The sequence below is a fragment of the Amphiura filiformis genome, chromosome 11 (genome assembly GCF_039555335.1).
Source record: "Amphiura filiformis chromosome 11, Afil_fr2py, whole genome shotgun sequence".
In the NCBI taxonomy this organism is placed as follows: domain Eukaryota; kingdom Metazoa; phylum Echinodermata; class Ophiuroidea; order Amphilepidida; family Amphiuridae; genus Amphiura; species Amphiura filiformis.
This window is the reverse complement of record NC_092638.1, coordinates 47,877,087-47,981,388: the sequence shown is the minus strand read 5'-3', so window position 1 is coordinate 47,981,388 and position 104,302 is coordinate 47,877,087. Positions and strand designations below refer to the sequence as shown.

At 37.2% G+C, this 104,302-nt stretch overlaps 1 protein-coding gene across 1 annotated transcript; it reads left to right on the top strand.

Moving 5' to 3' along the window:
• The first annotated feature begins 5,477 nt into the window (after positions 1-5,477).
• LOC140164919 (syntaxin-8-like) lies at positions 5,478-103,030 on the top strand. The gene is made up of 8 exons (XM_072188318.1): positions 5,478-5,508; positions 9,892-9,991; positions 11,134-11,228; positions 12,895-13,005; positions 18,171-18,292; positions 19,731-19,823; positions 81,143-81,244; positions 102,660-103,030. The coding sequence occupies exons 1-8, from the start codon at positions 5,483-5,485 to the stop codon at positions 102,725-102,727; spliced, it is 717 nt and encodes a 238-aa protein (XP_072044419.1). The 5' UTR covers positions 5,478-5,482; the 3' UTR covers positions 102,728-103,030.
• The last annotated feature ends 1,272 nt before the right edge of the window (positions 103,031-104,302 follow it).

Here is a 104,302-nt window from a genome sequence, read left to right as displayed (position 1 = left end):
TGCGCGGTACAAATAATAAACAACCAAATCTTTCGCGGGGTATTTTAAATTAAGCCAGAAAGCGCCCGACGAAGATTTTTGAAGTGGTTTTCTTTTGATTTACAAAATCACTACCGTAATCCACGGTAAAAATAAACGAAAACGAGGAACTGCTCAACAAAGGTAAATGTATATTTATCAAAGGTACGGTCTTTTTTAGCAATACATAATAAAATAATGCAGCCTGTGATGGGACTTGTTAATGAAAAATGTGACATTTTATCGGGGTTTGCTGCTTTCAATATTCATTTGTGTTGCCGTGAATGCCGCGGCGGTCGATGTTTGGGAAAAATAATAATTCGTTTACAACCCTGAATTTCGGATAAGTGAATAATGAGAACTCATTTAAATATTATTCAAAACACATCTCTTCTGTTCATTGTTTTTTATTTCTTCTTGCCAGGCTATAATTCATGAAACAAAAACATAGTACATTATTCATGAAAGTGATAAGTTTTCTTGTCTACAAACTCTCAACATTCAAGTTGTCTGCTGCCCTCTGTTGACCAGATCGGGTCATTAAATTTCCTATTCGCAACGTAATTGAAGGGAATGGCGCACAAAATCAGCAAATCCAATGATTTGATGAAAAGCGCCCTCGTGCAAACTTCAAAGCATCATAACGGGCTGCGCCATCAAGATCCCAAGTCCGAACAAGTTTGAAATTAAAGACCTCCATGGCAAGTTTCATTTTTCAGCAAAAATTTTTTGGGATTTATTTTCGTTTTGCAGGCGCACAGAGTTAACAGAGGTCAAAGGTCAAAATTTCCTATTTTAGCACATTTTTGCACGCCTGTATTATTAAGCGCCAACGTCACCTGACTCTCCGAATAGGATTTCATCAAAGAAGAGGTAATTCTCTGCAAGAACTGAAAAAATTAGCTTGGGATCTCTTGATCTTCATATTTTTCTGATTTTTTGAAAATGGATTTAGCCTCATTTTGTAGGTCAATTTGACCTCTTTTTCCCGCTCGCTGCACAATGTGGGCTTTTTACTGCATCACAAAAGATGCCAACAAGATCCCAATTTTATTTTTCATCGTCTAGCTTCTTTGGCGACCAGTAGATAAAACACAAGCAACAGCTAATTGGGATCATGTGTGAGTCAAAGGTCACCAAAGTATGCATATTTGCCTAAAAAGGTCAAAGATCCCATCTTACTTTGGATGCCAAAGTGATGCATATTGGGATCTATGTGGGCGCACTAATTCAATAGTCAAAGTTCAACTTTGACCATGGCATAATTTGCCTAAAATAAAAGTGGAACTTTGACCAAATATAAATGATCCCCATCTTACTTTTTGGATGATTGGATAAAGGGGCTTATGTATAACTAATAACAAGTAAAAAAAAGTGGGATCATGGGGCTTACTAATTCAATAGAGGTCAAAGTTCATACTTCATACAAAATTAACCGATTTTTAGTGCCTAAAGTTGCCGAATTCGGCTACCTTTCACTCAATTTTTGTCAAAATACTTAGTCATATTTTGCAAAATTTGAGTGAAAGGTCTGAATTCGTTCTTTGACCTCTAATGAATTAGTGCTCCCACTTTTTTTTACTTGTTATCAGTTATACATAAGCCCCTTTATCCAATCATCCAAAAAGTAAGATGGGATCTTGTTGGCTTATTTTTATTATGGTCAAAGTTCTATTTTGTGCTGCACATAGGCCAATTCGGCACAAAGTATGAACTTTGACCTCTATTGAATTAGTGCGCCCACATGATCCCACCTTTTTTTTACTTGTTATCAGTTATACATAAGCCCCTTTTTTATTATGGTCAAAGTTCCACTTTCGTGTGCACATAGGCAAATATGCATCACTTTGGTGCCACACTTTGTAAATGGATCTTGTTACAGTTTACTTAAGCACAAAGTGGACTTTGACCCATCTTATATATTAGTGCGCCCTTTTACATGATCCCAATTAGCTGTTGCTTGTTTTTTGTCTACTGGTCGCCAAAGAAGCTAGACGATGAAAAATAAAATTGGGATCTTGTTGGCGCACCTTTTTGTGATGCAGTAAAAAGCCCACATTGTGCAGCGAGTGGGAAAAGAGGTCAAATTGACCTCTCAAAAACTGAGGCCAAGTCCATTTTCAAAAAATCAGAAAATATGAAGATCAAGAGATCCCAAGCTAATTTTTTTTCAGTTCTTGCAGAGAATTGCCTCTTCTTTGATGAAATCCTATTCGAGAGTCAGGTGACGCTGAATGCCGCAATAATACAGGCGCAAAAATGTGCTAAAATAGGAAATTTTGACCTTTGACCTCTGTTAACTCTGTGCGCCAACGAAATCCCAAAAAAATTTTGCTGAAAAATGAAACTTGCCATGGAGGTCTTTAATTTCAAACTTGTTCGGACTTGGGATCTTGATGGCGCAGCCCGTTATGATGCTTTGAAGTTTGCACGAGGGCGCTTTTCATCAAATCATTGGATTGCTGATTTTGTGCGCCATCAAGATCCCAATTTTTTTCTTGGTTTTTGTAATGTAACCATTTGGTACTTTAAAAAATGCAAAATGCAGGTTGGGATGATGATGGCACACGATGTTATGCACCTCCAAAGTTTACCATTTGCAAGTAAGGCTCAGAGAGGCTGAAATTTCAAGAATTTTTTCAAGCTGAACGAGGGCGCTGTGCACGCTCATATTTTACATGTGAGTTGTTGGTGCTAATATGTACCAAAATTATTTTTTAGAGAAAATTCTATTTTTTTTTGTATCACAGATGGGTACATAATAAGGGAGATTGGCTCTTAAATCAAATCAATGCTTTGCTCTCATATTTAAGAACAAACATAAAAAAATATCAATATCGAAGTATGCGCTGGTAATCAGCGATCGCATAGAAGTGGCAATGTCTCATCCCCTTCTACGTACCGATGACCAAGAGCTTATATCCAGCCAGCCGTGTATGGAGTCTTTTACACGTCTAAACTCACATGCATTTTTCAGTACACATCCACGAAAAAGCCTATTCCCAAAATTTCAGTTGATTCCGATTTTGCGTTTGCGAGTTATGCATGATTATGTGTATTACACTGCTCCATAGACAATACGTTGTAATTTCGTTCTGGTGCACCAGAACGAAATTCAAATTTCACGATATCTTTGCTAAACGAATTAATCTGCAAGAAATATTTTGTACATAAACATTATGTGGCCAGCGGTTTCCATTGATATAAAAATCTCAACTTTTTTTGAGAAAAGTGGGGGGATGAGGCTGTGGATCACGAAATGCCCCTTTAATGGTACCGTGACCAACTTCACGCAAAAGTGCTATACATGTAGCCCAAGTAAGATCGACTGCTTGAAAAGTCCCAGGGCCCCGCCTGTATAAACTTGTCAAGAAATACATATTCGTACATGTAGGCCCTATGCTCTCAATTTTAATAAGACCGAATAAGAGACATAGGCCTACTACGGGCAGTGTTTTCTACTTGCGACGTAGGTCTATGATTTTGTTTGCAAAACTGGTTAAAGCCTATTAATATGATTTCGGTCGAATTTTAATTTGGTTATCAAATTCATATTTTTAACATCACATCTTCATATACAAAGATATTTATTTACGAACAAAATGTTACGATTGCACTGTGCCAAATATCAAATATCATTAGTTTCATTTTAAGCTAAAGTAATGACTGACTTCTATAGTAAACACCGATTGACATTTATATGTTCATGATTCTCTTTATTTTTTCTTAATTCCTGCAACTTGCCTGTCAATCACGGACTCATGATGATTGCTTTATTAACACCACGGCACATCTTATATATTTACGGGGTATCTTAATCCGCTTAATATGCCGACAATTTTTACAAGACAGGATGTTTGAACTCGAAAATGTCAATAATGTAATAGATAATAAAGATCTTTGTAAAGGAGATGACTTTCTTTCTTTATTTTTTTTTCTTTTTTCATTTTTTGTTCGTTTAATGTGAAATTCAACTTAAACTTTGTATGCATGTAATTTGATTTTAAATCGGCAATCTAAACTTTAAAAAAAAATTTTGTATAGAATTCTACTTGGTCATTTTATGAAATTAGGTTTAATTATACTTGTATATAATATAATTTTAATTCAACCTTAGTATATAGTATGCATGTAATTTTATTTTCTATCATAATGTAATTAAAATTTAAAATAAACATAAATTTGGCTCCTCCAATTGTGATATCCAGTCTGTGGTTATTGGTAATGGCTTGAACTTGAGTTTTGGCTGTATTTTATTATTATTATTATTATTATTATTATTATTATTACCGTACAGTATTATTATTATTACGGTATTATTATTATTATTATTATTTTAATAATTGAATATTATTGCTGGTACATGTATTGTTATTATATTAAACCAGAGAAAATGAGCATCTTCTCTGGTTAAACTTATTGCTGGTATTATTACTATTTATCATTATTACTATTTCTTTCATTAAATTCAAATTATAATTATTTCATTATTTTGGGTAAGCCTGCTGCCAAAAATAATGGTTCCTCTATTTTATTATAAATATTATAATGATATCCTTCATTGCCTTTCCGGGTTTATCATGACTTTGTGCATGCCCGACGGTCCCAGTACTATAACATAACTATTCTTCACCGCCGGGAGTTCAAGCAATCGATCGTGCATCAATCAAGAGCAGCACATTACCCGCGTATAAAAAGGGCGAAAGTGCACGGTGCGAAATAGAAAGGGGCGAAAGTACACGGGTCCGAAATTGAAAGGGTGCGAACCGTCCAGCATTCGTAAATATGTATTGTGTTTGGTCCCCGGTCTAGGCAAATTTCGCTGACTAGCAAATGAGTTAACTAATGCTGGTTTTATACTACCCTGCCGCTTGCCGCTGAGCGGCGTGCCGCACGCGTATTGCAGACAAAATCAAGGCTTGTCATTGGTTGAAACGCCCTGCCGCTTGCCGCTGCGCCTGCGGAAAGTCTGACGGGGGCATATTTAAAGCCTCCAGCATACTTTCCTGCCGCTTGCCGCTGCGGCAAGGGCGTTTCAACCAATGACAAGCCTTGATTGTGTCCGTTTGTCTGCAATACGCGTGCGCCACGCCGCTCAGCGGCAAGCGGCAGGGTAGTATGAAACCAGCATAAGGTTTGCCTGGCATGTGAAATGTCAAAGAAAAACTATGAAAAATGCATGAATAAAAAACGGCCACATGATACATTTGCCACGCCCGTTTTGCATTACTTTGGCATGCCCAACTCTTTGTCAGTCAAAGGTTGTAATTATAATTTATATTGACATTTATTATTTACAATTCTTGAACTAATTTTCTAAAGCTTACCCATTTCGTACAATCAGAAATTATCAAACTTCAGCGCCACAGCAACCCGGAAGTGATGATGTGACCTTATCGATGTCAACAAATCTCGGCTCAACAGAGGGCGTTGATTGATTGAAAAATCGCCCTGAATCGCAGAAATGGCAAGTTTCGGTGGAGATTCTTGGTAAGAATTAACAGATTTTGAAATTGGATTAACTACTTGAGTTATTCAGAAGATTTCATAGTTGTATAGGTATCAGTCTGTGTAGTCTTTAACCCCCAAATTATGTGTGAGTGCCCTATATCCACCGTGTTTTTATTCGTCCTGATTTATCATGTCAGCTGATCTTCCGAATTCGACAGCCTTTGACCCTTACAATGTAATATCATGGTACATGTAGGTTATGTAAGCTTAATACTGGTTTCATACTTTCTGCCCCTTGTACTTTTCTGCAAGCAGGCATGGAAATTTCCACCTGTCCGATCGCCAATGGCGAGTACTATTGCAGCCGGTCGAGTAAAGTTTCAAATTCACCAGCCCGACCGACTGGCGAGTAACTTAATATTTCACGGCCGGCCTAACCCGTACCCGGCCAGGCTAAGTCTGAGTACAATTTGACCTCATCAAATGTCGATTGTTCGATTAAAATGATATTTTTTTCTTCTTTTCATTTCCATGTCAGTAACTTTGGTCAGAAACAGGTGCAAAAACATGCGCAAACTCGACCAATTTTCACATAATTCTGGTACTTCCACACTTCTTAAAAAAAGGGGGTACTAACACCCCTGGCCAATTTTGTGCCTATTTTTGCATTTTTCTCAAAAATTATAGCGCATTGGTGACAAGTAAGATATGTATATTATAGGGGCAAGGACTACAACTACTGCACTGGAAATTTTATTTCAGCACAGACAACAGTAGGGTGTCCACTCATGCAGCGCGTACTCGCCGAACGTTGTTTTCCATTCACGCACAAGCACACGGCTTGTTGAACGCAAAAAGCAAATGTTTTAGAATTGCTCTCATTTGTTTAATATTTAAGATAGAGCTATACAACTTCGGAATACAACTAAAAAGGGATGAAATCAAATAGAAATGCAAAAAATATTGAAATCCAATGAGTATTTTTTCGTCTACGATTTTCCAAAGTTGAGGTTTTTTCTGACTCCGAGCGGCTATGGCGCTGGTTTTTTTGTGATGGCTCCAATATTTTTCGTCAAAATGGTGATTTATATCTCCAAATAGAAATTATACGCGGACTATAAATGATTATTTTTATTAATTGTATATTAAGTACAGACTTCAATGCCCTATATACTGAAATCCCTAGATTTTTTGATAAAGGGAAATATGGTTCCCGTGGCCCAATATACTGTATGTGATATCAAAATAAAGCTTGTTCTGTCGGCTACAAGATCCAATTAAAAAAATCTCTGTAAATCGCCCACATGTATTTTCTTTCCCATACATTGTCATACCATACCCGCCCGTTGTTTTCAATGAGAAACAAGGTGAAAATCAGCTGTTGTGTTGCCAGCTACCTCACGCAATCTTGTCCCCGCTGCTAGTGCACATGACTAGCGTACGTGCAAAACCAAGGCCTGAGCCTGTTCTGTATGACGGCGCGCTGTCGAGTCTGCATGTATTGCCGTATTGGACAAACATGTGGTCGCTCGAAACAGGTTGGGGCCGGTTCTGTGTTGGTGATTGTCATAAAAAAAATGACTGTTCATCTTCTGGAACATTTTAGAGATGTTTTATCACGAGTTTTATAAACAATAAAAACCAGGCAGTTATGTGGTACAGGTTTTTGTTTAGATCATAGGCTTGCAGATGGTGAATAGAATGTTATTTCTATTTCTAACGTAATGATTTTTTTTAATGCGTCCATGCAAACCATTTAAATATTGTCCCTCATTAATTGTCTACTACGATTGCTGGTCAATATGTATCACCCAACAGGCCAAGTATGCAGTGATTGCAGTCGCGCACGAGGTGTTCTACAAAATTCATCACAACCATCATGACCATGTTGATGTTGACCCCATCCCCCCAGTCAGTTTGTCTCATCCAAAAACTTAACCTCGCCACACCAACAGGCTCTGAAAACACACTCGCCTACAAAATATTACTCGAGAAACACTAGCAACGAATTTTCTCACGGATGCCCTCGCATTCGTGGCTAGTGTCCTTTCATATCTAACTTCGGGGATAAACAAATTACGTAAGCTTTACCGTTACGTAATAACATTGTCAGACATGCCAACTAGTACGGTTTCACCGTATTTTGTACGGTAAAATGTGAAAAATACGGTAGTACGGTCACTCCAAAAAAAATACGGAATTCCAGAATTTTGACCAAAATAATAATATGTTGCGTCTTAAAAAGATAAACGGCTGCAAGATTAGACTAACGACTGAATTACTGGTATCGTTTGACCACTTCCTTCTGTTAAGGGGGTACTACAATGTACACCCCTTGCCAATTTTGTGCCTATTTTTGCATTTTTCTCAAAAATTATAGTACATTGGTGACAAGTAAGATATGTATAGGGGCAAGGACTACAACTACTGAACAGAAAATTCAGCAACTCAAAGCAAGTAGTTATTGATTTATCAATTAATCAAATATTGGTTTTCCCTCATTTTTGACTGTTACTCCACAACTGTTATGTCTGTGCTGAAATAAAATGTCCAATGCAGTAGTTGTAGTCCTTGCCCCTATAATATACATCTTACTTGTCACCAATGCGCTATATTTTTAAAGAAAAATGCAAAAATAGGACAAAATTGGACAGGGGTGTAGTTATGTTGTACCCCCTTAGTTGTGTACATCGTTTTTCTCTCGACTTTCGATGATGCATGCACATTAAAAAAATATTATTTAATAGGCCCTCAAGATGCTCTCCTGACTTTTCATTCACAGTAATATTTTTTATTAACTATCTAACTGCTACATATGCTATGTCTCCTGAAGGTATTTAGTTATCTATTTAGCTCTATTGGTGCAAAAGAATAAGCCTACAAGATGGGTTACAGACTTGATTCAGACGGGTTTCAGATCTTGGGACTTCAACAGCCTTCTTGACTTGTTTCTCAACAACTTTGCTGGGGTACCCTCTGTCATATAGATGTTGCTTGAGTTGACGGATTCTGGTGCCAAGGGTCTCCTCAGATGAACATATGCGTCGTAATCTGAAGGCCAGGCTGTAAGGGAGACTTTCCTTAGTATGCTTTGGATGACAGGATGACCACTTTAAGTACTGATGAGTGTCGGTAGGTTTGGAGTATCACAGATCACTCTCCAGGTACCCATTGTGCAGGCTAACCATGACATCAAGAAATGGAATTGACTCCTTGGATTGCTCAGCTGTGAACTTGATACTTGGGTGCTTGGTGTTGCAATGGATGATGAAGTTTTCAAGTTCTTCTGGCCATGGGTCCAGATAAGGAAAATGTCATCAATATATCTTAGCCCTCCAACCTCGCCGGAAGGAAGAGACTTGCACCTGTAATCTACACCCATCGAATGTGTGTCATCAGCCCTCAGATTGGCCCTCAGACACACACATACAGGCATAGAGTTCTGCAGTAGCATGTTTTGTTGACATTTTGTGTAATGTATACATCCATGACAGTTCTAATACCATCAACAGACAACTCAAATACAAAGGATGTCAGTTGGCAATCTTAATGTTATGCAATCAAGTTTACAACACTATCACTCTTATAATGAGCAGAAAGTCACTGAGTCATGCAATTCAAGTGCCAATATTGATTACCTGAAGTGGCCTACTGCAAATGACCAGATATAACCTTTCTGATTTTCTTGTTATTTTGCAATAACAAAACCATGTTTTCCTTCATTTTGGTATGAAATTGAGCAAATAGAATTAATTGTCATATGAGGTAAGTTTTATATGTTTGGAATCTGTATTGCCTATTCTGAAGGAATGATTGATGTGTAAACAAACCATCCCTTGGCCCATATGGACATGGTGTACTAGTTTTCAGTACCCTGTTTTCCATGGGTGACTGTAGGAACTCATGGATTTGATCCATGTACCCGTAATCCTGTACTCCTCTTGTTGTCACCTACAACCCCATCCACTCTACCATCACCACTACCTTACACAAATATCTGCCCATTCTTCATGCCTCTGAACGCTGTAAGAAGAAAGCCATCCTGGAGCCACCCATGGGTAGCTTTCCGTAGACCTACAAACACCAAGGACTTGGTTGTTAGATCATCTCTCAAGATCCCCTCTATGGAAGCCCCTGAATTGGGATTCTCTTGTCGCACGCAAGCACCAACATGGTCAATGCAACAGAGAGCAGACCAAACACACGACTGCTGGTGAGACATTCTGCAGCACCATCACAGGAGAATGATACCATATTCAACACCCTCTCAACTGTCAGTCAACTAATGTCATCTACCGCATCACTTGCAAGAAATGTTTTCAACAATACATTGACGAAACCAATTATCTAAATATTTAGTAATTATATATAACGCTAAACAAATTAGTGCTTTTGTTTGTTTGTGTTGTGACTTGTCTACAGGCTAACAGAGCATGAAGCCTGTCTTGGCTCTGGGCAGGCTATCATGGAGAAAATCAACCAGAGAGATGAGTTACAGAGAAGTGGATCCAACTATTCCAAAGTAAGTCAATGATGATAGTTACTGCATACATACATGTATATCTCATGTAAGTTAACGGTCCTTGACCCAATCATGCCAATCGACAGTCCAAAATTACTGGAGATATAAAAAGTTAAGGCCAAACAAAAATAATGGTTTGTCTCAAAGCTCACGAGTGGTTTGAAAACAAATGGGAAATGTGATTTTTTTTTTTTTTTTTTTTTCATTCCTGACTTTTTTCATGGTATTTGGGGAAAAATATCTGAATTTCGCCGAATTTTTCTGGAAAAAGTTTAAAAAATTTTTTGGTAATAAAAAAAAAATTCCGCATTTCTTTTTTACAAATGTCTTGGCATAGCTTTGAGACAAACCTTTTTTTTTTTTTGCCTAATACATGTGTGTTATGTATCAGACGTAAGTGATTGGTCAAGAGCTGGGTTGCTTTAGCGTGACAATCGCGGAGTAGAAAAAACATAGGAAAATAACATTATTATAAACAACATCTTTTTAACAAATAATTTGATGAAAAACAATAATTACAGTATGTTGAAGAATGTATGAACAAGATTCATTTATAGAATTGAAGGTATTAAAGTGGAATATGCCCTCAGCTTCGCTAAAGGCATAAACAATCGATCATGCCCTCAATTCTATTAATGAATTAGGAGTTCATTCATATATTTTCATGACTAAACGGTTGCTTATGCCCGAGGGGCAGCTTTCATACATACATGTACCTGAACATTTTGTGATTCTTATTTCATCAAAATAATATCAAAATATTACCAGTAACATTATTAAAAAACATAATTGTCCTTCATTTTCCCTACCCGGCGATCTCACATCCGGAACACCGGGCATAAACGTTGTTTATGCCCGGTTCTCGACCAATCACACGCGCTGTTACATAGCGTGTATGTATGAACCCCTAATTCATAACTTTTCAACCAATTATACATTTGTATGCCAGGCACTTTCAACACCAGTAAGCTGATGTATTGAGTAAAGTACTTAGTAATTATAATAATAACTCAATTTGTAAAATTGTCTAGTTTTGTTTGAATCAGGTTATGTTTTATTATTAAATACAGTATTTCCACATTTCTTATATTTACCCGGGATATTTACCAAGATTGTTTTATGTTTGCATACTTCTATTTCAGATCAATGCTGATATTCGCTTGTCATTGAGGAGATTTTCACAAGACATACAGCATTTACGACAGCAACTCACTAAGGCTTCATCTCAATACCACATGTATCCTTTTTTGTCGTTTTGTCAAACTTTCATCAGTTGTGACTCTTGACTTGTCCTGAAGATGTCAGACTCACCCTTGATGAAAGCTCGACAATGTTAACCTTTACAGTTCGACAGTGCACTTGTTCAAACCTTGTTTCTTATTACGGATTCCTGTTGTTAGAGGTTTTGTGCTAATTTCAGAACACATGTTTTTTAATAATCATTCACCCTAACCCTACTGCCCACGACAAAATACTACACCGTGGATGCCTTCCCTTCAGTGAGGCAGAGGTGGGCAACACATGGAGCACCTCAAAACAAACCATGCACCTGAAGGGGCAAGAGAGGTAGGCCGGCATGTACAAAACAAGTCAAACCAGGTCTAACTTTAAACCGTGCACATCGTCATCATCATCCCTATATCTTTGTGTTAAAAATTGCCGTGATAGTACAGCGAATCCTCTTGTTTTTTAACAGTTACGCATCGCGATTTTGTTCGAGATAGGCCGAGCGACTCAGGCTAAGCATACCATGACTATCATATGATATACCACAGCGTTTCTATATTCTACACATTATTACGATTTGTGCATGCTCTAGTACCCCATATGATGTTTCTATTACAAGAAAAAAATTTGTTTTCAGGTAAAACCAGGGTTTTGTTTCCAGTACACTCACTGGAAAAGCAGTACACTAATTAGCGGGGCCTTGCAGCTTGCTGTGGATATCTTTTACTGCATTTTTAAAGTAAAAAATTTGAAATCCAATGTAAAAATTGAGATATATTTAATTTTGAGAATGACAATTATACTTTATAGGTATAAAGGAACGCGTTTAGCCCATTTAGTTAAGTTCCAGGTGCACGTCCTATAACACAATGCATATGTAAACTTTGTTTATCTGTGTCAATAATAGAATATTGATTTCAACGGAGTATTGAGCTGTATGGAAAAAATATTTATAATACAGGGTGTTGACACTGTGCCGTGTCTAAACAATGAGGTACTACAAGGAGTACCAGCTTCACCATGTTTGCTTGTCCTTTACAGAGAGCAAAATAGTGTATGTCTGGAATATTTCACTATGGTCCCGCAAATAATCTGTAAACGTACTCACTGCAAGCCATTATATGAATGCATAACCCTTTCCGATGGATGGATCCACCTGATGTTAAGAAACACCAGGGACCACCGCTGCCACCATTTCTGTCACAAACCACTCACTGAAGTATCCTGCGCCTCGGTCCTGCCGGGACTCAAACCCATGACCCTAGGATTAAAAGGTGAGCACACTATAGTGTATAGACCAAAAGAGGACGTCAGCGTTAGGTCTATAACACTAACACTAACGCACTTATACCTCCGTGACAATACCTCATTAATTTCCTAAGGGCTCATATTGAAATTCCCTTACCCAGGAAGGTGTGCGCCATCCTGCAGCTTTCCTGTACTAGCCTTCTTTTGTTAAAATCCTGGGCAGGGTGTATCACTGATGCATATAATCCATCCATTTTATGACCGAGCTTTCCTGAGGCGCGCGCTTAGCGAGGGGAATCCTGCCTTCTTTCTGTGTGAAAACGTGGTAGGGTATTTCAATATGAGCCCTAAGATTGGTGGATATATTGTTATAGGTATTAGCATTATAGTGTAAACAACAAATGTCCTTAACAATCAACTCATTGCAGAACACAAAGGGAAGCTGAGAGAAGACAAGGATTACTAGATAACCTATTAGCAAAAGACAAGATTCTAAATGAAGCCTTTAAGAAAGACATCACATACACAGCTCCTGAGAGGTAAGCTTATCAATAACACACTTCATGTTTTTGTGTTGAAGATAATGAAGCTTTTCCATGCATGCAGGTCCAATCTGATGCTAATGGGCCTCTTTACTAAGGAGCGGCTTCAAAACTCGACCGGCGGTTGAACCGCGTTCCATTGTATAGAATAATTGAAACCGGCTCCAACCGGACGTTATTGGCAATTGAGTTTTGAAGCCGTACCAACTTATTGAATAGGGTATATTGCTGATCCATTGATTATCCTTTTTTGGTGCATTGTGGGATAGAAAAGGGGGCAAATTGGTCGCTAATTTGCCCCTTTTTCTATCCCACAATGCATCAGAAAAGGATAATCAATGGATCAACAATATACCCTATCATTTGTTATCTACCAACTGGGCATGTTTATTGTGTGGTGCTTGATAGTGACAACTGACAACAGAAAAATGTGCATTCCAAAATGTGATGGCTGTAATCCACGGTACAACTCACGATGCACCCATGAACTAAAGAGGTACAGACTATCCACAGACAATCAAAGTCCCCATGCTTTGTATGCTGTGTGAATTCTTGCATATTCATGAGGGCTGATAGTGACAACAGAAAAACATATATTCCAAAATGTGATGGTTGTGATCCACGGCATAAATTTTGATACACCTATGAACTAAAGAGGTACAGACTATCCAAAAACAACTAAAGTCCCCATGCTTTGTATGCTGTGAATTCTCGCATATTCATGAGGGCCCATCGTTTGATTGTGTGTGTCTAACAATCACTCCAGCATTGCGTATACGCATAGAGTGTTGCGTGTGTGCGAAAGACCATAAAAAATATGCGGTAAGTGCGTAGCAGTTTCGTCTGTCACACATGGAATGATCGGCCCTCATGAACAGGTGACGCTGGGACTTAACCTGCTTGTGGATAGTCTGCATCTGTTTAGTGTATGGATGTGCCACAGTCTTACCATGCTGTTGTAACAGAATCACACATTGAATGTGTCTAACACAAAAACAAACACTGTTAAAAGGTTGGATACAACTGCGCAGAATTATTTTATTTCCCTAGATTCTGGGGAAAGTCTGACTCAAAATTTCCTTTGAAGTTTCTCAGTCGTCTACCTGAACGTTGACCAATGGGGGCGTCGGTCTATTACAGGGTGTCCTTGAAAAACTTGTATCATCAGAAACGGCCAGTGTATTTTAATGCCTAAAACAAACAAAACTAAATAGTTGATCTGGTTGAGGAATGAAACAGCTATCACATACTTTTTGAATTTTGACAATTGATTGCTTTGTTCTCATTTTTGAACCATTCCACAGATTCAAATATTAATCAATGACCCGTATCTGGAGTACCAGCTACTGCTCATCAGGCGTCTATTGTCATTGATTGATATATGAATCCGTGGAACAGATTGAAAATGAGGTATTTTCATAAAATTCTTATATTTCAAGAACGGATTGGTCAATTGTCAAAATTTTGAAAATTTGTGATAGCTGTTTTATTCTTCAACCATGCCACCTATTTATTAGTTTTATTTGGTTCGGACATTTAAGTACCCAAAAGTTTCTGACAATACAGTTCTTTCAGGGATACCCTGTACCAACTGTTTTATGATCCTCATGCACATCGGGCACTAAAAACTTTCTTTTTGTTTGCCATAAATAAGGCCAAGCATAAAAAACCCTAACAACCAACTCAGTTAGATAGAGAAAGTACAAATTTAAGTTCTCACGACTTACATTGTGGAGGTTGGTTTCCTGCGACCAGCATCTACTGGTCTTCAATGCTGACTGATGTTGGTTTTGTTGGTACCGGGAGATTGGGTCATCTGACCGGAAGTAGCAACTGATGTTGACCTCCGACGGTCAGTTGTTCCAGTTTTATGGCAACAACATGTTTCCTCCATTCCTGAACTTCCCTCAGTACAAAAATTAATTGATAATACACCAAGTCCAGAAATGTTCGCTGTCTGTCCAATTGATGTGAATTGCTCTTAATTCAGTTGTGGAGTAATAAGATACTGTTTGTACTTAGAAATTCTAATAGAAAAAGTAAACACTTTTTTATTATCAATAACTTTTCTCCATGTTGACTCACTGCACTCTTCTATTGATAGGAAGAAAAGGTAAAAATTGTTATCAACATGTCGTCAGAAGCTTGCGATCCATTCAAATTGTGTTTTTACATGTGATAATAAAAATGAAATACTTTGAGTTCACAGTGTATGTAAAAAATATGAATTTAAGCAAGTTACATTTTTGTGAAAAACCCACAAAACACAAAAACACATTTTGAATGGATCGCAAAGCATGATATTTGTCATTATTTGTCAATCATGCATTAGCAACATTGTTTTTAAAATAAAATGGAATCTTGAAGTTTTGTTGCCGTCTCATTTTGAATGGATCACAAAGCATGATATTTTTTTTATTAGCAACGTTGTTTTTAAAACAGAAAGGAATCTTGAAGTTTTGTTGCCATCTCATTTCGAAAAGGATCGCAAAGCATGATATATTTTTTACTCTTGAATCATGCATTACGTCACTGGGCGGGAAAAACCTCATATGTACTTGTTGCCCTTGAACATGGATGAAGCAAACCATTCAATATAAAGTCTACACCTACAAGGCTTTATCCATTTTCAAGGGCCAAAAGTAAATATGAGGTGTTTCCTGGATACTTTTGGCCCTTGAACGTGGATGAAGCAACCTCTTCAATATAAAGTCTACACCTACAAGGCTTTATCCATGTTCAAAGGCCAAAAGTACATGAGGTTTTTCCCACCCAGTGACGAAATTAGCATTGTATTTAAAATAGTAAAGGAATGTTGAAGTTTTGTTGCCATCTCGTTGTTTATCTTCATAATGCAGTCCTTGTTTTGATGCTAATAAACAAAGTGTATAAAAGCTGATAGTCAATGACTTTTTGTATGGTTTCAGTTTCTAATGGAATGGAATTCTTTTTGAGTATAGAACCTATGCATGTGGATGTAGTTAGTCGCAAACGTGGCTGAATGGTCAACTCTGTTCTATAGAAGCATTTTCCTCACAGGTTCTGCCATTTATTGCATCATAAAAAAAAAAAAAATAGATCACTAACAAAATACAGTATTAATATTTTACAAAAACAAAACAAAACCAATACACACTTTTGTTTGAAGTCAATTGATTTATAAAAGCATGCAGGACCTTTATTTGGAAAGTTCTAAATCCTTTCCAATTTACTTTGAACTAGTAAAACTTGCTAGTAGCATTTGCGTGTAAAGATTTCTTTGTTACTTTCAATTATAATAGAGGTTATCCATGTTCTATAAGCTGCATATCCTATCAGCGACTGCTATACCTTGTTTAGGACTTTCAAAAGAAGTACCTGCATGTGCAACCATGACTGTTTCAAAATGGCCCGCCAAAGTCATGCAGGTAAGTTGAGGTAACACCGAGGTCGTGCATTGAATTGGTTTGAATGAGGAATACTACGGGAACCAGCGCCTTTTGTTAGAAGTCACGCATGAGTAAAGTGGATAACCTCTATTTCTTATATTCTCCTATTTTGGCAGCTGTATCAAGATATTATTGAGAAATTGCAATTCATTACTTCTTTTAGTGTAGCATGTTATAGTGTTTTATTTATCATCGCTATACATTAGTTCGCCTCAAGTTTTGTAGTGACATAGGTGCATATTTCGCTGACCAAAGTATCAAATCATGCACATAAAGTTAATCACGCAGAGCGTACATGCATGTGTACAAGCGTGGTGAACCACCGAACTTGAGGTGAGCGAAAGAATAAGTAGAAACATTTATGATAGGAGTTTAGAATAGAATGTACAATGTGTAGCCCAGTGGTTCTTAGGCACACCACAGACCAGATCTGGCCTATGAACCAATTATAGGTTAATAACTGCGCATTAGTTATTTGGAGGGCATTGTGAAAAATCTAAACATTTTGCCTTTGGAACCAAGGAATATCTTCGAGGGATATTCCGAGGTCCAAAGCAAAATGTTTAGATTTTCACAATGCCCGACATATAACTAATGCAAAGTTATTAACCTAATTCATAGCCGTCACTTTTAACACATCACTCAACCAAATCTCAAGATTTTATTCTCCGAAATTTGTTGAAATAAACAATTTTATCAAAACTTATATTTACGCCCTTCAAAATGTCGAACAGGCTAAAACGGACTTACCAATTACAGCACTGCGCAATCACGCCATATGCAAATATGGTAGTTGCGTGCGCGTGTAGAGTTCCGGCGCAACAGATGCGCACTACGTGGAAGTCATTGTACCGCGTAAGCATATGCGGAGGTCATTGATGGATATCAATAACCTCCGCACCGGTGTGCGTATATCATCTAACGAGCAATTTAATTGGGACGCACATATGGTGTGATACGCGGAGGTTATGAATGGTTGTCGGCCCTATTAGAAGCTCTGAAATGTTTGCTAAACATAGCAAAACAAGGTGTATTTGGCTCTCAAACACAGATCTATTAAATGTGTATGGCCATTCCATATGGCATGTGAGCAAACAAAATTGAGAACCCTTGGTGTCCTATGTACTACCCATGAATTTCAGTTACCACCAATCAGGGGTGTGAAATCTCCTCTTTTAAGCTGAATTCCTCTTTTTGGAAATTTCTTTGAGGCAAAATTTTAGCTTTTTCTTTCATTTTCAGCCCATTTTTGAGCATATTTCAGTGCTTTTCCTCTTTTTTTCCTCTTTTTTGAACAAAGTTCCTCTTTTTTCAATAGAGGTCTCTCATGCCCCTGCATCAATGCAGTTAGAAACTTTCCGTCTTCTAGTACTCCTTGTTTCTATTCATGGTGTAATGAAATATTGGGCTATTCCAGTTGAAATCCATACTCCCCCTGTTGAAGATTTTTGAAAAAACTCTTCCACAGGGGGAATATGAATTTCAAATGGAATTAGCATATTAATCAACTCGCCCTCTCCCTGTGAAAAATTCAGGTTGAATCTTTCTCAGAGGGTGTATTTTATTCAAATGCAGCTGCCTAAAATGTGTTCATTCCATTTGAAATCCATATACTCCCATTGTGGAAGATATTTCCAAAATCTTTCACAGGGTAGTGTGAATTTTAAATGTAATAGCCTATTATTGTAGCAGACTATCAAGAAACCTTTCATGAAATATTTTTTGAAATTTCAGGGCCAGTTTACTTAATTCCAACACAGCTGGATTTGGACAAGATACATGGGGGATGGAATCAGAAGAGACTAAAGGCATGAGTATTGATGACATCAGGCAACAACAACAACTAGTTATTCAAGGTATGGTGATGAGTGCGGTATTTTGAGACTGAATTTGGTGGCTGAGGTCAAAATACGCAGTGTGCACGGTGGGAAAATGTTGACATACAAAGCCCACGTAATTCAAATATGACACAGGAACATAATGTCATTGTGTGTTTAAATATCAATATAATGATGCAAAATATAATGGTACTTTTTTAGGCATTGTTGATATGGCACATCGTCATCATCCCTATTATCTTCGTGTCAAAAATTGCTGTGATAGTACAGCGAATCCTCTCGTTTTTCAACAGCTACGCATGGCGATTTTGTTCGAGATAGGCCGAGCGACTCAGGCTAAGCATACCATGACTATCATATGAGATACCACAGAGTTTCTATATCCTACACATTATTACGATTTGTGCATGCTCCCATATGATGTTTCTATTACAAGAAAAATCGATTTGTATTCAGGTAAAACCAGGGTTTTGTTTCCAGTACACTAACTCGAAAAGCAATAGACTAATTAGCGGGGCCTTGCAGCTTGCTGTGGATATCTTTTACTGCATTTTGAAATCCAAAGTAAAAATTGTGATATATTTAATTTTGAGAATTACAATTATACTTGATAGGTATAAAGGAACACGGTTAGCCCATTCAGTTAAATTCCAGGTGCAAGTCCTATAACACAATGCAACTTTCTTTATCTGTGTCAATAATAGAATATTGATTTCAACGGAGTATAGAGCTGTATGGAAAAAATATTTATAATACAGGGTGTTGACACTGTGCATGGTGCCTTCAGGAAAAAAGAGTTTCCTATTAGACTAAGACCTAACTTTTGAGGGAAAGCGAGTTGGCGCAGTGGTTGTTTCCTCGCCTTGCACCACTGGAGTCCCAGGGTTCAATTCAAATTGAATAGCATTTTGCTCTGTGATACCGGCTATGGCCAACGCTGCTGATCTTCCCTGGTAGAAAGTGTACTTGCAACTTTTAATATATATTTTCATGATATAAAATAAAAATAAATAAAATAAAAAATAAAATAAATTTGGATTTATAAAGCGCCTTTCTCCAGATCTTGGAGGACTCAAAGTGCTGTAATTTCGCTGCAATGGTGAATCATCACAATCAGATCACATCAACTAGGCCAGTTGCTACCGAACGGCGCATACCTATCCGCATTTAGATTGTAACATCCACCAATTATCTGTGCAGCTCCCCAAATTCCATTGGGTGAAGGAAGTTTTGATAACCAAACAACTAATATGATATGATTAGATTTTAAGAAGAAATCAATTTTTGCAAGTTGATGATCATTTAGTTTTAGGAAGAGGTGATTTTCCTATTGAAATCTTCTTTTCTGTATACATTTCAAGACTAGAATTAAAGTTGCCTGTTGTAAATCACAGATGATGATGTAACCTTGGGTTCCAAAATAATATTAGCAAATGGTATGTTCTTTGATTTTCAGATCAAGACAAGAATTTGGACGTGTTAGCATCGGTGGTTGCTAGGCAGAAACAAATGGGAGAGACGATAGGAGATGAACTGGAACAACATAATGGTAGGTAGGATCATACTTACACAGTCTCCATAAAATAACCAATACAGTGTAACCCCATGGGCACTACTGGGCGAATTATCAACTTCAAAGAACACATTTCATTGGTTACAAAGAGGGCTATATCATGTATTGAGCCAATCAGAGATATCATAAGAATAATCAGCATGGCTCAAGGAAATTAAGATTAAATTTGCTGCAAGATCTACAAGCTCTATTTTGATTGGATATTCAACTGATTATATCATGTAATTAACCAATCAGTGGCTCTGTAACAAAGCCAGTAGTGCCCATGGGGTTAATTGGACAAAAATAGTCTGCAAGATGAACTTGCAGAAGCGAGTCTAGGCACCAAGTTTATGACTTCAATTCATGTGACAACATGTTTTGCTGAGTCCATCTGAAGGTATTTTGGGCTATTCCAGTTGAAATCCACACTACCCCTGTGGAAGATTTTGGAAATATCTTCCATAGAGGGAGTATGTAATTGGTCAGAGATAATCATTTTGAAACCTATACTCCCCCTGTGTTATGGATTTACCTATATCTTCCACAACTGGAGTGAATATTTCCAATGGAAGTTTGTCTATTCTATTTGAAACTTATATTCCCTCTGTGGAAGACTTTAGCTAAATCTTCCACAAGGGTAGTGTGGATTTTAAATGGAATAGCCCATTTCATGAGACATATCATGTTTTGAAAATATGATAGATATAGGCAATACATTCAGTGGTGGGAGTATATAAAATTAGTTATGAAAGAATTATGAACCATGTCCAGTACTCTCTGGATATAGGTGATTTAGTTGCTATGGTATACTAAATGCTGCCCTCTACAGATAGAATGTTGTTTTGACACGTTAGCTATGGACTGCTGGATGGTATTTTAAAACAAATTTTACAATTAGCCAGCTGGGCCAGTAAATTCTTAAAAGTGGCCAACCGTCTTGATGGATTGGGGGATGCCTTACACCCCCGTGCCCCCCTCTGCCTGGTGACGGGCCTGTTTGTGAAGATAAATAATATTTTACACTTTGTCTTTGATAAAGATTCTGATGCTAGAATGCAAAGCTCAGCCCAGTAAACACTTAAAATTTTAGTTTGCAGGCTTTTGATGTGGATGAGCAATTTACAACAGCTCAGCACTTCGAACATTTCCATTGGTAATAGAAAAGTGTTTTCTTTTCAACAAAATGTTAGTTTTCACTGTTCAGATACGGTCCTTTTAATTTTAGCCAAACAAACCAAAGAAAATTTTAATTCCAGTGTCTATGTCGCCAATACGTGTCACTCCATTGATTGTGACTGAGGTCAGTCTTTTTGATACATTATGACCATCCCGTATGCCATGCATGTACAGAGTTGGCTAATATTTTGATTGTATGAATAAAACGACAGGACACATCGTTTCATTACAAATCTCGGATTTTGTCACAGCTACAGCACCTAAAACCTTGATTTCTGCAGAGTATGTTGGTTTAAAAGTACAGTGCAATAGTGAAAAATATAGAGGACATCCTCAGCAAATGTTACAATAGTTAAAAGATAAATTAGAGCAAGGAATTGGATTGCAGCGAAGTCTATCTTAAAGGAACACTGCGGCAATCACAACATTATGCCTTATATGCAGCGTTCGAAATTTTGGTTGTCCGTTCGCCCGGGACAACTAAATAAGTCGCTGGACAACCAAAAATACTGATTCGGTTGTCCGCAGGACAACCATAAATCTGTAGCCAAAAGTCACCTTTGTAGGCCTACAGACAACCAAAAACTTAGACAGACAACCAGAAATTGTAATCTGGTTGTCCGTGGGACAACCATTTATTTTTCCTTAATTCGAACACTGCTTATATGTTAGAAAATTAATTATCAAGCACAAATCACATGGTTTTATTTTAAACAATCTCATAGTGACCTTATTGTTTTAAATAAAATCATCATGATTTGTGCTTGATAATTATTTTTCTAACATATAAGGCATAATGTTGTGATTGCTGGAGACATCCTTTAATAGTAGCAGGCATTTATAGCACAAATCTTGAACTTGAACATTTTGCCACTAAAATGAAAAGCTTGTTACAAATTCACAAAAGATGGTTTCTGAGATTTAAAAAAAAGTTTTACAATACACTTTCTGCTATAGTGAATGTGTCGCTGACTATAATTACAATGCATGCTTATGCTTCACTTCTTTTGAATAATACATACATCCAGATCATTTTCAAAATGTTGATAAATGAAAAAACTTTTTTTTAAAACATTTTAATTGAAAAATTCATGAAAATTAATCACTACTGGAAGCGTGTTGATGAAAATTTTACGACAATTGATCTTTTTTTGGAAGTGTGTTTATAAAAAATTAATGAAAATGGATAACATATGGAGGTGTGTTTATGGAAAAAATTTCATGTACCCAATAAGTTATGAAAAGGAATGATAAAAATAACTTGAAGAAAAGCTTGTGACATTTGGATAACACTCTCAGTGATAATTCCTAAATAAAGAAAATCTAATTATCATAAAAACAGTATTCCTATATCAACTTAACTTTAACATACATGATCCTAGGTTAAGCACAATGATAAAAACATGACTCTTACACGAACATTAATGTTGCTTTGCAAGATTGATAATAGTGCAGAGTAGCGTGGTATCTAAAGATTGTGAAAGACTTGGGGAAATTAAAGGGGCTTTGGCGAGATTAAGAAAAAGGGAGAAAATATCACATTTAAGACCAGGAAATGTCAAACAATATTCATTGGAAGGAAAAGATGTGAATGTGTTTTTCAAGGTCAGGTGGTACCATGGAAGTTATTAAAGGTGTTGAATTATTCTTAGTGTGAGATTATCATTAGTAAAGAATACAAATAACTTATTTACTAGTTTTTAAAATCAGAAGATTGAAAGAATGGTGACTTGATATAGTCTTGGGAGCACTGTGGCGCAGCAGTACAGTACTGCCTCGTAATCCTCCAATAGCAAGTTTGAGCCCCAGCAGTGGTCGATTTACCTCACTTGCCTCTTGCTTCCCAGGGGTGAAATGGGGAGCTGTTAGGAATATTGTCCATTGAGCGCTGCCCAAAGGTATGAGCATGCCTTGGGCATTGCATGCCAGCTGGCATGTTCTAATGACAGCAGTATAAATGTAAAGCGGTTTGATACATGTGAAAGGCGCTGTATAAATACAAACATTATTTTATAGATTTGCATATTTTTGTGTGGTTCTTAGAATTTTTTTTCAACTCTGCACTTGAATATTTTGATTTAAATTTACAATTTCTCTTTTGGTTTACTCACATTCTTGCTTCCTAACCTAGAACTTGGCCATTATTCTTGTTCCTGATGAAGGACATTATTTTGCACAAACACGCACACAAACAAACAAATAAACAAACAAACAAAATGAAAACAAAATAAAAATAAAACACCCTTGGCTAGACATATGGAGGTGTAGCATAGCCGTGTCTCGACCTTAACATATGTAGTTTGTTGTAGCTAATCAAGATCACCACGATCACGCTTAGTACCGGCATGACTGGGTGAAAACTCAGTCGGAAAATCACCCCTCCCTTTACAATGATTCATTTCTGGTACCTAGAAAGTGATTACTTCTGGCTCAAGTCTCTTGCTAGAACTACTTCCTAACTTTGTACTATCTGTGAATTTACCCACAATTTGTTGGCTTTCTTTTAATTTTCAAGAAAGCTTAACAGGTCTCACCTCTGGGGAGGTGAAACAAAAAGTGAGAAATATCACAAAAGAAAAGTTCATTGTACTTCAGTTGGTTGGAAATTCAATTTTGAGGCGGTGGTGATGAAAAGGCAAAAAGGAGTGAAGAACTTATAGACTGGATTGGGTCCAAGTTTATAAAAGGAGAGTGATAGAGTGTTCTTCACTGAAAGGGAAAAGGCCTTAGGCCTTATACATCCATGCTCACCACCTTAACTGAAAACTATATTTCCACAATGCAAAGTAGAAAAGGTCTCAAAAGTTTGAAAATTGTCATTTATGGTGGATAAAATTTAAAATCCAAAAAGATCAGAAATTTAGAAAAGGTGTGCTCTTAATCCAGACTCTTAACATAACATTTTCACATAGATATATGTGAACTTTGTTTACTGGATTTTGAGTGTGTGCAGCACCCCTGGCTTTGGGTCTGAATTTGACACACTTTATTTAGGCCTATTTGCACTTTTGCAGGTTTGCAAGTGGAACTTCCCCCCTCCCCCTTAGATCAAGGTCCAAAAAATCCCATAAAATCCGCCTAAAATACACCAAACTCCTAATATTCCACCCAAAATGGTCCAAGTTCACCAAAAATTTCTCCCAAATTCACCACAACCCTCAACGAATCCACCTAATTTTGCACTAAAGGTTTTTCCTTGAAAAATCTGCCCAAAAATGTCAATTTTTGTCAAAAATCTGCACCTCCCCAGTATAATTCCAGGCTTCTGGCCTGCCTATAATAATGTTGTGATTCCTGTACAACATTTGTCATGATAATAAAGTACACCATAGGCACCACTACCCATTATCTGTTCAAATTGACCATCTGTTTTGGCAATAACATGTACTGAATTTCTATTTTCTCATAAGAGGCGGTGTATAAGATCATCCCAAATACAGAGGGTTAAGCTTAAGCTTAGTAGCTGATTAATGATTAGGGTCAGCATTTGTGTTAGTGAAGTAACTTTGCCGATTCCAGGCAAAAAAATAATAGAAATCTAGTAACACAAAAAAAGCCTGTTCTACATTGTACAGACTGACCGACCCAGATTTTGCACATTGAGGATATATTTTGCATACATGTATATGTATTTAAAATCAACTTGAAACATTCTATTTAAATGTCCGAATAAAGGCCTGTTCAGTGATTTGCTCATCTGGAGGATGGTAAAAGTCGTCAAAATTCAGATTTTGGCACCTTTTTAATGTTATTGATGTGCTAATATAGCCTGCTAATGGTTACGCAAAAAAATGTGTATAAAAGACAAAATAAGACATTTTACATGAATCTGTAATTTCACTACTTAAAGGAGTATTTCGTGATCCCAGCATCCTCTTTTTATGACATTTTTCAGTACATATCCACGAAAAAAGCATATTCCCAAAATTTCTGTTGATTCCGATTTTGTGTTTATGAGTTATGCATGATTATGTATTACACTGCTCCATAGACAATGCGTTGTAATTTCGTTCTGGTGCACCAGAACGAAATTCAAATTTCATGATATCTTTGCTAAACGAATTAATCTGCAAGAAATATTTGGTACATAAACATTATGTAGCCAGAGTATTCCAGTGGTATAAAAATCTCAACTTTTTTTAAGAAAAGTGGGGGATGAGGCTGTGGATCACGAAATGCCCTTTTAAGTAGAGAAATTAGATTATGTATTTGAATGGGGCTTTAACTTTGTCAATACTGCTGTTTTCCTCCTTTTTTGCCAAACTTTTCATTTCTAAAATACCTAATGATAATTTTAATGACTTATCCTTCACTTTTAAGCAATTTATACACAATTTTACCTTTTTTACACTTTTGCTGGGATCACTGTATAGGCCTTTAATAATCTATTCAACACATAGTTGTATGTATATTTACTTTGAGGTCAGCTTGACCCAATCGGGCTAAAGTTGGCAATAATGAAACTGAGATATGGGCAAAATGTGAGGAGAAAAACCATAAGAAAATTGACATATAAAAAGTTCATAACTTTGTAGCTAAGTATTCATGAGACCTGGGAATTCAACATCAGTAGCTGTGGGTACTGAGCAAGTTAGTAATGCTAGTAACTCAATTTTCAAAATTTCCCACTTTGGCCTGAGTGGATCAGATTGGGTCACATATATCTTACTATATCTAAAACATGCTCATCTAGCAGGACACAGTTCTGTAATCCCAATATACTTGTACACTCATTGAATGACATTTGAGTACACTGGGTACAAAATCTCATCCTCCACAACTGAATATCAACTCCTGAGCTGTGACTGTCAAATAGATGTCAATGAACTTTGCCACCGGGCATTGTGTTCATAGGGGCAGACTGAGATTGAAGGATCAGTCAAGATCTTGATCCATCTCGGCACCTGTGCAAGCTACCGTTAGATTGACTCTACTTAAACAAGTTTAGATGGCTGCAGTAATTGCTATTTTCTCAGATTTACCCGTCTATCTTTTACGTTACATCAAAGACTTTTGTGTGACCGGCAAAAGAAAATCTTGGAAGTCATTCAATGAAGTAGAGCTTTGTAATACTTCAGGTCAGGCTCATAGCCAGGATTTATTTTAACTAGGGAATTTCTAACCTCTGTTAAAGTGAGTAATGGTGAATCCAACTGATGAGGACACAAAACACATCAAGGATCAATAAATGATACAAGAGGATACCTTGAATATGAACAACTGGAAAGAAAAAAAGAGCAAGGTACACCAACTTGATGTGGGGAAACAAGTATAACCTCTGTTACTTTTCTAACTTACATTGTAAAAGTGGAAATTTTTGTGGAACATTAATGTTTAGCACTCTATTTGTGCTCAACATAGCTACTGTGAAAATAAAAATGTGTGAATGTGTTCTTTTATGTATAGGTGTATGAGGAAACAGGACAAATTTTGTACAAGCAAATCTGTTTATAATCAACAAAGCAGGAAAAATAAAATGACCACTTTTTCAGTATTAGCTTTTCATGCAAAAAGTGCATTTTTTATTTATGTTGCTAAAACAAACTTTGTACTAGAATGTTTGTGCACAAGGAAGTTAACTATTTTTGACCTTTTGAGAGAATGTTCCTTGCAAACTTAGGGAATTTATGATCTTAGACACATTTAACACATTTACCTAGAAAAGTATACAGTCTTCACCCCAAGACCTGCTGGCTATGATTCTGCTCCAAATTAGGATGTTTTAGGAAAAGGGCCAAATATTTATTCTCTTCAAATCTGCTTGAACTCAACCTACATGCATGTAAATATTGGTTGTCTCTAATACAAGGAACACAGATGCTCGTCTTCTTTGTGTAAGCCAAGAGGGGATTCCTGTCGTTCAACCCCTATTCAAATCAATGTTGTGTGGTTTCCCTTTCAACCTGTGTAGGGTATGTTAGTAATAGTGAAGTCATGTTGTCATATCCTCTTTCGAACAAATAAGTCCTTTATCAGTACATTTTCTGGCAATTGTTTTAGATTTATGAATGATTGTAAGCTGCTCTGCAAATTTGAAACCAGGCATACAATGTTTGAATTTGTCAGTTGGCTATAAGAAGGTTGTACATGAAATGTTCTGCACACAAACATTATTTAACCAGAGCTTTTCTGGTGGTATAAATATCGCAGCTTTTTTGAGAAAAGTGGGGGATGAGGCTCTGGATCATGAAATGCCCCTTTAATGGGGGGGGTATTGACCAACCATGCAATTGGACATAAGACTATTGTGGTTCATAGTGTATGAAATCCAGGGTTGTAGCTAGAGAATATTTAGTTGCTGGGTTGTATTTGAGGGAATTTTTCGTGAAATTAACAATTTGATTGAAAATTGCCTTAATTTGGCCAAATTCTATGTGATTTTGCAATTTCTAACACTTGAGTGCTGGATGCTAGAGCTTTAATTGTTTATCATTCAGTGGTGGATTCTAAATCTGAGTGCCGGGCTCTGCCACCCGGCACCGTCCACTGTAGCTACATCCCTGGTGAAGTAAATGTTGGTTCAGATGGAAATATAGAATTTGTGACATTTACTGTGAGTCTTGTGGGATTGCATTTTCTGAGAAGCCAGACATAAAGAGAATAACATTTCATTGCATTCATTACAAACATCTAGTGCTATCAATGTATGTGACTTTAAAAATTGTGATACCATTTCATGGAAAACACAGTAGGCTGAATAAACTTTTGTTACAGGGGTGTGCGAACAGCAATTCGAAACTAGGGGTCTTTTGGTGAGAGATTTGACGCAATAAGAGTGTGAAGTCAATGTTGGTTCAGATGGAAATATAGAATTTGTGACATTCACTGTGAGTCTTCTGGGATTGCATTTTCTGAGATGTCAGACAAAAAGAGAATAACATTTCATTGCATTCATTACTAACATAGGGCTATCAATGTAAATGACATACAATTATGATACCATTTCATGGAGGACATGGGCAAAATGAAGCTAAAAACGAAGTAGGGGTGTAAGGACAGCAATTGAAAAGTAGGGTCTTTTGGTGAGAGATTTGATGCCAAAAAAGGTGGGTCATTGGGTGACAAGCCCTCCCCGCCCATAAAAATAAAATGGGGATCATTAGGTAAGAAAATCTTCTAAAAATGGAGGTTATTTAGTGAGACCTGGGCAATTTTTGGCCCATAATTGTGCAGCGATACAAACATAGAAGAAAAAAAGTAGTCTAAATTGAGTAAAATTATTTAGAAAAAAGGGGTCATTTCGGTGAGAGCTTGTCTAAAATCTAATCAGATCTATTTCAAAGGAGAATCATTGGGTGACAACAAAACCAAACAAAGGGATCATTTATTGTGAGAGGGAGTTAAAAAATAGGGAGTCAATGTGGTAGCACATCCCATCGCCCATTTTCAGTGAGTGTGCCACCCTGCCTTCCCCAGCTTATACATAAGTAAGTAATTGGTAAAATGGCACTACCCAGTTTAGAGAATGCCTTGGAATCGCAATGCAAGGAATGTATTTATACCAATGTAATGGTAAATGAAACATGATTTTGAAAGTAAGTCATTTGAACAATATTCTATTGTCTGAAAACTGTGAAAATTTTACATCTACAATGTGTCGGATTCAATCTCTGAAAAGCTCATTAGTCTTTTCAGTTATTATACTTGTGAATGCAAAAGTGCACAGTAATCAAATACATATAGGACTGATGATGCCATTAAGAGTGCATGGTTCCTGGTGACGACTTTCACAGTTTTGTCCATCCATTGAGTTTGATGCCCGAGCATGCCCGAACAACTTGCTAAAATTAGCGTGCTAGATTTCTAGCAATATAAATTGTTTTTATCATGGTGACATTTTAAGAGTCCTATGCCTAGCACGGCTTTGAGCACATTGAATAAGGCAACAGTCCATCTAGTTGGGGAATACTGGAGATAAAAGTACTCTTTACATGCTAGTTGAATTTATTTATTTCTGACAACAAATACTAGAGCGGTTCTGTAAGTGTGCTGAAGCTGTGCATTTAAATCAGTAAATTTTGTTAGAACCACACAGCTGGACCTTGGGGCTTGAACCAGCTTTAACAGTTCATAAAGCATAGAGTTGTGGGTTTGATGGTTGGCAGAAGATTACATGAAGTCTTTAAAAATACATGAAATGCCCCTTTAAGAAAAACATATATGAATGTCTCTCAATACCAAAATGCGAGTTGCAGAGTGAGTTTTAGCGAGCGAGCAAGCAAGCAAGCAAGCAAGCAAGCAAGCAAGCACGCTAACAAGCAAGCAAGCTAACAAGCAAGTGACATTCACACTAGTAGCTTTACCAGGGTCCAGCATACAGAAAGAAAAAAAGGAAGCTTTATAACTCCAAGTACAGTCATGTGTATTCTGGGGAGTAGGTTAGTTTGACCCTCCCTCAATATTTCCTAATAATAATCAAGGAGAACACAGCCATGGGCTTCAAAAATTGCACTACTGGTACCTGTTGTATTAAAAAGATCCTGCAGGGTTTAAGAAATGAAACAGGGGACTCACTATAGTGTGTTTCATCTCAAGTTAAGAGTAATGCCTTGTTGGATTTCGCAGTGACAGATTCAAATCTGCGTTTTTGCTGTTGTGTCGCCAAGATACTGACAAATCGCCCTTCTACATGTGTGTATATGCCCCATGGGATTAGGTTAGCTTGCATGATTCAAATCTGCTACTGCGAAATCCAACATGGCGTTACTCTCAACTTGAGATGAGACAGACTATAGATCACAAACATGCTCATCTGTAAGGTCACAGTTCCTTACCCTAATATGGTTCTATACTCATAAAGTGACCTTTGAATATTTTGGGTACAAAAACTCATACTCCACAACTTAAGGTTAACCTTTGAGCTATAGTAGTTGAATGGAGGTCACTGGACTCTTGTCACAGAGAATGAGGTCATTTTGGCTTACAGGTGTCATTATGTATACTGCGCACAAAAAGTATCCGAACACTTAAAACGAAAGCAATATCTTAAAGACACTAAGCCTAATTTACCATATGAATTAGTCAGAAAATGGAGAAATTTGTTCTGCATATTTTGATATCTCATTCGGCACGATGCGATGTAATTTTTCCAAGTTATAGTAATTTTAATAAAAAAGATAGGATTTTGAAAGTGACAAGATTTACATAGACTTTTCTCTCAAAGCATGCTCATTATGAACATGCTATAATGAGCCTGATAGAATAGCCAGTAGGAATCACCATGGAGTTAAGGAAATAATGCAAAATTTGTCACTGTTGAAATGCTCTTTTTTCCATTCAATTCGGTATAACTTGTGAAAATAAAGTTGCATCGTTTCAAAAGAGGTATTAAAATACACTGAAAAAAATTATTCATCCATTGATTATTTTATTTGGCAATTTATTTTGCGTGTCTTTAAGATATTGCTTAAATTGTTTTATGTGTTCGGATACCCTTTGTGTGCAAATATATGATAAAGTAAGTTACTGGAGTGTCTGAGGTAAAAACAGTGATTTGGGTGTAAAAATATGCAAATTGCTAATTAAGTTGGCTGTATTAAGAGTGCTTCTAGTGCATTTATGCGGTTGCATCGCCAGCGTGCGGACAAACCACCTTTCTACGCATGTGTGTATGCCCCACAGGATTCGGTTTGCCACTGCAAAAGACACACATTATGTTACTCTTAACTGGAGACGAGACACACTATATAGCTTCACAATTTCTGTGTATCAAACCTCATCAAAAAAAACCTAATGATAAGATTAGGACAACATCGCTGAATACAATCTATTGAACTGCAGCTTTAACCATGAGACTATTTAGGCTGCCAGTGAGTGCAATAACCTTTGAAAGACAACACCTTCACAAACAGGTGCCCCAGGTCAAGTCAGTGTGAATGGTCTATGGTGTAAGAGATGGCACCGCCAGCTATGTCCAGGTTAGGTTTCTTAACAGTCATCCAGGATTTTTATTAACTTTTATGTCTGACTTCACTGCAGAAGATCATGCCTTCCCATGATGCATCACTCATAGACAAGAAAATATTCACTAACAGCCAAAGTCCCTGTGCTTTGTATGCAGTGAATTCTCGCATATTCATGAGGGCCTATCGTTGGATCTTGCATGTCTACCAAATGGAACAACACAATCGCACGACCAAAGACTGTGATTGGCTAATTCTCAAAAGATGTGCTTGTGCCTTAAGTGTGTGGCTTTGCGTAGTACACTCGACGCAGATATCTGTGTGTAACCAATGATTGAGAAGTAGATATTTTGCGTATAGCAATGTTCCATGTGTGATTTAGCACACTTCACCCACCCCAGCAATGCATCATGGGAAGGGGTTCTTTTCTGTCATGGTCTGACTTGGTATTTGAGACTGAGGAGGAATCCTTCCGAGGTGCTAGATCTTAAGTATTGGTTTTAAGGAATCCTGATATTCAAACATTGATCCTTAGTTTGTTGTGGTTACTTACAAGAAATACAGGGGGAAGTGGTGATTTTGTTGCGTAGTTAGGTTTTTGGCGCGATCACGGAACCTGAAAACGTTTAAATTTGTCTTTAGTTTTCAAATTTAAGTGTACTAAATCGATTCGTATCTTACAAAATATTTTTAATCACATTTCCTAGTTTACATTAGCTTGTTGAAGAGCAGCATGATATTATTCTTGCATGAATTTTGGGAGAATGAAATGCTAGTGGACATGGACACTCAAATAGATCATGTACATCTTCAAGAGTTGGGTAATATGAAGCACTCATATTTTTGCAAATGTTTGTTTAACCGGTCATTCATTCGGTCAAGCAAACTGACCATAGAAATAGGCACTTGCTAAAGCCAGGTTTTACCTATTTTGTGTTTGGATCAAATGTTTAAACTTGAATTATATGTGAATGTTATCAAGTTTACTGTCTGTATTTGAAATAAGGCCAGGAGGAGAAACTTGGGCCAAAAGCCCGGTGGGGTCACTCAACTTGCAATACTGACCGCACGATCGTTACCAAAATCAAGGAAAAAGGGGTCATTTTTAGGGCATGTCCGCGGACAAAATTGTCTGTGAAATTGGAAAAATAGGGGTGTTTTATTGCACAAATGTCTGCGAAATTGAAAAAGGTGTTCTTATTATTTTCTCCTGATCCCGTTGCCAGATAAAAAAATCACAGGAATAAATTTGGTTTCCTACTTTGTACTCATCCCGTGATCAATATTGTTCTCGGTTCTGATTTATATGCAAGGGGTACTACTTGAATTCTGTGATGCCCTTGTTAATTACTGAAAAAAAAAACATTCATAGGCCTAAAAATCCCTTCCTTGAAATGTTGAAATAGGGTCAAAATTGCAAATGTGTCCTCGGAATCTAAAAAATAGGGGTGTTTCAGAGTACCATTTTGTCCTTGTTTTGGAGTAAAAAAGGGGGTAAAATTTCATGATTTGTCCTTGAAATCGACTGCAAAAGGGGGTAATTTGTACTTGTGGTAACGGTCCTATGCGTCCCCCCTGCCAGGGAGTGACCCCACCGGGCCAAAAGTGTATGAAAATCACTACTGGTCCTATGCTACACTGCTGGTCTGTAGGGGCCTTGAAATTTTATCACCATATGTCATCATAAATGGACTCTATGCTGACTTCAACATCAATCCATGGCATGTACTGCTGTTGAGTCTGACGTCTTGCAATAACTATATCCACAACATGCTCATCTAATCAGAGCACAGTTCTTTAACCCTAATACATTTGTATATTCATTAAATATTAACTGGGTCGAAATCATGTCATTTCATTTTTTTAAATTTCTTTTGACTGCGGAGCAAGCAACAACAAAGTTTCTCCAAGCACCACGATTCATAGCTAGTGAGGCAATAGCATCTGGTTGTAAATCGTTTTTGGTATCCCCTAACAGTGTCTGTATTATAAGTCACAAGTTCTTTGTCGCCTTGGCTGCCTTTTGCCATGTGATAGAACTTGGTCAGTTCCCTCGGATCGCGATGTCCAAACAGTAGAGGTGCGAGCGCCGACATCGAGGCACTTAGCGCCGAGGTCAGAACTCGGATTGCTTGTGGTATGGTAGTAGTCAGACCTCATATAAATTACTTGTGCTATTGGGCAATGGCAGAGAGGCTCTATACTAGAGCTACCATGTGATGGAACATAAAGAGCTAGGCTTCTACAGTTCTCAGCAACTGGCATCCTCAGGATGTGTCAGAGGAAGCGAAGTTTTGATGCTACCTTATTAGGATGATATTCATGTCATTATTTGTGCATAAATGGACATAGTTTACTGTGAAATAGATGTAAATCAAAGAGACAACTAACAGAATACTGAAAAAATCCACTTCAGCAAGAAAACAACATTCGACGCAGGTTCAAACATTTAGTTGTTGTTGCTGATACATGCAGGTTTTAAAAATAAGCCTAGCACAATGTTTTGAAGTAGCAACACGCCCTTGTTCATTCTAATTAAGCATAGAAAAACATGTTGTTAGCCCACGGCCTAAGTGTCAGCAAAAATACGGCCTATTGAGGATTCCTTGCACATTCCTTACAAACACCTTCATGCAGCCACTGAGCAGACGACAGTCGCCATAGCAACAGCACATCTTATGTTTGCTTAAAGTGTGTTTTTAGCAAGGAAAATTTTATCCAAATGATTGATACTGCCGATGGGGTTGGATGTGAACTTGAACATCAGGGGTCAGTGGGTTTCTATTGGGAGGTGGAACATCTCACTGACCAAATGGGGTGACCACACGTGTGAGCAGTTGCAAACTGACCGACAGATTTGAACATCTGACCGGCAAGTATTGGCTTCTGAAAACAAGATATAGTTTGTTCTGCTGATAATTGGCGAAAAGAATGAGACTCATAAAATGGTGTATTGATATAGAAAGGCATGCATGCAGTTGGATGCACCATGTATGCCAGTTGTGTATTGCGTAATGTGTAACTACTACGCACCATGAATTTACGCAAGCGTAAGTTTATTGATGAGAGCAGTAACAAAAACTTGCCATTCATAAGCCGAACAGACTGTAATCTTCATCACAGCTAAAGAATCCTGGCTATCTACTCTCACGAAAGCGTCATACTTGACTGTGCATGTAAACTTTCAATGTTTGTTCTAAGTCTTGTTTGTTTGTTCCGAACACTTCTTCCCTTTATGGTGTGCTGTCTTTCCTGACCTCCTCTTAATATGCTCCTATCTTTCTTCTTTCCTTTTTTTTTTCTGTATTTGCTATTCATCCTGGGTCTTTCTGCTTGTTTGTTGTCTTCTATCTTTCAACACACACTTTCTTTCTCCATCTAATTATGTGCTACTTAGTACAATTATTTTATGTTTTGTCACAACTTATCCTTCTCTCTTCATCTCTATCCCGCTTCCCCTCATTATTATGTTCTCAGAATCTTCCTTCCTATACTTTGTACAGAGTTGAAGAGTCCAATATAATCAACACTTGGACTCAAAACTTGGACTGTGTTGGATAGGCTCACTTTTTCCCAAAAAATTTGTTTTCTACAATTTTTTGACCAAAACTCATTTTTGACTTGCTCATTTTTGACCAAAATCACATTTTTGACCAAAAATCACATTTTTGACCAAAAATTACATTTTTGACCAAAATTACATTTTGACTAAAATTACATTTTGACCAAAAATTACATTTTGACCAAAAATTACATTTTGTTTTTGACCAAAAAAGATTCTGAAAACATAATAATATAAAAATTGATGGTTTTTTCACTCAATACAAAATTTATTGGTTGCTATGAGTTTAAAAATATTGGACTCGGCTCTGTCTCGTCCAACATGTTAAAACTCATAGCTCGACCAATAAATTTGTGTATTGGGTTCAAACCATCCAATTTTATATCATTATCTCTTCCCCAGGCCCATAGCCAGGATTTATTGATGGGGAACTAAAAAGTGGACCTCTTGTGAATTGTTCCTTCAAGAAAGGGTTAATTACAATGTTTTTCCTGAAAAACAAGAAGACCTTTTGTGATTTTTTCCTTCAAAACAGGGCTGTTATTCAACATTTTTATAGAATAAAGTGGACCTTTTTTCAGATTGGCATGAGAGCTAGAAGATGTAGTGGATTGTGGAATGATTTCTGTTCAAAAATGAAGCTAAAAATGTTCACAAAGTTGGCTATAAATAAACAAAGGAAACCCCTAAAAGCCTGAAAATACTATCTGAATCTGTCACACATCTCCATATTTCCATTAACACCCCCTCCATAGCTCTTTTTATCTTACTTCATTTATTCCACCTTCCATCTCTTTCCATCCTCTCCTCTATTCCACCTGCATCCATCTGAGTCTTGAAAGTAACTTATATGTTATCATGCTCACAACATCTTCTCAAAGCTCATCATCATCATCACTGGACTTTTCTTGTCAGTCAGTCATACAGGTCTCTTAGTACCATTGAACCCTACAGACCCCCCTCTAATGTTAATACCCTTAGGAACTATACAACAATAACACAGGTATTCCCAATATATAGCTACAAGACAATCAAAACACCTCGCAAACTGATGATGATGATGGGACTGTTTTTTTTCTCTGAAAATAGTTGTTCTTCGAGGCTGTTCGAAAAAATCAACGCATTAAGTGTATTCACTCGGTTCCAAGGGAAATTTTTCGCATTTTCTAAATGGTCCTACGGTCCATTGAGTGTACTTGAGCATGCTGAGACATTTTCATGCCTTGAAACTAAAAAAGGTGTTAGGAAAATATGTCTTTTTGAGTGTGGTGCAAGTTTGTGCCTCGTGGACCAATGTAATACATTCTAAATTGGTCTGGTCTCTCGGCGGAGTTTTATACAAATAATTAATGTGGAGGGTAGATATGTGTTTGTCTGCATTTGACCTGTTATATTTGAGGTGAAGAAAATGACAGTTTTGAAAGCTGATATGTGCTCTGTTATTGACAAGTCAAGATGCTTAACATAGACAGATTAAATGGTTCTAACACTTACTGGAAAAGCTTGTGAAATGTTCTGTTTAAAGTTAGGAGAGTTTATGGAATAGAAGGTTAGATTAAAAATACGAAAGAAGGAAGAGGAGGTAAGACAGAGGAGGAAGAAAGATGGAGGAGGAAAAGGAGAGAGGACTTTTACCATGGAAATGTGACAAATGTTTGCTTCGTGACTAATTATGCTAAACTAACTACTCTTATGAGGTTTCAACAGTTTCGCCATCGTAACATTGGTTGAAAATATTAATTCAAAGCCAGGACCTCAGGTTTGTGAGTCCTGCTCCTTAACCTCTCAAAGACAGGAGCTTCATGATTTAGGCAGACTGAAAATTATGTTTAGGGGAGAATGTCATGTTTGCATGTTACTTGTTTCTTTGTTTGGGCTAGCCAGATGAGTCCTAAATAATATTATTGTCTTAAAACCATGACCTAAAACTTCTCTAACCCTAACCCTACCCGTGGTTTTTTTGCTATCGGAAGGGAAAGAAGAAACGAAAAAGGAAGGAAGATGAGGAGAAAAGTCACTTGGCACCCCTGGGATTCGAACCTGGGACCCCTCGCATGCCACGCAGAAGATCCGCAGCATGTAGTCAAGACAGGTGACGTTGGCCCGCCTAACGATTCCCTGGGTATATATGACTTGGGCTGATTAAGTCATCAAGTCACGTGAAATGCATGTACGCAGAGTGGTTTTAATAGTGAGCTTGAGTGAGACCTAGTTGGGTTAGGGCTAATGTGTACCAAGCAGGCCAGCAAAACTTAAGGCTGGACAGTGGTCACTGAACTTTAACAATCAGTGCGCTGGCACCATGGTCATAGGAAGGGACAGTCATAGTTTTCCAGCAATCAGAGGGTATGGGTCCTAGTCACTAGACTTTAATGATCACTGAACTTAAATGGACTATTCTAGCTGAAATCTGTATACCCCTATGGATGACACTTCATTTATCTCCGACACAGGGAGTGTGAATTTCAAATGTGGTTACCTGAATGGGTAACTCCAATTGAAATATACACCCCTTGTGTAGGAGATTAGGCCATATGAGGGCTCTGATTAAGAGTTAGGCCTATATTTTAGCTGCAGTAGGAAAACGTTTCCATTAATCAAAAATGGTTAGGAGAAACCTGGTGTATCCCTTTACTAATTATTATCATAATTTAAAAGCAGTTACAAACTTAACTTTAACCCTAAATCACCAATTGCCAAAAGGTACCGAATTTTCTGTAATATGGTTTGTAAAAAAATTTGTTATGAATAAGCAGTTTGTTTGAACCCACCAGCAGTAGAAGCTAGCCCACCCAAGATAATTTGCTGTGGGGCATCCTAGCAAGTCCTACTACCAATTCACAAAGAGGGTTGTTTTGGAAGCACAAAACATTCTGTATGAACGACTTCAGCCCAGAGTATGTACGTGTGGGTGTGAAGCAACCTCAATCGGTTTCCGTGCTTGAGGGGGAATATGGACACCTGAATCGTGATGAGGAGGAAAACAATTTGTCAATGTGTGTCCTGTATTTAGAGAGTTGTGACACGTGACTTGATGATCTTGTTTCAAGCTTATCTGATGAAACAAGGAGACGGGTAGGTGTCGGTTTAACAAGTATAAAACGAGCCAGTGGCAAATTCAAGAGAAGGAAGTCTTTAACTGTCAGGACTCCCTGTTCTCTGTTTCAATAAATGGGAGAAATGGGCTATTCAAGTTCAAATACATACACCTGCACTGTGGAAGACATGACCTTGATTAAAAATCTTTCACACAGGGAGTGTAAATTTCAAATGGGTGACTCCATTTAAATTATAAATCCCCTGTGTGGGAGATTCAAGTCATGTCTTCCATTGGGGTTGTATGGATTTCAACTGGAATAGCACAATGGTGGATCATCATGGAAGGGTCATCCTTTTGCACACAAGTAGAAAATAAGTTTCAATATTAAGAAAAAACAATATTGAGAAAAATACAAATAAGAGAAAAAATGCAGTTAGATTTAATAGCAAGCAAGATAATGCAAGTATGTAAGGGGATCTACTTGCATAAAACAGGGTTGCAATTGATGAGAAAATAAAATATCAATAAGAAAAGAGGTCCAAAAACAAAAGAGGGGAAAAATAACAAGGAAATCCCCCTGGGAAAGAAATACAAGTAGGAAAGCAAGACAGTCAACATCATGAAAGCAAAAAGTTGTTCTGCTAAAAGCTTTGTGCCTTTCTATAAAAAGTACAATGAACTAAGACATTTTCTTCAGCTTTTTGACCTTTTCATCAGATTTGTTTTAGTCTGTTTGTACCTAAGTTTTCAGTGTGGTCAGTACCCCATCGCATCCATGATGAGCAGCAAATGTATTTTCCAGTTGTAATGAGCTATTCCATTTAAAATCCATACTCCCCCTGTGGAAGATTTTGGAAATATCTTTGACAGAGGGAGTATGAATTTCAAATGGAATAAACACATTAGCAGCTCCATTTGAAACTCACTCTCCCTCAGGGAAAGATTCAGGTTGAATCGTGCTCAGAAGGTGTATCACCGTGTATGAAATTCAAATGGAGCTGCCTAATGTGCTTATTCCATTTGAAATTCATACTCCCCAGTGGCAGATATTTCCAAACTCTTCCACAGGGGTAGTGTGGATTTTAAATGGAATAGCCCAATGTGACGAAGAAAGAGAACATCTCAAACATTCATTCAGCTATGTTTACGCTGATATACGGCAGTGACCACTATCCGCGGATACCTCAGAGGGTCTTACAAATCCATTGGGTGAATAAAGATAGTAAGCATGGTGGGGATAATGGTTTAATCTTGTCTGTCAGTGTACTGCTAATGGAGCGTAGTAATAGGTTACCCATACACTGGATGACTTGTAACATTGACACAGATGACAGGGTGATGCATGGGAGAAATGTCTTGGTAAAGATGTTGTGGTCTCGGATTTTATGTGTGCAGATGAGGATTAAAAGTTGAATGAAGGGAGGATGTTTTGGTCTTGGATCTTATTTGTGCAGTTAGGGATTAAACAAATTGTAATAGTTGTATAAAAGTAGAGTTTCGGTACCATAAAAGGGAGGCTGTTGTGGTCTTGGATCTTGTTGTGCAGTTACGGATTAAAAGTTGAATGTAGAGGTTCGGTACCATAAAAGGGAGGCTGTTGTGGTCTTGGATCTTGTTGTGCAGTTACGGATTAAAAGTTGAATATAGAATTTCGGTACCTAAAAGGGAAGATGTTTGGTCTTGGATCTTGGAGGTTTATCTGTACAGTTTAAGGATTAAGAGTTCTATAAAGTTGAGTGTCGATGCCATTAAAGGAAAGATGTTTTGATCTTGGATCTTTAAGCTTTAGGCCTATTTGTGCAGTTATAGATTAAATAAAAAAGTTTTGGACAGGTAGAAAGTTTTATGTTTTGAGTTTTAGTACCACAAAAGGGATGATATTTGATCTTGGAGTGAATGTGCTGTCATACAGACCACTTTACATCAACAAAGGCGAGGGATTGGTCTGTCGATATGCCCGAACGAACCGCTTCACTGTTCAATGGCTTTCTTGTACTATATTAAATGTGGTGGGAGATTTAAAATACACATGCCCTGAGCAGACTACGATGGGCACACACAATGCAGGGCAAAGAACAATGGAAAGTACCATAATGCGTGCGCATACTGCCGGGCAATGACGTCACATGTCAAGTGGTCTATAGGTTGATATACTTACTCCCTACCTAAAAAATATGGATGCTGACCCGACCTGATCCTTAAATAGTATGTGTAGCCATTGGCGTCTATCTGACTTGAAATTTGTGGGGATGTTCAGCTTGAATTGTTAAAAAGTGGCTGTAAAGAACAAAAATTAGGTCATTTTGCCAAAAATTAACTTAAATCTATACTTCTTCCTGTGTCCTCCTCAATGAAAATCATCCAATAGCCTGTCTGCTAACAACAAAAGCATAAGTTTACTTTATATACATTGAGTGTACCATTGAGGCCCTTTAATAACCCGTCCCTCCTTCATCCCCAGACTTGTTTACCTGCACTGATCATTTCCAACTCGAAAGCAACACAAAGTGTTGAGTGCACAGAACATACCTGTAGGGGAAATTTATTTTATTGGACTGTGTAAAGAGTTTTAATGGTGCGTGACTTCAAGTCATATGTTCTGCTATGGGTCCCTGTCATTGTGACCTTTTTACCACTTAAATGTTCACTGGCCAGATGGAGAAAAACATGGGCAGAGTATCATGGATCCTATGGGCAAAGAGCGATATGGTCAATTACAAGCTGTATGCTATAGGTGCCAAACCAGCATATGAAATTGGTGAATGGAAACAATATTATGACCTGTTATGGCAAAACATCATATGCCAAGTTTTGGCTAGAAAATTCATTCATTCATTTCATTCGGCTGTGAAGCAGGCGACTACAAAGTTTCTCCATATATTACGATTATTAAAGCTGAAGTGCATGGTAATGGCATCTGGCAGTAAAAAGTTGTTGAAGTCCCTCAGCAGTTTTTACACATAAGACAAGTAGAATGTTCTTTGCCTTCCAGGTAGTCTTTTACCATGTAAAAATAAGTTGTCCTTTCATTGTAAGAGACAAAAATATGATTTTTTTTTGTAACAATCAAGATTTGATTTTGATTTGATTTACGGGATTTTCACTCAGATTGTCAGGGAAAAGGCAACTTTTATACCCTTGACACAAAATACTTTCTGTTTAATTAACTAATTATTTAAATCCAGTAGAAGGGGTCACAGAAAATATGGCACAACTTAAGTAGACCTCTACTTTTTGTGTAGGGTAGCACCAGCATAGGTAGCACCAGTATAACATAGTAGAAGAAAAAAATAAAATAAAATAAATAAATTTTAGATTTATAAAGCGCCTTTCTCCAGATCTTAGAGGACTCAAAGCGCGGTAATTTCGCTGCAATGGTCAATCATCACAATCAGATCGCATCAACTAGGCTGCTGCCGAACGGCAATGCAGCACCTATCCGCATTTAGATTGTAACATCCACCAATTATCTGTGCAGCTCCCAAATTCCATTGGGTGAAGGAAGTTTTTGATAACCAAACAACTAATCACCAATTTTTTTTATACAGGAGGAAACCAGAGATCCTGGAGAAAACCTGCTAGAGCGAGCATGGAATCAGGATAAACCAAGTGCACATGAATCTTTTGGCGCTACCGGCTTGAACCCGGGACCTCAGTGGTGCAAAGCGAGGAACTACCACTGCGCTTAACTCGCCTCCCAACATCTTAAGGTACATTGTGTATGAACATTATGAAGCACATTCAAATTTCAATAAAAATTCCAATGAAATAACAGGAAATTACCATGTAGGGAACCAAAAGAGAGAGAAATATGATCAGCATAAGGAACAAACCAAATTTTTGATGATGCCCTATAAACTAAAGTCCTTTCGTTTGGAGGGGAGAGGGTCAAAAAGTGTGATTATGTAAGTAAAAAATAGTTTAAATATTGGTCAAAGTTGATCTTTGGATTGGAATTTCCAACATTTGAGAGGGGTCAGCATCCTAATGAGAGTCATCAAACATTTTGGTTGTTCCTCAAGTGCCTAAATTGTACATTATTTGAGGGACTTCCACAAAATGAGTTTTGATTTTGATATGCTTTGCAGGATTTCCACTCAGATTTTCAGAGGGAAAAGGAAATTTTTATACCCTTTACTTAGTATTCCAAGGAGGTTTACAGCCAATTTCACTCCCTTCCTGTGACTTTTATTGGCAAGTTGTGAATTTAATAGCATTCCCCTTTTACAGTTAGTCCTGCATTTCTTGCGGAAGCATGGGAATCTGCCTTTATTTTTTCCCTTCCTTCCCTCCCCACCACCCCTTGTTTATACCTAGATGGAACCCGATCTCAATACCAAGATACCCATCCCTGCTTGATGACACCAACATTGCAATGTTTGAATTGAAAGCCTGAGTCCTCTCAGTAGTTGTAAGCTAAAATTTTTATATAATCTACATCTCTTTGAATTCAATGTTTAAGCAAAATCTACATAACATTACTGCATTGGGCTGGTCATGTGAGGATGCTTGATGACATATTGCTAAAAGTTGTAATGTATGGTGAGCACACAGAAGGAAAGGGAAAATGTGGTGGGCAGAAACTTCATTACAGAGATGCTCTGAAGCCTCATCTGAAGACAGCTGACTTGGATGTTGAGACGTAGGATAGGAGAAGGTCCACAATGCTGGAAAACTAGTGGAATGGAAGAAGAAAGAGAAGTACCTTAAAGGAAGATGAAAGAGCTAAAGAGGCATCTCTTATCTTTGACAACTGTGCCTTCATCGACAATGATGGGCAACACATGATGATGATGACGACGACGACGATGATGACTATATCTTAATCCTGACCTCAGATCATTGTCATTGTGAACAGGGCTTGAAATAAGCAGGAGCAAGGGGCAAATTTACCCCTGCTAAAAGGCAAAATGCCCCTTGTTCTGAAACAGTACTGTGTGTATTTGTATAGACCAGGGACAATATTTACACAAAAACACCCAAAATTGCTCCTGGATCTGAAATCCTTATTTCAAGCCCTGATTGTGAATATGCATTGTAAAGTTCTAAGTGTTAAAGCCACCTTGCCTACCATGAATGGAGATTGATACTTTTTAAACTTTCAAATCTTACCAAAAGTTCAATTTGAAAAAAACAAACTGTGTATCTTTTGAAAGTGCACCAATCAACTGTGGACAGAAACGTCTTTCCTTCCGGGTACCTGTACTTTTCATAGTGCATTGGTTCTCACTTAGTTTCTCTGTGTAGCCAATCACTCCTCACCTAATTACAAAACACCCAGTAAGAAGCCGGCAATTTGTGGCTGATTTGCACAACAAACAATCCATTTATCCCTCTAACAATGTCTGAACATGCTAAAGATCTGTGTATCTACTTGGCATTTCAGATTTGTGACTGTGATTGTGACTCTAAATGGTCAGGTACTCTCAACCAACCTGGCTGTTCGGAGAGCCGGGAAAAACTTGTGTATGGATGTGCGGCTGGGGTTCTAAAAACTAATTAACAAAATTTACATGTTTTAAAAATTTGATGCTAAATTCAGTCTTGTAAGAAATCAAGAGTCCCCTCCTTCTCTCTAGATTTTCATAAGTAAGATGCCTAAAGCCTTTGCATGTCAGTTCTTTGGAAAGGCTGGGCTAAAAGTAAAACTAGAATTTAGAAATTTGTGAGATGATGAAATTGGAAAAATATGTTCTTTCAATCATTGAACTTGATAGGGTAGAGAGAGGGAGGAAGTGAAAGGACAAATGGTGTGATGATATCATAGGTGTGAACAGGTAGCTCTTTCCTTGGGCCAGGTTATTGCAGTTGTTTTGCAACAAATATGACATTGAGAAGGTGATATAACTGTACCTGTTTGGTCCTTAGCCGTGGGGGAAGGTCTTAGTGGAAAGATGGGTATGCCACAATGGGGATGTGCGGCATATTTGGCATCGTAGTAGTCAGGCTCTCAAACTAGTCTGGAGAAGGTGCTTTTCAAAGCTTTCTCTAAAAATCTGAAAAAAGTTCTAGTTTTTCCAAGATTTTGGCAAATTGACCATAATTTTGAACAGAAATAATTAAACGTCAAGAATTTTTTTTGGGAGTGGTGGAGGGAGGTAGGGGTCTTTCTTTCATTAAGTTCAAATCTGTTGTTTTTTGTTTGTTATTATTATTGTTGTTGTGTGTTTATTTTTCTTTCATCAAATTTGGTATATTTCGGGGGTAAAAGTTTGGAATCCCAGCCGCACATCACCACCAAATCTAAAATCAATCCCCGAGGTTCTTCCCTGTTCATAGACTTATTATAGACAGCCTAAGTCACACGTCATTCACCTCGTGGTGTAATATATCATGTTATGGGGCGTCTAGAGGTGCTGAATCAGAAAGTATTGAGGGATGCGCTACATTTGACTTTATAACATGCTGTTAAAAGGACTGACTGCATATGGGTGATTGGACAAGTATTATGTGTTAATGGTTTCCATTTCTAGATATATTATATGTCTGAAACCCATCATGTTAAGTCATTTCCACATTTAAAGGTGGATGATTAATTCATATAGAAAACATGTTTAATGGTGTTCAGGATAGCTTATCAACAGAGCAAAGTTTATAGTTCAAATATTTGTGCCCAGAAAATAGCGGGTCAAAAAGCTGTACGCTCAGTATAAACACGCTGTAAGTCCTCCTTCATCACCAAAACACAATTCCATTTGGGATTTACAAGCTTGTTCATCAGCAATCAAACCTCCAGTTAAGAATCTGTTCTTAGGACCCCCTTTCAGAGTCTCGAAACCATTCTTCCATTCTCAAGACTCAAAAATCGGCACCACACCCCCTCCCAATTCAAAAGTCAGTTTAGTAGAGACAGTAAAATACATTTTGATTCCATAACTGACAAATTTGGCCCCTTAAACTCTATACCTAAGGCAATGCACATCAGGTCATGATATTATGATGTAGTGAATTAGGATCCTTGCCTCCCCTACCCCGCCAAGGCAGCTTTGCCACCCCAACTCACACATTTGCGCTCCCTGCTGCCCCATCGATTACCAAATACAAGTTTATGGCACTATCTATTATGTGTTACCATCATATACAGTCCCAGACTATAAAACATAGAGTAAGACCTTGTTGCTCTATCCTGAAAGCATACAGTTACCCAGAGCAATAAGCAAGTTTATTAAAGCTCTTCGATAGATCAATACAGAGAGTTAAAGTTTCGTTCAATGATTTAGTTTATGTTCCTGGCATTTTACATGGAAATGTTCTGTGTAGCTACTTTTAGATTATTTAGAAAATACGGTTTGAATCTTCGTATTGCATAACAAATGTTTTTTAACAGATTTTGTCTTCTATTGTTATGGCTCTGGCTTGCTGGATATTAAATGCTCATAATTTGTACTGCTCAGTTCATGAAACATTTCAGTTGTAAATAACAGAATATATTACCTATCCAGGATCGGTGCTAGGAGTAATATATTTTGAAACTTGTTTTGTTGAATGCCTAGTTTGATTGACAGCAATATATTGTTGACATGGGTTTGCATGAAAGCCTTTTTGTGGAAAAGTGAATAAATGATTACGACAAACTTTGTTATTTAATGGAGCAAATTACGAAAGACTTGAAACAGCGGTCCCATGTGAAATAAAAATAAAGAACACAATGTAAATTGTTAAGCTATCCCATTTGAAAATGAGACCTCACAGCATCAAGTCAGTATCTCCGTCAATCACCAAGTAATATCGTCATCATTATCATGCCATCAAATCAAATTGCCATTTCAATGATCATATCTTTTAATCGCTGTGAGGTAAAATTAAACCAATACTTGTTTTTATCTCCATCAAGCCATCATGAATTGCTTGCGATACACAAATGCCACCACAGACGTCACTTGGTCTAGAGTCGATGCTGCGTACAAAAAATGTGTAAAACCCCAAAACCTGGTAAAGTCTAAAAGGAAAGGGAGAAGGGGAAAGACAGGATCAGAAGAGTAATCCTGTGGCTCCCATGAGGTGTACAATACAGGAATTCTAAGATCTCAAGCTGCGGGGCTAGCCTGAAGGGGTCAGTGTCCAGAGTAGCACCTTGGCTGAAGTGACCCTTATTATTGTGTACTATATAGTTATGTTCAGATGACACTATTAAGATCAACCTCTGAAGTAGTGGAGTTACCTCTGAGGTAGGTTAGTGTAAGTGCCTGCGTGAACTAGAACCGTGTTAGCAAACCTGACTATTCCTCAGATGATTTACCCTAAGAGAAATCTCTGTGGTAGTGTGCTACCCCGAACCTCCAAGCGCTCCAGGTGAGTGTCATGAGACGAGCACTTTTCATTCAAGTACTCATGATCTTAGCTGATCTCAGAGGTAAACTAACTCTTGAGGTGTTATGCTCCAGTGTGGACATAGCTTATGAAGAGTGATTCACAGTTAAGATGAGTTTGAACTTGAAGACTATTATCAGGGGGTCAGTGCCTTGTGTGTCTTCGATATGTGGTGAATTTGACGGTTTTTGTAACAACAAATGAAAGTAGCTATTATCAGTGTAGCAGGTGTGAGAAAATGGGGATGACACCTTCAAGGAAAAAAATTGTATTTTGTTATTACAAATTGTATTTTACTTAGTTGTAGAGAGTGCTTGTCATTATCAATGTCGTGTAGGAAACTGGACATTTACCATGAAAAACATTGATACAGAAAAGCTTCCAGATTTTGCAGTTCTTTACTGCCATCCCTGTCTCCTGCCTGTTTCTAGCTAATGATATCTTTGTCGATGATACCTTCATCTCCCATGGGAGGGTTTCCAGTGGTATAGTTTCCTATGCAGCATTTGTCTATGTGCTGCAGGTGTCCAAACCACCGTAGTCTGCCGCCTAACAAGTTAGAAGCTTCCAGTGGTATCCTTGTTCATGCTTTGATGGTACCTTTGTCTTCCATGGGATGGTTTCCAGTGGTAGAGCAAAGATTGAGTATCTTTGGGTAGAGTATCTTGGGCATGCAGAAGTTGCGCACTGCAGGTGCCCAAACCACCGTAACCCGTATTTTCTTAAAATGGCTGTCAACTGTAGGTGTTTGGTAATGGATCTGATGGTTTGGTGGAAAGGTGTTGGGACCACAGAATGTTAAGGATCCCTCTCTATTCTCTGGCATATCAAAGGCACCGAGCCGAGCCTCATCTCTGTCTGTAAGGGTCCAACACTCAGCAACATACAGTAGGTTGATCCATGCATTATAGAATTTAATTTTTGCGTCTAGGCCTATATTCATATTAAGGTGTCGATTAAAGATTTGAAATTAAAATGAAGAATTTCTGTGTACACATAGAATATAAACTTATTATGCAGGGGTCCAACTACTACATCATTTTAGGTTGTTTGCAATCTATATAAATAAAAGGAAGTCGCTGAATCTTGTCCAGAAGCAGGCTCCGAGATGCTTTCACTTTCAGCTCTGATTTATTCGTACATTGATCGGGTACATATTGCCATTAAACCATCTGACGTTCATTTTTGCAAAACTATTCAATCACTATGGAAATAACACAAAAAATGGCTGGTTGCTAGGCCGTTGAGGTCAATAACCTTATGGGTTAGGTCATGACAGCAAACGCGTCAAGTGGCGAGTCACGCACCTGCGCGTACACGGCACCATGGTTTCACGCGCATTGCGGCGCATGGTATGGACGCACTTAATGTTGGCTTACCGCGCTTAGGCATACGTGTACGCATAGACATACCACCCGTGACTAGCTGCTTCTCTCAGACAGTGGCGGATCCAGGAATTTGGGAAAGGGGGGAGGGGCACACTCGAAGTTTTTGCCGCCACCTTTTTGAATGGCCACGAAGCACCATTGTGTCGCGCGCCATGCAGCAGTGGCTGTGTCCCCTCAGAATTGGAAACTTGGTCAAAGCAAAGGCCTTGAAGCCATTTCGGGGGGATCATTGGGTGTTATTATGTTTGTTGGGATAAAGTTAAAATCAACCATTTTGTCACGAGCTGTTTCAAAAGAAATCTGAGGGATTGAGTGAGTAACAACATTATCACAGGTCTGGATATTCACTTAAAGTTTAGCTTCTTTAATATGACAGGAGCTAACATATGATTGTCAAGCTAACATGATCATTGTTATACTGGATGAATAATCTACACCAAGACACCATGATTATCATCACCGTTTACCATGTTTACTAACCACTCCCGTTTACTAACCGCTTCCGTTTACTCAACTAGCGGGGACCCGCGCGAAGCCCAGGGACCCCGCTAGTTTGTAATAAAACAAGCTACAGTATCACGTCTCATCCCAGATGCATTATGAGGCTTGCTGATCAGACACTAAAATGTTGACCTGTGACACGGTTAGAATGACATCACAGGAGAGTTGACAAGAAACTTTCTCATCACTGCGCATGCATCATAGGTCCTGGAAAGGTTGTGGCATTGAGCAAAGGTTCCTTGCACCAGACATGTATGGCTTCCTTGACCCCACTTTCAAACAACTACAACCATAACGCCACAGCCTTCCAGGAACTACAACGCAAGTTCCTCAGCGATTCTCCTTCCAGCCATATCACAGGCCAATGTTTCAGTTTCTGACCAGTCAACTTGGTGACCATAGCTATCCAAAAAAAAGAAGTCCACATGATCAGATTTATAATTCATTTTATTATGTTTATCTACCTGGAGGACTGTATGAGAACATTCGCAAAAATTTGTTGTCTGCAATTGTTTTGATTGTCTCAGGCACTTTATTGTGGTCCTCTATGGTCATATTTGGTCATGGGAGGAATCAATCAATATTATGTTAGAAAGCACAATAATAATAGCCCCGTATATGCCCCAACTTTTATTACATTGAGTGTTAATGTTGCAATCCTCTGTGTTGAGGGATGAAATCTTGGAATACACAGGATCAAAGACTGAGAGATAGGTTTGAACTTTAAGACCAGTGGCATTCTGATTTGACCTTGAATTGGTCAAAATAATATAGAGAAATATGGTCACTTTTTAAATGGCTAGATCTTTTTCAACACATTTGTTGGATGTTCTCAGCATGACAGGTTTGGAAGTGACGAAGGTTAGCTATGCAAAAAATAACAGTCCTTTATCCGGAAAGCCATGTACATAAAATGAAACCCCATTTTCATTAACTAGTGCCCAGTCTGTATGCCCACCAAGGTTAGCACCCTTTAAGTATATGATCCTCTGTGGTTATATTCATTGAAATGTGGTCATTTAGATGGTGTTGTTAATGTTTTGTTAGAAAATAGCTACGTGATAGTAAGTACACCCAGACTTTTATTGAATTGGGTGTCAATGTTGCAATCTTGTGTGTTGAGAGACGGGATCCTGGAATACAGCCGATCAAAGACTGAGAGATTGGTTTGAACTTTAAGACATTGGCACTCTGATTTAACCTTGAAATGGTCAAAATAACTATCTGATTACATGATGCAGCATGGTCAGTTACATGGCTTGATTAATGTCAACACCTTTGTTGGATGTGCCTAGGAGAAATGTGAAATATGAGATGGTTTGCAAGTGTTCAAGTTCAAAATCTTAAACCATTACTTATAGTCATCTTTTATAGATGAAAATTTGTATTTTTAGTCCAAGAAAACTACTCATAGCTCACTGTGGACATTTCAGCATCTATCAGATGCCATTTTTACCCCATTGTGATGATCTTCTTTTTACCACAAAGAATGCGATTTGCTCAGCAACAGGGTTTTTAGATTGTTTCCCAGAAGATCATCAAACCCTGACTTGGATTATATTGCCCCTCGTCTATATTCATGAGCTGAGCAACTAGCATCCTTGGCGGTAAACATAAAACATCCACAGTGAGTGCTGCTTTCTTGGATTAGAAATATGATTTTCTACTTGTATGAAGATTCAAAGCTTTCAAAACTTTCAGTAACAGTTCTGATTGAGCATTTTCAGTACATGTAGTTGTAGACATGTAGTAGTCTTTCACATTTGGGAAGTCAGGGATCTGAATGAGCTTGAATGATACCATTTGTCAGGAACTAGAGCCTTCCTTGCCAAGGATAACACCCGTGTAGTCATTATCATATTAAAGGGCTACAATCCTATCCTATATTATGTGGTTCCATTCAATGAAATGTGGTCACAAGATGTTTTTTGTCAATTTTGTGTTGCCAAGTATATGCATATATGATTGCAAGCATGTGTAGGCTTTTATTGCAAAAGGTGTTGAATGTGCAATTTGTTAGCTCTATTAAGGAGTAGAGTACTCAGAGATATTGGTTTGAACAAAGGCTTGGTTCGTTTGAGGAGACCATGTAATGATCCAAACATGTCCTGAGTTGAAACTATGGTCATGACCACTTCCTGGTTTGGAAACCGAAGATCAAAACTGATTCAGGAGTAATCTATAATGTTGTGAATCTTCCATCTTCAGTCTTTGTTTTCCAGATACCTGTGTGTGTGATCTGTAACACCATTTTGCTGGACAAGCACATCGGAGATATATAGCAAAGTTGGGAAGTAACAGATGCGGGTAGTACCTCCTTACCTTTTCAATGACCAATACTCCCTTGTGGGATGTCTCCCCCTTAGTCACAAGTCAAACATGTGGCTGCGAGAGAATTTGGCCAATATGTTCCAATATTAAAAAGTGATATGTACTCTACTGATGGTCCTGGTTTTATTATTTTCAACCAATTTGTTGGACATGCACATAACAAACTGGTTTGTGACTGACAGAGTTCACCTTAGAATTCATTTCCTGTATCTGGGAGACTCTTGATGTTGATGATACTCCATTTTCAATGACCTATGCTCCCTTGTGTGATGTCTTCCTCTTAGTCATAAAAGAGTTCTCTGTGTCATACTGGTTGAACAAGTGGTCATGAGAGGGTTGACCAATTAAATATGTTTCTAGCAGGTTACATAGCAAATCTGGCAGACCTGTCCTACTGGCTTTCATTGTATTGGGCGTTCATGTAACAATCTTTAGTGCTGAAAGATGGGGATCATAATACAACCGATTGGTCACTGAGAGATTGGCTTGAACTCTGTGGACTTGCACTCTAAAAGATGAAGTATTACCAAGGTGCCCATGAGTTGGTCACAACCAGGTGGTGGTCGCATTGCATTCTCTAAATTCAGTAAATTTTCATCACAACCGTGTAATTGAATGGGATTATTTTGAAATTTTAAAACGCTTGAAATATCACAAACAAATAGGCCTATGTTAATAAATAATATAAATACAAGCTAAAACCGTTGGGGTTCGATAATGAACCCCACAAAACTAACCAAGTATATGGAAAATGCCATACGGCCGGGGGGTTTCACAAGTTGTCGGCTCGATCATGCCATTCACCGCCTGGTCACAACAACTACAAGCATCAATGACTCTGTTGGAAGTGAACAATTGGAAGATTCCATAAGATCTGGTGTAATTCCTTTCTGATGAAGGATGTTATACAATATACGTACAGTGTTTTTGAAACAGGTGCCATGAAGCCCAAGAGCAACATTTACAGTATGTTGGTAAATTGACGATTCATTCCCAGGATCCAACAAAGATATTTTACACTTCCCATCATGCATTTCTCCCATTTCAAGTTTTTATACTGATTTTCGCGCATTATGGGTCAATAGTGACGAAATGTACCTCAATGAACAGAGCACATCCAGATATTGCACAATATGTTTATTTCTTGACCATTGACCCATGTTGAGCCAGACGTATTCTCAAAATGTAAACTAATATAAGGGAACTGTACAAAGTAACGAGAGTGTCATTTGATGAAATGAGGGGATGTGCCATGTTGCAAAGGATTATGGGAAGGGTGAAATATCTTCTTTGCCCAGAATCCTTTCACAGACTGTAGAAAATCCCAAATTAATTCATCAATAAAAACGCTTGCCAAACTGCACTGTGTTACAGTACCATCAACAAATTGGTGTTCATGTTTTTCCACCCATCATAAGGAAATACAAGTTTATGTATCTATGTGTTACATTTCAAGATAGTCATTTTCAATGAAAAGCTTCATAAGTTCACATGTTCTTACATATATCAACCGTGTTAGTGTATCCCTTCATTAAGGTATATGTATTTCAATATGGATGATTGTATCATTTAGAAATATTACTTGAGTTTGGATGACGCATTAGATGAGGTAATTTGGCAGAGAGTTTGAAAGCTGGATCCTGCCGATCCCATTGCCAACGGTCCGTGCTTGACACCACTAAATTTAGAGGCAGGATTAAGGAATAGGATCGGAGGTGCAAGGGCTTAGTTCCGTATATCCTGCTGATGTATGAACTGTGAAAAAGGCATAGAATTTGGCTATTCGAGTTGAAATCCATACACCCCCTGTGGAAGACATGACCTTAATCTCCCACACAGGGAGTATTATTTCAAATGGGGGTTACCTGAATGAGTTGATTTGAAATCTACACCACCTGTGTGGGAGATTAAGATCATGGTTTCCATAGAGGGTGTATGGATTTCAACAGGAAGAGTCCATTTGACAACATTGTTGTGTTTAGTTTATATAACTGTCATGGCTATGAATGTATCCTTCTGATTATGTTGGATCAAGAGTTAACTGAGTAGTTCCTTTCAAGTGTTTTGAGCAGATTTTGTGTGGAAAGAATGTGTGTGTAAGCTTGTGTACATGAAGGCGCTGCAGGAATTGTAGCACCAACTTAAGTTTTCTAAAATGTTTGTTCTCTTTATCATCTTGCACTGAGACCAGAATCATTTACTTTTGAATGTACTTTCTGCAGTTAAACCACGGTCAATGACAAAGATCTTGCAGTCAGTCCTGAAAACCTTGTTATAGTTACCCTGCACTCGCAAGAAGAGGAAGTATTCCCAAAGTAGTGTGATGGGCCCAATACAGGCTACCACAGAATTGCCATTCAATTAATGTTGAGATGACTTTGAATTTCAATTTGACCAGGTCTTATTTGAGTTTTGAATCTTTTGCACTCCTTTGCTTTTAGGTTTTCAGAAGCTTCAAGTTATAGCTGGGCAGGACCGATAATAAGAAAGGAAATTAGGTCAAAATTGACTCTTCTTAACAAGTCAATTTCCGCTCAATTTTCTTGTTTAGTAGTTGATGATGGTTCCTGTCCACGATGTAGCTCAGTGCTTTTGTATTGTTTGATATACTCAATAAGCTGGTATTTGACAACGCAACACAAAAAGTATGTAACCCATCATAAAGCAACCATATCATAATTGATAAGGGTGTTTCTACTGTATAGGTGTTTCTACTGACATCTTGACAAAATGTCAGTATGCAACATGATAAAAACTATTGGGAGACTTTGCTTTTGGCTTGCCATGTCCATCAGAAATAATGGTATGGGCAGGCTCTATTGGGAAGGATAAGGGGTTAAATCATGTCCAACATGCTAAGCATTTTCAGTAGAAACACGCTATTAGAAAGCTTCAAATCTATCACTCATATCCTGCATTATATTCCTCATAAAACAATTGAATGATACTTAGTTGCTCAAATTGCAACTGAATTCAATTGGCCAATTTCCTCTCCAGATTAGATTAGGGAGCTATAGCTACCCTAGGTCTAGTTAGTGAGGCTGGGTTGTTGTATCACTCCAGTGGTAGTAGTTCTTCATTGAACATTGTTAAGTTAACCATGATAATGTTTTAAAATTGGGGTATATTATGGTTGAGAATTAGGTTGCTTAAGGGGTTATAATTTTCTGGGAGTTGAAAATCTGGTTTGGATATCTGCAATAGTTAAGTTGGCGCAGCGGTAGTCCCTCGCCTTGTACCACTGAGGTCCTGGGTTCAAGCCCCGGCCGTGCCCAAGGACTATATGTGCACTTGTTTTATCCCGATTCCATGCTCGCTCTCGCAGGTTTTCTCCGGGATCTCCGGTTTCCTCCTGCTTTCAAAATTGGTGATTAGTTGTTTGGTTTTCAAAAACTTCCTTCACCTAATGGAATTTGGGGAGCTGCACAGATAATTGGTGGATTTTACAGTCTAAGTGCGGATAGGTTTGCGTTGCAACCGGCCGCGGCCTAGTTGATGCGATCTGATTGTGATGATTCACCATGGCAGCAAAATTACAGTGCTTTGAATCCTCTATGATCTGGAAAAAGGTGCTATATATTATTTATTTATTTGTTTGTTTGTTTGTTTATTTATTATTGTTATTATTATTTTTTTTAAAGACAGATCAGCATACCATTACATTACTCATTCCTGTCATTCTGCATATATTCAAACAGCACCATAATGGATTGGGTAAGACAGGAGTTAAAACACCTTACTCATTTTGAAGAAAACTTAAAAAGAACTATGTACAGTTACATAGGTCTCTTTATGCAGCGGAACCAAAGGCTTGTTATCACTCATAAGGATGGGTCACTCACTCTCATGGTTCACTTTATACTCAATTCTAAATATAGTATGAGAAGAACAGAAATCGAATCAAATACAGTCATAACTCACATAACTGAAAATTAAATGAAATAGAAATTGAATGATGAATTGATTGGTAGACAGGAAGAAGATGGACAGCTAAGATAAACACAGAAATTTGATACAATTTAAATTCCAGGTCAAATTTCATGACTATTAAAATCGGATATTGTCCGGAACTATTTGTAATGTATAAATTATGGAAAATCATCTGATACTGGTTATTAGCTTATGAGCATGGTCACAACAAAGGGAAAACAATTTGCCACAGAGGATACACTTTAATGAAACCCTATAGTTTTATCACTTTTTAAATATAAAAAAGTGTGATTTGTTGAAAAAATTAAAGGGATTATCAGAGGTTTTCTGTACAAAATAATTTATCTAAATGAATAATATGCCGTTTTAAGGTTGGTCTTAACCCTGGAAACGTAACAAAAAATTATTGAACAAAAAAATGTTTGATTAATTTTTGAAACCTAGATATAAATATCTAGGACCTGTTTTTTGTTGTTGTTTTTTGTTTGTTTTTTGTTGTTTTGTTTTTTACCAACTTTGAGAAATCATCACCAAAAATGGTTAAAAATGCTAAACTTTGCTCCAAAATCATAAAAATATTTGTTGATCAAAATTTAAAAAAATATAAAATGGGTCCTAGATATTTATATCCAGCTTTAATATTTAATAATAATTTTTTTTTTACTCAAGAATTTATTTCTTACGTTTCCGTGAAAAATTGGGGTAAAAAAAACCCTTTTTGGGGATTTTCTTCAAGACTGAGCATTTTTACCCAAATTTAACCTCTCAGATGGATTTGTCAAGTCTTTGCCATTCTAAATATGTATAATTTTATATACTTGAGACAAACAAAATTAACCATAGGGCACACAGGTTTACCAATCCAATGCATTCAGAAATTTCATTCACCACTACTTATATTTCAGGTGGTTTCCCGAACCACAACAGCAGCTCTCCATATCATCATGATAAATCGTAAACAAATCGTTTCCGAGTTTGATTGACAGGGGACATCAAACTAGTTTTTTTTAATACAGTCTCCGATTATAACAATGGTTTCTGAATTCAACAGCCTCACGCACATGATAATAAAATTAAGGACATACTTTTATCCTGCTTTCATTTTGATGTCAGATTGTGTCCGTATCAGATTGTTTTCACAATTTTTTCACTTCATTAGCACATTTACGCTTGTTCCAAAAAAACAAAAACAAATCTGAATTTTGATGAATTTTAGTTTGTTCTGGTCTGGCCCAGGGGTTTGGCAAATCACTGGTTATCCCTTTAATAAAGAGGGAAGTAGGTTCATTACTCCATAGTGGTCATACCTGTAGGATGTTGTAAGGCTAGGTAGGGACATCAAAACAATATGCGAGTTAAAAACGAGGAAATTGAAGCCATGTCGGTGTGTCAGTGAAAATGTGAGATTGATCAAGTGGACTGACAGGTATTCTTGGCTCTAACTTGAGAACTTTTCTCAAGGTGGGTATTTCTTCTCATTCAAATTCTGTCCAATTTTGGATGTGCATGTAACAAATAATGATTTTGAATGTTTATAATGGCCATAACCCGATCTACCCCATTTTTTTTTTTTTTTTTTTTTTTGAGAAAAATATAATTTAGGGTTGAGAAAAAAAACACCTGTTGTCCATTTTGGGTGCATTTAAAAGAATATTGGAACATGCCCCAAAATCACACAATTTGATTGTTGTTTGAAAGAAATGTGTAAAGATTAATCTCCCGACCTTAATCTAACCCTATTTTGTTTCGCCTATTACCTGCTAGGTTGCAAAAAGCACCCAATGTTTTCATTTTGCATGCATAATAATTTAGAAATGCAAAAGCACACAAATTGTTCATATTTGAAGCATCATTTTGAAACAATATTGAAAAATGCACCAAAATCACACAAATGTGTAAAGAAAAATTTCCCTGACCTACCTACACTACCCTATTTTGTTCCGACTGTCACGCCAATAAATATTTATTAGGCCTTAGTTTCACCAAGAAAAGGTGCAAAGCATCACTCAAGAACCCTCCCATAAAAGCAGACTTCATGTTTCCTATGTCTACCCACCTAGTTATCAGTTTTCCTTCATGTGCATAGATCTCTCATTTGGGCTATTCCATTGAAAATCCACACTGCCCCTGTGGAAGATTTTGGAAATTTCTGCCACAGGGGAGTATGAATTTCAAATAAAATTAGCACATTGGCCAGCTCCATTTGAATTTCATACACCCTCTGAGAAAGACTCAACCTGCATCTTCCACAGAGGGAAGGTGAGTTTCAAATGGAGCTGTGTGTATTCCATATTCCATTTGAAATTCATATTCCCCCCTGTGGAACATATAATTTGCAAAATCTTCCACAGGGGTAGTGTGGATTTTAAATGGAATTGCCTATTCTGTGCAATGAATCAACTCATTTCCAACATAATCATGTGCTGCGAGGGATCATCAGAATCTGTAATTTTGTTTGCTATAATGTTACTTTTTCGAAGTCAAAAATATAGTGATCCATGTTGTTCTATTTTAGGCATCACCCCTCCCTATTCCGGTACTGTTTTGGCATTTAACACAAATTTGAAAATTACCTGTATTGTTGTTGCTAGTTGTCAGCATCTTCGTGCAAGCAAAACATTAAATTACATATTATTTTTACAATCGTAATGAATAATGTGTAGGCTTACTCCATATAGACCACTTGACATGTGACGTCATTGCCCGGCAGTAATGCCCTAAAATTATGGCAATTTCCATTGTTCTTTGCCCTGCAGTGTGCGTACGCATCGTAGTTTGCTCAGGCCACATGCATTTTAACGCGGCTGTGTACTCTAGCCATTGTTTCTTTCTCAAAATTGAGTTTTTATGATATGTTTGTACCTTGTTATGTTTTTTATAAATACAAGGAATAAAAATCCAGATTTGTAAACTCCAACTGCAATATTTTAAGGATTTTATTTCACTATTCCACTTGTGTTTGAAATTGAAAAGGAAAGAAAATCTTTGTTGTACCAGCAAGGTACACGCGCGCAACAACTCATCGCGTTGCATATCGCGCAATTTGTTAACTTGCACAAATACGCGACGACACGCCGACGCTTATCTGCATGCATTGGCGCATCTTATGGAAACACCACGGAAGCACTGATTTTACAAAAACCTAGTGGTCAAATGGCTCCGCTTTTAGCTGATAAAATGTGGGTTTTTTCAAGTTCTTTCCCCGATTTAAATATCAAGTTATGAATGGATTTCGCTCAAACTTCTCAAGGGGCTGTGGATTTACCCGATGTTCACGTAATATAAGTTACAAAAACGAAAACTGTCGCATTCTCCTGTGAGATTCGATAAAAGTGCAAAATGTGACCACTTTAAACTTCTACGGCCATTATTTAAATGTTCATTTTCTCGGTAAAATGACGATTTAGGTACACGATAACTCAATAAATACAGCATCTATAGGTAAGCAAATATGATCATCGTAAAAAGCATGATCGACTCAAAAAACTGTTTTCTCATTTTTTTATATTTTGGTCTATTTCCGATTTTGGGCATCATTTTGTGCAAATAGGCGTTTTTGAATTTTAAAAAGTTCATTTTGATGCCTTATATGGTCAATATCTCAAAAAATAAGGCCAATATCAAAAAATAAAAAAAACGTTTTTGGAATGGAGCCTCAAGATTGAGCTAAAAACAAAATAAAATATTTTGGAAAGAGTGTTTTTTTTTATGATGTACCTAACAAATATTGCCAAAAACTCTTTTTTTTGTTATTTTCTTCAAAATTGTTGTTTTTACCCCAAATCTGTATGTCTTGCCTTCATAAAAATGTATACTTTTATATGTTTTGCGCGAATAATTACAAAGTTATTGCACTTTTACTACATGCATGTCTGAGAGTACACAGCCACCTTAAATCACCCACCACATTTCATATAGTACAAGAAAGCCATTGAACAGTGTAGCGGATCATACAAGCATATCAATAGACCAGTCCCTCGCCATATCTGTGACAACATTTGATCTTTGTTACAACCTATACCAAGAAATCTCATTGTGTGATGGTTGATTTATGGGTATGGCAAGGGATTGATTTTGTTCAACTCAGCTGAAATGTCACAGCCTGGTACATCTCTGATTGGCTGCTGGGCAATTAAGGTCCAGTGGTCAGTGAGCTCACCTATTGATAGGCTATTATATGTTTTAGGGCCTAATATACATTGGGCTTAATGCAGCAGTCCTTTGTCGCAATCACAGCAATTGCCCATTTCAGAAAATCCTGAAATTCTTTGCATATTTAACCCTGATGACGTACTGTTGATGTGCACTTTTTGTGCATTTTACGGTGATCCAGTTTGCGTCAACAAAACATCAGGTTAAATTTGACAAGTCTTTCATGATTTTCTGAAATGGTATGTGGCCATCATACATTAAATTAAAACACATAATTTGTTAAATGAGAAGAAAGAATACTACCAAATTGATTTTTGGGTGGAAATAGAACAATTGGGAAAACTTGAATAACCAGCAGAAAACATGATTGCACATTGTGAGCGTCCCTGTTATTTTTAAATCATCATGAAAAACATTTCTTTATTCCCTGACATGATAATTGAGTCCTATTTGTTTTGAATTTATCGAAACTCTTCGCAATGCAAACCATGACTGTATTATATAGGTTAAAGCAAGAGCAAAAAATTGAGAAGAAAAAAAAAAAGTCTTGTGGAGTTTTGTTATTTTGGTTGAAATTCGAGTATTATTCCTATGGATCGGGATGAGGATAATTTTATTAAGACGTGTGAAGGAGGGAACGTGATAGTTTACTTTAGGAGCTAGATCTGTTTTTTGGTGATGTTGGGTTGCTCCTCCAGTTGTGATTGATAATTTAATATGACAGTTGAGTGTAGTAGTTTGAGGCAATATTGATATCATCCATGGGAACGCTTTGCACAGACACTTTTGACAAAATTTGTTTTCAACACTTCTGGAATTTAATTCAATATGGGATGGTTAATGATATGCGATGTATTGAGCACTTATTAAAACTACACATTGTGTTGCTATTGATCTCATTTGTTTCTTTCTTTCTTTTTTTTTTTTTTTTTTTTTGATAAATTTATTTTGTTACAAGACATAATGTTGTGGCACCACCATCAAAACTGGTGTAAATGGGTTATTTCAGTTAAAATCCATGCATACACCCTATGGAAGACATGACCTTAATCTTCCACACAGGGAGTGTGAATTTCAAATGGGGTTATCTGAATGGATGGCTCCATTTGAAGTTTACACCCCATATGGAGACTACAGTCATGTCTTCCATTATAGGGAGGTTTATTTTGGCAATTGGCGGTCTTCACATTTCAAAAGGTTTTCATCGCAAAATATTAAGAGTTTTGTGATCATTTGTAGCTCATTTGAATAAATCAACTTATCAGCACCCACGTCTTGCTGCGCCTTGTGTCAGGATCGTGCTTTTAACACGTAAGGTTCTCAGTCGTCAACCCAGAAAATTGACAACTGAGGGCGGCATTCTAGTGTCCGTGTACAGGGTGATTTAAAATTAGCTGTCCCCAAATTCAAAAATTAAAACAAAATACTTACCGACATTTAAATAATTTGTGTTTGTAAGCTGTAACAGGATAGTATGTTTCCTATTATTGGTGAAAAAATCATGTCTTTACATATACCTCAAATGGTTTTGAAGAAAGGTACATTTTTATGAAACACACCAATTTTGTTACTGCGGTAGAGAACACGGATACGTAAACTTAGTTCCATGTGTTGGTCTAAAAATGGGATGATAAATTGAAAATGCGATATCTTCTGACTAAAACTACTTATTATCAAAATTCAAAATTTCTACTACAGAACACTTATCACTCCTTTCTATGATACGTTTTTTGATATGTACAATCTCCGCAAATATATGGTCAATTCCAGCCAAAGCGGGCCAAAATTCTCTCTGGGGGCCATTTTGAAAATGTTTTCCTTTTCAATTCTAGACTTATCAAATGAGACGATCATGTCTAGTGAATCATCAGGTGGAAGTGCCATCGGATTGAAAAATAACTTTTCTTGCTAGACCAAATAAAGTGTTAAATGCGCATATGCATGTTACCCACGAATTCAAGCATTTTTCACCTGTTGTACGCCATAAAATTTCACTTTCTTTAATATCTTTCAATATTTTATGTGTGACTCATATATACTAGAAACCGGTGAAGACTTTGAACGTAAAATAGAATTTTATTACATATATCTACAAAGAAATATTTTGGTTATTACAAATTTTAAGAAAGAACCAGGTGTACAGTTAAGATTGTGTCAATTCTTCAACTCTTTCCAAAGTGGCTGTCATTTAACATTACTGAATTATTTCGAAAGATTAGAATAAATGCTTCATATAAATATAAAGTTAGATTTGTATCTCGTCGCAGGATGAGGATCTCGGATGGATTCGTGGGTAACAGCGTCTGGAAAATAGCAATTCCTATTAAATTTTTTTAATAAAAATAAAAAATACTTTTCCGTATGTCAATAATTCAGGCTGCAATGGCACTAAAATGAATTTTAATCAAAATACAGACTACATGGAATATTTAGAATGGATCATTATGGCATTTTGGGTATAAAAGTTTTGAGAATAATGAAGTTGCCAAATTCAAATAGACAGAGCAAACAGTTTTATATTATTATTTTAGTAAAATCATTCCATATTTTCATGCAGCAATATTCTATTAACTCGTGTTTGACAGTTCCTATGAACTAAAACACTATCAATACATTGTTAACTATAATTTAAGTAGGGATTCGTGGGTAACCAAAATGTTCGTGGGTAACACATATTTGAAGGTATGTTTTGGTAAGCGGCAAAATAGAAACTATTACAGAAGGTTGGAAACCAACATGCGGTTATTCCTCCATTGTGTTTCAATGATTCCCGTTTCTCTAACTAATTGCATTTACCCAAAAAATGGTAATTTAGGATAATCAATCAAAAATTCATGATGCAGCTTCAGTATACCTTCAAGAGGACGCTATTAAACAGGACTGTTTTGGAACCTATTTCGCATGTTTTCAAAATGTTAAGATGCATAATAAACATATAATTTACCCGTAAATCTTTGGATTCGTGGGTAACGCCGAATTCGTGGGTAAAGCTATAAGTACTATAGTACCGCTTTGGGGTTTATGTTTCTTAGGTGTATAAACTGTAAGTACTGTCAAAATTATAGCATACCCATGGCTTGAATATGTGCTGATTTAAACTTAAAATAAACAATCTCCTTATTTTTCAAGGTTAGCATCTATTCGGGATTCGTGGGTAACAAAAGTTTAAACCGTCAGAGATTCTTTTTAAAGCGGTGAACGATTTTTACGATTTACAATTTTAAGCGCTTGTCAAACTAAATTCAGTGTCCAAAGTCATTAAATGTTAATTTAAGTTATGGTGATTATATTTGCTGGACTCGTGGGTAACAGTTGATACGTGGGTAACGTCAAATTTGATTTTATGGAATTTTATGGGTAAAACGTATTTACATAAAATAATCACTTGGACCTCAGAATTATAGAACGAAACTTCGTTTCATGATATAGTCATTTATGGCATATTCACTTAACATTTTCAGAACGATCATTTTATTTTTGATACGCTGGTAACAAAATTATTAGCCAAATTGTCTTAATGGCCTCTAGAGTCCACAAACTTTGGTGGAATTCAATCGTTTTACATATGATGAGAGATCATGCAAACGTCTTTCTAACGGTAATAATTTCATTTTGATTGGAGGACATTCAATGACATATATGGTGCTTTATCTTTGAATTCGTGGGTAACGCCAAATCATTTAAGCTATCATAACTTGTCCCCTGGTATGACTTGCTAGTAAAGTCCTATATGCACAAAGAGAGCACATTGGACGTGACATGATATGCTCCATCAATAACGTGATTTCCTTTATTAATGACATTTTAAAGTGGAAAGTTAACATAGAGAGAATTTTGTCCGCTTTCGCTGGAATTGACCATATATAAAAAATGGGTAAAGTTGGGTACAGTTCATTTTAAATCACCCTGTATTGTTTCAGTATGACAAGGTCTGGTGGAGCAGGGATTGTGAGATTGGTCAAGGGATCCTAAATCATAAAATCAGTCCCAGAACAACGCCAAATATGGATTAAAAGACCTTTGACCTTGGATGTACAACAGCATGTTATGATCTAATGGGAAACTGTGCACATCAACAAACCCCATTTCTATCAAAAAGGCAAGGTCTGATATAATTTGAAACCACATAAATTACTAGAGTTGGTTCTTCTCTTGGATTTGGACCAAGCTTTAGAATATCGAATGTTGCGCTTTTGAAATAAAACAAACCAGAAATTTATCACCCATTGTAAAGATATGGCACATGTACCGCGAATACATGTACATACATTGGCTGACCTTGTGGATTTCCTGGCCCAGCCATGCTAACCACATAAGGAGATTATACGATTAACCTAGTGCAGCTATTGTCATAGCAGGGTATTATTATGTAATACTCCTGATCCATATTGGCGTTCTCTTGGACTGAAAATATGGAATCCAGGAAGCTTATTGCGGGGAAATTTTAAGTTTTTGAAGGAAATTTTACGTATCTTCCCAGGAAAAAAAAAAAAAAAAGATCCCAGTAGCAATGAATCGGGCATTGGATTGACATGGAATTATCAGGCCGTTGCAACTCATATACCAGCGCAATGCAAAAAAGTGGGGACACCGTCGGCTTCCCCCGTGTAGTATTCGCCGGCTCCATTATCACGTGACTGAAGAAAAGTGCTGCTGCCACCACAGAATTACAGACAGAGAACCGGGACTCGACCGCCATCTTGATACATTATGAATATATAATTACAGAAAAATGCTGCTGCCACCAACGATAGGCTACGTAAATCGAATATTTATATAAGGACTTATTTTTTGTCACTGTCCTCACGGCGGTGAACAGAGTTGCAAGTCCATCGCACTACGTGCTCTATTATTCGTCCATGGAATTATTAGAGGCACATGCTAATCTAGATCAGTCCAAGTCATCCCAGATCATTAAGTGTGTTACATGTCATGAGCCAGAGGTGTTGTCAGATATTGTGTTTCCTTGATAAAGCTCGTCTTGTGCCTTAATAGCTTTTACACTTGTTCTTTCATTCCTGTTGAGATCCATACACCCCCTATGAAAGACATGACCTTAATCTCCCACACAGGGAGTGTGAATTTTAAATGGGGTTACCTGACTGGATGACTCTATTTGAAATCTGCATTACACTGTGTGGGAGATTTAAGGTCATATCTTCCACAGGGGGTGTATGGATTTCAATAGGAACAGCCCTTTATGTATGTGTTGGGTGACCTGATTTTCTACTAATGCAGTTCTGTTGGTGTACTTTGTTTATCGTTGTTTGCTTTCTGCAAAGCAGCCAGAGATTCTGTTCCTTGGTAGTTCATCTCTAAGTGACAAAAAACAACACCACCCTATTCTAGGAGCAGACAGACTTGCTAAATATAGTGTTGGTGGGTCAGGATTTAGTTTTTGTATGGAAGAGGCAAAATGACCCCAAACAATCATCAAAAGCTTGAAAAATCTGAAAAAGTTTTTTTGGACAATTATTTTGAAAATTTCATACCTAGAAAAAAATCCCCAAAATACAAAATCTGGGTCGGTTGGATTGGTGGAAGAGATGTTTTTATTTCATCGCTTTATTTAGAGATTTCAGGCTTTAAAGTAATAGAATCCAAAAAGTTGATTTTCTTAAACTTCTTGTGTCTGTAGAACATGACTGACTACATGGATAAGTGAAGAAAAAGTGTATGTGTCTCAAATGAATATGTGAACTCGTCTAATTGAACCAATTTTGTGTTGCTTAGACAAAATATTTCAATAAATTCTGAAAGTGACACTTTAAAATGCAACTTAAATGTACTATTCAGCCAAAACTGGTGTTCTAGATTCCATAATTAAGTGAATCCTAACACGGAATGATCCATATCTTTCGGGATTAGTTGTGAATGAAGGGTGTCATCATGATTACTTTATCAGTTGTGTTATATGAAGACCTACAATCAAGTGCAAATTTCCTGGGACACTTGTTCATATTTCGCGCCTCTGTTCAATAAAACCGGTCATATGAAGTTCACCATGTGATATTTTATTTGTATAGTTTCCAACCTATTTCGAATCCTCTCCCTCTCCCACTAACCAATGTTGGAGCAAAAATATAGGCCATTTAAAAAATGAGGCGTTTGGTATACAACATTGAATAAGGGGTGCGGGGATGGTCATTGAACTATGAAAGTGTCCCAGCAAATTTGCACTTGATTGTATAGGGATGCGAAAAATAATCTATTAATATCAATAAAATCGCCATAACTCTCGAACGCTGTTGCTCGATTTTCATAATTTTTTCAGTGATGTCAAGATAATTTCATTATGCATTACATGATTAGCCAATTTTTAAAAATTTATTGAAATAAACATTTTTTGAATATCTAACCCTGCAATGCATGCATTTTTCAAGGAATATTTGACACATTGATTGCTTATATTAGAGTGGACATATAAATTCTCCTTTGGTAGAATTTACAAACATAATAAAAGCAAACCAAATAAGAAATTAAGAAAATATAGAAATAAATAGAACAGAATCATGATGTTTGTCTCATCATTGATCTTTCAAACTCATTACCCTATTTCAAATGCTATTATCGGAATGCACGTTAAACTCTTTAATATAGACCTTCAACTACCCATCACAGATACGCTAATTCAACGTAACAATGCCATGCCAAAAAGTGTATATACAATTATATACAATTATACATTTTAAATGTGCTTCTTATTAGTATTCAAAAATAAAAAAGTGTTAATGAGCTGGATTTAAAAGTAAACATATCGGCGACAATGAGCTTCGAACCGTAGCCCTCATGATCAGAAGGCAGTAAGCAAACCACTACACTATGGTTGAGCTGTTGTTATTCATGCGAATTTATTTATAACAAGGATAACAAGAATTAATGACGCAATAACGGTCTACCAGAATAATATAACTTAAAAAGTAATATATATTTATTTAACATTATGGTAGACCGTGCTCATTTGGCTTAAATGGAGGAATAATTACCAATAAACATATCCAATATATCAAAGTTAGGAAGGTATGTATAATGTGACCGTGTATATTCAAAATATACGTTAGATAAATGCTGAATACGACCAAAACATGAGTTTTAATGAATGATTTCATTGGATCGAAGCTCGATAACACAATACAGTAGCATTGCAATGATAGGATTAAATACGCTGAAATCGAGTGCAATTGTCATCAGTCTCCGGTGGCATATAGTTACTGGCTTTGCTTCTCGCCCCGAGATCTCGAGTTCGAATCCATGTAATGCTGTTTTTCTTTCGTTCTTTTTTATTCTTTTTGTCTTTCTTTCTTTTGTCTTTCTTTTTCTTTCTTTCTTTCTTTCTTTCTTTCTTTTTTTCTTTTTTCCTTTATGTTGCCAATTTACATTTATCAATGAACTAAAGGGAAACAATTGTTTTGTTTTATGATTTTTTTGTTATTTCAGTAGGTATTTTTAACTGATTGTACTCTATATTTCCAATATGATTTAATTTTGATTAGTTTTAAATTGTTTTAAAAGTGAATTTTGAGATAATGCGCTTATAATAGCAATCATGTGTCAAATATGCCTTAAATAATGCATATATTACAGCGTTTTGATACCTAAAAATATTTAGTTTGACAAAAATGACAATTAAAGTAACCAAAATATGCTAATGTTATTTGTTTTAAATTAGTGAAAAAATCATGTCAATCGAAAGCAACGCTTTATGAAGTTATGGTAATTTTACTGAAAGTAATAGATTATTTTTGTCTTCTTCAATACAATCAAGTGCAAATTTCCTGGGACACTTGTTCATATTTCGCGCCCTCTGTTCAATAAAACCGGTCATATGAAGTTCACCATGTGATATTTTATTTGTATAGTTTCCAACCTATTTCGAATCCCCTCCCTCCCCCACCAACCAATGTTGGAGCAAAAATATAGGCCATTTAAAAAATGAGGCGTTTGGTATACAACATTGAATAAGGGGTGCGGGGATGGTCATTGAACTATGAAAGTGTCCCAGCAAATTTGCACTTGATTGTAGTTTATCCTGCCGGTAAAAAATAGGGCATCTTACGTGGGAAGAGGGAGGGACAACATGAATTGGTGTATAGTTTGATGTTTTGCATTAGTTTTGTTCCAGGATTGTGTTGCTTGTGTGTATACATCTTGCATTATTCATTCCATACTTCACACAAAAAGTATCTGTACAATGAAAACAAAAGCAGTATGAGACACTAAATCTAAATTACTAAATAATGTAGTCAATAGATGGGCAATTTTGTAACCTCACTCGGTATGAAGCAACTTTATTTTCCCAACTTATACCAATTTTGAATGAAAACATAGCATTTCAAAGTGACAAAGGTTTATATAGACTTTCTTCTCAAAACACATGACTTATGATCATGGAGCGTGAGTGTTGATCTGTCACACTATAATGAGTCCACTACAAAAGGCGGTGGGAATTACCCTGAAGGAAGAAATATCCCATATGTGTCACTGTTTAAAAACTCTCTTTTCCTATTCAAATCGGTATAAATTGACAGAATAAAGTCTTTTTGTGCCAAAGAGGTGTCAAAATGTTCAAAACAAAATTATCTGTATATTGACTACTTTATTTGGTAATTTAGGTTTAGTGTCTATAAGATATTGCTTTTGTTTTAAGTGTATGGATACTTTTTGTGTGCAGAATACATTACATAGTTTAATAAAATGTAGTATGCATTTTGGCATACTGCATACGGAACATTGAACCATATGTAAGCTCTTAGTAGCTTGTCTTACTGGCAAACAAATTGTCCAAGAAAGGAACCAAAATTTGCTGCAGTATACAGCTTCAAACTCATCTGAAAGTATAAAATTTGTAAAGAAATTAATACCATACTTTATGTACATCTTCAAAACGAACTTGAACATAGCATAGGTCTCCAATACCTATCTATGATCATACCCTCGAGTCTATAAGCTTACTCATATAAATCTGTACATGCTTGTATCCCCCTTCATAAATGAGTTACAGCAGCCTTGGCAATGACATTGCTGTGGCTGAGTCATATTATTTATAAAGAGTGAAGATGTTCTTACTTTCAGAATTTATCATTGTCAATGCTTCCGACTAGTTGGATAATAAACAGAAATATTTTGATAGCAATGTGCAAAGCCTACTGTAGCTTACTGTACAGATATATGACCCAAAAAGCATTCAATCCAGCTCATGCAGAAACAATGTGGTCCTTGACAAGATTGCATGTGTGGGAGCTGAAGGAAGGTATTACAGGCATAGTCGCAAGGGACTGTCACTGATTGGTTTATGCAAAGTTGGATTAATGTAAGATAAATACAAGGATATAGGATGACAGTAGATGTAAAGAGTGGGTGATTAATACTATTATTACTAGTTATTACTAGCAATCGCATCATGTGACAAAAATTTCTAGCGATCAAATGCTGGTGGCGATTATACAGATCAATCAATCGTTGTCACTGGATAAAGTTTGACTTGACGCAAGATCATGCTAGCATCTTCTGATCGATGTATCGGCAGTCCCTGTTCCGATTAAGTGATAGAATTGTCTAAAAAACACTGTGCTGACCGTTCCTTGCGATTGCATAGTATAAAAAGAAATAACTAGAGCTAAGGCACCATAAACTAATTTGTTCGATCTATGGATCGATCACCGATGCTGCTTCGATGCTTGTTATTAAATAATCAGAATTAACGCTAAATTTACATTGGTCATTATCCCTACAGGCATAAATTACTATTTTATCAAAATTAACAATGGTAAATTGATTGATTTCATAAATAATAAGGATCGACCAAGCATCGATGGTCGATCGAAAGATCAAACTAATTTGTTTCTATTGCCTAAGTATGTGGATGTACTGGGAGATTAAAGCAGTGGAAGTTGATGTGATGTCATAGCTTTTTTAAATCAAAAGATATTGATACTGCTGTTATGTCCTCAAAATCTACAGGTTGTCTTGCACTTTCCCTGGCTGGAACATTCAACCTATATGTCAATGTTTTCATTGGCATTGTCATGTCAAACCAGTATTTGTTAGCTTAATTGAGACATTGCATGTGCAGTCCCTGTATTGGGATCAAAACCAGTGACAAATCCCAGTCACAGCAATGTGTCTGCCTTCTCTAGGGATAGGATATCCAGGGTCCAGACTTAGTGGGATAATTGAATTGTACCATCATGGGATGTCCTGGACCAGTGCTGTGATATCAGACAGATACATTGCTAGTATGACATCCTGTTTAAGACAAAGCTGGCTACAATGGCCATGATGTGAACCAGGGTGGGGGAAAGTGTGACATCAATTAGTTATTACATAAGGCTGTCTGGTAGGGTGGACTGGACTTCATAGCTGCTTCACTTGACATTGTATTGGCCATAGTAATGTGGAAGTGGATTAAGGCTTTGTCTATGGGGATTAAGGCTTTGTCTATAATAATCCTGGTTGAAACATAGCAGAATGGCAACAATAGATAGGACAACCGATGTAATCGTGGAGGGTATATGTGCGACATCAATTAATATTATATTATGTAAGTCTGTCTGGTAGGGGGTGGACTGGACTTCATATCTGCTGCATGTGACATATGTGCCCATCCACCACAAACTGGTCGTAAAGTCTGCATTTTCCATTTTGAGATACAATCAAAAACAGTAATGGATTTCTATGTAAAATATATAGGAATTTGACCTTTGATGAACCATAACTTCACTTCCAGATGTCCGATGAAGCTTGTTGAGGTGTCATTTTAAAGCTGAAAGTGCATTCTTTCAAAATCTGCAATAAACAGAAAATGACATAGAGCCGACTTTACTACCACTTTGTGGTGGATGGTCACATATTGCATTGGCCATAGTAATATGGAAGTGGGTTAAGGCTTTGTCTATAATTATCCTGGTTGAAACATAGCAGAATGCCAACAAAAGATAGGATGATCGATGTGAACTTAAAGGGCAGGTCTATAGTAGCACTTGTTCAGTGCCTAGTATATCAGTATATGGGACCATGACAACCCCTCTCTGACATTACAAAATCCATCTTGGCGCTGGCACGCCTCGCTGGCCGCTTTGCGGCCATGCGTGCTTCGCGTGCACCCCCCCCTCGAGGAACTAGATCTAGTTCTAGTCTATAGCAAAAACAACATCATATCATTGGCAAGCTAATATTATGAGGACAATGAAAATGACTCCTTTTTTGAGAAAATAAGACGTTTAAAAACCAACTTAAGCGGTGAGTTCCTTCGAACGAGACAGATTTGGCCTTGAAAACCGGTGACGTCATGAAATGAGATGTGCCCGCTGTGAGAAAAGGGACTATAAACGCTCTCAATGGACACAACGTATACTGTTGCTGTTCACAGAAAAAAATTCCAAATTAAGTATTACAAATTTCATGGTTTTTAAACATATGGATAAAATCAGCCGCTTCATTTTTATATATTAGACAATTGTGATATTACAATTCATATGTATATCAATATCATGAGAAATATCAGACCTAAAAAATAAATACATAATTTGAGCTTAGAATTTCATCTGAGACTAGCATATAAACCGTGTTAGTCCACAAACTCATGTATCTGATTCCCTGTATATTGCAATGCTATAGTTTCAGTTGGATGAAATATTACAAAGCAAACGCATAGTAACAATTACTGTGTGGGCTTTGTTCCCGAAAGAGAACAATAGCGTGCATATTGTTATGCAGCATTGCTATGGTAAGTGATAGTACAACTCATTGTTGCTAATGTCAAACTTGTCAAAGTGATTGTGATTGTATGATATGAGCACGATAAAGTATCCGCTTCATTTACCTCGCCATCAGTCAAGCGGGGAGAACACGTGACGCTTCAAACGGGGAAGAACACGTCGAGGCTGAACTTTACCCACACAATTTCTCCTTTTTCAGGAGAAATACGCACAAAAAAATTGCAACAAGTGTCAACTTGTAATGTAATAATTATTCTCTTCGAATAGAGATAAACTTGTTTTTGCTATAGACCTGCCCTTTAAGAGAGTGGGAGGTGTGACATCAATTACTTATCATATAAGGCTGTCTGGTAGAGGTCAGTGTTGTAGGTCTCGAGGCCATCTCGAGACCTGGTTTTGCAGTGTCTCGGTCTCGGATGTCAAGGTCTTGGTCTCGAACTCAAAACTCTCGGTCTCGGACCTCAAAAGTCTTGGTCTCGAACGTTTTTTTGGTCGAGACCTGTCGAGACCTGAAGAAAAAGATATGTTTTTCTATTGTTGTTCAATATTTTTATTCCTTACCCTAAATTTCAATGAATGTTGAAGAAATTGTTAAGAATAAAGATATAGAAATCATTTTATAAAGTTATAAAAAGTTATAAATGAATCATAAGTGAGCATGTTCGTATGTGAGCTTCCAATTTCAGTTCATGATTAAACATAGGTGGGCAGATGGCGGAAGCGAGGATCCCGCTAAACTTTTGCAAGGGGAATATTCCCCACAAAAGCATAATAGATGAACAAAATGTTGCTCTGTGCAGTGTGCATCTTCTTTTCAGCACGAAAAACACTGTGTTTTGGGCCCAAATATGGTAAAATTGCTCAATTGCTTCACGCACTTGCCCTTTACACACTAGCCTAATTTTGCCTCCACTGTAGCCAACATTTATGAAATTTTCTCAAAATTTGGAGGAAAAACTGTAAAAATTAAGACAAATAGTGTTAAACTGAGGGTCCAAATTTCTTGAAAAGTTGGTACAATGATGGGTTCTCTTTCAAATTCTCAGCGGCACACCAGTACCCCTACCCAAACCAAACTTGAGTATCCCCCGGGATTAAACCAAGGTCTCGGTCTTGGTCTCGGAACTTAGAGGTCTCGGTCTCGGAAGGGGTGGTCTTGGTCTCGGAAGGTTTGGTCTCGGTCTCGGTCTCGATCTCGGACGGGCAGGTCTTGGTCTCGGTCTCGGACATAGAGGTCTTGACTACAACACTGGTAGAGGTAGACTGGACTTCATAGCTGCTGTAAAAGTGGGGCGGCCATGGCATCCCCGGCCGCCCCGCTTGCTACGGCCCTGCAGCATATTGCACTGACCAGATGAAGACATGAGAGGTTCATGAGACAACACATCATAGCTACAATAGATAGGATGTGAACCAGGAAGGTGGTAGGTGCATGATATGTGGAAGTGGACTAATCCTCTGTCTGCAGGACATGACAAGTCTCCAATATCATATTGACCAGATAGATGGTGAGCTTGATGAACATACATGTAACAAAATGTAAGAAGTTGCAGGACAGGAGGGATTAGTCAGAACTCTTTCCCTCATCCCTCCCCTTCCCTGATACCCCCCCCCCCATGACCAAAATTTTCACTTTTTGCAATAATTTTGCACAAATTTTGTTGATTTAGTGTTATAATGATCAAGCTCCAATTACAAATTATGTAAGTCTCTCTGATCTAGAAGGGGACTGGGACCTTGTCCATCACTGCCAGACTCGATTTAAGTCCCCCTTGTCAGTCTGATATGAAAGGGGTGAATTTTGACAAAAATTGTTTAAAATTGTCAAAAATGCCTAAAAATAGACATTTCTAGCAAACAGTATCTTATAGGTTGTTTTAAAAGGCGGAACGATGTTCCACATATAGGGGGCAGCTTACCCACTGATTTAACCCAAAGATAACGGAATCTATCATGTTTGCATGTCGATTGCACTCATCAAATACCGTAAGCGTTCGCCTAATGGCGCACTTGGGCTCCTTTGCCTTGGGGTAAATTTCATGTACAAATAGAGAGCTCCCTCCTCCAAAAATCCCAACAATGCCCTTATTTGCTGGTGGGATTTTTATGTGAGGGCACTTTCAGTTTGTGTTTAAAATTTCCAGTTATGTCAAGGGAGCCCATAGCACCATTAAGTTTATGCTATGTGATCTGAATACTCCCAACCTAATTGAGGCCATTTCTAAAAACTTAGCGAGCGCGTAGCGCGAGAATCCGGGTATGTTCAACCGAAGCGCGTTGCTAACGCAACCTCTCTGGATAGTATATAAAAGCAACAGAGCCTAAAAGTAGTGCTACTCCATCTATCTTTCACGCATGCAACAACATAGAGGGTGGTTTGAATGTTGCTTTGTCCGCCGGACTGGTTACCGGAGGAAATTGAAGGAAATCGGTCCATTCGAGAGGAAAATTTATGGCCCAAATGTGGCCACCACACTCAAATCCACTGAAGCAAACCTGCAAAATGTACACATACTATGTTTATAGCAAATGTTGTTCAACTTAATCTGGACTTTTTCATAGTAATTCTTCCTTTAATATCACATGAGACACATCAGAAAGATGAGGTTGAAGACCTCAAGGTGCTTCGATAAATAATGAACTTTTATCTGAGGGCAGATGGAGATTGTTTGATTGACTGAATCTGCCCCAGCAGGTGTGCAGATCCAAGGTGTCATCATTCAGGATAGAGTCGAATTATTGTTTCCTTCTCAAATATACAGAGCCCTTACTTTTGTCTGGAAGAAAATGTTTGAACCTAGAACATGCTCATGTGCCAAAACGTTTGATATACATTTAGCATGAAAGAGAAATGGATTAGAGGTAACTGTTTGCTATCAGGGTTTGAAAGAGATCTATGTTTTGCCAATTGTGAGGAATTTGATAACTTTTGAAGGAAATACCAAAGTTGAAGTTGTCTTTTTCACAGGGCAAGGATGCATTTATCAAAGTAAAGCTTGGAAGAATATCTGGCCTATATTTGCACTTAAAGCCATAATGTGTGATTTGCTCCACAGCGACACCCTCAATTTTTCCTTGAATTTCTACTTTTTGCATGATTTTAATGAGTGGTGTACATGCGCATATTTTGGGGGATTCAGGGGCGCCAGCCCCCGGGGTAAAAGCAGGTGGCGGCCAAAACGAAGGGGCAGCGGAAGAAGGGGCGGCAAAAAGAGGGGTGGCAGAAGCAGAAGGGATGGCAAAAAGAATTGGTAACGAAAGAAGGGTGGAAAAAATTTGAAAAAGCATAAAAAATTTTGCTTTTAGGGCACTAGCGCTTATATCCTTTTTTTTTTGCTCTTCACTTTTTCAAACCACCGTAAAAAATTGGGTCAACCTTTTCGGTTGTTGATGATGGGGCGACAAAATTGAATTTTCTTCAGCCCCCTGGGGTAAGAGCGGCCACGGTACGTCACTGTTAAATACCATGTGAAAGACTTAAGCCTGAAGTGCTTTACTTACAGTAAAATTTAAAGTTTTTATAATAAAACTAGAGATTATTCACTGATCGAGTGGTGGCTAAACACATAGCATGCATGAGTATTATTGAATCAATGACGTATAAACTGTGTGCATATCACTGTTCATCTTACGTCTTGACGTATAAACTGTGTGCATATCGCTATTCGTCTTACATCTTCAATTGTTCATCCTAGCTGTGTGAAGCTACACCAGTGTTCATGATAATAATACAATCGGCAAGCTAATACATGCATCGTAGGCGCTGGAATGAAATAGTAGTTTTCTTTGTTTTACCTCATTTGTTTGGCTCGAAATTAAAAGGGGACAATGTGATCAGTGAAAACTAACATTTAAATAGGAATCTATTCTTTATGCGAATCACACATAGCATTATGGCTTTAAAAAAGATTTACTTGTGCCCCAATAGGCAACTCAAAAGTTACTGAGACTCTCCAGAAACTCATTTCCTCCACTGGGTACTTGGCCATTCCAGTTGAAATCCTCACACCTTGTATGGAAAACATGACACACAGTGAGTGTGAATTTTAAAATAGGGTTACCTGAATGAGTGACTCCATTTGAAATCTACACCCCCTGTTTGGTAGATTAAGGGCATGTCTTCGGGGGGATGTATGGATTTGAAGTGGAACTGCCTTTTATAGCTAACCAAAATGATCTATCATCATACTGATGGCATGATGCTTTCTTAAATATGTTATAAAAACCATCTGATACAAAGTGTTTTGTGGTAGTTATTGCAATTATTGATGGTTCAGAATAATCTTTTGTGAAAACAGGCTTTTAAAATACTTGTCACAATCCTTTAGCGGCTTTTTTGTCATTGCGACTTTAAATTAATTGTATACATTAGCCTCTCATCAGCTGATCAGGCAATAATGAATTATTTGGTAAATAAAATCTGGATGTAACAAATCATCCCATATTCTGCCTCCTTTGTATAAAAAATTCTGGTGGGTGCTTCTTCAATCACTTAGTTTTCTCACAGCAATTTTAAATAAAACGGATGATGAATTTGGAAGAGAAAAAAAGACAGATATGATGTAAGAAAGACCTACCCAGCTGACAAAACTGCTTGTGCGTAGCCAACTGGGCTAGCTTCTAAGACAACACCATTAATCTAAATTTAAACAGGATGCAATATTTGAAGACTTTTGAATTTTTTACGGAACCAAATTGAATTTCACTCATTAAAAATGTTGTGGCTCATCCGAATAGAATGTGCCATTTTGGAGCGTCCTACTTTTGATTGATACCATCCTATAATTAAGTACAGCAATACTTTATACTAAATCACACAGTCAATCATCCTATATAATGCACCTGCTTTATTTCAATGCACCTATATAGTATATTTGAAGAAATGTCTTTTTTAACATGACTGCAGAGAAAGGTGATCTATATGGAATTGAATGATTAATAATACCAAATCAATCGGAAGAATCTGATGATTTTTAAAAAAAAGGAGAGCAATGCCTCTCGTGGAAATTGTCCATGGTTCAATCCATTGTGGAGGGCGGAAATTGAAAGCAACCATTAAAAAGATTATTATTTAAAACTGTTAGGGACCTTTTTCTTACAGCGTTTGAATTGCTGATTCGTTGCAGTTGATGATTCATTCATTCATTCATATTTTATTTTCCATAAAAATCAAAGACATTACATAAAAAATAATATATACAAACACGGTACATATGGAGGAAAAGGCTGGAAGACCAAAAAGGTCTGAAAGTTAGCCTTTACCTAAAAATCAAATGAAATTAACAAAACAAATCAACATCACATAACATAACCAAACGACAGGGGAAGGGGGAGTGCTCACGGAAAATATTAATTATATTTAGAGATAAGTTTTGTTTTGAATTGATTGCGGAAATGTTTAACAGATTTTGAAGCTTTCAGATTTTTATCTAAAGAATTCCAAAGATTTGTTGATGTGCGAGTTCAGCTTCTCAATGTCGCACTTGTAGTTCGCAGCGATGTATTTCTTGATGGCTGAACTGACTGCTGAACTCCTGACTGCCCATACACCCTAGCATCATGTAAAGTAATGAGTGGTTTCTGAACACTGATAGTTGATGCGTCGTTTAAGACATTACTTACAGTCAAACCATTTGCTTGATTTTGATTGTGGTATTATTATTTTCACAGTGGCGTGCGCAGCAAATTGAAAGTGGGGGGCCAGGTTGTTCAGTTCCCCCGAATGGAGTCTGAATAGGAGCAAATTTTGATGTTTTTAACGTTTTTCCCCAGAATCCCCAGAATGACCAACAAAAGTGGGGGCCATGGCCCCCTGCCCCCCCCCCCTTGCGCACGCCACTGCATTTTCGATACACCTTTTTACAACAAAATGACACAATCAATCAAAATGAGTTGTTTGACAGTAAAATGGATTTTGAGTTTTGTCAAAAGAAAAGATGCAATGCATTATTCCATTTGAAATCCATACTCCCCTGTGGAAGATTTAGCTAAGTCTCTAACAGAGGGAGTCTGGATTTCAAATAGAATAGACAATTGGGTAATTTCCATTTTCACTCCACTGATGCAGCTAGTTGCATAAGATATAGATAAAGCCATACAGGGGAGTTAGGACGCAAAATCATTGACTGTAGCTAATTCCATTCGAAAAACATACTCCCTCTGAAGAAGACATTTCTTAAATCTTCCACAGGGGTATGGCAGATTCCAAAATGGAATAGCCCAATTTTGTATCATATTTCTGGCACTGTTATTCCAATTTATTAAAAATATTGTTGGCATGTTGTTGGCTAGTATTTGAGCAAAAAGAATGTTTAATGGGTCGGTCACCCACCTTTGCTCAGTATTTTTTTGTGTGACCTGAGAACACATCAGACACACCAAATTGCATTCTGGATTCGAGGAATGTCCTTCTGATATCAAAGAATTTGAATTTTTTGATTTTCTTGATATAACACAAATTTTATGGCAAATTATTAAAAATTGAAATTTTTGACATTTAACAGTCCTCAAAATAAACTTTATGAATCTAATTATGTACTTAAAGTGTATGTAGCTGGGATGAAAAGCTGACGATCAATTGACAATTTTGGCCTTTGGTATTGAAGATAAAGTTTCCCAAAAGAACTTATATTTTTTGTCTTTTATAAAATTTCATGGATATCTTCAATACAAAATGTCAAAATGTTCAATTGATGGTTGACTTTTCATCCCAGCTACATACACTTTGCATTAAATTTATAAAGTTTGCTTTGAGGACTGTTAAATTTAAAAATATTGATTTTTAATAATTTGCCATAAAACTTGTATTATATTGCCAATTTCAAAAAATCCAAATTATTTGATATGAGAAGGACATTCCTCATATTCAGAATACAATTTAGTGTGTGTCTGATACTCTGATGTGCTCTCAGGTCCCACAAAAAAACTTTGCGAACATAGTTATCTGAGCCCTTAATTAAAATGAAAAAAAAATGTACAAATTTATTGTGTGAATTCTCATTGTGTAACAAATATTATGTTAAATGTAAATATCCAATCTTGACAATTGAGGATGATGGGAGATAGCACGTTACAAATGTCATTTAAGTGTATGAGGCTATCTAAAGTGCATTATACCCAGTATTGACAGTTGAGCCATATATCTGCAAACCATCATTATATGTCAAATTGCCACACAGATAATATATAATATGGATGTTTCCTATTAAAGTGTGCACCTGTAATATAGCACCTGTGATTTATCAACACAAATTGTAGTCCTACAAAGAAGGGGGTAAATTTCTCAGGGGCGATGCAATACTTATGCCTATTGAGTTTGACTATAATTTGTAGAGGGGAGGCGGTAAGGCACACAGCCTTTTTGGCACACAATTTTGGGACACCTTTCTAACGTTACCGTATTCAACCTAATTGTGCTTAAGTCGTAAAGTGAGAAAACAAACAATTGAGTTGTTTGTTTGGGTGGGATTGGAACCTGAGACCCCAAGCATTAGGTCAGTGACCGGTAGCAACTGATGTTTCACTCAGACCCGGCCAACAAAATAGGGATGACTACAATGACTATGATGACTATTTACAGGCCAAAATCTGAATAAAGGTTAGAACCATATCATACAATTTCCGTGAAATGATAATTTTGTTATTCTCCGGGGTACTCAAGTTTGGTTTTGGTAGGGACGTGCGCTAAGATTTTGGAAGTGGACCCATAAATATACCAATTTTTCAAGAAATTTGGACCCATTGATATACCAAAAGTCAAAATTTTCGGCCGAATTTAACCAAAATTGTCTTAGTTTTTACAAATTTTCCCAAAATTTTGAAAAATTTTGCTAGATTAATGAAAAAATGGGCTGTTTTTTGAAAAAATTGAGAAAATTTTGAAAAAAGGACCCATTCATATACCAAAATAGGCTTTGAAAAAGGGGTCATTGATATACCAGAAGGCCGAAAATGCTACCCATGTTTGCGGCACGTCCCCGTATGGTCATTTCTACCCAAAATGCTGAAATAATACCTGTCAGGAAGAGATTCTGGTCATTTTAAGGTAAACAGACTAATGTCATAAAGGAAAGAAACTCCACTTGCTATTTTGGCTGTTTAATATGGAGTACTATAGGGGTCTAAATTATGGCATAATACAACTTTATGCTGAAATTACTCTGTGGACCTACGAACACAATAAATTTGGCCAGGTCATAGTCAAAGGTTGCTAATACCAATAGTAGTTGTGAGTGACTACGATTATAATCAGCTCTATGAAAGTATACGACAGAAACTGATTTATCCTGTTGGACTACAGAAATCTTTCAGTCATACTAGCCATATATCATTATAGACATTTGGAGCAAAAAGAGACAGGTTTGATAAATGACAGGGAATGCTGATGTTATAGAGGATGCTATGAAGAAGAACACTTACTGTGATCAACCAATTAAAAAATAGACAAGCCCTGCTTTGTGTTTTATATATCTGCCACTACATTTGTACCTTGCCAATAATCAAATTCATTAGCTATCTTGTAATGTGAAATTTAGTGAGAAACCAGTGACAGGATTTTCAGAAAGCTTTATTTCCTGTGCACAGAAATAAATAGATGTGTCCAGTGTCCATCAACTTTTAATGCAGATGGACTTGGAATTTTATGGAGAACGGTCTGTTGGGTAAGGCTACCTCGGATTGAAATTGACTTTTATCCCATAAGAAATATGACTTTTGGGGACTTTTGAATAATTAACTTTTTTGGTGAATATTCTTTCAAAATTTCAAAATAATGTCAATTTGACATTTTGAGGCTCTCTTTAATAATGCTTGTACTTAAAAATCTGACTTTTTGTTGATGGAAGGTAAGGGTGTGAGTGAGTCCCGGGAATTCGAGTCCCGCCCGAGAATCCTATTATTTAATTTTTTTTCAAAGTTTTTTTCGGTTTTGTAGTGTCTCTGGACCTAGACCTAAATGCTAGGATCATTCATGGTTGCCCCCAAAAAAATAACGAGATCTGATTAGTTAGCCTGCGACCCTTGAGCATGCACAACCAGCAGTGACAAATGAATCTGTGAGAACCAGAAGTGAGGCCTTAATTACCTTTGACCCCGCAAATATATTACATAGTGCTTAGGATGTCATAAGGAATATTCCTGGTGAATTTCAGCTTAATCGAACTTATACATGGATTTTGATTTTTTTAAATTTATGATTGACCTTTTGACCCCCTTTAATGACCTTTGACCTCAATGAAAAAAAAAACCTTATGTACACCGACAAAATGCATTGTTCCAATTTTAATTAAAAATTCTACTATGTTTAGTTAAAAACAGGAAGTGACCCCTTAATGACCTTTGACCCCAAAAATAAAAATACCATGCATACATCAGGTAACACTGATTCATGTATGATGATTATATTACTCTGGTCTATTTACATTTTTGAGATAAATATTTTTTAAACATTTTTGATAATTTTGGTTTTTGACCGGAAGTAACCCCTTAATGACCTTTGACCCCAAAACTGTAGGCATCCTAAAGACCCTAGATAGTAGCGCTGCATGTGTGCTAATGGCGACTCTCTGCTATGTAATTTGTAAAGACAGTGATTTTTTGAATATTTTTTACAAATTTTTCAGACTTTTACCGGAAGTGATCCCTTATTGACCTTTGATCCCAATTCTGTAAGTTTTGGCCATTGACCGGAAGTGGATGACATTTGACCGGAAGTTGATCATGTGACATCTGTGGCACCACCAAACGGTTCTACTGACCAAGTATGATCAACATGCCTGAAAGCATGTGGCTACGATGGCTGTTTATGATGTTGACAGAAGAAGAAGAAGAAAGAAAGAAGAACGCGGTAAAAAGAAAGCACAGCGCCGATGGCGGCTGTGCAAAAATTTCAAGATATTTTGTATTTTTAATATGAAAATTGATAATTTGTATTCATGTCATACTCTATTAATGATTTCAAAATGCATTGAATTTGAATGCATTTTTTTTAGGACAACCATGAATGATCCTAGCATTTAGTTCTAGGTCCAGAGAGACTAAAAACCGAAAAAAAAACCTTTTTTTGCAATTTCGGTAACGTTACCCGCCCAAAAATTCGCTGGTACCGGGCACAAAATGACCGAAAATCACACCCCTAATAGAAGGAGATGCATCACCTTCCACCTGCTACCACCTGCTACACTGACTGCAATACATGAACTTGTGGTTTTAATTGAAATGAGGTTATTTTGGCATGATGAGATAGATGTGGAACATTGACCTGATGGGATCAAGTGACGTTTAATTAAATTTACCTGCTGCTTGCAATGTACTTAATATCACAGTATCATGTGATGGATCTAACACTTTAATTGAAGCTTTCCTCTTGTCCGGACTTAAAGGCATAATGTACAAACTTTTTTAATTTATTTGGTTCACTTGTTCAAGCCTAGCTTTTTGGCATATTTGTAATGTTTACGCATGTCACAACTTACACTTAATTGGAATTGGCCAATTTGTTGTGTTTGTAGGACAGAGCAGTTTTGAATTAATGTTGTAATTACGACATTATATCCCTTGAGCTCCATAGTTAGCCGGTCAAGATAGTAAGTGGACTTCCTTTCATTTTACCTCATTATTTCAGATTAAAATGGACAAAAAACCTTCCCGTCAGTTGTTACTAATATTATTTCATAATTTGTGGCAAATAATAACAAACTTAAAATCAAGAATTTTGGTTTCAATTATCTGTCTTTTGGTTTAAAATGTGCCATATACACAAATAAAAGAATTAAAAAGGGAAAAGACATACTTCTGCAGTACATAGCCCCATTCATATGCCATGGAAATTCCACTGTGTTGGAGTGTCAAGCATGGGGACTAAAATAATATTCTACCAACAATTTTGGAAAAAATCAAAATAAATAAATGTTTGCATTTAGAAAGCTTGTGTGGTAAAGGTTTTCATATCTAGAACTGAGTATGTAAACGGATTGTATTTCATTGAACACATTGCAAAACAATGAATCCGGCCGTATGTGTTTTCTTCTCCAGGTAGCATATTCATGTTTAATTCATAGACCATACATGTATACAACACAGCATGCTACAGAGATATACCTACGTTTGTGAATGTTGTAACATTAAACTGCTCTATTTTTCTAGTTGCAGGAATAATGGATGCATTGAACACCAACATTTGTGAAAGATGTAACATTAAACTGATATTTTCTCATTGCTGGAATTATTGATGACTTTGTCGCTAACATTTGCAAAGGTTGTAACATTAAACTGATCTGTGTGATTTTTATGTGTTTTATATTTCAGAAATTATCGATGACTTGACCAGAAATGTCCACAGAACAGATGATAGAATACACAGAGAGACAAAACACATCAGGAAAGTAGGAGAAAAAGCCAAAGATTGGGGTAGGTATTGAATGTAATAAAACAAATGACAAATAAATGTCAGGATTTAGAATGCACAATTTATATGTACCTAGTGGATATCAATGTGCTGTTGTGAAATGCATCATGCAACACAATGAGGTGAACCAGATAAAACAGGACAGGAATATGGATAGAGGTCTGATTTTTAGATTGCAAAAGTGAAACCGGAGTACCCGGGGCAAAGCTTGCAGGATAAGACAGAACAGGAATATATATATATGAAGAGGTATGATTTTTAAACATATTGGAGGAAAACTGGGGTACCCAGGGAAATTCATGGTTGAATCCATGCCCACGTATGGCACTGTGGGGAGGTATGGCACTGTGGGGAATTGAACCCGGGTCCAGTAGTGAGAAGTGAGTGTTTCTACCACTACACCAACCCGTCTTGGTATGGTAGAACCAGCCATTGATGGTTTCCTACCTTTCATGTTCATAAGAAACACTAAAAAGTGCTGAACTTGCATATTAGATAAAGGGTGAGAAACAGACTATTACCAATGGGCGTGTTGTTCAGGACTGGCTCAATGTTAGTAGGTTTGAGGTTGAGACCCAAAGGGACAAAACCTCAAATCTCAAGTGGTTGTAAGCTTGCCTAACATTTTTACAGGGTGATGATTTCATGGTTGTAGATTTCTTATTAATTGAGTGTAGTAATGAAGCTTCATTATGGAGCACATTCACGGGGTGTTGAATTCACGGGCCTATGTCAAACCACAACATACACAAAAATAAAATTACCACAAAAATTGCAGCTTATAGAGTACATTAATTGTTACACTTGGTAAAATCCTAGTAATGAATTCGGCCACTGACCTACTTGGTCAAGTTAGTAGATATACAAGGTATACTTTGTAGCATCAATTTGCATGGAAAAATTCAATTTACATATTTAATATATGATGTCAGTTCATACATACACAGGGCAATTGAGGGCAACAGTCTGGGTCAGGGGCAGCAAGGAGTCCACTGAGGAATCACCAGATAAAGATCCTTATCATAATTTCCTCCTCCTAAATTTGATTTGGATCTTGTACATAGATGCCGGTCTTCAGGAAGTTTCCTGCTTTCTGGAAATTTTACTTGGATGATCTTGTAAGAAAATTGCACATGAATCCGCCAAACATTTTCTCTGTTTGCAACCAGTGTTGTCAAAAACATCCTGAAATGGCTAAAAATTCCCTGAAAATGTAATTTGTACCTTTATCAAAACCAGTGGTCGGCAACAGCCATACCATGATGTGCTTGCGGAGTACAGTCGGAGGTTCATGCACATTATGTGCAGTATTATCATTATTTTTATAATCCATGCATGGTTTGCAGCAATCAAATGTCCCACTTGAAATCAATTGTGGTACCAACAATAGAGGGCGCATCTTTGTTTTTTATAGCTGGCAGCTTTTTATCATATTCACCAAAACATAGATTGATTGCTTGATTTATTGATTTATTTCACAGGGCATTTTTATGTTTTTGACTTGAATTACTTGTTTAGGGTCTATGTTTATGAAAGTGTGAAACAAGCACTATGGACTACAATGGCCTCATCCCAATGACATAGTTCAATTACCTCAATTAAGCAATCATAGTGCAAAATTTGACCTTAAGTTGCTGAGTTTTTGTACCCAAATTGTCAAAGGTCATTCAATAAATGTATAAATGTATTTTGGTAAAAGAACTGTGCCATGATAGATGAGCATGTTGTGGATCCTAGTGAAGTCACAGTTGGGTATCTTTGATTATCCTTTAGTGAACATGAATTCTGTAATCTCATTGATGAAACACCACATTAGGCTCAGGCGATTGTTAAAAATAATCGATTTCGATTAATTATTTTTTTTAATCGATTATTTTCGATGTATTGAACAGCTCGTGACTGTAATAGGTTGAGCATCATTTGTTGCATAGAATCCCACTATTGCTGTACATTTTAAGTGGAGAAAGATGTGTTTAACAGTTGTTTCACTTGTTATTCTGGTTGTAGTTTCAGCTAATAATCACCTATAAAGATGCAACTACTTTAAAAACCACCTATCAGTTGAAAAAATTGCTTGAATAATCTATTTGCTTGAAAAACAGTCGATTATTTTCGATAAAATCTAAATCTCGATATTTTGATTACAGTGTTTTTAAATAATTGAGTACCCGATTGAAAAAATAATCGATTATTTTCGATTAATCTAAATATCGCCTGAGCCTGCACCACATTGATAAAAAATTAGTATAAAACACTTACTCTAAAAACATTAATATTCAGAACATATTCACAGACAGATAATATTGTGCATATTACCTGAGTACCTCTCCCATGCAATGTGCACACTCTACATACCTACCTACCTACCAGTCAGCTTCATGCATTTCTGCACATGCTGCCTGGCTCAAGAGATGCTTCCAAATCCTACGGTCCAAAGCTGCAACCTCAGCCTCCTTTACAGTCCACCCTAGGTCCAGCCTTGAGATGTCTCTGTGGATGACGTCTCTCCATGATGTCTTAGGACGACCAGGTTTATGCGTTTCCCATGGGTTGGCTTCCAATGATAGAGCCTCTTGGGGTGCGGTCTCCATCCATTCGTTGCAGATGGCCAAACCACTGTGGCGGCGCTTTCTGATAACTGATGTGAGTTGGGGCTGTTTGGTCTTGGATCGAATACAGCTATTTGATATATGTTGTGACCATATCACTCGAAGAATTTTGCGTTGGCAGCGCATGTCAAAGGCATCAAGTCTAGCCTCGTCCCTCTCTACATAACATGCTCTATATCATGAGAGGTACATATAAACTCAACTTTCAGCTTCATGGATACAGCACCAGACCGTAGATATTCGGCTGAATTGGAATACAGCACCAGACCGTATATATTTTCCTGTATTTTGTAAACAAGCAGGGGGTAAATATATACCGTATTTCACCTTGCGTTTGGTAGTTTGTATACACTCTGTGGAAATAGGGTAACACGTCTGATTTGATTCTGCCGATCAGTGAAATACTCACCTACGTCATTGCCAAACTTGAGGGGAACGATAGTATAGTAATGCCCTTCATGCTTTGCAAAACTTGGCTTGCATTTGTTGGGGTATTTTTAATTCTTTTAGGGGCAGTATACAGTTTGATGCTTTGGATATATATTGGGATTGCAGTTGAAATCCAGGTACGGAAGACATGCCCTTAATCTCCTGCACAGAGAGTGTGAATTTTAAATGGGGTTATCTGAATGGGTGACTCCATTTGAAATCTACAACCCCTTTGTCAGAGATTAAGGTCTTCCAAAGGAGCTATGTAGATCTCAACTGGAATAACCCATTTTGCCACTGTGGCAAAATGCATGCAAAGCAGCGTTTTGTTGCAGTGTTCTCCCAGTCTTCGACAATGGTATGGACGAGGAAGAGATTCCAAAACAAATCTAATCACTTGAGCTGAAAATTGCAGCAGGGAACAAAAATTGTAATTGCAGAATGGAACTAAGTTGCAGTGGAAAAAAAATCCATGCAAATTAGAATTTATCATCTTCAGTTAATGTTCAGTCTACATCCAGTGGATGGATAATTTCAATCATGTCAGTAAACGACAGCTTGACTGTGTTCTTGTGAGGAAATTGTCGACCTGGACAACATCTGGTCTTGTTGGCTCTCAAGAATCAAGCTAGGGCTTCCTCTTCCTTCTAGGATGTTCTTGGCAGCATCTCTTTAAGGAAGTGATGCTAAATTAAATTGAGGGTTAATTAATATGGTGGTCAAGTATTAATGCATTGGGTTGTTTACACCCAGCGTGTTTTCATGAATGCAGTCTGATGTTCAATAATTCAGTTCAATCCAGTATAGTTCAGTTTAGTTTGCTTGCTTGTTTGTTTGCCTTATGTCTTTAGATTTATAACCATATATTATTTCTAACTTTTTTTCCCATAACATTTTTTTCCTTTAACCCTAACTCTCCAAGTGCTCTTTGTCGAATGGAAGGGAAAGAAGGAGTGAATAAAGAAAGAAGATGAACAAAGAAGTTGTTTGTTTGGGATTCGAACCCGAGACACCTCGCATGCCAAGCACTAGGTCGCCCACCAGTAGCTATTGGTGTTTCGCTGACCTGACCAGCGAATCTGTGCGTATGACTTCGGGTGATTGCGTCATCACACCACGACGGATGCATACATGCGCAGTGGCTTTCAGCTATAGTATTTTGTAGTCGCGGTAATGCCCTTTCCTTTCTTTCTACCTTGTTTCCTTTCTCCATTCCTATTTCTTTCATTTATGCAAATTGAATTGGATATACTGTATCCACACACTACCACAGACAAAATACAAACAGTCAAAGTCCCTGTGCTTTGTATGCTCTGAATTTTTACATATTCATGAGGGCAGATCGTTCAATCATGAGTGTCTGACAATCATACCAGCGTTGCATGCCTTAAATGACAGCAAAAATATGCGGCAGTTTTTGTGTATATGTAGTAGTTTTGCCTGTCGCAGATCATGGAAGGAACAATCCGCCCTCATTATCGGGTGATGCTGAGACTTTGACTGTCTGTGGTAGTCTGTGACTGCATCATAATCATGGTAATGAGGAGTAGGGTAATCTTTTAGTTTGATCATGACATGATTATGAACTTTATAAAGTGACCATTGTCTAGCTCCCATTTTTGGTTGATCTTCAGGAAGGGTATTGCTTGACAACAAGTTGATGTGCATAGGATACTAGGATAGGGACACCTTCCTGTTTATGGTTAGTGTTTGGGAAAAAATATCTGTCAGAAATGTATGTAGGTAGGTGATGGCCCACCACAACACTATACTATGATCACCTCGTAATAGGTGAGAATTATTCAGTTTTTGTTATTGTGTGAGTCAATAAAGTTCCAACTTATGCCTGCGTAAATTCACAAAAGCATGCGTCAGTCACACAACACGCAAAATGCAGTTCACGTAGGCGCTGCACCCAGCTAGAAGTATGCCGTTCTATATCAATGCATGATGTTATGAGTTCTGCCTATTACAAGCTGATCAGAGTATTAGCTATCGTTACAACTTGGGGTAGTGCTTTTCCCCACTATCTAGTCAAATTAAGTACCTGTATTGAAGCAACATTTTGACTGAGTAATTGGACTGATTGATCAGATATAGTGGAAAAGAGTTGTAACAAAACTTTTATCTCAAAAGCTACCAACCTGCCATCCTCAAAATATGCATGGTACTTTCTGTAGATGTGATGATGTAACAGGATTAACTACCATGGCAATAGGTTAAAACAATTTTGAATATATCGCACTGCACTAGTACGTTCACACAGTACCTCTGGATTGAACCATAGATGTCAAAGAACAGGGATAAAGATGTGGATCGTAATTACAGAATATGCACCATGCTGATCACTCGCACCTGTGAAATTAGTAACTTTGAAAAGAGCAGTATTGTATTCAATCTATGATTGCAGACATACAGGCAGTGCAGGGCGATACATCTAAAACTTTTAACCTATTACTATGGTAGTTTTAATCCTGTTACATACACTTCTACGGCGAATTAAACCTGGAATTTGAAATCAAAGTCAGTCTCAAGAATCATTCTTGAGATATTAATGGTAGGTTACATGATCATATGCCAAACTTTGTATTGAAACAAGATTCCCTTGCATAAACCATACAAAACAAGTGAAGTTTGCTTGAAATGACTGTCTTATAAATTAGTGATTTCCTTATGTAATAAGAACTCAGAGAGTGCACAAATTCCACTTAATAAAAAGGATACTACAAGCGATAAAATTGTCAAATAATCATGAACAAGATATTAAATGCAGATCATAATACTGATCCATATTTGGAATTTTGAACCCAATCTGCTTGTATATCTTTATTGATACATCCTGATTACATGTGTGGATTTCCATATCATCTTTTATTACACCAGAAACGGGATGAGCACTTTACACTAAAAATAATCTTCAAAGTGTGAATAAATCCTGCATAATACGTATACACATCATAAGTGGAATGGAATAAACACATCAAAAGAAATAAGTCCCCCTGTCGTCATAACATTGTAAGGTTTCGTTTTGTACCAATAAAACTAACTTTGAAATAATTATATGACTGTTTACTAAGTACTGTGTGAAAATGAGAGATTTCCATGACTTCAGGGCTGAATGAGCCTAAATTGAAGGCAAAAACTGCCCTTTACAAAAGTCACAAAGTAGGCCTATGCTTGTCACAAAAGTTGTTGATTCATGGCATGTAACCAATGGAAAACCCCATGTGTTTGAGTGCAGTTTAAAATCCACCAAGTGAACATTTACTGTAATGTGTATCGATTCTTGATCATTCAGCCATGCAAATCCCCTTGGTGCAGAGTTCAGAACAGTGAGTTGTAAGATGGCCAGTTCCATTCCTTGTCCCAATACACCTTGCAGTTAACAAGCATAGGCTTACTTTGTGACTTTTGGAAAGGGCAGTTTTTGTCTTCAATTTGGGTTCATTCAGCCATGAAGACATGGACATCTTTCATTTTCACAAAACACTTAGTAAACAATCATATAATTATTTCTAAGTAAGATTTATTGGTACAAAGTTTTACTTTACGATGTTATGACGAAATTTTCAGAGGGGGACTTATTTCTTTTGATGTGTTTAGTATCATAAGCGATGCTGAAATACACACACGCTGACAACTTTCTTGCATTCCACCAGCAAATGTCAGAGATTTGGGGGTTTTTTTTTATCCAAAAGCATGCATTCTCTCATCAGTATAACTATAAAAGTCAGAACCATGTATTTATCATTCGAATTTCTTTGGGCAGTAGTTCTTGGTACAACTGTTTTTATTGGTTTCTCAAGACATTCTGACAATGCAGGCATGCAATTATGAACATTGGGTTGTCAATACTTTCAGTTGCTCAAAAGATTGACATTTTAAAACCGGGTCAGTATTATATATTACACCTCCATTTGTGATGTAATAATGATTTGCTCCAGACTTCAACATTTTATGACAGATGCCAGTTATGAAATGCTCACTCCAAATTCACACAAATGTCTTTATTATAACATGGTTTATTAACTGAAAACCTGCAAAATATCCCTTTTCTCATTTGGAATAATAGCCTGGTAATCAGAAGGTTCCGGGTTCAATTATGCATGTTTTGTCAATTCTTTTTTTAATTGGAAGTTTGAGAAATGAAGGGATGATGCAGTTATCCCATAGTCACAGTAGATTAAAAGGGAGTATGAAGTTGGGAAAAACATCATAGAAAAAAGAAGGGCCAGAAGCAGCCAAGACCATTAATTCTCATTCATGCATACACATCCCCTAGCAAATTCAAGTGTAATTGGTGGCACACTGTTTTCTTCTCTATGAGTTATACATCCAAAAGTGATTGAGCCTTAATGGTTTAATTCATCATTGCAGACACCCAACTTCACATACACAACTTCATTTTTCACATTTGACCAATTGGTAATTGTATGTCCACCAACCCATCTTGTGCAATTGTCCTGCAAGCAGATTTTGATAACCTGTTCCACCTCCTGTTATAGATGCTTCCTCATCACCTATCATGCTGGCACACTAATCGTCCCCACCTATCACACACTAATCTTTTGAGCACATTCCTGGCTAGATAAGCCTATAGATTTGTTAAGTGAAAAACTTTACAAATTCCAGCGCAAAGCGATAAGTTTAGGAATAGCATAGATTATGAGCTGGACATAGATTTCCTATTAGATAATACTGTTGCTGAGATGTGGTTTCCGTAGTTTCACACATATAGAAATCAAGCGGGAAGGAGCATTCGATTTGATTTGAATCAAAGGGGAGCTTTTCTTATGAACACATTGAGCTCAAGGGATGTTCCTCCTGCCAAGATATGATTTCTGTAATTTTACGGTGTGGGCGACTCTACACATGCACTAATGCAGGAGTCAACAGGAATCTTGACCCTACCCTGCTCGTTGGTGAAAATGTGTCTAATCTCTACCTTGCTGGGCAAAACCGTAGGTTGAATCTTGACCCAATGAGTTTTCAGATGTGGTGAATCTTCAACTAAACAAATAATCGCAAAGGTGAATCTTTGACTAATCTTTGCCCTCGTTTAGATCATCATACATGCTTTTACATGGAACCAACACAAGATCTCATCCGGATGTGCTCTGTTCATTGAGGTACTTTTAGTCACTATCAACCCATGTTGCATTAGATCATGTAGATAGCAAATCAGTGAAGAAAATTGAAATGGAAAAAATACATTGTGGGAAGTGTAAGATAACTTATAGTGACTAGTATATACCATGGTCCACCTTCTTCCCCTCTCCAATGTTGGAGCGCACAATATGCTCATCTTCTTCACCATTATGTTCTCCCAAAATTGATTGGTGTGGAAAGCAAGGGATATGTGGAAGAGGAACATTGAGGCAACACTCTCCCCACTAAATACTTGGGTAGTGAATTGTTACCCTGCATTTACAGCACAGTAGAAACAACCCGTAAGTTTCCCCAGTTCCTAGGTTTAGTAGCTCTCCCAAGCTTTAGGCAGTTAGCCCACTGTTTTTCCACGGCAGTGAAATGATGCCACTTGCACCCATATCTCATATGCACAGTTTATCCCTTACATATCCTGTGTCTTGAATAGCTACATAGCACACCACCCTGTGGTTAAGAGGCTAGGATATAATTCCTAATATCTCATACCCTAGTTTGTATGCCTTTATTTAATCTTGCCCCACTGACAACTTTTTTTGTATTTCTGTTTTTATTGCCCTGTGCTTGGAACTGGTGGGTGGAGAAAGATACATCGAGATAACCACCAGTCCCCTTCTTTAATTCAACTACATGACAACAACATTAGAGTGAAACTATTAATTGCAAAGCATTCAAATAAATTGCAATGATGAATATTAAAACAAAGGTAATTGATTCCCACCACTCGTAAAGGGTGCTGTGATCTAGGCCTATAGCTGCAAAAGCTGAAGCCAGGACAGATAAAACAGCGAGCCTATGGCAAAAGGACAATGCAAAAGTTAAATGCCTGGCTAAGACACATGAGCCCCACTGACAACTTACTATTTAACACTTAACCTGTCCAAGAGTTTGTCCAGCGTAGGAATTTTTTAGCCTTTTTTAGAAACATGTTTTCAATTGGCTTATGGCCATCACATGCTGGCAATACACATAACTGATTGGTTAATCAAAACTAGCAGGGGTTAGGTTAGGCCTCATCACAAAGTAAACAAATCATTCTGTATAGAAAACTGTGTAGCAGGTGATTTACTTCAGATACAGTTCAATATAACTACATTGCACAAAACTAAGTCCATTATCTATAGTTGAATGTTTATTGACTCTTGTAATAACCCATGTGTATAAACCTGTGTAATATTGACAAAGACAAATATCACTGACCCTGACAAAAGCTAGCAAGAGTTAATAAAAATTCCTTTAAAAAAGGAATGGGACACCCAATGTGAGCTAGGTCGTGATGTGGTGAATTTCATGGTGTTTAGATTTGGTATTATTATCTCTTGCAAAACCCGGTGACACCTCATTATAGATTTTAGACCTGTCGATAGGTTGTAAGAGGGATAGCCTTTTCCAGGCACCGAATTGGGCCATATATAAAGAAAGTTTTGCTACTTTGCAATGCAATAAAATCCTAAATGCAAAATGAGATCCTGTAGGTGGCTTCCGAGGTAGCTAAAAAAAACATATTCCTATGACAGTATATTATGTTAAGCACCTGCAAATATGGATGTATTATCCCTAACCATGCCCATGCTCTTTTTGCTATCGGAAGGGAAAGAAGAAATGAAAAAGGAGAGAAGATAAACAAAGAAGTCGCTTGGTACCCCCTGGATTTGAACTTCGGACCCCTTGCATGCCACACAGAAGATCACCGACCTGTAGCCACAGGGGTTACACTGGCCCGGCCAGTGATTCCCTGGGTATATATGACTTAGGCTGATTGTGTCATGGCATCACATGGAATGCATGCACAAGCAGTGGTTTTAATAGTGAGCTTTAGTGTGCTCTGGTAGTGTTAGGGTTAAGTACTTTGTAATTCTGCATATCAGTAATGTGTCTTTAACACATTGTTTACCATATTAAGAATAATCTCTAAAATAATGATGATAAATATCAAAAGTAGATGAACAGAGGAAATATTTTCTCATTATGTGTCATTTACAGGGCTAGAAAGTGTCTTGATGTACCAGAACGTTCACTACTAATGGGTGTCCAATGTAATCTATACACATATTATTAAATCTCTTGATGCATAAGCTGCAATAAATGCTGTGTAATATACCCAGTGCACTAAGTAAATCCACTAGATATCCACTTTTATTAATCCTAATGCACTAATGTCAATAAAATCCCTAGCTTGCATTACATGCCTAAAAACAGGTCACTATTTAGGTCATTGCATTGCTGTAGTAAATTTATTAGGTTGATATTTCTCATATTAAAGGAGTATTTTGTGATCCTAGCATCCTCTTTTTATGACATTTTTCAGTAGATATCCACGAAAAAAGCTTATTCCCAGAATTTCAATTGATTCTGATTTTGCGTTAGCGAGTTATGCACGATTAGGTGTATTACACTGCTCTATATAGGCCACTGTTGTAATCTCGTTCTGGTGTACCAGAACCTAATTCAAATATGGCGATATTTTTGCAAAACATATTAATCTGCAAGAAATTGTTTGTACATATTAAAACATTATGTAGTCAGAGGTTTCCAGTGGTATAAAAATCTCAACTTTTTTTGAGAAAAGTAGGGGGGATGAGGCCGTGGATCGCGAAATGCCCTTATAAGGATATTTTTATTTCATGGCATGATGACTGAAGAGGTTCATCAGGTCTGTTGATTAAACAGCTAATTAAAGTTCTTTGTCAAGACCAAAGGAAAAACTTACGTTTTTCTGCTGACAGTTTCGCCAGAAACCTTCTGGCTTTCTCAAAGCGATTGATGTTGTTATTGATCCATCTGCTTGGAGCGGGAATCCCGGCCGGATGTTATTGTTTTACCGGAAGAAAACCGCAGGGCACGATGGGTCAAGGAATCAGTATGGATTCGCAAGAGAGGAGACAACACCATGAACAGAGACGAGGGGACATTCTTTCTGAGCCACATCTTTGATCCTCTGCTCAAGACCACGTTGGAGACAGGAGTACTTCCGGTAAAACAATAACATCCGCCGGGATTCCCGCCCAAGCAGATGGATCAATAACAACATCAATCGCTTTGAGAAAGCCAGAAGGTTTCTGGCGAAACTGTCAGCAGAAAAACGTAAGTTTTTCCTTTGGTCTTGACAAAGAACTTTAATTAGCTCATGGCATGATGCTTTGATAGGATAGCAAAAGCAATGGTTGGGAAGTATGCATCAGGCTTTAGATGCCAGTGTTAGGGCAGGTGGATACATTTGGAAAGTTGTCAGTTCTTGTCAGTATTTTGCGACTATAGTTTTCAGCAAGGTTCTTCAGCGGTCTGCCAATTTGGCACTGTCTATGGCGTAAACACAGAAGTGGGGTTCTGATTGGCTAATTGAATCACATCATTATCACATCGGCACCTCATTCGCTGGTCAAGCTGTGTAGCATCGTGTGACCTAGTTCTTTTTACACAATAATCAAAAAGAGCAGACGGACACCGCTGAAGGAACTTGCTGAATAGTATGGTGCAGTTTCTGATGTAAGTGATGTGGATTGTACGGGATACTGGCATCAAAATATGTGTAGGCTAAGCCCTACCCACAACATGGTGCTTATTAGGGAGCTATATTACCTGTAGACTGTCTCTTGCACAGAGATTTGAGGAGTAAATCTATTATAGATTGGTGGCTCTGAAAAGTGTTGTATACACAGTAGGTTATTGTAGAAATAGTGGCTACTGCAGAATCAGTGGCACTGAAGAGAGTCATTTAATTGGACTGTCCATAGTGGATTACCAGGTTCAGATGGAATCTGTCAAAAGAAGTATAGATTGTTACATAAAATTATTGAGAAAGGTATGCCAGGCTTTGCCATTTGAGGAGATAAGTTAGAGCAATTGCTCCCCCATCACTCCCCTCAAATAAAGCTGAGGAGAGCTTTTTATTGTTCGCCTACCTTTGGTGTAACAATAATAATTATAGTACAGTAAAATGCTCTCCTAGTGCTCTCCTATAGCACTCAAGGAGAGCAATTAAAAGCTCCCCTGAAAATTTCAAATGGCAAAGCCTGGTATGTTGAACTTTGTATTTTCATTTTGGGTGTCCCTATCTCTGTATGTGTTTTGATTGATCCTATAGGATAATGCTCGCTTCCCATATAGTATTCCTGCAAACCTGTTTCCCTATCCTATAGTTAGGTAGCTGTACCTGTCTATGTAGCCATTCATTTCCATATGGAAACAAACATTGATGTGCATGGAGCCCGACAGCTAAGGCGATACAGCAGAAACGTTCTTGTAGAGTTCAAAGTAGGTAATTTCAGTTTTGAATGAATAGGTATTGTACAGATTGAGGTTTTCAACAGGTTTGCTGTTATTTGTCAGGATTTGCTCTAACTTCTTCAGGGATGAAACGATCAGGAGTTCTTCATGTGTACTGCCCCTAGAGTATAGAGTATTATAGTGGGTTGCCCCTTAGCCAATAATATGTGAGTAGATTTCCCCTTATCTACTTCAGAGATGGTGTCTCGGAAAAGAGACATTCATGAGGACTGTCCTTTGTCCGCTGAAGTTTGGTGGCTCTGAAGAGTCATTGTAGTAGGTACCCATTTCCTGCTGAAGATTTGGTGGCTCTGAAAAGAGCTGTTCAAGCGGACTTTTCCTTGTCCTGTCCTGGTTGGTGGCTCTGAAAAGAGTCATTTATAGTAATACCATTTAAATTATCACTGCAAGTTGGGTACCCATAAGTTAAAGCAGTATAAAGTCAATGTAAATAATTAGATTAACTATTGCATATCTAATTTATTTGATGGCTGCGGTTGAGATATTTGAACTCGATCTTGCAATTTTCACTCATTTTACTCTGAATAGAGTCAGTTTAGTGGGTGCCCCTTCCCTGCTGAAGATTTGGTGGCTCTGAAAAGAGCTGTTCAAATGGATTGTCCCTTGTCCTGACTGAAAGGTTGGTGGCTCTGAAAAGAGTCATTTATAGTAATACCATTTAAATTATCACTGCAAGTTGGGTACCCATAAGTTAAAGCAGTATAAAGTCAATGGAAATAATTAGATTAACTATTGCATATCTAATTTATTTGATGGCTGCGGTTGAGATCTTTGAACTCGATCTTGCAATTTTCACTCATTTTACTCTGTGGGAGCCTTACAAAATGTAATTTGTATATTGTATTAATGATAGTTTGAAAGAGTCAAATACAAAACAAAAGAGACACTCAGATATGCTAGGAAATAATTCATTTTGCTTCAGCTTTCACAATGCATTCCCATGTTCAATTCATTTACAAAAGATCAGAGTTCCAAACTTGGAATTGTCAAACTATATTAAAATGTTTGTGTTTTGTACTGACTACTTGAAACAATAATGACTGTAAGCTTTGCAGTAACTTTTTAAGTCATCAGGACAACTTCCATCAGATAGTCACGATCTTAAATAGCCATAAATTACCCCATTTATGTAAATGTTTGTCAGTAATTCCTACCCAAAATTACCTCCCCTCATGTGCATAATTCTTCTTAAATGGGCTTTGTTTATATCAGTTTTTAACTCAATTCAAGTAACGTAATTTGATGAATGATGTTGTTACTTGGATCCAAAACATTCTCATCTATTAGTGCACAGTTCTTTAACTCTAATACATTTGTACATTCATTGAATGACCTTTGAAAATTTGGGTACAAAAACTCATCCTCTGCAACTTGAGGGCAAAATTTGCACTATGATTGTTTAATTGAGGTTATTGGACTATGCCATTGGGATGATACCATTGTAGTCCATAGTGTGTGTATGTTCTAATGGGTCAAACATTCATGTTATGAAGGGACAAATCATTTCATGTTCTATCATTAGGAAATCGCATAAATAGAGGAAAGTAAGTCAATGCAGCGGATAATATCTTGAGAACTATTAGAATAGTCATTCCCTTGTCAATCAAACATACATTTTGATCAACTTTTGCCCTTACAAGCAGCTGCTACACTAGTACCTTTTTCCAGGGGAAGGGTACTTCCATGTAGAGGTGATGGGCATGTGTGTATCAACCCTCAAAAGTAGGGGCCAGGGTTAGCGCAAGCTCAAAAATGTTAAGGTCCAATTGATTTTTTTCGGACCCTTAGCCCTCCAAAACCCAAAGTCCAGTGACAATTTTAAGGGGTTCAAATTTCTGAACCACTGTGCCTTGCACAACCAGGAGTTGTGGTCAGGGAACTTGTCAGTATCGGAGTTATTGCGTTGTTATTGTATTGACCAAATATTTTCATGATTTTGGAATGCTCTATTCGGAAGATTTCTTGAGTTTTCTGTGTCGTAAGCCTAATGAAAGTCGATTCCTTGTTTCCCGTTACCCTACTCCGCTCAAATCCAATTGCTGGCCAAATATTTCATTATTTTGAATAAAATGTTGATTTCTAACAAACTTTAACATACCAATAAAAAATTGTGTATTTAAATATTGACGTTTTTCAAAGTTGAAAATCTTTTAAAAACCAGATTGTCTCAGCATCAAGGAAACTTGGGCGTTCATGTGGACAATTCCTATCAGTTCCACTTGAGCCATATCAAGTGCTCTTGAAACTTATGCTATTGATTTGGGTCATGGTATTGGAATGTTGTAGGAGTTGTTGTGTTGTTATAGCAACAATCCCAGATTCCTGGCCATTCAGATGGCACTTTAGTGGGGTGCAGCCAATCAGGTATCTGCTTTAATTCCATTTCTTTTGTTGTGTTCATATCTTTCTTAGTAAGCCACTTGCATTTGCTCCTCCGATCATGCTGGACCAAAAATCTCACCCACCCTCCCAGTAGCTGGAAGGGTAAATCAGTTATCTCATTTGTCAAAGATGCTTCAATAAAAGTATGTCAAATTATGCTACTCTCCGCTTTGTCTGGAGTTTCTTCAAATCCTGAAGAATCTCGTCAGTAGATTGTCTCCACTTTCTACTACGCTGCGTTGTCTGGAGTTTCTTCAAATCCTGAGGAATCTCGTCAGTAGATTGTCTCCACTTTCTACTATGCTGCTTTGTCTGGAGTTTCTTCAAATCCTGAGGAATCTCGTCAGTAGATTGTCTCCACTTTCTACTACGCCATGTTGTTTGGAGTTTCTTCAAATCCTGAGGAATCTCGTCAGTAGATTGTCTCCACTTTCTACTATGCTGCTTTGTCTGGAGTTTCTTCAAATCCTGAGAAATCTCGTCAGTAGATTGTCTCCACTTTCTACTACGCTGCTTTGTCTGGAGTTTCTTCAAATCCTGAGGAATCTCGTCTGTAGATTGTCTCCACTTTCTACTACGCTTTGTGCTGGCTTAATGAATGCTTTGTATGGAGTTCTTCAAATCCTGAAGAATCTCGTCTGTAGATTGTCTCCACTTTCTACTACGCTTTGTGCTGGCTTAATGAATGCTTTGTATGGAGTTCTTCAAATCCTGAAGAATCTCGTCTGTAGATTGTCTCCACTTTCTACTACGCTTTGTGCTGGCTTAATGAATGGTTTGTATGGAGTTCTTCAAATCCTGAAGAATCTCGTCAGTAGATTGTCTCCACTTTCTACTACGCTTTGTGCTGGCTTAATGAATGGTTTGTATGGAGTTCTTCAAATCCTGAAGAATCTCGTCTGTAGATTGTCTCCACTTTCTACTACGCTTTGTGCTGGCTTAATGAATGCTTTGTATGGAGTTCTTCAAATCCTGAAGAATCTCGTCTGTAGATTGTCTCCACTTTCTACTACGCTTTGTGCTGGCTTAATGAATGCTTTGTATGGAGTTCTTCAAATCCTGAAGAATCTCGTCTGTAGATTGTCTCCACTTTCTACTATGCATTGTGCTGGCTTAATGAATGCTTTGTATGGAGTTCTTCAAATCCTGAAGAATCTCGTCTGTAGATTGTCTCCACTTTCTACTACGCTTTGTGCTGGCTTAATAAATGCTTTGTATGGAGTTTCTTCAAATCCTGAAGAATCTCGTCAGTAGATTGTCTCCACTTTCTACTATGCTGCTTTGTCTGGAGTTTCTTCAAATCCTGAGGAATCTCGTCAGTAGATTGTCTCCACTTTCTACTACGCCATGCGTTGTCTGGAGTTTCTTCAAATCCTGAGGAATCTCGTCAGTAGATTGTCTCCACTTTCTACTACGCTTTATGTAGAGTAATTTATGCTTATTTGAAGTATCTTTTTGGCTTGATTGTTTTGTCAGTGGATTATTTCATTTATTAATATTATTTTATAGTAAATTTTGGCTCACTTTTCAATAATTACCAGCTTATATAGGGATTTAAAGGTTTAATTCATTGATAGAGTTGGCATTGTTTCTTCTTTTGGAGATTTCTGTTTATTTAATAATTATGCGTTATAAATATTGATTTCCAATTCAATCCTCTGTTTGATCCAAAGAGGTATCTGTATTTGCTTAAGATGAAATTTGGTTAAATGTGATACAGAAGTCAATTCTTGCATGTCCAGCCTGTATGGTTGGCTTGTTGTACACATTTTTCCAATAATTCTTGTATTGTGTTATTAATAATATTTATTGGAAGATAACTAATTCAGTATGGTTATTTCTATTTATATTATGTCAGGTCTTAATTGCTATGAAAGTGCTATGAAATCTATCATTATGTATCTCAATTATATTTATGTATATGAATATAAATTGTTGAATGGTCATAAATAGCTTAATAAATGGTCCTCATGATCGTGAGGGCAATGCGGAGTCTAATCAATGCTTTGGTGTTGTGTTTTCCTGATGTCTTGAGACAAATCATAAATCTCTTTCTGTTGATTTTCAGGGATTTTCTTGCCCTTACAAGCAGCTGCTACACTAGTACCTTTTTCCAGGGGAAGGGTACTTCCATGTAGAGGTGATGGGCATGTGTGTATCAACCCTCAAAAGTAGGGGCCAGGGTTAGCGCAAGCTCAAAAATGTTAAGGTCCAATTGATTTTTTTCGGACCCTTAGCCCTCCAAAACCCAAAGTCCAGTGACAATTTTAAGGGGTTCAAATTTCTGAACCACTGTGCCTTGCAGTAGAAGCATGGTATATGGTTAATAATGAATTATTAATGAATACCTACTCACTTCTCTGTCCCGCACTTTTTGATCTGCTCTGATCTCATCCCGTAAAAAATATTGTGAAACTTTTGATAATAGTTGTACAATCACCTTCATGTGGTTGTAAACTACATCTGTAAACTACAAACTGTGATTTATCACATGTATACATGGGTAGTTATTGGTTTACACCTGTAACAGATGCAATAATGAAATGGTATGAAATAATGAATAATGAAAAATGAAATGGTCACCTACACAGTCATGAATAATTGTGTAACGGGAAACAAGGAATTGACTTTCATTGGCCTAATTGGTTCCTTTTTTATATCGGCAATGACAAAATTTTATTATGAGCAACTCGGCAAAGGATTTAAATGATTTAATTTAAGCTTCCATGCATCATAAAATTTAAGGAGTCCATGCATTTTTGATTGGACCTATTGGTCAATTTCAACTTGTAATTGAAGGGGTCCAGCGCACGCAAGAATGCGACCCCTGGTTCAAATGTAATTTTTTCAAAAAGGGGGTAATTTGATCGCTAGCCAGAAATGGACATTAGTGATTGTGCAAATGCTACCAGCGTTTGATCACTAGCATTTTTTTAATCACAAGCAGCGATTGCTACAGTCAGTCTACTCTGAAGTACAAAGTAGCGACGCTGACGCACCCATTGTGCCGACTTTGAAGGCATGCATACATGCAGCACACTGTTTACGCGCTGTATACGCGCGCGTTGTCACTTTGTACTTCAGAGTGGACAAACTGTAGTATGATATGGCCTTAATCTTGTGTTTTCACACGATATCCCCAACTGACTATACCTCCACCTAGTAAACCATGTTGTTAACTGACTAGGTTACTTACACCCATACATAATCCTCATAATTTTACTTGAATAAGTAATTTTGGAAGCTGCGAGACAGGAAATTATAGGAGGCATTCTTGAATATGACAAATGTACAAAGTCATGCTCAGGTTGCCTAGTAAGCCTAAGTCTTCAATGATTTTCAATATTAAATTCACACGTTAAGTTAATATTTTGTGAAGTTTATTTTTGTACTTCAATGACTGTGAACAAATTGATGGTTTTGTTCTTTGTTCTGACTTTCTTTGTTTATTTCTTCCTCTCTTTCTTTCTTTCTTTTCTTTTCTTTTCTTTCTTTCTTTCTTTCTGTTTCTTTCTTTCTTTCTTTCTTAATCTCTTTCTCTCTTACTCTCTATTTCTTTCTTTCTTTCTTTCTTTCTTCTTTTTCATTAATTTTTTCTTTATTTATTTATTTTCATTTCTTTCTTTCTCCATGCTCTCCTTCATTTCTGTTTTTCTCATTTCTTTCTCTTGCATATCTTCACTTCTTCCTTCCTATTGTAGATTTCCCCTTTTCCTTTCTTATTTCCTCCAGGACAACTATGGAACACCCATCACAAAATTGTGCTTATAAATATACTCTGCTCTGACTTGGCAAAAACATCGAAAATTCATGTATCACAAAAAGGAGGGCTTATTACTCATTTTACACTATAGATTTATATAAACATATCCAGTACATTTTGTGGGTAGTCACTAATTATTAACAAATTGTATATGAAGTTTCAAAGTGTTTGCTCCTTGCAAGAGAATAGAATAGGAAGGGAATGTAGAACAGATGCTCAAACTTGATTTGAAAATGAGAACTAGGGTGAATATGTGTAGCCTAAATCTTTCCAGAGACACTCTATTAATATAGCATACAAAACAAACAGCATGGGTAGCAAAACAGTACATGAAAAGATTTTTTAGTGGGGTAACTTCAGGGTGGCAGTGTTTAGGAGAAGAGCCTCTGAAGTTTTTGCCTTTTAAACATATAAGAAACATTCAGAAAATGCCTAAAACATGTTAACTTGATTTCTTTAGGACTGCTGGAAAGCTATTTTCATCAGCTACTGGGGACCTCAATCAGGCTCTTTTTTTGCGATAGGCCAAGATGTGCTGCCGAAGTTGCAACAGAGCATGCTATTATTCCCTCAAGATATTGAATACAACTCTGTATGATGACTCCCGGTCGCTAAAAATTTGGTTCAGTGGTTCCTCCACTCTACCGTTTGTAAATAATGTAATGTGTACCTCTACTTGATCAAGATCCTACCCTTGTGCAAGATTTTGGAAACATGTTTCACAGAGGGAGTATGAATTTTAAGCAGATGAGGCAGCTCCATTTGAATTTCATACACCCTCTGAGAAAGCTTCAACCTAAATCTTTCACACAAGGGAGCGTGAGTTTCAAATGGAACTACCTAATGTTCTAATTCTATTTGAAATTCATACTCCCTCTGTGGCAGATGTTTCCAAAATCTTCCACAGGGGTAGTGTGGATATTAAAAGTAATAGCCCAATGCTCAATTTGTCACCAGAATCACAACGCTATAATAACATAACTTTGAGATTAATCCAGGATTAATAATGCATTTGTGCTGATGTCATTTCATAGTTTTGCATGTTAGATCTACATGTACAAGTTGTTGTGTAAATAACTTGTGCCATTTATAAAGCGTTTTTCTCCCATTACTCAATGTACAAAATGTCCTGCATATATATATATATATTCCTGTATTTACACAAGTTAAATGGTTCCGCCCTATAAGACAGTGAGTAATTCTAACGAATCAAATGACATTGCAAATGAATTTTTATAGTTAAATAAAGAAGTGAAGCTCAGGCGAACTGGCAATATATTAAAGGAGTGGGAAAGAAGGAAAAACTAGAGTCAATAGAATCTGGGTACACAGCGAATAGCTATCTGGCAACCATATTTTGACCTTTTGACCCCAAAGTAAACATTGACCTTTGGGGTCATAAATATTTTTAACATGTTTAGAATGTCGTAAGAATCGTTCCTGTTGAATTTGAGCTCGATTGGGCCAATTTTAAACATTTTTTGCAAATTTGACGTTTTGACCTCCTTAATGACCTTTGACCCCAATATAAAAAAAAAACCATATATACACCGAGAAAATGCATTGTTACAGTTTAAATTAAAAAAATTTACTATGCTTAGTTATGGAGATAAAAATTCTTGAAGTTATTTAGCTTAAAACCAGAAATGACGTCTAAATGACCTTTGACCAAAAAAATAAAAATACCATGCATAGTTGCATACATCGGGTAACACGAATGCATATATGAAGTTTATGTCACTCTGGTCTGGTTACGTTCTGAGATTTAAAAAAATGAACATATTTGATGATTTTTAGATTTTGACCGGTAGCGACCCCTTAATGACCTTTGACCCCAGAACTGTAGACACCCCAAAGACCCTGGTTGGTAGCAATGCATGTGTGCTAATGACAACACTCTGCTATGTAATTTGTAACAACAGTGATTTTTTGAATATTTTTAGCTTTCAGACCGGAAATGACCCCTTAATGACCTTTGACCCCTTATCTGTGAACACCCTATAGACACTGGATATAGCCAATGCATATGTGCAAGTGACGTCATCGTGCTATGTAATTTGTGGCAGAAGAGACATTTTGAAGGTTTTTGGTTTTGCACCGGAAATGACCCCTTAATGACCTTTGATCTCAAATCTGTGAACACCCTAAAGACACATGATATAGGCAATGCATATGTGCAAGTGGCGCCATTGTAGCATGTAACATGCAAGAGAAGAGGCTGGTTGCCAGAAAGAAAGAAGAAGAAGAAGAATTGGGAAAAGACAGTACACAGCGAATTTGCAAATTCGCTGTGTAATCAGAACCGTTCGGATCTGAACCTGAGCACACTCACAACTTCATGTCGGAGTTTACCACATGCCACAACAACCTGCCGGCGAATCAAACATAATGGTTTTATACTCTCATAAATGTCTCACTGATTTTGACTGATATCCTGCTAGGACACAGCAGATAGGCTGCCCTGTTTCGTTATACCTTAAAGATTCACCTAATAGTGCATATAAGGGCTCACTTGACATAACTGGAATTTTAGGCGCAAACTAAAAGTACCCTCCTGCAAGGACCCTTATTCTTGTTGGCATTTTCAGAGGAGGGAGCTCTTTTATTAAACATGAAATTTACCCTAAAACAAAGGAGCCCATGTGTGCCATATGCGAATCTTTACAGCATTTAGGTAACTAAAACATAAAAAGTATGTTTTTTTCCACAGATCACTTACTTTACACAAAAACCAATGATTTTAACTTATGTGTCTCTGCTTTCTTTGTTTTTATCTTACAGCGTTTTATGTCATCATCATCGTTTTACTGATAGCTATTGTAGTAATTGTAGCTGTACCGGCACCATGAGGACCATGGAAAGCAGACTAAGTGGAACAGTAATCATAGCAACCTAAAACATTGGGGCTATTCCAGTTGAAATCCATACACCCCCTAAGCAATACATGACCGTAATTATCCACACAGGGAGTGAGAATTTCAAATGGGGTTACCTGAATGGGTGATTCCATTTCAAATTTGCACTCCCTCTGTGGGAGAATAAGGTTGTGTCTTCAATACGGGGTGTATGGATGTCAATTGGAATAGCCCATTGCTGTTGCCATGGACATCATAAAGTTTTGGGATCCAATCAACACATATATGGGTTAGTGCCAGAAGAATAGCTGCCTTATAGACATTTGACAATTACTGCATTCTATATTGTACACATCTAAAAATATGATACCTAGCAGCTATATAACACCTGTTGCACTAACCCCTCCACAGCTGCCCATCTAGAACTGGCTCAGTTCCCTCGGATTGCGATGTTCCACAAATTGTGAGGAGAAAAGATGTGTCAGCTTGGCTAAGATTATCATTATGACTTTTGGCTATTGATACTGGAGTGGTGGTGTTTTGCTGTGGCCCTAACCAGAGCTACTACTATCATGCAGGATGGTGCCATGGAAACAGAATTGTATGGACCAATCACAATCAAGGACTTGCAATGAGCAAACATGACATATTGTTTAAGATTGATGGTTATCAAACTTTTACTGTGAAAGATGAACATCGCTGTTATTACTGTTATGCTAAGGGAACCATGAAATGTCTCTTCCTTAGGAGGAGGCAGAGGATAAGAAGAGCAATCAGGGCTAGAATTTAAGTGAAAATCAATTAAAGGATTCAGGGAAAGATTCATGTAAAGAGTGAACATGAATCACAGCATTTAAACTTCAGTTATTTTTGTCTCTCAAACTCTGGAAATGTGAAAATGTGAAAATGACTTCTAATAAGAATCCATATAAATATGTGACCATCCAGCACAACTGAGCCCTGAAGTCGCCAATCATCATTTTTGAGATATTCAACCAAAATATTCTGCTTGAAATTAGCTTTAAAATGATGTATATCATGTCTATAGTACTTGACATTTAAGTAGTGAAAAATCAATAAAACAGTCAATAAATCCTTTGTTTCCTATTGTTTATTGTAAGTTCAATGGAGCATATCTCAATAGTGGCACTGGCGACATCCGGGCTCAGTTGTGGAGGATGGTCACATATGACTGATATCCTGCGTTTTATGCCTTGGGCCTTTATTTACCATGTGACATGATCTCATCCACTCAGAGCAAAGTTGGACATTTTGAAACTTGAGTTATTACCATCATAATAACTTGCTCAGTACCTGAGCTACCTGAAATCCCTAGTCTGGTTTCAAAGTTATGGATGGTAAAATGAATGTTTTAAACAGTTCTCTCAACTTGTGGCCTCACGAAACAGTTCTGTAAAGCAATTAAGCAATGTAGTTGTACCAAGTCCAATTATTAATTATTTTAGCTCCCTTTGTGGTTGAGCACTTAACCTTTGGATGATTTCAACCATCTTGGATGTATATCTTGGATTTATCTATTTAGTGACAGTTCTCTCAACAAATAGTGAC

What these genes read in the sequence shown, in the direction of transcription:
- LOC140164919 (XM_072188318.1), top strand. Translation starts at nt 5,483, where the DNA reads ATGGCAAGTTTCGGTGGAGATTCTTG. An exon ending in GTGGATCCAACTATTCCAAA is followed by an intron (nt 9,992 to 11,133) that starts GTAAGTCAATGA and finishes CTTCTATTTCAG; the next exon opens with ATCAATGCTGATATTCGCTT. An exon ending in TGAACTGGAACAACATAATG is followed by an intron (nt 19,824 to 81,142) that starts GTAGGTAGGATC and finishes TTTATATTTCAG; the next exon opens with AAATTATCGATGACTTGACC.